This window comes from Malaclemys terrapin, chromosome 3 (assembly GCF_027887155.1).
Source record: "Malaclemys terrapin pileata isolate rMalTer1 chromosome 3, rMalTer1.hap1, whole genome shotgun sequence".
Classification (NCBI taxonomy): Eukaryota; Metazoa; Chordata; order Testudines; family Emydidae; genus Malaclemys; species Malaclemys terrapin.
In genome coordinates, this window is record NC_071507.1 from 179,673,782 (window position 1) to 179,817,960 (window position 144,179).

The 144,179-nt window shown below is 42.4% G+C and overlaps 1 protein-coding gene across 9 annotated transcripts; it reads left to right on the forward strand.

Moving 5' to 3' along the window:
- The first annotated feature begins 5,816 nt into the window (after nucleotides 1-5,816).
- Nucleotides 5,817-114,258, forward strand: LPIN1 (lipin 1). 9 transcript variants are annotated; one of them, XM_054021981.1, is made up of 23 exons: nucleotides 5,817-5,966; nucleotides 37,338-37,394; nucleotides 66,121-66,321; nucleotides 71,176-71,271; nucleotides 73,144-73,478; nucleotides 74,891-75,010; nucleotides 76,308-76,415; nucleotides 82,880-83,009; nucleotides 86,005-86,320; nucleotides 88,857-88,950; nucleotides 90,420-90,610; nucleotides 91,770-91,863; nucleotides 93,319-93,388; nucleotides 96,632-96,709; nucleotides 96,834-96,926; nucleotides 98,298-98,377; nucleotides 100,931-101,075; nucleotides 102,639-102,787; nucleotides 103,865-103,951; nucleotides 105,959-106,111; nucleotides 106,902-107,016; nucleotides 108,556-108,659; nucleotides 110,272-114,258. In XM_054021981.1, the coding sequence occupies exons 1-23, from the start codon at nucleotides 5,886-5,888 to the stop codon at nucleotides 110,429-110,431; spliced, it is 3,057 nt and encodes a 1,018-aa protein (XP_053877956.1). In that variant the 5' UTR covers nucleotides 5,817-5,885; the 3' UTR covers nucleotides 110,432-114,258. The 9 variants fall into 9 exon arrangements, with proteins under 9 accessions (XP_053877956.1, XP_053877948.1, XP_053877954.1 ...); XM_054021973.1 differs by lacking the exon at nucleotides 96,632-96,709; XM_054021975.1 differs by lacking the exons at nucleotides 5,817-5,966; nucleotides 96,632-96,709 and adding an exon at nucleotides 17,020-17,190.
- Nucleotides 114,259-144,179: the final 29,921 nt, after the last annotated feature.

Consider the following 144,179-nt stretch of genomic DNA (forward strand, 5'->3'; position numbering starts at 1 on the left):
GAGACACTGAGATAAAAGAACTAGGTGCAGCCTGTGGAAATTTTGTGCTGAGTGCTTTCTACTTGGTGCAATACCTAAGCTTACAAGCACTATCTTTCTGCTATGAGTTGCTGTCCCTTTAAGGCCAGGGAGTTTGGGTGTCATTGTCCCCAGGTGGAGCACATAACTGACACAGCCTTGTGACTGCCCACTGGGATATAAAGCATCGGTCTTCTTTCAGCAAGGGTAAAGTGCAGGGTGAGCAGGCCAATGTAGTGGCTTTGGGGAAGAAGCTACTAAAGGACATGTGCCCAGAAACTGGGAAAAACTTGGAAGAGTCCAGCAGAAACCTGGAAAAGGGGCCTGCAAAAGAGGATATGCAGAAGCACCTTGGCAAACAGTGGAGTGGACTAATGGAGCTGACGACTGCTCCGCTTTGTGGCCTGGATGGGGTGGTGGTGGTGGGGTCAGGTTCCCCTACACCTCAGTTGGACCCTTGGGTGGCATCAGCTAATACTTCTCCGCATTAGGAGGAAATGGCTATTGAGAGCCCCTGCAGAAAGAAAGAAAGAGGCGAGACCCTGAAAAGAGGGGCAGGAGCCCAAGAAGGACAGGATTGTTTGGCCTCTGTCATGAAGAGGAAGTTTATGGTGTTCCTTTATCTGATCACTATGGGTGAGATCCCCAGGGAATATTAGGTGCTTCAATACTCGGTGTGTCTATGCTTAGCTTTAGGTGCTCTGCTGCCCAATGGAATCCAGAGCTCTGAGTTAGGCCCCAGGCTTTCTGAGCGATGCTTGGGGTGAGTTAGACACCTGAGAATGGGATGTACAAAAACTAGCATGCTTAGTCACTGAGCAATGGGTCTGGAACACTGGGCTAGTGCTGTCATGGGTTGGCTGTAGACTCATTCACCCTGTAGCCCAATGCATAGTATTTAAACCCAGTGGAACAGCTTCAGTTTGAGGAACTGAGACTACCCTAGTGGTTAGGGCAATCTCCTGGGCAGGAGACCCAAATTCAAATCCCTGCTCCACATTAGCCATTCTCCTACCCACTGCTGCTTCTTTCTCAATTCCTATATCCTCTTTCTTGATTTTTCTCCCACTCAGTGTTAGAATCAGGGGTGGTGGTTACATGAGCACCTCCCAACTATCTCTGCTGAGTTCCTAGTTTAAGGCTCTTTTAATCAGTTGTGCCAACCTCCATCCCAGAAGGCAGTTTTCCTCCCTACTCAGGTGGAGGCCATCCCACGAGAATTGTCCTCTGTCCATGAATGCCTCCCAGTGGTCCAACATCCCAAAGTCTTCCTTATAGCACTGCAGCCTGAGCCATCTGTTGGTCATCATAATCTTGTCTCTCCTTCATTCTCCCCCTGTAGGGACAGGTAGAACCCACTAAAGATCATCTGAGTCTTCATTTCCTTAAGCGTCTTCCCCAGCCTGGCATAGTCTCCCTTGATATGTTCCAGTGAGAATCTAGTTGTATCATTTGTTCCGACATGAAGGACAATCAGTGGATTATTTCCTGTCTCGTTAGGATCCTCTTCAGACTCAGGTCCATATCCCGTATCTTAGCTCCCAGACCCTTCTGTTTGCCAGATCAGCTCTGGTGACAGGCCTGTATGTGCTTCTTAGTAGGGAGTCACCAATCACACAGACCTACCTCTTCTCCTGGTGTTGGTGTGATTCTCTGGCCTTCCTCCTGTTCTTTCTGGCTGCAAGTCCTCTATTCTTCTGTTCTCCTTTACAATGTCCTGAGAGTCACCCTGTATCCTCCTGGGGCTCTGAACTCTGGGTACCTCCACTGACTCTTCCTCTCTTCTTAAGGACTAGCTGCTCTTCTCTCGTGCCCTGCACTCAGTTACTGCCTACTCTGCCCCTCCTTCATTTTCAGCAAACCTGTTCCTGAGCTCTTTCTCCTTCACTAGCCAGTCTTTTCCTCTGCCTGGTTCTCATAGTCAGATGTGTCTACTGGCCACTTTCCTCACCCAGCAGATTCCCCGCCGAGTTCTTCAGTCCAGCTTCCATCTGCGTGTCTTGACTTTCCCCTTCAGCTTCCTCTTCCCTTCCCTCCATGATTAGCTCAAATCCCCTTTGAAATTCAGCCATAGTTTCTACCTGCATCTCCAAACCTCAGATCTTCTTTTCCATCTGCTCTATCAGGTGGCACTTCATCCAAGTGAAGTTCTTTTCAGGTTCCCCATCCAGTCATCTTCATTGTCCCTTCCATTCCTTGGGTCACTACCACTGCTGCCTTGTTATCTGTCATAGCCTTCCCACCTACACTAGCAAGGAAAAACAAAAACAAACAAACACCAGAACACCACACACATAGGTGTCCCTCAAGCTCCCCTGTTTTCAGCTCTGTTTGCTGGCTCCTGTGCCACTGCTCCTGATTTATTATTTAAAGGAACACTTCAGGCGAATATGCAACATATCTATTTACACATAACTAGCTACGCAATCTTGCCAACACAGCCAATGCCATAGAAACAACAGATTTATACATAAAGGTTAACAGTTAGAGGGTAGATCCTGATGCTTCAGACTGTCCTTTGGAACATGGAGCTAAAGCTAGTGTAGACTGTAATAATGCTGTCTTGTACAGGCAGGCACGAGGTGTATGTTGAGCACCCTGCCATCCCTTTAATGGAGTGAGGGAGGGATCACTGCACATATGGCCTGTGAGGCAGTGTGGTCTGATGACCTAGGTTTTATTCCTGACTCTACCACTGATGTGTTTATCACTTTAAGCAAGTCACTTCACCCCATTTTCTCTTCCACCCTTTGTCTTATCGATTTAGATTGTGGTAGGGACTGTGTGCACAGAGAGCACAATGATGCCCTAGTTTCAGCTGGGGACTCTAGGTACTACCACAATGCAAATAATGAGTCCCAGGCCTGGATGAAGCTTTTCAGGATGGTGTTGGGTACCAGAGCAGTCCACACTAGCGAGGAGGGCACAGACTCTACCATTTGTGTCTCTCTCCCATTATGAAAGCCATAGAGGGAGAGCTAAGCCCAGAGAGGAGAGCCAGAACAGCCTTGGTCCTCTTTCTAGACATGATATTTCTGGTCCAAATGGGACAGCAGATGGCCAGTATCTCTCATAGTTCAGGCTGGCAGTGTTCAGCATGGTGGTTATAGGAACAGATGTCCTGGAGAAAATGGCAGACCAGGTCTCTGAAAACCCAGGGTAGTGGACACAGAGTTGTAGAGCAGTCTGGGGTTGCTGACCCTCAGCAGGAGGATATTGGACAGCTGACCAGGTGATAATGCATGGTGCCCTGCAGGAGGCTCTTCAGCACCTGTGGATGGACAACGGACTGTCCCAGCAGGAAGATCAAGGTGTAGGGCATTGGAGGAGAGGTGGGTATCTGCCCTCTACTGCTCTTCCAGGCTGATGGGCAAAGTGGGGAGGACTGCAGCAGAGGGACTCAGGTTGGGACATCTTGTTTGTCCTCCTCAAGGGTTGGATCTTACTAGAAGTCTTTGGAGGTGGAAGCCACTCCTTTGGACGCACTCTTGAGCAAAGCCCAAGCAACAGTCTCAGAGAGTATTTGGTTAGTGAAAGGAACTACCTCACCCTAGGGCTATAACCTTCAGAGAAGTGCTTGCTATGGAGAAGTTGAGAAGTTTCATGCCCCCTCCATCCAGGGAGCTGAGGCTGTCATTGCATTTAGCATTTCCCTGGTGGTGCCGATAGTTTGTTTATAACTGACTCTAGGAGTATCTTGTAATAGCTTGCTATAAATAGCAAGTGAAGTTAAACAACTGAATGGAAAGATTTGGAAGCCTTAACATGAAGTAACAGATGTATTGATCCTGGGCTCAGTTCATTCAATCACAATTTTATTTCAACACTACACAGTGACATTAATAAAGCACAAACCAGAAGGGGTCAGACTGGCAGATTTAAAAGCAGCCCTCATGACATACCCGAAAATCATCTTAGCGTGCCTCACTGAACAGACAGCCGCTGAGCCTGTGAGGCAAGGAATTCCAGCTGTCACTGTGTCGAATAAACTTAAAGGGCCAAGAGACCAATCCTGTTCCCATTGACGTAAATGGAGGAACTGCCTTTTATTTCAATGGGAGTAGGTTAGCTTTGGACTCTAGTCACCCATACATAAGTAATATCTCCCCGAAACCTTGGAGAATTTTGTCTTAAGTTAGATAGGCGGAGTCTAATAATCATTTGATCTAGGTCACACTCTTAAAGATATCTATGAAGGAAAAAAAATGGATTTGTAATCTTTATAAATTCTTTCATGTATAAAGAAGAACAGAATATAGCTCCTCCCCCTGCATTAGTTTTTAATATTAGGAATCCAGGCCTTGGCTACGCTGCTTTTCCTGAAAAAAAGGGCCCTGCTCTTTTCCAGCTCTGAACAGTGGGTACAAACTGGTATCAAATCAGAATGGAAGTATACTGTATCCCTTCTTCACAAATGCAAATGATAACCAAAGATACAAGGGAGCAGAAAATGAGGCTTTATTTAGAGAACTAGTAATTTTAAAACATCAGAGGCATCAAACAAGTGAAACATAATTAAGAGTGTAAATTATTTTTATTCAGACTTTGTTTTTAACAGCTATTTATTTCAGACATCTGAAACTCTTGAGAGAAAAGTTGTGTTTGCTAGAGATTAGAAACACCACTGCATCTTCTATTAAGAAAGCTCAGAAAACTCACAATCAGAGAGCACCAGCAAAACCTGAAGTGACATTCCTGATATTTCTCAGGTAAAGAGCAAACAGGAAAAAACTTTCTTTGGAGAAAATCCTTTTAGGCCTGCTGTAAATACAGAATATAATAGAAATGCAAGAGTGTAATCTGAACAATGTGATTTTAGGGTCTGATATTATGAATCACCAAAGCTAGGAAAAGCTGCTGTACTTGAAGTACTTATATCGTACTTATTACTACTTCTATAGTGTGAAAATTGAGTTTAACATTTTTCTACTCCTGATTGGTTTGGTGCTTCTACAATAGAAGCTTAGTGCCTGGTTCAGTGATTCCATACTGTGGTTAGAAGATATTTTATAAATTACACTGAAAGTATTGGCATGAAACCAGGAGAGATCTTTAATTTGCTGTCAAATTTCTGACTGGTAGGATTTGCAAAAGCGTTCAGCTGCTGGACTGGAAGTAGCAGAGTTTGAAGCTTTAAGGGGAAAGGCTATCTGGATTCAAAAGGAGGACTACATTAAGTGTTTGTGAAACTGCACACTCCCCAGCTGGGCATACGCAAAACCAGTGGTTTAAGAAGTTGTATTTCTCTTTAAACTTAGCTCTGACAAAAACACACTTGTGAATCTAATTGTAGCATTCCACACTACAAAATCAAATAGACAGGCAGGTATTAAGGGCCAAAATCTATCTTCAGTTACACCCATGTAACCACATTTAAGCTGCGGAGTTCCGGGGTTGTGTAGGAGGATACGATTGGGTTATGACACTAGGGGCCAATTTTAAAGACATATCTAATGCATTAAAATGCCTGCAGAATGCAAATTGCATAGAGTTTTGTTCACAGTTAGAGGAGCTCAGCAAATTGCCTGCCCAGAAAAAACCCTTTCAAAATAAGAAAGAAACCATCCATCTGGAAGGTGTTTTGTGTCTGTAATGCCGCCTTCCTTCCACTGAAGCTTGTGACTCAATTGGAATACTTGAGGAGTCAGTTGAAAGGAAAGTGTGCACTAGCTTATTGGGCTCATGTTTCTTGCTCTGGCTTCGGTTCCAAGAACTTGAGCAGGTAAAATTAGCAAGCAAACATGAGCACAGTGAAATTATTTTCTCTGGATCTTTGTTGTCAACAACTATTACTTGAAGGCAGCATTTTTGTTTATGACCAAAGCAAAACCCAGTTTTAGCACTCCTGGGTAAAGAATTCCCTGGGAATGGAGGAAAATGATCATCTCAAGATGTCGTCCGGAGACGCAGGACACAGAGGAACCCCTGCAGAATCTTCTTGGTCTTGGGTAAGGCCTTATAATCTAAACCTACATACACAACATTTTCAAGCAGTAGAAGAGTTTTACTAACTATGGTATAAAACCTCATATATCAGACAGAATAGAACTGGTAGGACTTGTATCTACTCCACTTTTCTCCAGCAGTGTAAGTGTTTAACTGATGATTTGATTTTCATTTCTATTTCCACCAACAGACATTTACAAATATATTTGAAATGGGGAGGAGGATGTGTTACTTAATCATGCTGCAGATCCACACATTGGAGACTTCAGGGCAAGCAATGCTGTGCATTTACAGTTCACTTTGAGAACCTGTTGGCTGAATAAAGCATTGCTGGTTGTATACTTAGAAGATGATCAATGCTCTAAAGTCAGTTTTAACTTTTTTGTAGAAATGTAACTCTGAATTTCCGGATTTTAAAGAAGGGTTAATTTTGTTAATCTTTACATGTAAAAATGTCCTGGCTTTTAATTTTAATGCATAATGCCAATGTTCTACCAAGGCTGATTTCTTAAATGGTATGTATTTACACTCATAATGGGTGGGAGGGATAGCTCAGTGCTTTGAGCATTGATCTGCTAAACCCAGGGTTGTGAGTTCAATCCTTGAGGGGGCCATTTAGGGATCTGGGACAAAAAGCTGTCTGGGGATTGGTCCTGTTTTGAGCAGGGGGTTGGACTAGATGACCTCCTGAGATCCCTTCCAACCCTGATGTTCTATGATTAAGACAAAGTTATTGTCTTGGAATGTCCCTAGTATTTTTTTAATTGTTAAGGAAAAATATCACAAATATTGCTACATGGAACTATTTATTCTGCACTGAATTGACAACTGTGTAATGGGCATATTTTGAACTTTTGCTCGCAACAGATGCACTATAGTTCATTCAAAGGAACTACTGTTGACTTCTTAAGTTCTTAAACCTGAAGTTCTGCTGAGAACTTTAAAGAGTGTGGCAGTTTTGCCTCCACAAACTTATTGAAGTGCTTACACTCAGTAGGAGTATGGTGACTAGTTCAACTGTAGAAATCTCTTAGGAGATGCAGAAGATTATAGACCTTAGCATCCATAAGAGAACTCATGTATTTGAGTCCACAGTAAATAACTCCACAATCAAACCTTCCCCCAAATATTGAAAGATGCTAATTCTAACAGAGGATAGAATAATAATGCACATTTGGTGTGTCTAGGCCAAGCTATTTTTTATTTTTAAAGATGGTATGTTATCAAAATAATCTCCCCAAAGTGAAAATTCTCTCACTTTTAGAAATACCCTCAAAAATGCTTCCTCTGATTCACTGCAGAGACCACACACATAAAATGTCATGCAAAGGGGAATGTAGAGGGGGTCAAACATAATTTTCCTTTTTGGGGAGAGGACTGGAGAAATAATCTCATAAAACAGAGACAAATTATGTCACGTAATGCATCACTGGAAGGAGCGCATGTAACTTGTCTCTGAGCGCAGTATAGGAATTTAAATAGAACCATCACTCAGTCTTATAATAGAAATCTAGTTAAGAGCTTAACAAACCACCATTGTTGTTCATTATAGGATAAGTAGGAAGGATGGACTATGGATTAGAAACTTGCATAACTAGTTCTGTCTCTTTGCCCTCTTTGATTATTTTCTAGCAGTTACAAGAAACATTGTTTCAGGAGAAAATGCTAAATGATGTTTGCCTTTATGCTAATGTATTATATGGGCCCCCTGATGAATCAAGGACTTACAAACTGCTCAAATTCAGACTCAGTGGAATAGAACTAGAAACCTAAATTACAACACAATTATTTAGTCTATGGTTCTGGCATATCTTACATCTTTTTTATAAAATTCCAGGTAAATCCAACAGCTGTGTTTACATGGCCATTAGCAGGCCTTTGGATTTGGGTTTATAATGCAGCAGATGATGATATGGTGAACTGCAAAATGCACTAGTGTAGAGAGATGGGAAAAAACTGGTATAGGTTCAATCATTCCCTTCCTCCTACGGGAAGGGGAATAAATCATTGCGAGGCCCCTAATGGTGTCTGCTGACATCCTTCCCACCCCCCTCAACTCCCAACAATAAGGATTTGCTGGAGCTGTGCTACCAGAGCTTCTGCAGCCAGCAGCTTACCCCAGGACCAACCAGCCAGGGAGTTGGCAGGGTAGAGAAAAGTAGTAGAATGTCTGTCTGTATCACCTTTGCATCCTTAGCTCTGCAGGACTAGTGTGTGAGGGTAACCCTGCTGCTGCTCTGTGGGGTCTGAGCGAAGAGGGAACGCACAGTTTGGACACAGCTGAGTCAAAATCTGAATTTCAGAAATGAAACCCATCCACACAAAAAATCCTTTCTTCTTAATTGGGTGGAAACTCCCATGTGAATGATGCCAGACTGATGGCAGTAGGGCCTGAACTCCTCTATCTATCCACAGTATGGACAGAACATGGGCAAGGGCAGTATAAGGTGTCTAGGTTAGTTAATCTCTACACCCAGTCAATAGCTAGCCTCTTGTCTATTCTATTTATGATTTTTATGATAGGCCCTTTCCCATGGCATCTGAGCACCTGTTGAAATTGGCCCCAAGGGGACTTAGTGTTGGGACTTATCTACATGGGGAAGCTATTGGGACTTAAGCTAGGGTGTGAATGTAGAGTACCCCAGACATTCTTATTCTGCATTAACAGTGTCCATATGAGGAGCTAGTGTGGAATAACTATGCAGCAATAGCTATTTTGGGCTACTTCCCCATGTAGACAAGCTCTTAGTTCCAACTGGCGGTGTTTTCCATGATGTGGGCACATGTCCACACTTGCAAACTGGAAGGATACCATACCTCTCTCACTCCAGCCATCACATGATAACCGTTTTTGATCATTACTGATTTGGTTTGGTTTTAACCTGTGACCTAAATACATTAATATGTACTTGCCTGGTCAGCATCTCCCACTGGCTAGATTAGGTGGCTCCCTGCCTGGCATGCTATCTTTGTGGTCATAGTTAAAGGCACCTATTTCTCCCCATTTATTGGATAGGAGCCTAGGCACTGAATTCAGGCTCTGTAGATCTCTGTGTTGTCCCTGTGACTTTCTAGGGCTGAGGTATAGGAAACTTTATAAAATATATTGCAAATGAAAATGCAAGCTGTGGAAAAATGAATTGCTTGGCTGAGAAGTGATCAAACACTTGAACAGGAAAAGAGAGAGCTGAGAGGGGATGGAAATGTACCAGGTTTCCTCTTACAAATAAATCACTGTAATCTGCAAGCATCTTGGAGGTAAAGAAGGTGTCTTTTGCAAGGCACTGAATGTCATGAGTGCCTTCAGTGCAACATGAACCTCCTGGCCAGTTTCTGAAACACCAAGGACATGAACAGTTGTCACATTTGAGAGTTCTGCTCAAAATATGAAGTGTTAAAGGCCTAGATTCATCAAAGGGATTTTGGTAGCAACAACCAATCTGCAGAACTTTTGTGCAGATCAGCCATATAATGCTTATGGGTGCAGGTGTGAAAGAAATGCACATAGAACATTTTCTCTTTCATTTAATGTAACAGTTTGCATATTTTTGAAAATTGAAGCTATTCATTTCCATTTCCTACGCAATACAAACCTTAATGTAATTCTCTGGCTGGCTGTCTTAGGGCAGGTCTACACTTAAAATGGTGCCTCAGTCCAGCTGCAGCGGTGCCACTTCAGTGCTTAAGTGAAGATCCTGATGGGAGAGCCTCTCCCGTCAGCATAGTTAATCACCTGCATGAGAGGTGGTAGCTGTGTCGATGGGAGAAGCTCTCCCGCTGACATAGTGCTGTCTACACCAGGGGTTCGAGTGGTCTCACTGTGTTGCTCAGGGGGGTGGATTTTTCACACCCATGAGTGACATAATTGTACCAATATAAGTCTGTAGTGTAGATCTGGCCTCAGGGTTTTATCCTGTTGCCCATCATTGTAGTATCTGAGCACCCTGAACATCAAATCAACAGCATAGTCCCTAGTGGATGTCCCAGAGTCTCTGGCTCTTCTCCCTTTGATGGGTAAAAGATCTGTTTGGGGGTGGGGAAGTGGGATTGGTTTAGTTTTTACATTTTATTCATTTTTTCTTTTTTGGGCTATGAAGGTGTTGGGGCAGAAGGGGTGTCAGAGTTGTGTCAGTCTCTAATACTTTCATAATACTTTACTAAAGAACCCAGTTCTGGTGTCTGTGTGCCCTGCAATAATACCACTTAGCAGTTACAGCACTTTGAATCATCGCTGCTTAACAAACGGCAGCTTTATCTACACAGCCACCTTGGCCGGCAGTGGTGCAAGAATGTTCAGTACTAAAACCACAGGCCTTTCCCCCTGGAGCTAAAGGAGAACTCTCCCAGTGGTCACTGAGTAGCAGGAGGTTATAGTCACTGTGGCTGGGCACTGAAGGTAGATTTGATCACTAGCAATAATGGAGTATACCACACAAGCATTTTACAAACACATTCTCAGGTCTCTGTGAGGAAGGCAAGGAAGTCTTCTATAGATGCATTTATTTAGATGTTTATATAGACACCTGTTTTCAGGAAGGCCTGGCAGGCTGAGGTTTTAATCAGTATTTATAGAGCACCAAAATTTTGCATGCTGCTTTAGGGTCTGTTCCACATTGTAGTCAATGCAATGGTTTCCACTGGCTTTGAATTTTACAGAGATACAACTAGATCTGTTCTCTGCCTCAAAGAGCTTACAGTCTACATGCAAGACACCTAGAAAATGAAGAAAAGACAAAGGAAGTAGCAGAGATTGGACACTCTCCTTCTGAGAGTCATATCGGCTACCCTTATCAATTTTCCCTTGGCACTTTTCTCAAACATATCAGTGAAACTTTACTTTTTATCTCTATAAGCAGGGAATGAATTCTTCCCTAACAGCTAGCTGAGAGAGGGAGAGACTTTGGGTGAGTTTATGTAAATACAGTTTGCTCCTGCTCTGCTTAGATATCCAGCAAATAAAGCGTTGTTGGGTTTTTTTTTGTTTTTTTTTACTCAAAGTAACCAACTTTGTCTGGTGATGGGTTACAAATCACTTTAGTACTGAATGCAGGAGTAGTGAAATGTTTTTACCAAAATGTTGTAATTATTGTAGGAATACAGGGAAGCAGGACTGTGCTTAACCTGTCCCAAGTAAGGGAGGGGTCACCTTTACCTGAAAGGACCTCGTTAAGCCAGGGGCTCGAATGCCAGAGCCCTGTGAAGGTAAGAGGGGTGGGGACAGGTGTCTCAGCCAGGAGGATTGCAAACCCTCCCTAAGGGTTCTCCTGATCTGGTTTAATCTGTTCCTCCCCAATGTTCAAAGAAATAGCTAAATAGGCTTCATTAGCAGCCTCTTTTGTTATTTTAAATGATCAATCAGAGCTGAAATCAATTGAGATGGGGCAGTGTTTCTACCCAGCCTGGAAATCACCAAGACTGATGTGCAGAAGTCACAGCAGAGAGGCAGGTGGCAGCAAAAAGTGACTGACAGTCAGCTGGCAACTGAGTGGCTGAAGAGGTTCAGTGAGTGGCCAGCAAGGTGGCTGATGGAGAGGCGCAGAGAGTGGCCAGCAGGTGAGTGCCTGAGCCGTGGAGCAAGTAAGGTTCCTCCTTACCCCCACCCAGGGTGGGAGGTGAACTCTGCAGATGCACCTCTGAATTCTGGGTCTGCACTGACCAAGGACAGCAACTGTGAGTGGAGTGCAGAGAAGGGACTGGCACGTGAAAGAGACTTTTGGATTGCTGAACTTAAGAACCTGAGGGAAAAGGACACTGCACAACTTACTTGAGGGTGGGTCTTTTGCTCATGGTTTATGTTATGAACCCTGTTTGCTGTGTTTTCCCAAATTAATGCTGAGTTACTTTCCTCCTTTTATTAAAAGTTTCTTTTCTACACTCAGACTTTGTGCTTGTGAGTGGGGCAGTATTGCCTCTCAGAGGCACCCAGGGATGGTGTGTAATTTTCCCAGGTTACTGGGTGGGGGCTCGAGCCGCTTCTGTGTTGTATTGATGGAAAGGTATTGAACTCAGCCCTGTTGCTGCTGGCTCCGCCTGGCAGAAAGGTTACATCTGGATTTTAACATTAGTGGGAAAATAAAGTTATTTCCTGGACACACACCATGAACTCCTTGTCAGTGTGATGGAACAGCAACAGCGACTTGTAGCACCGCTTATTATTTAATACTACTTCATGTAATTAGTGGCTTATTTAGTAAAACACCATACAAGAATCAATCTAGTTAATCCCATCCTGTTGAGCTCTAGCCCTTAGATGGGAAGGAAAACTGACGTAAATAAATCTCTTTATTCCCCGGACATTTAAAGGACTGTAAAATATTTAAAAAGTAAAATAAAAACCAGAACAGAGATTCCAGATGATTTCCCTCCCTTCTATTTTAGAATCAGAGAATCTGAAATGTAGGGCTGGAAAGGACCTTGATAGTCATCAGGGCTAGTCCCTGCACTAAGGCAGGACTAAGTATTATCTAAACCATCCCTGCCAGGTGTTTTGTTTTCTTTTTGTTTCCCATTCCTCACTAACAAACTCTTGGGCTGATCTCGGATTCCCAATATGGCTCATTGAAATCAATAGGAGTTTTGTGTGTGTAAAGAAACAGGAGCAAGTTGCTAAATAAAATAATCGCCAACACCTTAACTCAGTAGGATTACTGGAAAAATGCCTCTAATGTTATCTTACTATTACAGGTTTTGGTTGGTATCAACATTTCATACAAGATGGTATAGTTAAAATTAACCTTTATTTGAAAGCTTTGAGCCCAGTGCTTCATGCACTTCAACCATTCCCTATTCTAGTTCAGCATATGGAGTTCTGCACGGTTGGGTCTCCTAGTTTGACTTCCACACCTGACTTGAAGAACGCCTATCAAGGTATTCAGCTGCAATCTCTCTCTCTTTTATTTGGCTAAAGCGCAGTGCTGAGTTTGTAGAATCACAGCTGCGAGTTATTGATGTAGGAACTGAACGTTTGCTGCCCTGTGCATATCGTGAATGCAGCGGAATCTAGTAGTATGTGTGCTGGTCTAATCAAAAGCGGCTGTGTATACTGCTATCGGAGGGGTGTCATTGAAGCACGTGTAGATACATATGAGTTAGCTTTAATCTAGCTAGCTCATATACTGATAGCAGTGAATTCGGGCGACATGGACTTCAGTGGGGCTAGTCACCTGGATAATTACTCAGGGTCCCAGGAGAGCTTATACAGCCCGTGCTGCTGGCTTCATCATTAGCCAGCTCAGGTCTATCTGTGCTGCAATCATCTTCCCCTCCCTGCTTTGCCATGGAGATATTGTTTATTCATGAGGTCCTGAATAAACAAAAGTCAAAGGAGAGCGAACAAACCAAATGGTAGAGACTGGTCCAGCAGAACTTTACTCATATGAGTAATCTCCTTGAAGTCAATTAGACTCATCACATGAATAATGACTACTGGTAGGGGTATGATTTTGCAGGCTCTGACCCCTTTTTTTGGTGTATACTGTGTTACTGTTTTACTTTTTCTCCTCTCTTCCTCATTGGCAGCATCAGTCTGGCACGTGTAGCCTTTGAGTTAAATGGTAGATGTGCGCACAGTGTTTAATGCACAAACCAAGCATGAGATTTTAATATTTTGTTAATGATTTTCAATAATGATCCAGTTTCATGAAAAGCACATAGATTCATTTTCACTCTAAACCAGTGGTTTTCAACCTGTGGTCCGCAGACCCCTTGGGGTCCGCAGACTATGTGTAAGGGATCTGCAAAAGGTTGTTGTTGTTACCATAGAACAGTGGCTTTCAAACTGTGGTCTATGGACCCCTCTAGGGGTCTGCAAACTTTCGAAAGAGTTCACACCTCCATTTGACATTTTTAGGGGGAGTCCGCAAATGAAAAAAGATTGAAAACCACTGATCTAAACTGTTCATATGTTTGAATTTAAAATATGATTTATTCATTTTTTAAATTTCAAAATGGCTTTCGGGCAAAAATAAATTTATGTTGCAAACCTCTGAAATCTGGAATGGTTTTGATGAAAATAGCCTTTTTATAAAAATGATTCACAAGAAACCAAATTTGTGGGTCACAAAATGGCCTGGAATTAAATGAACATTGTCAGATAAAATTCCATATGCACCCTTCTGACTTTTTAATACTCTTTTGATAAACCAAGCGCTCTAAAGCTCGAGATAGCTGAAACAAAAGTGACCTCCAGTGGCTACATGTATTATTTCTGGCTGATGTCAATTTCTCTTCTTTTTTGTTAGTACAGTGGTTTTCAACCTTTTTTCATTTGCGGACTCCTAAAAAATTTGAATGGAGGTGCAGACTCCTTTGGAAATCTTAGACAAAGTCTGCAGACCCCCAGGGGTTTGTGGACTACAAGTTGAAAACCACTATGTTGGAAGACAGGCAGAGTAAAATCTCAGTTACGTTTTGGGATATGAATGTTTCATTCATAGTGAAAACACTGAGGGTACAAAACAATCTTACAAAGTCTAAATATCAGTGTCTGTATATAATAGATGTAGAACTTCCACAGTTGAGCTCTGACCCTGTTAGGTGAATTATGGGGGCAGACCCTTGACCTGACACAGAGCCGCACTGAAATCAGTGGGACTCTGCACAGATGCCAGGTTCCCTCTACACTGTTCTCTTTGTAGGACTGAGGCCTAGTTTGCTAACTCTGTGTAGTAAAACCTTGCACTGATGAAGCTATGTAAGTAGCAAGTAGCAAGCTAATACAGGTTGTGAAATATGCTGTTAAATAATAATTTCTGAGAAGTTATGCTGTCAAGAATCAGAGGCAGGCTTCTCAAGGTGAATTTGTACACACAAATTCAAGCTCCAATTGTGAATTTTTTGTCAAAACAGTAATAAAACTGTATATTTAATTTTATCAATACCTTATTATTTATTACTACTATCGTCTTATTATTTGGGAAACTTCTCTGCAGGAACCTCTAGTCACTTAGAGCCAGATTTTTGAAGGTCCTTAGACAATTAAATATGTAGCTAGGAGCCTAGTGGGATTTTCAAATCATCTAAGCAGGTTGGGCAACTAAACTATCCTTAACATTTTTCAGAGTGGTAGCCATGTTAGTCTATATCAGCAAAAACAACGAGGAGTCCTTGTGACACCTTAGAGACTAACAAATTTATTTGGGCATAAGCTTTTGTGGGCTAAAACCCACTTCATCAGATGCATGGAGTGAAAAATACAGTACGCAGAATGTATGTATATTATAGCACATGAAAAGATGGGAGTAGCCTTACCAAGTGTGTGTGTGGCGGGATGGGGGTCAGTGCTAATGAGCCAATTCAATTAAAGTGGAAGTGGCCTATTCTCAACAGTTGACAAGAAAGGGTGAATACCAAGGGAGGGAAATTACTTTTGTAGTGCTAACAAGGCCAATGTAATCAAGGTGGCCCATTTCCAACAGCTGACAAGAAGGTGTGAGTATCAGCAGAGGAAAAATTACATTTTGTAGTGAACCAGCCACTCCCAGTCTTTATTTCGGCCTAATTTGATGGTGTCCAGTTTGCAAATTAATTCCAGTTCTGCAGTTTCTCATTGGAGTCTGTTTTTGAAGTTTTTTTCTTAAAGAATTGCCACTTTTAAGTCTCCTATTGAGTGTCCAGGGAGATTGAAGTGTTCTCCTACTGGTTTTTAAATGTTACGATTCTTGATGTCTGATTTGTGTCTGATTTGTGATCTACAACCTATCCTGAAGGACAAACCTTCGCTCTCACAGAACTTGGGAGACAGGTCAGTCCTCTCTTACAGACAGCCCCCCAACCTGAAGCAAATACTCACCAGCAACAACAAAACACTAACCCAGGAACAAATCCCTGCAACAAATCCTGTTGCCAACTCTGTCCGCATATCTATTCAAGGGACACCATCATAGGACCTAACCACATCAGCCACACCATCGGGGGCTCGTTCACCTGTACATCTACCAATGTGATATATGCCATCATGGGCCAGACAGTCTCTATGCAAAAGAAAAAATGGACACTATCCTTGATTTCAATGGGAATTAGGTGCCAAAATACCGTTGTGAATCCCACCTACGGGCCTTTGAAAGTCTGGCCCTTAGTCTCTCTGTACAGCAGTTCCTCATATGTAAAACGGGATAATAGCACTTCTCTACCTCACAGGTGTGTTGTGCAGATAAGCACATTAAAAATTGTGAGATGCTCGGATGCAACAGCGAGCATGGGAGCCACGTAAGCAGCTTAGATAGCTAGCTAGATAGTGAGGGGCTCTCATTTCAGGGTAAACTTTTAACTCTCTCTTGCTCTGCCAACTTCTCCTTTCAAGTTGTCCTGTCTTGAGGATGTCTGACTGGATCTTTCCTGGAAAGTCAGTTCTACTTGTTATTCACTGAACATTTTTGTTTGGACAAAAAATGGCAGAGCACTTACAAAGCCCTTCTTTTAAAGCTTTTCATTTGTGTGTATATTAGAGAGATGCTTTTCAGGTACCACAGACATGTAAACTATAGCAGTGTGGCCTAGTGGGCATCACGCTGGACTGGGTTTCAGGAGACCTGGGTTCTATTCTGGTTCAACCATTGGTTGAGCTTGGTCAGGTCAGCCACCTCTCTTGCCTCAGTTTCCCCATCTGTAAAATGGGGATAATAATGCTGCCCTCCTTTGTAAAGTGCTTTGAGACCTACTGATGCAAAGAGCTATATAAGCACTAGGGATGATGATGACTAAATATACTGTATAGTGCAAAATAACGCCCATCCCTTATGGAAAAGTATAAAAAATAACATTAGGATAAAGCAGCAGGAAGAGTAAAAGAGAAATTATCTTATTTTCAAATTCACTGCCCGCTATGCTTTCATCCAGCACTCCTGTGTTAGATTTGTGATGTCGGAGCACTCCAGCTGGTAGAATAGAACCTGAAGAGATGTCCACAAAGCATTTCTACAGAGGGAGGGTGAGGATGAGGGGGTGTGTGTGTGTGTGTGCGCGCGTGCTACATGCTTTACTCATTTGTGAGTCTAACTGCTCTCAAGTTCAGTGTGGAGCTGGGGACTCACTGAGAAGGTTATTGGTGCTAAGACTTGGTAAATGGTGACAGGAGTGAAAAGGGACAACTTGATTACTCTGTTTTTGAAGTCCCTTCTTGAGAGTATTGGAAGATTTAAAAGGAGAGCACTGCACATTCTCGCACATAGAGTCTGAAAGAAACCTAGAAGAAATTTCCAGAGGGTTCTAAATTTCTGAGAGATGTTGGTAAGTCTTCTTATAATAGCTGACTTAGCTTAGGAATTATTTGGTTAACAATTTACTGTTGATGTATTTTTCCTGTAATATACACAGTCATCTTCTTTCTGTTGTTGTGTGTACATAGGTCAATTCCTGTTGATACCAAATCTTATGATATTTTTTGCTTGTTTGTACATATTCTGCCCACAGCATTACATTTCAAAGGAGCGTGATCCTGTAACCCTTGCTCATGTGAGTAATACCATTGATTTCAACATTCCTCCTCCTCTGATGTGTGCTGGTTTAGAGAGTGGGTATGATCGACACATTTCAAAAGATTAGGAGCTAGCAGAGTGTTGAAAGCAGTCCCTGAGAATCTGTGAAGTACAAAGAAGAGGGAAGTGGGGGGTGGAGGGGACGGGAAGGGCTGGACTTTTATCATAGAATAGCCCAGTGGCAGAGAGAGAGAGAGAGGTGATTTATTAATAGAAGTTTGGCAGACATACTGTACCAATATTTAATGACTGCAGGAACAAGACTAGATCAGGTTTCTAATTTCTGGCTGACACCACTTGCCCAATGGGTGATAGGTTAACAGAGAAGGGGAACAGAACAGTCAATTTTAGATACTCAGTGTTTTATGTTGGGGGGGCAGCTTTAGGAGAAAGGAACGTTTTTACAGGCACACTGAGCCTGGAAAGATTTGTGGACTGAGGATCCAGTTTAGCAAAGTACTTAAGCAAGTGTTTAACTCTGAGAATGTTGGTAATCCCACTGGAGTCAATGGGACAACTCACATGTTTAAAGGTGAGCTCGTGCTTTGCTGAATAGGAGCCTAACTGTGTTTCTGGGAGAAAGGCAGCGTTAAAGATGGAAGCTTCGGACAGAGGGCAGAGTATGAGAGAAAGTATAGGAGAAAATGCAGGCAGGGACAGTGTAGAATAGAGGCTTAAAAAGTGATGATGGGGACCTTGAATCTGAGGCATAAAAGGAGAAGCCAGTGAATGGATTTGAGGGTAGGTGGGGTGACAGATCAGAGAACATGTCATTAAGGGACCATATAAGATCCGTGAAACATTTTACTCCAAATTAAGCCCTCAAAATATGATTGAGAAGCACTTAACTGGTGCATTGGCCTTGTGCTAGTCCTCTGCAGAGGGGTGAATGTGTACATTCGCATGGAAAGTGTAGCCTGGTATAGACAGGGAAAGGTGGACGTATACAGCCTATTCAGGAAATAATTTCATAGCAGTGCTGGTGGCTGAGATAAATTTACAAATGAAAAGGTTTGGAGCTGCTTGTCTGCGTGGAGAGGCAAATAATGTCAAAGAGTGTTTTTATATTTTCCTGTAAAAGCAGCAAAGAGTCCTGTGGCTCTTATAGACTAACAGACGTATTGGAGCATGAGCTTTCGTGGGTGAATACCCACTTCTTTGCATGCATGTTGTGGAAATTTCCAGAGGCAGGTATAAATATGCAAACAAGAGTGAGTCAGGCTAGAGATAACGAGGTTAGTTCAATCAGGGAGGCCCTCTTCTAGCAGTTGAGGTGTGAACACCAAGGGAAGAGAAACTGCTTTTGTAGTTGGCTAGCCATTCACAGTTTTTGTTTAATCCTGATCTGATGGTGTCAAATTTGCAAATGAACTGGAGCTCAGCAGTTTCTCTTTGGAATCTGGTCCTGAAGTTTTTTTGTTGCAGGATGGCTACCTTTAAATCTGCTATTGTGTGTCCAGAGAGGTTGAAGTGTTCTCCTACAGGTTTTTGTATATTGCCATTCCTAATATCTGATTTGTGTCCATTTATCCTTTTACGTAGTGACTTTCCAGTTTGGCCGATGTACATAGCAGAGGGGCATTGCTGGCATATGATGGCGTATATTACATTGGTGGACGTGCAGGTGAATGAACCGGTGATGGTGTGGCTGATCTGGTTAGGTCCTGTGATGGTGTCGCTGGTGTAGATATGTGGGCAGAGTTGGCATTGAGGTTTGTTGCATGGATTGGTTCCTGAGTTAGAGTTACTATGGTGCGGTGTGTAGTTACTGGTGAGAACATGCATCAGATTGGCGGGTTGTCTATGGGCGAGGACTGGCCTGCCACCCAAGGCCTGTGAAAGTGAGGGATCGTTGTCCACGATGGGTTGTAGATCACTGATGATACGTTGGAGAGGTTTTAGCTGGGGACTGTATGTGATGGCCAGATTCGTGAGCTAGAATGTTTAGGTTGCTAGGAAAGGTCACAACCTGCTATTCGATTATTTGTTTCTGTTCTGTGGTGGTGCACCAGCCACGCACCATATCATGCATCTTAGCCGTCATGAAGCCCTGCGGTAGTGTGAAACTGGCCCATTAAGAATCTGGTGAATCAAGTTTTGATGTGTTTCCCAATTTGTATTTATTTTCAGTGGCTCGGTGTGGGGATCTGGGTGCACAGAGCTCGGTTGGGAGTTCTGGGTACAAAGAGGTGTGCTTGGGGCAGATGCACAGGGGTTGGGCAGATGGGGATGGGTGGGTCTGACCTGGCATCGGCCAGGGCATCCCCAGCCCCCCGCCAGTGATTTACCTCTCTGCCAGCTGCTCCGGGTGCCCAAAACTACACACCCGCACCACTGGGGAGGGCTGTGTGACTGCTCTTGCAGCTTCCCTTTGCTCCCCCCTTGGAAAGGGGACATGAATTCTGCGAGTGTGCAGTGGTGCAGAATTCCCCCAGGAGTACTTTTGACTATGGGCACACTGTGTTAGTAATGTCACTTACTGTCCCTACACATCACCTCTGTTCTCCAAAGGATCATGTTTAATGCTGGCTATGACATGCTGAGGTTGGCTGGGCAACTTGAAACAAAGCGGAAAAGAGTTGGTAGGTGACATGTTCCTTTAGCCTGGCTTTTGTCAGAACTGGAACACTGCTGTGGCCCGGGAACCTGTGGATCTCAAGATTCATAGATTTCAAGGCCAGTAGGGACCATTGTGGTGATCTGGTCTGACCTCCTGTGTAACACAGGCCATAGGACTCCCCCACCACCCACCAAAATTCCTAGAAGAGATCTTTTAAAATTCTTAGTGATAGCGAATCCATCATGATCCTTGATAAATTATTCCAATGGTTAATTACCCTCACTGCTAAAAATTATGCCTTATTCCCAGTCTGAATTTGTCTAGCTTCAAGTTCCAGCCATTGGATCACATCATACCTTTCCCTGCTAAATTGAGGAGCCCATTATCAAATATATGTTCCCCATGTAGGTACTTATAGACTGCAATCAAGTCCCTTGTTAATCTTCTCCCTGTTAAACTATATAGATTGAGCTCCTTGAGTCTATCATTATAAGACAGGTTTTCTAACCCTTTAATCATTCTCATGGCTCTTCTCTGAATCCTCTCCAATTTATCAACATCACTGTTGAATTGTGAACATCAGAACGGGACACAGTATTCCAGTAATGGTTGTACCAGTGCCAAATACAGAGATAAATAACCTCTCTACTACTGCTCAAGCTTCCCCGTTTATGCATCCCAGGACGGCATTACCTTTTTTGGCCAAAGTGTTGCACTGGGAGCTCATGTTCAGCTGATTATCCACCATGGCCCTCAAATCCTTTTCTGAGTCATTGCTTTCCCCGTCCTATAAGTATGGCCTACACGCTGTGTTCCCAGATGTATACATTTACAGTTCACCATATTAAAATGCATAGCGTTTGCTTCACCCAGTTTACCAAGAGATCCAGATTGCTCTGTGTCAGTGACCTGTCCTCTTCACTATTTACCACTCCCTCAATTTTTGTGTCATTTGCAAACTTTAGCAGTGATCTGCCAAAGGTCAGAGACAGGCCCTGACGCCTGGCTCACATGGCAGCTTGGGTCTGGAAAAGCCATTCTCCCCTGCTGTTGTTAGTCCCGGTGATCCCCTGTAAGGGGTCTGATCCAACTCCTATTCAAACCAATGTGAATTGGATAAGGCCCTAAATGGCTTTTTCACAATGCAGTTGGGGAACTGGAATGAGTTAAGCTGGTGAAGCCAGTTCTAACTGAAATCAGTTATCCATATATCCCTGCAGGGTTGTGGAAGTTGATACAGTCAGTACAGCCATCCCTTGCACCCCTTCCCTACCCACAGAGTCCAATATCTAGTCTGCTCTGTCATTCGGATATTACACTTGTTACTACAGGGGTTTCTGTGGGATTTAGAGTAAGGCCTTGTCTACACTACAAAGTTTTGTTAGCAAAAGTTATGCCACTTTAATTAAGGCTAGGTCTACACTAAAGGGGGGGGGCGATTTAAGATACGCACATTCAGCTACGCAAATAGCGTAGCTGAATTCGGCGTATCCTCTTCGACTTACCCCGCTGTGAGGACGGCGGCAAATCGACTGCTGCGGCTTGCCCGTCGACGGCGCTTATTCCTCCTGACGAGGTGGGAGTAAGCACGTCAATTCGGGGATCGATTTATCCGTCTAGATGAGACGCGATAAATCGATCCCTGAGAGATCGATTTCTACCCGCCGATCCGGGCGGGTATTGTAGACTAGCCCTAAAGTGCTTTAATAAAAAACGCTGTTGCATGTCCACACTAGCTCTTTGAGTCAGCAGAGCGCATCCACACTAGCAGCTCTTGCATCGACACAGTGCACTGTGGTCGCTATCCCACTATGCAACTGGCTCAGGGTGCTTTGGTGAGGGTTTGCAGTGCCTCATGGGGCAGGTACAGCATCGCATGATGCAGGTTTCTCAATCCCATCATTCTAGGGGCATCCTAGTAGATTGTCAGCCGCTTTTTTTTTTAAACTCAAGTGTGTGAGGGAGAGGAGAGTGGTGTGTCTGGTGCAGGGAAGACAGCAGGCTGCTATCCTGAGGCAAGGGAAGGGGGACATCCCCCCATGTCAGTCCCCGGCTCTGCTTGGCACAGCAGTCTCTCCAGAAGCAGCCTACTCTGCCTCCTGCCTATGGTTCTGTGATTCCCTCTGAGTTCTCCCACAGCCTCCTCAGCTGCAGGGAGCTGCATGCTGGAGCAGCTCTGAGCTCTCCATGCTGAGGAATGTCAAAGCAGCATAGCAGTGTCGTTTCCCCCCCACCACTCACACACTCTGCTCCTTGCAGCAGCAGTCTGCCTGCCCCTGTGTTCCTAGTGCCCGGCAGAACAGGAGCATTCCAATGATTTGCTCTTTGTTCTCCAAACGGAACAGCATGCTCAGCTGTCAGATACTTCCCTGGGCTTTGAAAGGGGAGGGGAGGGTGACCAGACGTCCCGATAAAATCGGAAACGTCCCGATATTTAGGTGTTTGGTCGGGACACAATTTCTCTGATATTTCACTCTGCTAGCAGCTTTTTTTTTTCTCCGCCGGTGGACCCCCCACCCCATGTGTCCTGATATTTCCTTCCTCTCATCTGGTCACCCTAGGGGAGGGGTGCATGCTTGCAGGGTAGCAGAGATCAAAACAGTGAGCAGAGCGGTCACAGCAGACATTGTGGGATACTGACGGAAGCCAGTTCTGTTGACAAAACAAACAGCAGTGTTTCTAAACTGATGCTTTGTCACTTCAACTTGATGCCTCTTGTTGAGGTGGCTTTATTTTGTTGGTAAAATATCAGCATTTTGCCACCAAAAGTAGCTTTCTAGTGTGTACACCTCCCCTGTTTTGTCGGCAAAAGGCAGCTTTTGCTGACAAAACTTTGTAGTGTAGACAAGACCTAAGACAGGAGCATGTGCCTAGAGCCACGGCTTTTGCGCTCCCGTTTGCTGAGGAAGCAGAAGGGAGTTCTCGCTCTCACATATCTACCCCTGCCCTTGCAAAATAGCTTTTTATCATCCCCTTTGCTATGCTCTATTCAGTTGTACTGTGCATATCTGATTTCCTGTAAATCATTTGTAATGTTTATCAGCTTTAGTAATGGGCCTGATCCTTGGCCTGATCATCTTTTCATGCCAGTCCTAAATGGGCAGCTGGGGCATCTCCTGGCATGGAGGAATCCATGAGTGACACAAAGCTGGCTTAACTGTCTCTTTGCTAACCCCGCCCAAGCCTCCCAGGTGTAAGGGAGGTGCTGCAGGCAGATGGAGGATGAAGGTGGCTGGAGCACACTTGCTGTGCTCCGGTGAACCCTGCCAGCATAACGGCCCCTCAGGGGCCATTACAAGCCAGTGTAATTTAGAAAGTGACAGAGGGTCCTGTGGCACCTTTAAGACTAACAGATGTATTGGAGCATAAGCTTTCGTGGGTGAATACCCACTTCGTCAGACGCTTGACGCATGCATAATTTAGAAGATTCCTGAGGATGCTCTAAAGTTGCCCTGGACTGAACCATCTCCTGATAGTTGTAGGAACTGGGGGGCAGAAAGGTGATGGAAAGCCACATCTTTTTTTCCACTAAAGATGTGCTGAACTATTCCAAGGCACCTCTTGTTCTGGCCCAATCAGTTTAATGATGACCCCTTTCCCCATCCCCACATTTTTTGTCAACACCAGGGTATCTATTTTAACCTTCTGAAGCAGCATCATGTGCTATTAAAGTGGTGCCACCTGCCCGGGCACTAAATGAAGTGAACTCATTAGGAATCCTATTGCAACGTTCTTACGCATCAGTGGGGCCATTTCTCTCTTTGAACTAATGATGTCAGTTTATAACTATTGAGAAACCCAGACATGACTTGCTCAGTAATGTGGGTGGTTTGTTTTCTGTTTTTGAAGGTGGACTGATTTTCTCATTTGAATCAGCCTGAGTGTAACCAGAACTCACCCAATGCTAGTGATCACATGTCATCTGACGGCTTCAGTGACTCACTGCAAGGGGACAGTACATTCCAGGAATGAACACACGGGATCAAGTGAACTTTTCAACTTCAGTGCTCTTCGTATCTCAGGGGTCAGGCTGCGTACCTGAATGACTGCCCGATTCTTATCACACCAGGGATCCCTGGAGTTGGCTAGTAAAACTGCTGACTTGGTGTGGCCAGTGAATCGCTTGACCAGCAGCAGCCATTTGGGTGTCTGTCCAGCTTCCTTGGACAGTGGGAACTATACACTTACACAAAAGGGAGATCTAGGGACAGTCTTTTTGTTCTGTGTTTATACTGTGCCTATCCCACCGGGGTCCTGGCCGCTGACTGGGGCTTGTAGGAGCTATGGTAATACAAATAATTAAATAACAAAATAGAACATAAGCCTCACTGGTTGTTTTTTCTTCTGTAAGCAGCACGCTGGTAATGAACTCTAATAATTAGAAGGATAAAACCAACTGCATTTTGACTATCTGCACTGACTTTCATGTTGTGTTTGCTCCATTTGTCACCTTCACACCTCCCCATGCTGTAGCGTTATTCAGAGGGGGCCGGCTCGGTGTCATATGGGCAACACTGCCACACCTTGGGAGTGCACTTTGGGCTAGGGGCAAGGAGGAGACATGCAGAGCAGGGAAATGCAAAGGGACATAACTTCAGGGAAAGGAAGTAGTGGGATATTACAGAAGACACGTCACAAACTGGGCCAGAAGTATGTCTGTCACAGGTTGCTCAGGCAGTGTTATGGGTGTCACCGGTATTCATGTAATAGTGTGTAAATCCCCATTCTGATTCATTTAATCCTGCCGCACCTCCACAGGCCTGGAAGAGCCTGACCTGAGTGAGGGATGTAGGGCGTCTTCATGGAAGGACACCCCACCTCTAGGGGCTAAGGGACCCTGAACACAACTGTGAAGGGAGGACTGGGGGAGGGAAAAGCTGAGCTGGTTTATCAAAGACTGAGGCTGACATCTCATGCCCCCACAGGGCTTGGATGGGTGGATACAGTGGCAATGGGGACTACTGGTGCTCTGAGGCTGTTGTGAGGATTGAGTATTCTGCCCTCTTGAACCCTGGGAGACCACTGCGGAGGTCCTCGTCAGGCATTCCACAGTCAGTGTTTCTACACATCTCTAGTGCAGCATAGTCTTCGGTGGTGCCTTCATTGGCCAAAGCACTGAAGCCAATCTCCAGCCCTAATGCTCTGCTCACTTACATCACTTTTACTCCAGTGTCATTCCATTGCCTGTAATGGAGTTACTCCTGCTTAAAGCTCTGCTTCAGCAAGGTGCTTAAACATGTGCCTGACTTTAAGCACATGAACACCCTGTTGAAGTTAATAGGACTACCAATGTAGTTAAAGTTGGGCACCTCGCTGAATTGGGACTGTAGACTGGCAGAAGCAGAGAATCAAGCTCTTTATGTTAAATTCTTTACAAGAATACATTGGATACTTCGTATTATGAGTACTAGTGACATTGTGAACGGTCAGACTTGTTTCAACAATAACAAATTTCAGCACAGTTGAAACATTCTGTCCATTTCCACTGAATTGATAGCACTTTTTGCCAACATCATGAAATCTTTGCATCATCATAATAAGGGGTGCAAAAGTATGGTCCTCTTTTTTCTGCTCGAAATAAAGTATGAGCAACTCGATCTCTGTGTTTGCCTTCTGGAGGAATTTCTTCACATAAGGAGGATTATTGCAGGCATTACATGAGGAAAGAGCAAAATGAGAAAAAATATGCTACAGCTTGGGTTAAGCAAGTATTTTTGCTGTCACTGAGGAAGCTCCCTTTTTTAAGCCTCTTGTTCCTCCAAGCTAGTTTTAAAATAGATCATATTTGCATAGAGTATTAGGAGGTGTTTGTTTTTTCACTGAGCTATTTACTCCTGTATTCCTCTGAGAATGGGTGTTCCCTTAAATTGCAAATCCCTCAACGAAAGCTGATTCAGAAGGAGTCCAGAAGGCCTTTGTGACTTTAGTATGCATGCAAACCTCCCCCTTCTTCCCCCACCCACAGTACAAGCTGTGGCAGTATCCTCTGGCAAAGAAGGCAGGTCTCTGGTCTTGTCATCAAAGCCACTTCACCGGTAGCTACAATACCGGTGTTTTATAGTTCAGGAGTCCAGACCTTTCATTTCCATGGTACAGCCAAGCCTAGGGAATGAAAGGCCCAAAGACATTCCTCAGCCAGATATCTCATGTGACACAATTTGGCCTTAACTACACCAATTTAAAATCTGGCACTGTTTCACCACCTTTGTTGCAGCTCAATCAGCAACAGGAGCACTAGTGTAGACAAGGTACCACTCAGCATTGTGTTTTGTTTTGCTTTTTGTTACTACTAAGCCCACGTTGAGCAGCTGTAGGTAACAAGGTGGTAGAAATACCAATTTGCCAATGCTGCTGTTCTCAAAATCTCCTGCTGTCGTGACCACCATTGGAGCTGTACTCCTGATAAAGCAATGGTGAGCTATTTCCCCAAAAGACAAGAGTGGACACAACACTAGATGCCGATTGATCTCAAAGATGAATACCAGTGTAAGTGATGTGTACTGACCAATGACCCATGATGCAGGGGACTCAGGTTACTGAAGGAAAATATTGGGGTGGAAAGTGTTCTGAAGTTGTGATTTTATTAAATTGTGGAATAGCCTGACAAGAGAAATTATAGAAGGCCAATCATTTACAGTAGACTAGACTAGACACTTGAACAACAGGTAAAACTCTAAGGGCTTGTCTACACTACCTGACAGTTCAGACTACAGGAGGTGTAAATAGTACTGTACACCAAAGCACTGTTCTGTAACTCCCCCATGTGGATAATGAGGGAGTCAATTAAAAGCTTCTTAGTTTGTGGTACCACAGTCCTCTTCAAATAGAACTATACTAACAGGAACTAGGAATCTTTTAGTTCACGTTTAGTGTCCACACCTGGGAGTTACAGACAAGCATTTTGGTGCACACTGCTACTCACACCCCTATACTCTGTCCTGCAGTTTGGCCAATGTTTTTTTTTGAGGATAAAGTCACAGAGCTCAGCAATAAGTTGTGCTGTGTCATCATCAGGGATACTGTTCCTGACGGCTTGTATTCCATCTGTATGTGGGATGTTTGTGTAGAGAGCCTCTACATCCATGGTGGCTAGGATGGTGTTTTCTGGGAGGTCACCAATGCATTGTAGTTTTCTCAGGAAATCTGTGGTGTCACGGAGATAGCTGGGAGTGCTGGTGGCATAGGGTCTGAGTAGGGAGCCCACATATCCAGACAGTACATTGGCCAAACTGGACAGTCACTACGCAAGAGGATAAACGGACACAAGTCAGATATCAGGAATGGCAATATACAAAAACCTGTAGGAGAACACTTCAACCTCCCTGGCCACAGAAGAGCAGATGTAAAGGTAGCTATCTTACAGCAAAAAAACTTCAGGACCAGACTCCAAAGAGAAACTGCTGAGCTCCAGTTTATTTGCAAATTTGACACCATCAGATCAGGATTAAACAAAGACTGTGAATGGCTATCCAACTACAGAAGCAGTTTCTCCTCCCTTGGTATTCACACCTCAACTGCTAGCAGAGCACCTCACCCTCCCTGATTGAACTAACCTCGTTATCTCCACAGTGATTTATACCTGCCTCTGGAGATTTCCATTACTTGCATCTGAAGAAGTGAGGTTCTTACCCACGAAAGCTTATGCTCCCAGTACTTCTGTTAGTCTTAAAGGTGCCACAGGACCCTCTGTTGCTTTTTACAAGTTCTAAACACTTCTGCACACACTATATTGGAAGAAAATAGCATGTAATTAAGCAAAGTAATTAACAATTATTGTTATCTATTTACGGCAGCTATAGTGTACTTATAAGCAGTTTGCCTTCTGGTGTCTAGTTGCAGCATAGTGAGAACATCAGAGTCCTAAACTTCACCATTGTGACAGATGTTTTTTCTTAGCTCTACACTATGTTTTTGAAACTATGGGAGGAGGATTCTAAGTCCAAATTTGCATGTTTGTTTGGTTTATTCAGTTATTCTGCCTGTTCTGTTGCAATGGATTTATCTCAGAATGGCACCTCAACTGATTTTTTTCAGCAAAGTCTGAAGAAAATTGTTCAAGCCGATTTTGAGTTATAGAGCAATAAAAATTACCCTGAATAAGGACCACTCAGTAACAACTCCATAGTTAAGTTTGCTCCCAGAGTTCCAATAAAATCCCTATATTCATTACCTTGATAACTTTGAATGGAATAGGTATTTTGGTGATTACTTTCAAGGTATATTAAACATTTCTGGGCGGTGGGGTGGCCATTGGAAAGTTTGAAGACAGTTGATCAAACAATTTTTAGCCGCAGTTGCTTAAATATGACTCTTAAATTGTTCAAAATGGCTAATATTTTAAATTTCTCTGATTAAAAAAAGCCTGATTGTAAAACTTCCGACCTTCAATACAGTTAAATAGCTCAGAAATCAAAAGCTAATGAAACAAACAGGCTAATTCAAAATGAAAAAAGACATTAACAAAAATTTAGCCTTGCGGTTTGAAGCCTGCATCACCCAATAGATGCTTGAGAAAGCTCTTCATGACAAGAGGTTGGCAAAACAAATTAAAATCTGCACTAAAGGCAGGGAACTACTAATAGCTTGTAGCTTCTTGCCTGGCCAACAACCACACACCACACAACAAAAACACTAACCCAGGAACCTATCCTTGCAACAAAGCCCGTTGCCAACTCTGTCCACATATCTATTCAAGGGATACCATCATAGGAATTAATCACATCAGCCACACCATCAGAGGCTCATTCACCTGCACATCTACCAATGTGATATGTGCCAGCACTGCCCCTCTGCCATGTACATTGGCCAAACTGAACAGTCTCTATGCAAAAGAATAAATGGACACAAATCAGACATCAAGAATTATAACATTCAAAAACCAGTCGGAGAATACTTCAACCTCCCTGGTCACTCAATTACAGACCTAAATTCTTCAATTCTTCAACAAAAAAACCTTCAAAAACAGACTCCAGTGAGAAACTGGAGAACTGGAATTAATTTGCAAACTTGACACCATTAAATTAAGCTTGAATAAAGACTGGGAGTGGATGGGTCATTACATGCTAATTTTTCCCCTGCTGTTACTCACACCTTCTTGTCAACTGTTTGAAATGGGCCATCCTGATTATCACTACAAAAGTTTTTTTTCTCCTGCTGATAATAGCCCACCTTAATTGATTAGTCTCGTTAGAGTTGGTATGGCAACACCCATTTTTTCATGTTCTCTGTGTATATGTATCTTCCTACTGTATTTTCCACTGCATGCATCTGATGAAGTCGCTTTTATCCCATGAAAGCTTATGCCCAAATAAATTTGTTAGTCTCTAAGGTGCCACAAGTACTCCTCGTTCCTTTTGCTGGTACAGACTAACACGGCTACCACTCTGAAACCATTCTAATTTGGGTAACTACATTCTGTGGTCTCAAAATCCCTCATGCAGTTTTGTGTGGATCGAGAATTGCAGTGTGGCTGGATAGCTTATGTGAACCACTGTCCTCTACTGGATGGAACAAACTATGGTCAGTTGAGAAATACATACCCTATAATGGCTTGTTGGAAACATGAAGATGATAAACTGCAATAGGACACCAAGTAGGGATTTGTTGTATTCTTGGGAGAAACAAGAAGAGGTTGTGGGATACATGGGGACACTGAGAAGGGTCTATAGATGGGCCAGGAGGGAAGGGTAGGGTGACCAGATGAGGGGAAGAAAATATCAGGACACATGGAGGAGCGGTGCCCACTGGCTGAGCAAAAAAAAACCCACAGTGCTGCCGGTGGATATCAGGACAAAATGTGTCTCGACAGAAGATCGGTCGGGACGCGGACCAGATACTGAAATATCAGGATGTCTGGTCACCCTAGGGAAGGGGCATGGCCGGGATGGCTACAACCTAAAATCTACTGGATCCATTCCCTGGTTGGGAGGTGGGGAGGCATAGAAAACTGTGGTTACTAAAATACCATATGAACTGTCATATCCGGGGCCAGCTAAACAGGTGCTCTACTCAGGGGCGGCTCTAGGTTTTTTGCCACCCCAAGCATGGCAGTCAGGTGGCCTTCGGCGACACGCCTGCAGGAGGTCCGTTGGTCATGCAGATTCGGCGGCATTTCTGCGGGTGATCTCCCGGTCCTGTGCCTTTGGCGTATCTGCCGCTGAATTGCCGCCGAAGCCGCGGGACCGGCGCACCTCCTGCAGGCACGTTGCCGAAGGCTGCCTGACTGCTGCCCTCACGGCGACCGGCACGTCGCCCCCCGTGGATTGCCGCCCCAGGCACGCGCTTGCTGTGCTGGTGCCTGGAGCCGCCCCTGACTCTACTGACAGGCCAGAAGGAACATCACTAACAGACCAAAGTGACTAGGAAACAAATAGGAAAACTGTTGTGTTCTACCAGCAAAATTCTACCAGCAAACAGACAAAGTGTTCCAGCAGCTTGTCCCACCCCCATTATTCCTATCTCAAATCTGGCCCATTACCTCATACGTGCCTCCAGAATGTTTATACAGCACTATGGAAACAGGTGCAATCGACAAAATGACAAAGGGCTCCATTCACAAAATGAAAGGCTTGTTCAGGTTTCCCCTTGTGTGAAACAAAGCCTCCTGCTGTTTTGCTCCTGACCCCATGCACAGACTCAGCAAGCGCTAAAACCCGTGCCCAGATTTACATGAAAAACAGATGGATGTAGAGAAATGCCCCTTCTTATTTTACATGCCCCAGCAAGCTTCCATAAGGCATGATGGTTTGCCGATGATAAAATTTACTCGAGACTGAATATGTAAACAAACCGTGCACTGTGTTATTTCAAGAACAGTACAACTAACTATCAGCATTACAGTGATGAATTCTTTTGTTACATCAGGGTGCTATGGTGCCTGGGGATGTCACAAACCTCTCAAGCCTGTAAACATGATCAAGGTTTAGGTCAGCTGTTTGGCCTGTTTGACCAGAATGTATGTGCCTAAGTCACCTGATACTTCTCAATATGTCTTGTTTTTCCTTCTACAGTGTCATAAAGGCACAGGCTCAAATTCACCCCCTGGTGTAACTGCACTGATGCCAAGAGAATTACAGCAGGGATGAATCTGGTCCACACTCTGTTTATAAAATAGCACAGGGAAAATAAATGTATTCTCCAGATTGGCTACATAAGGCCAGATCCTCCGCTGGTGTAAATTGGTGTGGTTCTGTTGACTTCAATCGTGTTACACCAACTTACACCTGTGGAGGGTCTAGTCCAGAACCTGTATATAAAGGGTATGAAGATGACTGTGTTTAGAAACAGCCCTGTTCACTTATTTGCACCAGCTGACTTGAAGAAAATAACCTTTTCTGAGATGATCTGTTTCATGTAGTTATTTGTCATTTTCACCCTACTCCACCTCAGCAAGGTCGCTTTGTCTCCCTTCCCCAGAACAGCTCTGCTGTGGGAGTTCTTCCTGCCCTCCACTGGCTAATCCTCACTCTTGCCAGTGGCTCTGCAGCTCTTTCTTCTCTGTACTCCCCAAAGTTTCCAGGAAGGGATAGCTGCATTTCGTGTGTGTGTGCACGTGGGCATGCATGTGTGTGTGAATGGAGGCGTATCAGTGTGTGCATGTTGGGGGGGGAGTGGGAGGGAAGGATCCCTGAGGGCTGGAAAGTTGTAAAATTGTTTTTAAAGTTATTGACAGACCAGTGAGCCCTGGGTAAAAGGTTTATAAAGATTTTAAATGCTGTAGTACCTGGTACTTGTACAGTACATCTGGCTCACTCATTTCCTGCACTGCCCTATATACCTGGTATGTAGTAGCATTCAATTGACACCACTGTTTAAAATGGCAGCCAAGAAACAAGCAGATGGATGTAGTAGCAAAGGTGTTAAGCCTGCCAATTTAGGTGCATCTTCAAAATCACTGTATAACCAAAATGATTTTGGGAGGATGAGGAAATGCTGACTATCACACACAAATAGATGTGTCATTCACAGACGTTTTAGCGAGCCATATGATAATTTTCTATATGAGTGAGTAATGCAGGGTTATGAAAGAGGAGGAAGGTTGAAAAAATGAATTAAAATCTGGCCCAAGGGCAGGGAACTACTAGTAGATGGACACATTTCAAAGAAGTAGGTATCTGCTTTTATTGCTATAAAAATATGTAGGGATGTATTAAATATTGGTAGTTTCCCGCACGCTATATGGCATTAGCTGGACATCACCTATGTTACATATGGCATTCTTCCTATGCTTATTTTTCCCCTCCTATAACACTCTTCTGATGTAAATCTGCTTTGAAAACAATGACTAGAGGGAATGTTGATGGATCCCCATGGAAGAACAGTGGTCAAGGGCTCCTGCCCCACACCGCCAAATCTGCCTATCTGCCACCTTTTCTGTAGAACGAGGACTGGGCTACAGTTATCTTTGCCTTGGTCACCTTGAGGTTGGATTACTGCAATATTCTTTACATAGGGCTAGGTGTTAAAGCCATTCACTTGCACATTGTAGTGGATGGCAGGATGAGGGCCACCAGGACAAATTCTGCTTTGTCACACCTCTAGTAGGCCACATAATTTATTTACAGATTTCTCTCATGTCCATTAATCGATTTATCCTCACAACATACCAATTGATAGGGGAGAGATATTGCCATTTCACAGGTCGGGAACTGAAAGACAGAGAGATCATGACAAGCCCCAGGTCACAGAGGAATTCAGAGAAGGAGCTGGAAACAGAACCCTGATCTCGTGTCCCATTTTGCTGCCTTAAGCACAAGATCACTCTTCCTTGTCTGAAATCAAGAGAATTACCATGGATTTACTCTGGTGTAGCTGAAGACAGAATCTGATGCATCATATCTTCTTTAAAATCATTCTCACTTCTATCTATTTTTAGTTTTCTCAGCCTATTGAAAGCTAGGGGGTGGGTTTATATCTTGACAAAGAGGGGTGCCAACAAGATGCCACTTGCACGATGCAAAATTTCCCCACTAGTGGCAGTGCTGAATAATAATAATAAAAAAATCTTTGCTTTAGTATTAGTCACTTTTGAAATGTAGGCTGGTTGGGATATTAGCCAAGCATTTTCTGTTTGATTAAATCTTTGGTCCTAGATATCAAGTAATATTCAACCACAACATTAAGTTACATGATTTTCAGATCTGAAAGTTACATTATTTGCATGGACTTTTAAATGGAGTGTCATCTGCTATTGAACTGTGCCCTTAAACTACAGGCAGGGATCCCAGACTGCCACGTGATTGATACATCTGTATACACAGAACGTTTTCAGGACTGTGCCTGCTTCGTGTTTTTCATAGGATTTGAATTGCAAGGCAGTTGGTCCTATTGTATGATTACCTCACTTGATTGCAACATACTGTTGGCTTCTACTAATGAACAATAATGTTTGCCAGTGACAATTCCTGCTACAGGGGTTCTGAAATGTGTTTACTTCATTGCTTGTCTAACTTATTTAGAAAATTTTCCCCCATTACTGCTGGTAAAAAGAGCTAATCCATTAATAAGTACAGACATTTTCTTATTTTAAAAATAATTGTACTCAACTGAACTGTGTTTTTAAGCTATTTAGGCCCCAGACTAGTCCAGTAGGTTCAGAGCAGAGAAAGAGGGTGGATAAATATGCATGACTCAGGTTCCATCCCTTGTATACATATTCCTAGGGTTCTGGGTCATGAAGCAGACAGCCCCATGCAAGCCACCTGCCTTCCCTCCTTAGTCCCACCCGAGCCCCTAATGTACTCAGTCATACAAGCAACTTCTCTGGACTGGGCTACATGTGTAGATGGCAATCTGCCACCCCAAAACTTCTCAGCTTTTGCAGAACTCAATTCAGCGGCATGAACCTATGTAGCCTAGCCCTACGGAGGCACAAACTGATCCACCACCTCGCACAGCATGTAACCTTCTGCAGAGTGAGAAAATAGGGCAGGGAGAGTTACGAAACCAGGGGGAAAAGGGAGTAACACTCTGAGGTCATTTTAAAAAACCCAGAGAAGAAAAAGCTTGAGAAGGAAAAAAGAACTGTAGCAAAGGGGAGGGAAAGAAAATCAAGAGAGATGGCAGAAACTTTGTCCAGAAAAGGCAGTAGAAGGACACAGGGAATGGCCTCTCTGCCAATGCCTCTCAAAGAGGGACAAGGCTCCAATAGACCAAGACTAAACTCCCCGTCTCATAGGGTGCAATTATGAAGTTCACTAAAACTACTTACATTAGTATTCTCCATTCATTCAAAAGCATCATCAGCCAAATCAAGAATGGGATTTATAACTTCATCTTCTATTGTCTATGATGCATGTTTGTTTGTTTGTTTTTTATTCACTGACTTTTGTATTAGATGCTGTGCTGGGTCTTTTAATCTTTACATGCTGTTTAAAAAAACCTTCTCCTTCCTATCATCTTGTATACTGTTTTCACAGCATCAGCTTTAATCTTGTATTATGTTTTCCCAGCATCAGGAGGAGAAGGCAGGCTTTATAGTTAAGGTGCAGGGACTGGTTGTTGAGAGATCTGCTTCTAGTTTTTTTTTTTTTTTTTTCCTCAAATGGAGATATCCCATCTCCTAGAACTGGAAGGGACCTTGAAAGGTCATCGAGTCCAGCCCCCTGCCTTCACTAGCAGGACCAAATACTGATTTTGCCACAGATCCCCCAAGTGGCCCCCTCAAGGATTGAGCTCACAACCCTGGGTTTAGCAGGCCAATGCTCAAACCACTGAGCCATCCCTCCCGAAAGTGCTGACACAGACTTTCTATGTAGCCTTGGGTAAATTATTTAATCTCTCTGTGCTTCAGTTTCCTCACCTGGAAAATGAGGTCAATAATACTTACTGACCTCACACGAGTGTTCTGGGGTTTAGTACATTGATGTGTGAACATCATGTTGTAATCCTTAAATAGACGGTTCCTCTGGAAGTGCAAGGTATTATTATACACACCAAAGAGCTATTTGCCAAGCCACCACCTTCTCATCACTCAGATCCCTCCTAAAACTCACTTTCTGTGTGGAGCAGGGTTCACTTGGAGGTCAGCAGGTCTAGTGGGCAGGCCATGGCTCAACAGTCTTTCCACCCCCAAAGTCCTGGGATGGGCTTGCCTGATGGTCAGTGGGGCCAGCAGTCAAACTGCAGTCCATTGTTCCCCAAATAGAGGGAGAGGGGAAAGTAGAGGGACCCAGACTCTACCACTCCACCAAGTCCCAGCTCAGGGCCCAAGGGGGAGAGGCATGTAGTGTGTCAGATGCCTCTTTCTGGTGCACCTGATCAGCTGTCCCTAGGCCACTTCCTACCTCCCCTTCAGTCTGGGGCATTGTTACAGCCCCTACCTCCCACAGCAGAGAGTTGGGGAGGGAAAAGTGTCAGGCTCCTACTCTCCTGGTTGGGGTCTTATCCACAGCCCAAACCCTTTCCCTGTGGCTCAGTGTCCTCAGAAGCGGCAAATGGGCTACCTCCTTGCCAACAGCTTCTCCTTCACTCTCCCTGCTGCCTATCACCCACAGGCTGTTACCCAAAAATATATGTATCTATCTATGTTTGTAATACACATACATGTTTAATGGAATCTTTAAGAATGGCACCTACCCAGAATTAGGTGAACTTTTACTGTGACTCTTGTTGTTCTGTCTCTGATTCCCCCTATTGTTGTTCATTTTTACTTGCTTAGGCATGTCTAAATTAGGTTCTTTTGGACAGGAATCACGTCATGCCTTTTTATTTGCGCTGGAAGGTTCCTAGCACATTTTGGGTGTTGTATAACGAAATAATGTTAATTCAAGGGTAACATTAATTTTTTGTAAGCATTCATGCCTCAGAAGCTTGGGAATTTGAATGTTTGCAGAACACACAAAGGCTGAAAACTCGGCTATATTTGATTTTGAATTAATATTGATGGGAAATCTTTTAAAGGATTTGCTCATCTTTAGTTAACACCATATTTATGGGTCCCATATGATTAGTGCTTTTCCTTCCATTCCCTTTTCCCTTCTTTTTTTAGTGTATTCCCTCATCTCTATTAATCTCTTTCAAAGTGGGAGGCTTTTAAATATTTTGACTATGTATTAATTCATTTGATCATGTTTTACTGCTGTAGTGTGCTTTATACATGAAATTATTATTTTCTACACTAATATAAAAATAATACTCCCGCGGAAGGAGACCAAGCTACAGATGCTGTTTGCAACCCTAGGACTCCTAGTCTGCAAATGCTAACATAGCTGCTTAACTTTACACAGTATGAGAAGTGTCATCATAGTTTTGCCACTGCCACCAATGGGGTCAGGATTTCACCCACAGTCCATAAAGTTAAGTGAGTACATCAATCCTTGTATGATCAGGGGCTAAGTTTGTTGAACCACACTAATTTTTACAATGATCAGAGCCTAAAGGACTAAACGTGAGTTCTTTCTTTCCTTGTTTTTTTTTTTTTTTTTTTTTTAAATACGTGTGCCAACCTACCGAGACAATGAACAGTGGAGCAAGACAGGGAGAAAGCTATGAACTGTGGAATAAGCAGCAATCCAACACCATCTGAATAAACATTAACAAAATTTTTGCATTTGATCTTTAGGACATGTAGAGCTAAATGCCATGGATGGATACCTAGATGATGGGGGGGGGGAGGGAAGAGGGTGAGCTAGGGTGCCAGGAACCTCTCTCACCCTCTTGTATTCCTGTGCTGGGGCTAGACACAGTCCTAGGGTTCGATTCTGTGCTGTGCCTCCTGGAGGTGCAATCCTGGGGGATGAGGGGCAGAGATGGCTTTATATCACCTTTGCACCCTCTGGTTTCTGGACTGCCCCAAGGGGACTGGAATACTTATGGCAGTCCTACGCTGTGCCTGCTTTGGGGGAATTCTTCCTTGCCCCCCTGGGGTGCATTAGTGGCCCCTATATTCCACCCGGGTTGTGAATATGGGCTGGAGGAACGAATCTGTCCCCTATTGGCCTCAAACAAGATGGAAAAGCAAAGCATGTGGGTTCACAGCCCAGCCTCTACCCTTTGCACAGGCCAGTGCACCCTACAGAAGAGTAGAGAGTCTGATCAGGCCAGAGGTCCAGTGCACTCTGACTTGGGTGGCACAGTGCCTTTGCACACTGGTTGAGAAAATGGACTTCTAGAGCTAGGGAAAAAAGCAGAAGTTTTTGAAACTTGTTTTCAATGTAGCTAAAAGGTTATAATGGACATGATGGCAAGATAGGTGTCTTACACCGCATGAAAGAAGCAGGAGGAGACGTGTATTACAGCAGAGAGACTCCAAAGGGAGTTTGTTGATGCATGGATGTGCCAACCCATTTTAATTGCTAAGTTTTATTTCTCACCATTTCTCTTTGTTTATTTGCTTTTAGATTCCACTGATGAGGGATCCTGGCTGGATACGAAATGTCTGGACTTGTAACCTGAATGTGAGTGTGATTTCAGTTGTTACCACTATTTATTTTATTGTGTGGCTCAGTCTGCAGTAGGATGCACAGGGCCACATTCAGCCCCTGCCCCAGTTTCCATTATCCCAACACCCCATATCCCAACATACCTGTCTGCATGAAATACCAACACCTCCCTGCTGGTTGGTGAGGCTGTGCAGAAACGGGTGACCCCCTAATGTGGTTGTCACTAGCAGGGTAGAGGAAAATGGCAGTAGCAGGGAAACTTGAAGAACTTGCCCTGAGAGAGGAGAATAGAATCAACACGAAAACCATTGAACAGGGATGATGTGGGGAGAGTTCCATTTCACAGGCGTGGTTAGGGCTGCCATTGCATTGCCATTACAAGGAGCAATGCATTAAAAGAGGAAGATCGAGGCAACAACGGAAGAATTCTGTCAGTGTCTTTAGAATATATTTCTTAAGAAAAATAGAATGCTGCTGGGAAATACTCTCACTGTGGTGGAGGGGAAGGAAGTTTAGAGGCAGGACTGTCTGAAATCTGATATGGGAAGTCCATGACCCAGACCTACTAGGAAACAACTCTGCTCTCAGTTGTTGTGGCTGACTCATCTTTGTCTCACGATGCACCTTCTGTACAGGCCAGATGGCTTGTACAGCCCAGCAGCCTTTTTGTTTAGACAGGACAGATTGGGGTCAGGATTTCAATGGGGTGATGCCAATTTACAGCAGTTGACGATTTAGCCCTATATGTTTAATCTGGGATTAACAATGGAATGAAGGTGCTGTGGACAGGTGGATGACTGGAATAGACAGAAAGAGAGTTGAAGGTGGACCATAGCTGGAACGGGTTAGATTTGGACCTTCAGATCAGTGGATGAGCTAGGTCAGGGGTCGGCAATGTTCGGCACGCGGCTCGCCAGGGTAAGCACCCTGGCGGGCCGGGCCAGTTTTATTTACTTGCTGACGCGGCTCACCTGCGCCGCTTCTCGCCGCCTCCATTGACCCGGGACGGCGAACCGCGGCCACTGGGGGCCGCGATCGGCTGAACCTGCCGTGTCAGCAGGTAAATAAAACTGGCTCGGCCCACCAGGGTGCTTACCCTGGCGAGCCGCGTGCTGAACGTTGCCGACCCCTGAGCTAGGTATGCAATGACCTGGAAATCCATACCTCCTGCAGAACAACAGTCAGGGAAAGAGCTCAGACGCTAGAGAAAAGCTCAGATGATACTATAGCTTCTGGAAATCAGTTTACTGGTAACTAAAGAAAGTTTGAATCAATGCTCCAGATCTAACCTCTTCACCCCAAAAGTGAAGTTTCTGGAAAAATTTGGATCTGCATCCAGATGAGATTCTGAACTTACCAACACAATCTCACCTGCACTTGTGATATGCACTCATATTTGTTTGTTCTATAAGTGTGGAGAATTTATTCCTGCTATTATGTACACTGAAACACTGTAATCCAAGTGTAGTTATCAATGGTTTGCTGTCAAACTGGGAGAGAATATCTAGTGGGGGTCACACAAGGGTCAGTCCTGGGTCCAGTACTATTCAATATTTTCATTATTGACTTGGATAATGGAGTGCAGAGCATAAAATTTGCAGATGACATGTAGCTGGGAGGGGTTGCAAGCACTTTGCAGGACAGGATTAGAATTAAAAATGACCCTGATAAATTGGAGAATTGGTCTGAATTCAACAAGATGAAATTCAATAAAGACAAATCCCAAGTTCTTTACTTAGGAAGGAAAAATCAAATGCAACTACAAAATGGGGAACAACAGGCTAGGTTGTAGTACCGCAGAAAAGGATCTGGGGGTTATAGTGGATCACAAATTGAAGATGAGTCAACAATATGATGCTGTTGCAAAAAAGGCTAATATCATTCTGGAGTCAGTAAGACACGGGAGGGAATTGTTTGGCTCTACTTGGCACTAGTGAGGCCTCAACTGGACTACTATGTTCGGTTCTGGGCACCACACTTAAAGATCTGGACAAATTGGAATGAGTCCAGAGGAGAGCAACAAAAATGATAAAAGGTTAAAAAAACTGGGCATGTTTAGTCTTGAGAAAAGAAGACTGCAGGCGGACATACCTGATAACAGTCTTCAAATATGCAGATGGCTGTTATAAAAAGGACAGTGATTAGTTGTTCTCCATGTCCACTGTAGATAGGACAGGAAGTAATGGGCTTAATCTGCAGAGGATCTCAAAATATTTGACACATAAAAATCACTTTGTATGCTAAAGTGCACCTGCTTCTGGAATGAGACATGTCATCTGCACACCACAACCCTACCCAATGTCTTGGAAGAGGAAGGGAAAAACACAATATACAATTGGATTCACAAGGGGAGTTAAGGTAAACAGAATTAAATTAGTCAAATTGCAATTTGGCCCAGGCCCCTGTGCAGACATTTGATTACATGATTTCACTGAAATATTCTCCTGTGTGGATGGAAACTCTGAGAAGGAGCTGGGCTGTCATCTATGGTTGTAGGGGACTGGCATCCCCTATCACCATGCTGAGTACCTTGGAAGCTTTGTTTTGTTATGTCCATATTGCAGAATGTGAGTGTGATGGGGAAAACCTGGGTATCCAAAAAGTGTAACTCAGAGGCAGTCATGTATGCTGACATGACTCTGAGCTACCCGTAGATAGGATTTTGTTTATTTATTCTATTAAATGTATTTTCTTTCTATGTTTTCTGAGAAGGCCTTTGTGTTATTCCGGTGCTCTAGAGCTAGATACTTTTGCCTCTGTTTTTCTATTGTTTTACCTGTGTGGTGTTAAATACAGAAACACATGCATTTTTTAAGTAACCTGTACAAAATATTCAAAATAATGGGCCAGATCCTCAGCTGATGTAAATCAGCAGAACTCCACTGGTGTCAGTGGAACTGTGCTGATTTGAATGCACTAAGAATCTGCCTCAAACGTTTTTAGATTGTTAGCTCTTCAGGATAGAGACTATCTTTATTTATATGTGATGTACAGTGCTGATCACACTGGCAGTGCTAAGCAAGTAATATTAAAACAAGCTTCTCTTTCATCTATAACTAAAATCAAGGTGCTTAAGGGAAAAGAGTTGTTCCTAGCTGGTAGATTTACCTGTGAACCAAGGGAAGAGCAGGAGGAATGGAAACAAGTCTCTGATAAGCTTCCAGTTAGTTCATAGTGCAAATGAATCATGTAAAATGTACTTGTCAGGATTAAACAGAAGGTTTGTGGCATAGAGAGAGCCGAAGTCTTACCTGGCATAGTTCCGCTGAAGTAAATGATTCCAGGGTACTTTCTGAGAAAAATGCTTGCACATCAGAATAAACACCCTCAAGCTCATTGGCATCAGTGGTTGATTTTTTCTGTTATTTCCTGCATGCAATCACTTCCTCACTAAGAATGTTGACATACATATTCTTTATTTTTGTGTCTACATGCAAGTGCTTGCAATTACTTTTTAATTATGCACTGAAATAAATAGATCCACAGCCAATTACGCCCAATCCTTGTGGGGAAGGGTGCAAAGAGCTTTTTCCTCATTGCACAGCATTTTTCCTTATTGCACAGCAAGCAGAATTGCAGTTCTTGGATGCTAGGGACTGCTCTGTCCCAAAATTCCTAGGGGTTCCTGGATACTAAAATGGGGACATGTTCCCCCCGAGACTAGCCCTCTGTAGTCCTCTCCCTGGAACAAAGTGACTGCACATTGCCCCTTTACTGTGGACTATCTTCTCCAGAAGATGTTGGGTGATGAGGGGGTTTAAAGACCAATGAGCTGCCACTTATAGGTCTTCTAAATTAATACATTGTGGGATTGAGAGCCTGAGTCCTCTCCCTCTCTCTTCTCCCATCATAACTAGGAGACAAGGTCTCTGAGCTGGGAGCTCTTTTCTTTCTTTGGGGGGAGGGATAGCTCAGTGGTTTGAGCATTGGCCTGCTAAACCCAGGGTTGTGAGTTCAATCCTTGAGGGGGCCAATTAGGGATCTGGGGCAAAATCAGTACTTGGTCCTGCTAGTGAAGGCAGGGGGCTGGACTCGATGACCTTTCAAGGTCCCTTCCAGTTCTAGGAGATAGGATATCTCCATTAATTTAATTTAATTTATTTATTTATAATTCCTGTCTCCCTCAGGATGTGTCCCTAGCTGTGAAGGCCTCTCTTCTTCCCTCTCACCTGAGGAGATGGGGACCTCTAAGAGAGGTTTCTCTTCTCCCATGCTGACCTTGGAGACTCTACATAGGGCTCTAGGAAGTTGGGGGCCTGAGAGATAGCTGGGTGGGTGGGAAATTATTTGTTGTGAGACAGAAAAAAGATCAAGAGGCCCTCTTGGCAAGAGCTGATATGTCCCTAAAAGTTTCCAGATGAAGGCACAGATTTGCTGTTTATGCCAATGAACTAGAGGGGACAGGAGCTTGCTGAGGAGGGAAGGAGGATCTGTTATGGAGCAGGCTGGAGATGAAGGGCATTTTGTGTGGATGAAGGGCTGCAGGGCCTAGTGAGGTAACTGTCTAAAGCTTATCCATATCAAAGCAACTGAGCTTCCCCAATCACTCTGCCTGTGTACATGTTTAGAATGCTGATGCTGGTTTACTGCCTGCTGTTATTGTTGTTTGTAATATTGATCTTAGGGTTCTGGGTGCAGTTATGTCTTTGTCTGTGGTGAGTGTGGTTGGCTCTTTGCTCTCACAGGCACAGTCGAAAGGTGAACGATGGGGCTTATGTGTTTTTAATCTTATTTTGATCACATTCCTAGGAGTTGGGCAAGTATTATAAAGAGGAGGTATTGTATCAGTATTATGATCACAAATAGAGCTGGTTGGGAATTTTCCATCAGAATTATTTTTTTGATGGAAAATGCAGTTTCTGCAAAATTGAAATTTTCCATGTGAAAAAATGTATGTTGCAGATTTTTTTTTAAATTTCCCCTGGGAAAACTGATATAGGATATTTTGTTTTGGGTCAGTTTGACCTAAATTGAAATATTTCAGTTTGGATTCTAAGTGAAATGTTTTGAGTCAGTTCACCATTCAACATTAAAATGCATTCCTCTATGGTGGCACATTGCCTCATAGGAGTTGTTTGAATATATGATGGCCCTTTCTTTCCTGTGGGCCAGGCTCCCTGGCCAGATTACATTTCCCATGGTGCAACACAGTCTGCCTAACTGACCGAGAGGCACAGTGCATCAAATATTTCCAAATTAAAATTTTTCTGAAAGTTTTGTTCTGTGAAAAAAACTTTGTCCCAATTCAAATGCTGAAATACTGGAATTTCCAGTGTGATGAAAATTCTGATTTTTTTGCTCAAGTCTAGTACACGTGAGCAAGAAAAACTAGAAAAGGATAAAATTCTCTATATTCCTACAAGCCGTGGGTCTAGCATCAACAATTGGATTTCCAAAAATCAAAACATGACAATGGGGTTTCTGCAAGAACAAAGCCAAGTCTGGCTTGCCCCACCTCTGCTTTTTAGACTAGATAGAGTTGGTAGACTGTGTCCCAGTATTACATTCTATCCAATCAACTTTTCTCCAGTTGCTGAACTGCATGGATAAATTCAGGGAACTTTGTGCTGCAGATATTACCTGAAGTCACCAGTGACTATTAGAAACTAAGCAAGTCTCCAAGCTAAAGCAGGAGATGGAACATGTCTGGATGAAAACAAATTAGAAAAAGGTCTTTAGTTGTGTTCTTATTTTAGTTGAGTCCTCAGACTTGGCGAAGAGCTGTTGACTCCACCTATTGTTCTATGTCTGAGATTTGGATGACCTAATTCTGTGTCTGAACCATGTGTAGACTTGTTTCTAGGAGTTCAGCATAATCCTGATAATTATCTTATTTAATAATCAAAGGTTTTCTAAAACATATGACCTCAGGAACAGTAAGATGAAGCTAGCTTTGATCTCAGGCAGGACCAAAAAGAGAAGACCAGATATCTAGGCCTAGGATCCTTTTTCATGCTAATACATTGTCACACAATGGATAAATAGCCTGTAGAACAGTGGTTCTCAAAGCCGGTCCGCCGCTTGTTCAGGGAAAGCCCCTGACAGGCCGGGCCAGTTTGTTTACCTGCCACATCCGCAGGTTCGGCCGATTGCGGCTCCCACTGGCTGTGGTTCACCGCTCCAGCCCAATGGAGGCTGTGGGAAGCAGCGGCCAGCACGTCCCTCGGCCTGCGCCGCTTCCCACAGCCCCCATTGGCCTGGAGTGGCGAACTGCAGCCAGTGGGAGCTGCGATCGGCCAAACCTGTGGATGCGTCCAGTAAACAAACCAGCCTGGCCCACCAGGGGCTTTCCCTGAACAAGCAGCGGACTGGCTTTGAGAACCACTGCTGTAGAACACACTGCTGACGGATTTCACTGAGGCAAATTTCAGAGGAATCTTGATTTTACGGACACATGTCTTACGAATGACCAGTTATACGAACCATTTTTCCCAATTGGGAAAAAAAAAAAAAAATCACAAAATGAAAGTGATATTGATAAAGAAGAAGTCAACATACCTACACATGCTGATACCTTCAATGCATTGGAAATCGCTTGGCAATGGTTTGAAGGACAAAAAGAAAGCAATGACGTTCACCATCTGGCAACTTATGCACCGGACCTGCTATACTTTTGAGATGTTCAGCATTATGAAATTTTTGATTTTTATGAACTCCTCAAACCCCAATTAGTTTGTAAAATAGGGGTTCTACGGTATCCCTAATGCAGGTTTCTTGCAACAGCGTCTGAAACATCTGGATCTGACACTGTCAATGACAAGATATTGGACTAGATCAACTTCTAATCTATACCCAGCTGCAGAAGCCAGTTATGACAACTCACCTCCTTATCATCCCTGGGCTTAGGGGATGAGTATGGGAATGATGCCAGACTATAGGAGGGAGTGGGCAGATTCGGGCTAGGAGAGGCTGTGGCCAGAACAGATCTGCAACCTAGACATTCTGTGCCTCTGCAAACCCCCACTGAAGCAAAGGTGAGAATTGCCCTAGTCTACACCAATGGGTGCATTGACCCCCACATCCACTGAAGAGGGAAGCGTCAAGCTACCTAATCTTTTCCCCTGTGCTGGGGCAAGGATGAAGCAGACTTTTCTTTGGAGTTGAAATCTCTCATGTTTAGTCTCATGCCCTGAGGGGTGTGCATGGCTATTTATTTATTTTTGATTGAGCAAAATTTCTTCAGATGTTTTTGAGTGAGGGAAATGTGAAATCACGCACAAATGACAGAGGGCCAGACTGCCACCCACTCTCACAATAAAGGTCGTAAAAGAGGGCTGAGGATGAGGAAAACTGCATGAAAGTCACATCTCAGAATTCTTCCCTGGACAAGGGTTTGTCCTCCCTTCTCCATCAGGTCTCTTCACAAACCCTAGGAATCTTCAAGAGGCCCAATAATCCTGCTGCCCTTTCCTAGCCCCTTAGACAGCAGGATGATAAAAGCACCTGTGTCCTGTCTACACTGGTAGCACCCGTGCAATATACCTGACAAGCTCATTAGATGTCTGTTATAGAAGAAGAAAGCCTGCTTCGCCCAGACATGGGCAAGCAATGGACAGAGCTAAGTCACTCTCAGATACACTTAGCATGCATGTCAGTGTACTCGACTGCATTAAGAAGCTAAGGAATGCTAGTGTTAGAGCAAAAGGCACAAAAGGCTGGGAGTCTTAGATTGTAAAACTCAGGGAAGTCATTTGAAAGTCCCATTGGAGTTTTACCATTGACTTCAGTGGGAGCACTACTAGATCCTTAACAATACACAGCCTATTACAATAGAAGAAAAGGTTGAATATACAAAAGACCTATATGTTATCTTAAATGGCTACTGCTGTTAAACTCTTGCCTACTACTAAAAAGTGTTGAAAAGGGGTATTGTTTTACATAATGATGATTTAAAACAGTGAACAAACCATGCACAGGTGCCAGAAACTATTTGTCAGTCAGCTAAACAAAATATTAGAAGCTGCTGGGTAGATTAATTCAGTGTCAGCAGCAGAACTGCCCAGTGAAATTGAGGGCATGAGAGAGATAAAAGAAGCAATGTTCTCAAGGGAGTCAGTTCTCAAATGTTACTTGCCCTCCAGGATTAAACCCACTATTCAAGAGTCGGGAGGAGACATGGGAAGAGTAAAGCAAATACTATATTCCTCGGAGTATAGTGGCTCTTTGTCTAACCCTGAAGGCCCCCAAAGAAAGGTTTGTACCATTTCCTTGTAGCTGGTTTAATGAACAGTATTAATTTTGTTTTACTTTTGATTTGCTATGCTGTGCTTTCAAAACATACTATACTCAGGCATATGCTTCACTTCTCATATGTGGGGTTAACACCTGTGAGAGAATCTTCCTTTACTTTGTTTGGCCAGGACAGCATTTGTGGAAGATGCCGCATTGTTTCCTAAAAGAGGATTGAGATGACATTGCTAGCTATGTACCCAATGGATCTGATCTTGCATTCCTTAAAACCTCTGTAGATGTCAATAGGTGTTTTCTCTGAGCAGGCACGCTACTGGACTTACGAGCTCAGGAATATTTGGGCTATGGTTGAAGAGAACAATGCAGAGCAATGCAATACATTGACTTGCGAAGTAACTCCCTGCTCTCCATGTGTCAGTATATAATGCCTGCATCTGTAACTTTCACTCTATGCATCCGAAGAAGTGAGGTTTTTACTCACGAAAGCTTATGCCCAAATAAATCTGTTAGTCTTTAAGGTGCCACCAGACTCCTTGTTGTTTTTGTAGATACAGACTAACACGGCTACCCCTTGATACTTGACTTTTATCAAGACTCAGAAAGCGTTTGTAAGCATTCAGCTTCCACTTGTGTAACTTGGGCATTATTACTTACAGTGCTGAGACACAGTTCATCTGTGGTGCAACTCCACTGATGCAAATTGAATTACATCAGTGTTGATTTATAGCCTTTCATCTCTAATTTAAATATTCCCTTTGGTCATTTGTGGACCAAAGAAGTAAAAATTTAAAAATTTAAAAAATTGTTCCAGCAATCAAATATGCTGGAGCACAGTGTTTTTAAAGAGATGTCTTGGGGTGAAACCTCTTTCAGGATGCTAGGGATAAATGATTCAATGAGGTTTGCATGACAGTCTAAGCTGAGTGGCAGAGATGGAGGTGTGGGGGAAGAGAGATTCAGAATCTTTCCTCTGAGAACCTGTAGATTCAAGTCATGTAATTTTCTGAGCAGGTAACTTCTCAAGTGGCCCATTAGCTTCCTTATAGTTAATTTTGGTGGAACTATTTTGCAAGGGCAAGGAAAGGAGAGAAAATCCTTCATCATACAGTGCAAAATCAAATCTGGTTATCCTAGATTCTAATGCCAGAAGGGACCATAGTGATTGTCTAGCCTGACCTCCTGTGTAACACAAGCCACAGAACTTCCACGAAATAATTGCTCTTTGAACTACAGCATATTTTTTAGAAATACATCCAATCTTAATTAAAAAATTACTAATGATACAGAATCCACCACAACTCTGGCTAAATTATTCCAATGATTAATTACCTGCATTGTTAAAATTTATACCCTATTTCCAATCTGAATTTGTTTAGCTTCAACTTGCAGTCACTGTATCTTTTGTTACACATTTATCTGCTAGATTGAAAAACCCATTATCAAATATTTGTTTTCTATATAGGTAATTTTAAACTGTGATCAACTCATCCCGTAACATTCTCTTTGTTAAGCCACATAGATCGAACTCCTTGAGTCTATCACTATAAAGCATGTTTTCTAATCCTTTACCACTCCCATGACTCTTCTCCCAACCATCTGCAATTTTTCAGCATATTTCTTGAATTGTGGACATCAGAACTGGACATAATATGCCAGTAGCACCAGTACCAAATACAAATACTCTCTACTTGAGATTCCCCACTTTATGCATCCATGGTTTGCATTAGTCCTTTTGGTCACAACGTCACACTGGGAGTTCATGTTCAGCTGATTATCCACCACGACTCCCAAATCTTTTCAGAGTCACTGCTTCCCAGGATAGTGTCCCCCATTCTCTATATATGGGCTACAATCTCTGTTCCTAGATGTATGACTTTACATTTGACTGTGCTAAAGCACATATTGTTCTGAAATATGAGCCACAAAGGAGTGAAATGAGGTAAGTTTAGTATCACTGTAGTGGAGCATTCTGTTGTGTACACATTATCTTGCTCTGGTCCTTTGGCTAACTCCAATTTTAACAGCTCCTGGGAAAATAACTACTATTTTTAATTTGATCATTTGATAAACTGTTCTTCTCTTGTTCCCTTTTTATCTTGACTCTTCTTCTCCCCACCTTTCACTCTGACTTGCAATATTTCTGATGATGATATGGTCCCCCTGAGGATGATGTCACAATCACACCTCTCAACAATGAGCTTTTTATAAGACATAGGGACGATACGGGGGACCAAAGAAGTGAGGGAAAGAAGGAAGAGAAGAGAGGGTGACAGAAGAGCCTGGTCTAATGCATCTGCGATGAAGCAGGCTATGAGACTGTAATGTATAATGTAAGATTTGTTTCTATATGGAAAACAAAGTCAGAAAGCTAAAATTCATGGAGTGCCTGGATCTCAGACAAAGACAAAGCAGATTTGAGTGTTGGTTTAGGCTGGTATCAGCTGCTTTAGTATTTGACAATTTAGACACAACACAGAAGACCAGATGGTTTCCTAGGGAATAAGGTAAAAACATAATGCTGTATTAAGATAGGGTAGGGCTAATGTTTTTTATATATTTTTCTAAAAGCAAGTTATTTACTATTCAGGGCTCCAGCCAGCTGAAATTGGAATCAAGGGGAATAGGACTGGGTCCAGGAAGCAATGGTTTTGTAAGGATAGGGGACTAAAATTGATAATAAGGCACTAAAGAAAAGAGAGGAAAACATTTTAGAAGTCTGCAAAATTAAATAGCTTTTACTGAAACATGTTTCTATGGAGTCCTCGAATAAATAAGACATTTGAGAAGAAGATTAAATGCCAAGATTCACATACTGCAGCGACAGGTGCTGCTGTGACCTAAATCAAATGAGGGACAGAATCTGATAGACAACTGCTCTTGAACCTGTCTGAGTTAGACGAACTGTTCTTTTCTTCAATTGACGCAGCATTTATCTAGAAAATCTGCAGTCCAGGGCCCAATTCTTCTCGCATGCTTACATCAGTGTAAAACTAGAGCAACCATATACGTTGACATCAGCTTAGCTACTTTGGATTTATATACTGGTCTAAGTGAGAGAGAAGATTAGCCCCAGATTCTAGTTCCATCTTTGGCTATGAATTCATTGTAAATTCACTGAAGGCCAAGCATCCCTGTGTAGTGAATGAAAATATTAATGCATGTACAGTATGCATATTAAAAGTGTAACATCTGGAAATACATGCATAGCTAGAAACTTGTGAACTGAAAGACGAGCTCTGGCTTAGAGGGGAAGAATGCTGGGAATTATCAATTATAAATTAAAGAGTCTTTTAGTTTGAGTTGGCATTTTGCTCACCTTCCAGGAAAGTCTAGTGACCCAGGTTTGGATCCAAACTTTTGACATCTCCCTGTAAATGAATATGATTATTGCCATGTAGGAATCTGTGACTGAGTGTTCTTAACCTTGCTTGTGCCCTTAAAAATTGTAACAGTTTTACTGTCGGAACAAGAGATGGGCCAACCTCAGTATCTTTAATGTGAACCCCCTTTTAATGTTGTGTGTGGTGGGGATTCAGATTCAAATCCTGGGACACAAACCAATGTCACTACCATTCTTTTCACCTTCAACAATAAATCTTGGGAAACAGCAGCGTTACAGTGCCAACTATGTGCTGATTTACAGTCTGGCAGTGGATTGTCTGTGGTCTAAGGGCCACGTTCGTATAGTCTCACTCAAACAGGTAGCAAAATAGCTTACTACTCATGCAATCTTATTGAAACAAATGGTACTACTTGTCCAATAAGGTATTATGAGAAAGGGCATCAGAATCTGACCCTAAGTTACTGGAGAATTTGTCCCATGGGGGTAGCCTGAAAAGTCCAGAACAACCAGGACAAGGGACTGTCAAAAAGAACAGAAAATAGTAGGTTGAAGAACCAGGATGCTGTACTGCTGTTAATGTAAATTTAGAGCTGCTTTGCAAGCACTTGGCTATATCTGCAGTATTATATTTGCATCAAAACTATATTTTCTCTAAAGACTAGGAAGTGCAAATACTACAGAGCACATCATCATAATGGTATAATGGTTGGCCTGTGTTTAAAAAAATGAAAGTCACAGTCAGGTTATCCCAGGCCAAGCAGCATATGGCTAGACATGTTAAATATTTGAGCACATAACTCTATAATTCCCAAAGCTAGAATTCCAGAAATTAAAGGGAAATAGATCAACAAGGAAGAGAGAGAGCACAGAGAGTAAGGAAGTGATAGAGGATAAGAGGTCATACAGAGACAATGAGGAGAGTAAACAATGGTGTGTAGCAAAAGATAGCAGAGAAGGAGAAAGGAGCAGTGAATTGAAATCATGGAAGGACAGAAGTTTTGCTGAACTATCCCTGTGGAAGCTATAGGATTGGAAGACTAGCAGCAATCATGGACCCCAAGGCATAGAGGAGTTACATGATGTCCATTCACTCAAAGGACAGGCCAATAATGGATTAGATCAAGGGTCTTAAACTCCCGGCCCGCAGGCCATCTGCGGCCCGTGAGCCTCCCCAATGTGGCCAGTGGGACTCCAGCAGTTTGGGGGCCAGGTCTCTCACTTGGCCCCACCTGCCACTCCCGGGTGCTCCCCCCTCAGGGACCCCAGCAGCACAGTGGAGCTGACCCCCTCCCCCCAGCCTCCAAACTCCCTCCCAGAGCCTGCACCCCCTCCCACTCTCCCCCAGCCCCCAAACTCCCTCCCAGAGCCTGCACCCGGTCCCCACCCCCAAACTTCCTCCCAGAGCCTGCACCCTCTCCCTGTGCACCCCCTCCTGCCCCCAAACTCCATCCCAGAGCCTGCACCCCAGACCCCCTCCCCCACTCAAACTCCCTGCCAGAGCCCAACCTCTCACCCCTTCTGCACCCAAACTCCCTCCCAGAGCCTGCACCCCAATCTCCTACCCCAGACCTCCTCCCCAACCCAAACTCTGTCCCAGAGCCTTAGGCAGGTGGGGGGGTGGAGGTTTTTGGGGGGGCGGAGTTTTTGGGGGGCAGGTTCTGGGGGGCATGAGTGACATTGGCTCGCTGGGAGGATTTGAGGACTGGCACTGGCCCTAAGGTAAATTGAGTTTGAGACCCCTGGATTAGATTCTAGATGCTGATACAGCAGAGTGCAGACCAAAATCTAATCACCTCTATGTCAGTGCTGGAATTATCTACTGGTATGTCTCAAGGCCTGGGATGACTACTGTCTATTGGTAAAGCATTGGATAAGCGTAGGAAAGAAAACCAAAAGGACTAAGACTTAACTTCAGAGAACAGTAGGATATTGTTAGGGCTTTTTCCTTGAATGTTACATTGAATGAATAAGCTTGTTAGCTGTTCCTTTGTGTGAACTGTGATTCATTTTGTTTTTTATCAAAGATATAACCAATGACATAGTTTTAATTTGGGAAGTGCAGGAGCTGGAAATAAACAAAGAGTTTGAGGGAGTCTGGAAGGCGGCACAGGGTCCAGTGACATCCAGCAATTAAGCTTTGGTGGTGAACTGTATGAGCACTAGCATCACAACTCCTTCGGGGTTAACAAAGGTGAGGAAGGGATTAGTGGAAAGAGAAAGATGTGCTGCCAGAGATGATGAGTCTGATGGAGGGATTAGAATATGAAACCTTTTGGAGAAGGGCCTAAGGGAGAGATCAGGCATGTGCTTTCCCAACATAACTGAAAAACTAAGAAAAAATTGAAATGATATTGAGTAGTTATTTGAAAGTGAACTTTGCACATGCCTGGATTTTGTGCTTGCAGAGGGAGCTGCACATATTAAATAGTAGCTTTATCTGGCCCTAGAATACCAAAGGTAATGTGGCCCTCTTCTTCCTCAAACCTAAAGTTGTCTCTCCTTTACAAAATGTCCGTATGTGTATCGTGTGCTACGGTGCTTCTAACCCATCTCTTCAGTTTAACGTCTTCCCCAACACTGTTTTTCTGTTTTCTTTTCTCCTTCTTCTCTTTTGCTATGCACCATTGTTTACTCTGCTCATTGTCTCTGTATGGACTGTTATAGTGTATCTTCTCCTTACTTTCTGGACACTCTCTCTTCCTCATTGCTCCACTTCCCCTTTAATTTCTCCTTTGCATACTATCACAGCCAGCTCACCATAACAGACCTTAAGTATTTGGGATTCTCCCTAAAACCTCATTTAAATATGTTTACCATGGTTAGCAACCCCCTACTTTGAATGTATAAGTAATTCAGCATACAAGGCTTTCTCACACTTTCTCTCTGTTATATATTACAATAGTGGGTTAATGAGAGTGAATCACTATTAGTCTAAAACCTTCTACTTTATAATCTATTACAAATAAAGATGATAAATCATCTGATCGGGTGGGGTGGAATTGAAAGGAGTGTTGCCCAGTGGATAGAACACTGGAGTGGAACTCAAGACTGGGTTCTCTTCTCAGTTCTGCCAGTAGCCTGCTAAATGACTTTGGGCAAGTCACTTCATCTCTCTGAACCTCAGTTTTCTCTGTCTATAAAATGGGCATAAGAATACTGACATCCTTTGTAAAGTGCTTTGGAATCTATTGTTGAAAAGCCCTATATAAGAACTAGATATTATTAATTATTATTACTATTCCTAGCTATCAAAACTGTGGGCTAATTAAAAAGAAAATGATGAAAAATGACCTGATTTGACACTTGGACTGTTTTTGTATATACTCCCACAGCTTCTCAACCACATTACAATCCTCCCATAGTGTGTCTACTCAGACAATGTGAATACTAATGATTACCTTTAAGGATGACTAGCTCAGCTGGCCTGCACTCTTGGAACCCATTCCCTCCTGGTGGTGTCACAGGAAGATTTATGCACGTTAGGATGCCATACCTTTCCCCCTAGAACATCAATGATGTAGTTCACTGGTGGTCCAAGGCCTTTGTAGTGGTCCACATAGAGCTGGCAGGTCAGGTGGTGATGCTGATTCTCTTCCTCATTACCAGCTGATAAACTGTATTACAAAAAGCCTACAATAAATTAATCTTTTTCCTGATATTACTTCTCCATGTAAGCAACTGCTGTCATTGCCACAGAGATGTTATTTGATCATGAATGGGAAAGAAAGTCTCTTGTATGATCATAAATGGGAGATCCATGAGGTCATCTACACTTTGTAAAAGTTTGAGAACCTCATTCCTAGAGGCCTTCTAAGACTTCTGAGATCTTCCTGTTCAAAATTCTTTCCCCTCTTCAGTCCCATTACGGTAAGCTTGTAAATAACATTCTGAAGTTATCTTGCTTTCTCTCCAAGGATCTTGGAGCACTTTGTAAACGCTAATGAATTAAGCCTCACCACACTTCTCTGAAGCAACTGTTAGTAATATCCCCAGTCCACAGATGGGAAAATGGAGACACAGAGAAGTGTAGGTGCCTTGTTGAAAGTCACAGAGAAGTCTGGGGCAGTTGCAGGAATAGAACACAGATTGCTGACACTCTCTCCTGTGCTTTAACCACAAGACTCCTTCCCCTCAAAAAGATATCTTTGGAAGTTACATTTCTGAGGTCCTTGGTGATGCGAACAGTCTGTATTTGCTACACAGAGAAGAACGCTGCAAATTCTATCCCGTATTCCTCTGCTGACTGCCATTTCCTAGTTCCTTTTCCTCTCTCTGTCCCCATCTCCCTTTTCCTTTCCTCTGCTCTCATACATGCAATCTCCTTTATGACTCTTCACTCCGCCTCTGCCTAATCCTGTTTGGCTCCCCCGGCAGCCTAGCAGCTTGTGTTTCTGCTGTGCCGCCCTCTGAGCACTGGCCCACTCCTTGTATGATTTGCATCTTCGTATCAGAGCGCTCCGAAGATGCACTTAGCAGAGGTGATGAAGGAGCACACCCGTGGGTTGTGAGCAGCTCTCGCACTGAAGGGACGTGGCGACTCAGTGGAAAAAAGTGCCATAATAGCTAGGATAGATGCACGTGGCTAGCTGAGATCATCCTGGGAAAGGACCTGGCCATGGTTTTATTACTGAGTGCTACTCAGGTGAGAGAGATCAGTGTATCACAGAGCATGAATCTCCAAAGGACCCCCCCCCTCCCTCTACCCCATTGAAGCAGTCAGAAACTGTGCAAAATACTTTTACTCTATGGCTAAATCACGCCACTTGCTGCAACTTCGGGTTTGAGCTCTGCCCTCCATGGTTATATAACACCCCTCCTCCCCATTCTCATATCTGCTCGGGAACAGACCGTTTACATGACACATTCCCAACGCAAAAACACTCATTCAAACAACATGCCAAGCCAACCCCCTACTCCAGGCGCTGGCGAGTTCAGGCTGATTTTTCACCTCCCACCCAGCTGTGTTGGGCTGAGCCCAGGCAGCCTCCTGATTGGCCGGCGGGATCACCTCAGCTCTCCGCCTCCTAGCGCTGAGTCACAATACAAGAGGCGGAGGCAAGTCTGGGAGGTGAGGGCCCCGCTAGGGGGACTCCAGACAGCGGCCTCGGCGAGCCATGGGTGTGTGAGACAAGCGCGAGTGACGTGCTACGTGACGCTGCTTCCCCCCAAAAGGAAGCTCCTTGCTAGTTCTTGGTGGAGAAAGCGCCCAGTGTAGCCCACTTACAGGCTGGACCCTGCATTCCCCTCCGTGCACAGAAGTGCCTGATTCCCAGAAGAGCGCGGTGTGACTCCAAATCGTGTCTCTCTCGCTAACAGACGTTGGTCCAGTCAAAGATATTATCTCCCACCCTGTCTCTTGTGAATCCCCGGGCTAGTCCTGTGGGTGTAAACCTAGCAGGATTGGGCCCTTAATCCTAAAGTGACCAGACAGCAAGTGTGAAAAATCGGGACGGGGGTGGGGGGTAATAGGACCCTATATAAGAAAAAGACCCAAAAATCGGGACTGTCCCTATAAAATCGGGACATCTGGTCACCCTACAATCCGGTCATTTTGGCAGGGTCGCCATATGACGAGGAAGTGCATTTGCAGAAGGCGAACATTTCTCCTTTCAGAAACCCCTTTAAAGTATCCCCCAGGTTTCTGATACAGAGCTTGACCCCCCCCCGCCCCCTTTAATTAATGCCCTGGCCTTTTTGCTTGCTGGCAGCTTTTTTTTTTTTTTTTTTTTTGCTGGTCCCCCCAGGACTGTCAGATGAGGGTGAATTGTAATTTGGGCTTTTTCTCTCCTGAGCTCTTAATTTTTTTATGTCTGGCTAATGTATAAAATTAGGTCCTGCATTTGCCTCCCCCACCCCCCACGTGTTGGCATAGAATGTAACTTTTATTATAAAATGTTTGGCCAAAGACCTCCCTGATACAATCCCACTGATGGGATTTCAGAGTAATGCCTGTAGACATCTGTTTAATTTCTAATGAACCCTATTGACTTCATCCCATTAAATTCTGTAGGACTTTTCCAGCAGGGCAGGCAGCTTTGAAATGCACCCCACACACCAAGATCTGTCTGCACTGAATTATGAGATTTACAAAAAATGAGTGAACATTAAAACCCCAAGGAGGCAGAGTTTCCTTACCTAGTGCCTGATCCAAAACCCATTAAGTCAATGAGAAGAGTCACTGACTTTAGGGAGCTTCGGATCAGCCCCCCAATGCCTTATCCGGTGGGATGCTGAGTCCCTCCTATGAGATGCTGGGCTGCTTTAATTCCTGCTGATGTCAGTGGTTGTTTGGGAGACCAGGTGAGTGAGGGAATATCTTTTATTGGACCAACTTCTGTCAGTCAGAGAGACAAGCTTTCGAGCCACACAGAGCTCTGTGTCTTGTCTCTTTAATATCCTGGGACCCAGAGGGCTACAGCTACACTGCATACAGCAATGGGTGTCGGGGAGATTCAGAACCTTACAGGATCAGGCCCCAAGCGACTGACACTTGATAGGTCTGTTGCAGTGTAGGCTCAAGGCTGCTGTTCTGAGGCTCTCCCGATTCCCCTTTTGTCCCCCCACCTACCCATGTCTGTATCCTGTGGGTCCCTCCTCTAGGGCGGGCACCAGACAGCCAGTGAGGTCAAATGACATCTCTGCAGCAAGCTGTTTGCACACAAAGGCCAGTTCCAGGACAAGGCAGTGAGTAACTGAGCTTCCTCTTAGAGCGATAAGGTGGGTTGGATAATATCAGTTATTGGACTAACTTCTGTCGGTGAAAGAGACAAGCTTTGGCGCTTGCACAGTGCTTCTGCTTGATATTCTTCCCTACCTCTTTCTTTGCCCTAGAAGAGAATGAGGTGTGTGGTGGTGGTGTTTATGTGTGATGCGTTTTTGCCTTCCTGTGGTCCTGGGAGCTGTTGATGCTTTCTGTTGGGGGGGTGAAGGGGCAGAGAATCGATTGATAAAAGGAGGAATTGGGGAATTTATAAAACAAAAGGAGGATTTGGAGGGGGGCCAATGTGAAAGAAAGAGCTGGGTTTTTAATTGCTTTGGGGTATCTGATTGTAATCCTGAGCTTTAAGCTGGCATCACCAGGCAGGCTTTTCATACTCCTCTGGCATGTGGTGCCATGACCTTGGGGGCCCCTTCTCTCACCTGCTTGGATTCAGATCTGTGCCTTGGAAGGTCTGAACTGCCTGGAGCACCAGCCTTTTCTCTTAATTCCGGGTCTGGTTTTAGTAACAATTTAAGTGAAAATAATAATTTTGGTGAATAAATGATATAGCTTACTTTCCTCTGGCTAAATTTTGTTTTCAGGGTCATCTGGGTATTTAATTTTAAATTGGCTTGCTGGAACCATCAATGCTAGGTTTTAGAAAGTGCCCCACCAGATCCCCAAAAGGCTAGGATGAGAAATCGTCTTTCCCTGCTTGTCTCAGTCAAAAATGAGAGGAAAGGAGAGAGCTGGGTTTCTCTCTTTAGTTGTTTATTCTCCGCAAAGTGTACCCTACTCCCCTATAGGTAGCTGTGAACTGAGCAGGAAGCTAGGAGTTAGGAGATGTGGAGTCTGTTCCCAACTCTGCTACTGACTAACTGTGTGACTTTGGGCAAGTCACTTCACCCCCTGTGCTTCACTTTTACCATATGTATTTACCTGCCTTTGAGATCTACTGAAGAAACATGCTACATTAGTGTCACTAGACTACATTCCAGCTTTATCTGAGAGGGGAAGAGGAAAGGGGGATAACCAGGCCAGGCATAGATTTAAGGTTACAGTGAAAGCTGGGTAGAGGGTAGTGGAATTTTATGTGTAAAACTGAACTTTATTTTTGTTTTGTATTGTTTTCTTTCTGTAACAACTAGCAGTTGTTTTGAGCGATAGACCCTCTTTGTCTTTTAAGAAGAGGGATTTAAACTTTCATTATGTACTTTAATATAAGGTTTTAGATGAACGTCATTATATTCACCCTCATATTTAGACTGTGCTTCAGTGAGAAGAATTTGTGTTGTGTTTTGAAGAAATGCTATATTTTGTGCGAATTATATTTTTACTACAAGACAAGAGTGTGCTTCACTACTATGTAGTAGCCTGTCTAATAATACTTGGATAACCAAGATGATGTTTTCACCACCGGTATGTGATAAATCTTAACTATTATGCTTTGGAGTCGATTTTCTCTTTCCTATGTAAACTCATTGGCCTACCAACAAACCCCTTAACCTCCAGTTTGTTCTGTTTTTTGTTGTTGTTTGTTTGCTTGTTTTCACTACCATGGCAGAAAATATGTATCAGCAACTTTTAAGTAGCTATACATAAGGATTTGTCATTGTCAACATTTCAATTGTAAAGTCAGATGGAAATTTCTGCTTGCTTTAAAACTGGCATAAATTCCTGGAGTGAATTTAAAAATGAAAATCAAATAAAAAAAATTATTTGACAGTCTCAAGGGTAAGGTTGCGAAAAATAAGAGCAATGGAACACTAATGGATTTCTGATGCTCTTAGATCTCTAATAGCTTTGTTTTAAACTGAAATCTTCATGTTATTAGCCCAGGATGTGGACTACATGCCAATGTCTGCTTTCTTGACTCATGTGAGTACCCCATTCACTTCAGTGTGACATTGGGTTATCAGGAAGATGAACAGGATTTGATCGTAGGCTCTTTTTCATACATCATATGTGTATGCCATGTAGGTATGTGTGTGTATATGCACACACACAAAATGATGATCAGAAGAGCTCAAAATATAATAAGGGTTTGATTTGAAACTCTTGAAATCCAGAAAATATACAATCAAAGACTAAGAGACAAATCTCGCTTTGTATTATTATAAACCATACAACTTAATTGAAAGAAAGGGACACTAGGCCACAGAGAGGTCTCAGCTCAGAGTTGAATATGCCTTGAATCACTGGACCACATTCTGCATTGACTTACCTACTTAAAACTCCTTGACTTCAGTGGAATAGCCTGCGGCAGCACCAGAATATAGCCTGCTGTATTTTCTCCAATTATTTTAAAAGTTTCTACATCTCATTTACCAATTTGTACTTTGCTGTCTATCGGTTTCATTTATTTTGACCCCATCGGTAAAGTATTGAGCACCTCAGAATCTTTACTGTATTTATCCTCACAACAGCCCGATGAGAAAGGGAAATATCCACATTGATCCTCATTTTACAGATAGGAAACTGAGCCACAGAGAGACTAAAGTGCCTAAGGCCACTGTGGTAAAGGAGGCAGTTGAACCTGGGTCGCTCGACTCCCAGGCTAACATGCTAACCACTGACTATCCTTCCTGCCTTTGCACATGAGGATTTATCACTAGCAAACTTCCGCTCTCCAGTCTGATTGAGCTCGCGTTTTTGGTTTAAAGTGCTTTTATAAACATCTAAACACAGTATTGCATTTTTATATAATATCAACATTTTCAAACTGAAGGACTTCTTGGGCTTTTGGAATGACAGATGTTGAAAGTGATGGTAACTCCATACAAGCTAAACGGCATTTTTTACAAGGATTTATTGCAGCCGTTCTCAAACTTCATTGCATCGTGACTCTTTTCTGACAACAAAAATTACTACATGACCCCAGGAGGAGGGACCGGAGACTGAGCCCTCCAGGGTGGCGGGGCCAAAGCTGAAGCCCAAGGGCTTCTGCCCTGGGCTGGTGGCCTGTAACCTTAGCCCTGGGTGGTGGGGCTTGGGCTTCAGACTTGCTGTGGTCCTTGGCCAACACCAGCCTTGGCAACCCCATTAAAATGGGGCTGCAACCCACTTTTGGGTCTTGACCCACAGTTTGTGTAAGATAAAGAAAAACAAGTATTTGAACAAAAACATTCTTGTTTGATATGTGTTTGTGTAACACCAACAGACCCTGGTTGTTGGCAGGTAGGCTTGACCCTGGGACCTCTGGAGATTAGTGTATGAGCCTCTACTCCATGAACTAAAGGCCAATAGGTTGTTTGCTAAGCCTGTAGAGCAGACTCAATAATCTTTTTGTCTCTCGCTAAGTGGTCTCAGTGCCACTAGATGGGTCAGAACACCACACTCAGAAGGTGTGTGGGTTCAAACATGGAAATACAGAAGTGAACTGGGAACTTTATTTACTAGGGTTGAACTGCAGAATATTTCTGATATTTTAAAAATAATGGTAGGGCCTAATACATTAACAGAGGGCAGGCTACTAGGCACCTGGTAGACAAACACAACAGAAATGTGTGGGTGTGGTAGGGGCATGTTTCAGCAACTAGGAAGCTGGTGGGCCTGATTTTTCTCCTAGGCTGCTGCCCCTGGACCATGCTGGGGAGGCCTTTGGTTTTGGCTTTGGCTACTAGGTATGTGATTAAAATATGATATAATTAAGCCATATCCCAGGCTTTCTTGTTGCTTTTCTTGCTTAATCTGATTTACAGAATAGTCTAAAGCAAACTTTTTATCTGTCATGCTGGCAATGAGATATGAATTTTTAAATGCCAGGCATACCATACTTGGAGCTTATAAGGTCATATCATCATGGCCTACATAGACTATTTCTGAATAGGTGAGTGAGTGATCCATGACTTCAAACAGGTGGAGTTTCCTCCTTATTCTTCACTTGGGTGGGTGGCAGCAGGATTTTTCCTCTTCTTCCTTATGGTGATACCAGGAAGTTTACTTCAGTCCCCGCCCCCAAATGAGCATATCACTTGTCATCTATGGAAGCCAAAGCTGTTTGCTTAGGGAAACCTGTGTATCTGCACTGGTATTCAACCTACCCCAACTCTCCACAGCTTTTTTGCCACTGGTTTCTCTGTCATTTGCTGCCCTCCTCACCCAGGAATAGCCCTGTAGGAGTTTTTCACATCACAGAGGGTGAAAGCAGGTCAGTTAATACTGACACTATCAACATGATTGCTCTGCTGAAGACCCAGTTTATTGGCGGGAGACAGTGCTGTGGAGAGCAGATCTGTATCTAGCTGTGCACTGTGGACCCTGACTCCTGTGGAGCAATCACAGAGACCCTGTGTCAGAGAAAGGGGGAATGGGGGTGTGAAGGTGGCCCAGCATATTGGACAGCCCTATCCAGATCCACACTGCCTTTGTGTCCCCTCCACCACTATGGGCAGAGGGAACAATATGCCTCATGATGATCAAGAGTTTAAAAATTAACACACTTGGGAGGAGCTTCAAATACATGTGACCATCCACTTCTTCATCAAGCTCTCATCCCTCTCTTTCCTTATGAAAGAACCTTGGGGCATTTCTAAGATTGTATGCTTAACAGTTATGGTCCTATCACCATAATATATGAACATTTTCACAATCTTCAATGCACTGTATTTATTCTCATAACACCCCTATGAAAGAGGAAGTGCTATCACCCCCATTTTACAGATGGGGAAACTGAGACACAGACTAAATGACTTGGCAGCAGTCATGTAGGAAGCCTGTGGCAGATCAGGGTCTTAAATCCATATCTCCCAAGTCCTACGCTGGTGCCCTAACTATTGGGCCATCCTTTCTTTCTTCAGGAAAGGTTGGATCTAGGCTTCTGGTTTGGTTTTATCTTAGAGCTAAGCCCAAGGAATGAACTGTGAGTCTGGATATTGAATCTGCTCAACAGCTCAAGAGTGGGTGTTCACCACTGGGTACCTGGGTTGGACCTATCTCTAGTGCTCAACAAATATAAAGGACAAGATTTTCAAAAGTGACTTGTGATTTTGGGTGCCTTCGTTTTTGGATCCTCTACTTGAGATGCCTGAAAGACAGCCCGATAGTTAGAAAGTGTTAGCTTTTTCGAAGTGCCATGAGTTGATCACCCCAAAATCACTAGTTTCTTCTGAAAATCTTGGACATAGGTTTTAGGTTTTGTATTTCAATGACAAAGAGTGGTACATCCAATTTTTGAAAATTACAGCAATGACTTTTCATGAGATACTTCAATCTAATAAATCAGTAGTTATTGTGGTTCATGTTCAGACATGTAGCATTAATCTCAATTTTGTAAATAGCCATCCAAAGAATTTTCATCTGAAGTATATTCTTCCCTTCAGCATGCTTTTAGCATAAGTCTTTCAAAATGTACAATCTTATAAGGCTTTTTTCTTGGCAAAGAATAAGCCTTAGAAGAATGCCATAAAGTACTGTAAAAAGAGCTAGTGTTTAATAATGCAAACAGCATTGAACTCTTAGACTCCAGAAAAAAAAATAATAGGATACCGGCAATTAGAACTCATTTTACAAGTTTTAAAATGATACATTGTGGGCAAAACTCTCCATCCATTTACATTAGTGTGAATAATGACTAACTCATGGAGTCTGGAGGGGCTATAATGTGGTTTTAGGATGTAACAGTTACTCTTCCTGGTTTTACATCCTTGCAACGGAGACCTTAGATCCTTAGCTGGAATTGTCACAGCTCCAGGACTTCAATGGAACTATGATGAACCAGCTGAGGATCTGTCCTCAGGTTTTGGCCACAGCAGGGGAAGAGAACCTTATCTTGAGGTGCATATAAAAGGTTTGCTTGAGTATATTTGGGGGTACAAGGGAGATGCCTGGGCATCCCTTAAGTAGGAAGTAAATGGACAGCAGACTTGCTTCATGAAAAAGTGGTCTCAACTAGAGTTAGCTGAAAACAGTGAAAAGAACTTTGGGTGAGATAAGCTTCTTTAGAGAGGAGGTTAACCTGTTAGCTAAGTTTAGTCTCTAGAAAGCATGTTATGATTTTGTTATTATATGTAACCATTTGTTTCTAATATTCTTATTCACTATTACTTGAATCTCTGTTTTTCGATAATAAACTTATCCTTGTGTTCACTATAAATATAGCTAAGTGCTTTGGTGTTAAGTAAATGACTGGTCCTGAGTTGACTCTTACAAGCAGGCCTGGTAATTCTGAGTGTTCAGTAGATAAGGGGCTGGACACTACAGGGAACGCCCACAGGGCTTGGTGTGTGCCTATCACTACCTGTACAGAGAGAGTGAGGTCTGTGGAGGCCTGGAAGGTAGTGCTTGTGCTGCCAGAGGTTATTGGTTTCAGGGAGCTGATCCACAGCCAGCATAGACAAAACTACTTTGCGCTAAGTGCAGGTGGTGGTAAGAGCCTCAGAACCCTGGGTAGCCCTGGGGAGTGGCACAATGTTACCAAAGTTGTTATTGCATGGGATTTTCAGAAAGCACCAAGTGACTTAGGAGCACAAGTCCTATTGAAAGTTAATGGGACTTATATTCCTAAGTGATTTATGTGCTTTTGAAAATCCCATCCATTATTTGATAGCACCCAAAGGTGTGCTAGGCCCCCTTACAAAAGGAACAGAAGTCCTGCTCAAAAGACTTTACAATCTAAATTTTGATGTGACCTAATGAGTGAGGGTGAAGAACAGTAAGGTGGGGAATTGGGATGACAGGAAGGGTACAGGAACATGATTAAAAAAGCTAACTCAGTTAAAAGTATGTGGACGTTATGGTGGTGCCTTTTAAAGATTTTTTTATTTTATAGGTATATTTTATATATAAACAGAGAATAAAGGTGCAAGACAGTAAACTTAGTTATTGTGGGAGAAGTGAACTTTTAGAAGAGATTTAAATGAGTAGGTGGTGGTAGCTTACATAGATCAGCCTGGTGTAGGTTAGTAAAATATTTAATATGACAGCTAATCATTTGTTTTTGACCTATTCATCTACCAGAAAAAGTGTCTTCACTGCGAGCCCAGTTTTGCAATGCAAAATGCTGAATGTGTTTTACAGTCAAAGTGAGATGAGGATGCTCAGCAGCTCTCAGAATTAGGCTCATGTGTCTTCAGGCTGAAAATATCAGGTAGTGGGAAAAGTTGGCTAAGTGCTTTTATTTTCATTGTAGCTACATGTTGTTGTCCCAAGGTACAGATCTGCCTGTACATTCTAATTCAGTACAAAGAACAAAACAATAGCAATTGGGAAATTCTAACAGAAGCAGTGTAGATAGTCAGCATAATTTCTCTTTGATTTTTTTTTTAATGAGCTTGGAGCGGAATAGCTTTATATTTTCCCTGTAGCAACAATATTTTCATATGGTATGGCATCCACTACCAAACAGAGAAATATTATGTCTTTGTACATTGTGTTCTTGTGGAGGTCAGAGGGCCACTAAATTCAGTGTAAGGAACACTAAAGGTTGTAGCCCCTGAGCTGAAGTTGTTTATTCTTGGAACTGCAGCCTGGATAGTGAATAAAAGACTTCTTGGAGCAACTGGAGTAAAACACGTTGCCAAGCCCATGTGCAGCCTCCTTGGGAATTGAGGAATGTTTCCTGGAATGCTGACATTCTCTGGAACTGACCCTGGACCCAGAATATAAACTCTCAGACCTCTGTAGGCACTGAACAATTTAAGCTTTGGTTGTATTGCTCTTTAAAAATTAAATGTGGTTGGGAATCTCAGTCAGAATTCTGAATTACTTCATGCTGTAAATAGCCTTGTGCCCCTTTCATGCCCTGAAAGTACAACCACTAAAGCATTTTTTAGAAGTTTGAAGCAATCCCAAAATTTTTCCATAGTTTTCATCAGCTCTATCAGATCCAGTTTGCCTGGACTTCATTTTGGAATGAATGAGGATGTATGAAAATACACATAAAGATGGAATAGGATTTCTTTATGGTCAGTGAATGTTGGACATTAAACAAATGAACAAAGCACCAGAGGCAAAGGCATTATTGAGATGTTAAAGTCATCTGAGCTGTAGCAGAGCGGTGCAAACTGCACCTTGACTCTCTGCACTCTCAGAGGGCTTCATTCTGAGGATAGGCAGTATTGCTGTGATTTCTGCTGGGTGAGAGTAACTTTAAAATCCTCTCATGGCTGCTTGGGAGTCCCACTGGAGTAAGCTGCTGAGGGGATGCACTGAATCAGCACATCCCCGATCCTCTTCCCTGGCTGGCATCATTGGGACTATGCTGGCCTCTCAAGTTCCCTCTCACGTGAGGAGAGTTTGTGGCTTCTTTGCAACCACTCACCTACTAGACAGACAGTCTGTTGTTGCAGGACTCTGCCAGGTCCTATGGCAGTATCAGGCATAGACTGGGGCGAATCAGGGACACTATGTGCTGGGCCCAAGTGTAACAATCTTTAAATTTGTTTGAGCTGAAAATAAAATCTGTTTCTTACTAGATCTTAGTTTAAAAAAAAATTGCCAAGTAGAAACAACGGTAATATTTCGAAAGCAGCAGTCTGTGCCCAGAGCTCTAGCTGCACTAGGATACTGCTGCCTCTTAAATGTGCATTCAGCCAGATGCATGTGTAATTAAAGAGCCCATAGAGGGAGAGTGGTTTGACCCCCTTTCTTGATAGAAGATTTTACTCCTATGCACCAGTTAGTGAATATTTCTTATTAAAATTAGTTAATCGGGAACATATTTTCTAAATACAATATGTTCCCTGAATTTAGCAGAATAAATAATGAACAGGAGACATTTCATATTCATGAAGATTAGTGAGCTCCATGAATATGATTGTATACCTCTTTCAGCTAACTCAAAGCTCCATTGGTCATTCCAGCATCCATTGGCACACCATGTGGATTTGTGCTCCTCTCTGAAAATTTTCACACCATGAACCAATTACTTAATTACAAACATCCATATATTAATTATATTACATTATTGCTCAAGTTCCCCAAACTTCCCATTATAAGATCCTGTTTTCAGTTGCTTATAACTTTGCCAGACTTTAACCTTTTGAGACAAGCTTTTCCATGCTTGAAATCAGCCTCTGGGTGAAGTCTTATGGAAAATTTCAGATGAACCACTTCAGCCATTTCCAAGAATGAAGTTAGTGAAAAATACACTGTTTTGGCCATGTTAAAAAACACTGACAACCTCTCCTTTGAAAAGCTGTAGTACGCCTGTTCTTTGGAACAGAGACTTGAAATTTGGCAGGGTGGTGACCTTTTTGTTAGGGATTTGCCTTTTGCTGTCCCTGTGAAATCCACCCACATTTGACCAAGTTATAATCCTTTGAAAAATCTCAATTTGCACATGCTGTGTGAGGAGCTCTCTGATGACCTGACAATCAAAAAGGAATCATACAAAAAGTGGAGACACTGACAGATTGCTAAGGATGAGTATAAAAAATAGCACAAGCATGCAGGGACGCAATTAGAAAGGCGAAGGCACAAAATATGTTTTACCTAGCAAGGGCAATAAAGGACAATAAAAAGAGGTTCTATAAATATATTAGATGGAAGAGGAAGGAAAGTGTAGGTCTATTATTTAATGGGGAAAGAGAGCAAATAACAGATGATGCAGAGAAGGCTGAGATGTTAAATGCCCTTTTTGCTTCAGTCATGGCTAGAAAGGTTAATTGTGACCAGATGCTTAAGACAATTAATATTAACAACAAGGGGGGAGATTCTTGGGCCAGAATAGGGAAAAAACAGGTTAATGAATATTTAGATAAGTTAGATGTAAGGCTTTTGACACAGTCCCACATGATGCTCTCATAAGCAAACTAGGGAAATACTGTGTAGATGAAAATACCTTAAAGTGGGTGCATAACAGGCTGGGGCCCCCTTTCATTATGATATAACATTTAATTCATATTTCAAAGTCAGAAGGGACCTTGTGATCATCTAGTCTGATCTCCTGTATAATGCAGGGCAAAGAATGTCCCCAAAATAATTGCCAGAGCAGATCTTTTAGAAAAATATCCAATTAGTATGTGATCATGAATTTTTTTGGCAGGAAAAGTCTTATGAAGTTTCTCTTTCTCCTTTTGAACTGGAGTGGGAGATTTGCTGTTGACTGAAACGTGGTGGGAGAATTGGACCAGTGGAGGGGCAATGCACTTGCCCAATCCAACTACACAGGCCAGGCATACTCAATATTGAAAACAAAAGAAAGTGATGTAGTGGAGGAGGGATATGAAACAAAAAAGCTTGTCGATTTAGATACAGTTGGAGCATTATTTGGGAGTTGCAGAGTCTCAAGGTCTGACTGTGGTTTAGAATCCAACTGCTCTCTGGAGTTTTGGAAGTAGTTATCACTCTGAGTTGAGCGCTGCACTTCATTTTGCCTTCTAGTGTCTGTTCAAAAGTACAGCCACTATAAATAAATTAGACTGGGTATTCCCATTCTGTGTGAAATCATTTCTTTTCTAACATGAAAAAAATCCATTGCTGGAATCTAACAGTTTCTGGATTGTTCAGAAGTCTTGACAATATCAGATTTTTTTGACTACATGTATCTTCTGTATGCTTCTTTCCAGGCACAAACCATGAATTACGTTGGGCAGTTAGCAGGCCAAGTATTTGTTACTGTAAAGGAGCTCTACAAGGGATTAAATCCTGCCACGCTATCTGGATGTATTGATATAATTGTTGTACGTCAGCCAGATGGAAATCTTCAATGTTCCCCTTTCCATGTGCGCTTTGGGAAAATGGGGGTTCTGCGTTCTAGAGAGAAAGTGGTAAGAAAACAGAAGTCTTGTTACTTTTCTTTTGTTTTCTCAGTGTGTGAACTCATTGCATGTAGATACAGAGTATGTTAACAACGTAGCAATCAAAGCTTTCATTAGAGGGTCTTTATAAAGAGCCTAAATTGTATTTTAAAGGTTCAGTTAAAATGGTTGATAATGCTTTTAATGCATAATGTGTAGACAGTTGATCATAATAACTACAAACCAAACTACAGTTAGGCAAATGTATTGACTGAAAATACAGTTTCCATGTCTACATTTAGACTTTTACTTGGAATTTCACAAGATACAACTATGGCTCATGTTATTTAACTTGATAATATTTATAGGATTGGGTTGGCATATTGACAAATATTTTAATTAAAGTACCTCAAGATTCCTCTCATTATAGCTAAACTTTAAAGTTTTGCAGTGGTTTCTGTTGAATAATGATAGATACATGCTCATGATGAAATACTTTCCATAATTGTTGCAAAATTCCTTTTCAATATGGCAAAAGGTTGACAGTAAAGACCTAGGTTAACATTAAGTTCTCATGGTTTTACACTAGGACCTTGTTGTTCATCATGTTTATTAATGACCTGGAAAAGAGGTGTGAATGGTGAGGTGGTAAAATTTGCAGATTGAATAACACACATAATTTTGCTAAGCTAGAGAAGGCTGTGAGGGACTTTAGAGGAACCTAACAAAGCTAGGAGAACTGGCAGACTCATGTCAAATGAAAGCTACTGGTGACAAATGCATAACACTGCTGTACAGCCAAAATGCTTCTGAAATAAATGTAGACAAACTTTACTAATTCTGGGTCACAGAGAACAAAAATGATGCTTAAAATTGTTGATTGGCTCTAGTTTTCAAGATATGCTATTGGGTCAGTATATACGACCCTTGACTTGGGAATGGCGGAGGATAAGTGAGTTATAAGGGAAGGGATCTCAATTTAAACCAGAAATGACTAAAATACATCTTTGACTGGATCTATGAATAAATCTGACTGGGTTTGGACAGTACTTGCTTTTTAGGCAAAACAATGAATGATGCAATCTGAAGCTGGTATTGCGTCATACATGATACGAATTGCATCATGTTATTCCTAGAAGTCATGGATGATGCAATCATAACGAAGCTTACATCACTCTGCTGAACAAATTGCCCTATATCAGCTCTAGAAATCATACAGTGTCGTGCTCTCTTATTTGTCAGTGTTTGATTTTGCAAAGGGACACATTTCTGTTTAGCCAAAGTGAGCAGAGATGCCTCGTACTTGTGTGAACAGTGCAGATAACTTCTGCTATGTTTGTGGTGAAGTGACTTTTGCATCACAAAAGCACAGTATAACCACTATGGTTAAGAAAGCCTATCACCTTTATTTTGGCTGTAAAATTGGAGATCAGGACAAGAGGTGGGCCCCGCACATATGCTGCAACACTTGTGCAACAAATCTTCGCCAGTGGTTGAACAGGAAAAGGAAATCTATGCCTTTTGCAGTGCCAATGATTTGGAGAGAGCCAACAGATCATACCAGCAATTGTTATTTCTGCATGGTGCCTCCAGTTGGGAAAGGTGTGTCAAAGAAGAAAAAGTGGACTGTGCATTATCCAAACATTTCATCAGCTATACGCCCAGTACCCCACTGAGAAGGACTGCCGGTTCCTGATGCACCAGAATCATTCTCACTTGAGTCAGATGAGGAAGAGGGGGAGGATGAAACTTCTGGTCCTGAACCATCAATGTCACAGGACCCACATTTTCTCCCATCCTCCTCCTCTGAACCACACCTCATAACTCAAGGTGAACTGAATGACCTTGTCAGGGATTTGGAACTACCCAAGAGTAAGGCAGAGCTGTTGGGCTCCAGACTACAGTAGTGGAATCTCCTGGCAGGTGATGTTAGGGTTTTCATGTTCCATGACCGTCAAAAGGATCTTGTCCCATTCTTCTTCATGGAAGGTGATCTTATAGCCTGCAACAACATTGATGGTAGCCCTCAACATCGTTCACGATCCAGATGAGTGGAGACTGTTCATTGATTCATCGAAGATGAGTCTTAAAGCTGTTTTACTGCATAATGGCAATGTTTTGCCATCAATTCCAGTTGGTCATGCAGTCCATATGAAGGAAACCTATGACAACATGAAACAACTTTTGAGGTGCATAAACTATGCCCAACATCAGTAGCAGCTTTGTGGTGATTTGAAGGTTGTTGCTCTCTTGCTTGGTCTGCAGACTGGATACACAAAGTACTGCTGTTTTCTCTGCGAATGGGATAGTTGTGCAAGAGATTCCCACTACATCAAGAAAGATTGGCCACTCCGACAGTCATTGGAGCCTGGGAGGAAAAGTGTTCAGCATCCACCACTTGTTGAATCAAGGAAGATTTTGTTACCACCCTTACACATCAAGCTGGGTCTGATGAAGAACTTTGTCAAGGCCATTGACAAAACACAAGCAGCTTTCAAGTACCTCTGTGGAAAATTTCCAAGGTTAAGTGAAGCTAAGATAAAGGAAGGTGTCTTTGTTGGTCCTCAGATTCGTGAACTTCTTCGAGATGATGCATTTGACCATGCACTGCGTGGCAAGGAAAAGACAGCATGGAAAGCCTTCCAGTTAGTGGCAATAAATTTTCTCGGAAAGAAGAAGGCAGACAACTACAGGTTGTTGGTGGGAAAACCTCCTCAAGGCATACAAAAGCCTTGGTTGCAACATGTCACTAAAGATACATTTTTTACACTCTCATCTAGATTTTTTTCCACCGAATTGCGGAGCAGTGAGCGACGAGCACGGCGAGCGATTTCACCAGGACATTGCAACAATGGAGAAACGCTATCAGGGCAAATGGAGTCCATCAATGCTTGCAGACTATTGCTGGACAGTGACAAGAGATGCTCCTTTTAATGAATACAAGAGACAAGCCAAGAAGCGCCGAGTAGACACTGAATAGGACTAAACTATGTACATAATAGCTTTTTGCCTTTTGTTTCATAATAAATTTTATTTATATAACCCTTTTGCTGATTTTTAAAGTGTTACATAAACAGGACAGGTGAATATTATCATGTAAAGCAACCATAAACACATGAAAAGACCAAGGTTTACAATTTATGATTAAAACTCTACTATCTACACAATATACATAGACATAAAATGTAAAAACTTGAATATCTTAGAAACAGTAGCCAATCAGTTGTGTTAAGTGTCATATTTGAATTCAGCACATCAAAATACATAATAAATAGCACATTTTATCTCTGAAGCAGACGACTTCTCAAAAATTGTAGACCAGTGTAATTTGTACTACTTACAGTTAATTTAGAACCTAAAATGTGTGTAATCGCTCAGGAAACTGACCTGAGTGTCATTGTTGATAGCTGAGTGAAAACTGTTGCTCACTACTTTGAGTCAAAAAGGAAAAGTGGGTATAAAGAGTGGGTAGAAAATACTGGATAATGTCATTATATAAATCAGTTGGATGCCCTGGCCTGAAATACTGTGTTCAGTTATGGTCACCCTAATCTCAAAAATGATATAACAATTAGAATGGGTGACTGAAATGATTAGAGGCATAGAGATGCTTCCGGCATGGAGGAGAGATTGAAAAGATTGGGGCTATGACAATGATTAAACAACAATGAATGGTGTGAAGATGGCAAATCAGGTTTTCCTATGTCTCCTTTATCATAGTGCCAAGACAGGGGCATTTAATGAACTCGAAAGGCAATACATTTACAACTGATAAAAGGAAATTCAGACAAATTGTACATTGAGTGAAAATGTGATACTTTTGGTCAAAAAGTATCACGTTTATCACCGAGGTCAAGAGCTTAGTAGGATTTAAAATAGATTAGAAATTTATGTGGCTAATGCAACATTGTAGGGAAGCAAAGACTCACCAGAGCCGCCTGATGGTCATCCTGGGAATTAGCTCTTGTCCAGCCCATAGTGCCCTCTGCAGGCCAGTGTCTCGCCTGCCTTAGGGCCCAGTGTCCCTCCCGGATCCCGGTGCCTTTTATCTCAGGGTTCTGCCCTGCAGTACCCCCCACTCTGGGTCTCCCCTCCCAGGGGAATCCCCAAGCCTCTAAACCCACCTTGCCTCAGTGGCTACTGCCAGTCGTCATCTAGCCCCCTCTCACTGGGGCAAACTGCAGTCTGTAAACACCACTCATCATTGGCAAGGGGGTAGGACCTGCTGCCTTTGCCTATCCCCAGGCTGCCCCTCTGCAGCCCCCAGTACCTGTTTTGGCCTTTAACCAGGCCAACAGCTCCTCTGGCCTTTCCCCAGCCCTGTCCTGTCCTGTTGTTTCATGTCCCATTCCGTGAGTTCCCAGACAGCTAGGTCCTTCTCCCTTCAAAGCTGGAGAGAGACTGACTCAGTCCCTGGCTCACAGCCCTTTATAGGGCCAGCTGTGGTCTAATTGGGGCGTAGCCCCAGCTGTGGCTGCCTTCCCAATTAGCCTCGCCTTTCATAGGAGCAGGGTAACTGACCCATTACAAATATCTACAGTTATATTAGATAAAACACAGAATTTTTTTATATGGGATAAAAACAGTCATGATTGAGGGTGCAAGCCAACCATTAATTAACAGAAACAACGAGGACTCCTCGTTGTTTCTGCTGATACAGACTAACATGGCTACCACTCTGAAACCTGTCATTAACTAATAGAGGTTAGCAAGGTACTGCCCCAATAGGCAGCTTTCCCCATAATTATCTACTATAGGTTTCTTTCACCTTCCTCTGAAGCATCTGACCAATGTCAGGGACAGGATAGAGCAATAGATGGAACTGAAATGGCAGTTCCTCTGTTCCTAAGATTGCTTTATTTTTATTGTTTTTTTCCTCCCAAGGTTGACATAGAAATTAATGGAGAACCTGTAGATTTGCACATGAAACTAGGAGACAATGGAGAGGCATTTTTTGTACAGGAAATGGACAATGATCAGGTAACGTCTAAAGATGATTTTAATTTGTCAACATTCTGGCGCATACACTGTGGCAGCGATTTTGAATTTAGGGCTTTTGTTTAAAAATATACCTCGATCCAGTATATGTTTAACTGGGTCATTCAGATAGTTGCTGTGCATTTTTTCTCATAGAGGAGTTTGGTACTGGATTAAATTAGCATTTCAGGTTTGACAGCTTGGCAAAGCCCATTGTCAAAGTAATAAGTAAGGCCCAAATGTGCATGTGTGTATGTGCATGTGCGCACAGGCACAAAAATATGCACACTTTAGCACACTCCAAATATCCGCAGATACATTGCCTAATGCACACTTGTGTCCTTTTAAACATGTGGTCTTAAAGTGTTCATGTTACTCATTAAAAAGGTCTGATTCTGCACCCATTACTCACACTGGATTCTACTTAAACTAGAACTCCTGTTGTAAGACTCTGTGATTAACTGCTATGCACTTTAAATGAGAGCCTCACTAATGTTGATGACACTTCCCACAAGGTAGAGAAGGGGAAACCTTTTAAGGGTATTTGCTTTAGGTGTATGCGACAATTGTTTTGATTCTCCAGCATGAGACACATTTTTAAACCCCGATGTACCAGTTTAGTCCCATTTACTTCAGTTATGAGTTGCATCCATGAACAATCTTTCTCCCCACGTCTTTACATGTAAAGATGTTAGATGGTAGCAATCATTTCCAGATAAACAAGATTGCTAGGAAACTTTCCACATGTATTTTAGATGGGGGGGTGTATATTATTTAGTGTATATTACCACATAAACAGAATCTTTGGGAAAGTTCTGGTCTCCCTGAAATCTTGACACTGTGTGATACAAGTCATACCTGTCACTGATGCAGAGGTTACTAGCCCCCTACTGTTTCCTGAGAGCAGTGTGATCTGCATGCAGATCATGGGGGCATGACCAGGACATAAGTTATGAATCTTCACTTAAGAAATAGTGGTTCCATCACATAATAAGCATTGAATTCTGCCCTGGGATGTGCCCAGTGCCTGCAAAGCTCCCATTCAACTGGAGCCTAAGCAATCATCTAATATATGTTCGAGTTGCCTTGTGTGAAAAGCGAAAGGAACAATTGTGTTACAAGGCAGAACCCTAACTGAATGTGGAAGTGAATGTGCCTTCCAGGGTGCAGCATATGCTCCGCTGTGTACCTGGGTAGTTCCGTGAGCCTTTTGTTGGGTGGGTGTGGCTCTGCCTCCTCCCTTCCTGTCCTCCTTTGGCCCTGCAGGGAGACTACAGCTTGTTGGGGCACCCGGGAGAAGCAGTCTCTGTGTTCAGGGAGTGTAGGGACAGTCGTGCCTCTGGGTGGGACAGTGTGTGGAGGTTCTCAGGCCTCTCCTTGCATCCATGCTGGGGCCTGGCACAGTCTAGCCCAGTGTCTACATTCTGATGTGTTAACATTTGAGATGAGCCTGAGCCACAAGCTTTGGGTATGGATCCAGAGCAGAGTCTGCGGAGGTTTGGATCTAGGATTCTGGTTCAGGCCCATTAGAGAGACAGAGGGTGCTGAGCTATTAAGATGGATCAGACTTACCCCAAAATTCTATGTTGTTTGGTTCTTCTGATTCTGGCCTATATCTAGCATCAACTGGCTAGAGACATGGGCCAGTATTAGCTATACAGAAGAACCCCTTAGTGCAGGTATCCTCCCTTGCTTCCTCTAGGAGCTGCCACCCTGAATCCGTTTCCCCCCAGCTTGGAGCCTAGGGAGCACACATGGGGAAGGGGCACTCTGGGCCTGAGTTGTTTTGATAGTCAGTTGGGTTAATGGACAGAGACCATTCTGCTCAGATGCTAGACCTAATATACCCCCTGGTTTTGATTTCTTTGTCTTCAGGAGGTAATTCCTTACCACCTTGCTACCTCCCCCATTCTATCAGAGGGAGCTGCTCTGATGGAATCACAGCTGAAGAGGAACTTGATGGACAGGGTGAGGAACTTGGACTCCACTGGATCCTCACAGGTATCAATCCCCGGGCTTGCTTCCCAGTCTGCTATAGAAAGCTCCTCGATTTGTGTCTCTGTGAAGAAAAGAAGGAAGAGGAGGAGGAAATCTACCCATAAACTTGACAGTTTAAAAAGAGAAGTCAATGGAGACACATCAGAAGATGAAGAAATGTTTTCTATACAGATTAGTTCAGAGGAAGAGAATGAGCCCGTGGACAATATGAGGTATCATCATTTATAATGCAGATCTAATGCCAGATTGAAAGGATTAAATGTTTCTTGCATGTATTACGCAGAGAGGGGACTCAGTGTTTTTCTGGGTGTGTGTGTAAAAATGTCCTTCTAAATTAATAACCAAACCCTGAAAACTAGTTATGAAATCCGAGAGACTTTTGGTCTGAAACCAACATGGAGAAAACCCCTTTTTAGTTTGGCTATTACTCCCTGGTAATGTATAGGTACAGGAATCTAATAGATACCCAGGATCAGAGCCTTAGCTAGTGTAAATTAGCATTCCTCCATTGATTTCAGTGGACCTACACTGATATACACCAGCAGAGAATTTGACCTATACTGTATCTTGTGTCCATACAGTGGATAAAACATTCTGATGATTAATCTACAATATCCAGATCCACTAATTACTGGAGCTATCATTGTGCAAACCCCATAGATCCTGAAGTTACAAGCATGGAGAGCCAACTGCTCTGTGGGTCCTCTCTTGGTCCCCTTTGTTCAGCTCTGCAGTTGGCTCTCCCTTGTTTTCCTCTCCCTACCTGTGTTTCAGAGCAACAGTAGCTCATGGATGCATTTCTGCTTTGAAATCTGGCAGAATAGGAGGGAAGCTTGTGATGTACAGTGATTACTGCTTCGGATTTATCACCTCCTACTGTACGCACGTCCCACCCCCCATACATCTACTCTGAACCAGAAAAGCTCCATCTCCACAGTCTGTGTACAGAAGGGATGTTGAGGATTCAGAGGGTGAGAGTAGCATGTAGCAGAGTCATTGCTTCCCCCTTCCATTGCCCCCATCCACTTCTTCAGATTTCAGCTTCCCTCCAGCAGCACACGTGGCTGAGGAGCATCTGGCCCTGAGAATGAGTTTTAACCTAGGAAACTGACAGCAAAGTGACCAGGAGAATGATATCTGTGGAACTATAGGGTGTGAGTCAGATTATGGTTTTCTCCCACAATTTGAATTTATACCAACATCTGGGTGTCTTCTTACTAGAACAGGGATTGGCAACCTTTGGCATGCAGCCGGTTTGTTTACCTGCCGCGTCTGCAGGTTCAGCCGATCGTGGCTCCCACTGGCCACGGTTTGCCGCTCCAGGCCAATCGGGGTGGCGGGAAGCGTCGTCCAGCACTATCCTCGGCCCGCGCCGCTTCCCCCAGTCCCCATTGGCCTGGAGCGGCGAACCGTGGCCAATGGAAACAGTGATCGGCCGAACCTGCGGACGCGGCAGGTAAACAAACTGGCCCGGCCCACCAGGGTGCTTACCCTGGCAAGCCGCGTGTCAAAGATTGCCAATTCCTGTACTAGAACATGTCTGCATTATTCTGTCTATTAGCTGAGATATGAGGAAATTTAATATTCAAGCATTATTTTAACTTCCATTTTTTTTTATGCTCAGGATATCTGTTACGGATGAGTTTAGTGAAGAAGTATCTGAAATAAATGCTTCTGCAATCAGTATGCTTTCGCAGTCTGCACCATACACCCGTTCAGATGGAGAGTGGTCACCCCTTCAGAGGTACAGTATATAGAAGTATAATATATAGTTTTTTTTAAACAATCTCTCCTTCCTCACTTAGTCCTACTTGCTGCCTTCTCAAGTCTTGTTGAGTGAAGCATTGTCACTATACTAGATGAATACCTTCTACAGTTGAATATGCAGTATTGTTGTAACCATGTCAGTCCCAGGATATTAGAGAGACAAGGTGGGTGAGATAATATATTTTATTGAACCAACTTCTGTTAGTGAGAGAGACAAGCTTTTGAGCAATACACAGCTCTTCTTCAGGTCTGGGAAAGGTACTCCCAATGTCACATTTTCATTTATCTATGATGCTGGGAGAACCTTTCCCAGACCTGAAGAAGAGCTCGGTGGGACTTGAAAGCTTGTCTCTGTCACCAATAGAAGTTGGTCCAATAAAAGAGATTGCCTCACCCACCTTGTCTCTACATTTGAGTTCTGACAGTATGCAACAGCGTTAGGGCAACTCTACTCTCACTTCAAATGTGGACTATGCTGTGTTTGAACCCTATAATATTTGTTGCCTTAATGTGGTCACATGCCCAGTGCTGATCTTTGAAGTTGGGAATCGTGCTGCCCTAAACCAAAAATTAATTTGTCCAGAAACAATGATCTAATCCTGAAGCAATTACTCACATGTATAGTAACACTGATGGAACTTGAATCCATGCTACACAGAAAGACTTTATGAATTTAGTCATGAGTCTATTTTTTTTTACTTTTTTTTTACCTACCAAGAACTTGCAAGATTGCGCCCTAATATGTAAAAAACCAAGATTCTTTATGATTCAAGAAAATAAGCTTCCTTTGTCTATTTCAAAAACCTATTTCTTTAGTTACAAAGGTGACTATAACATGGAATGTTCATTATAGATAATAAACACATATACATACAGCATACTATATACTTATATTCCTTATGCATTTCTTGTTTAATACTCTTTGTGTACACACAGTGTGGGTGTGCATACATTAGAATCAGTGTGTCAATTTGGATTGCATTTCTTCCTCCTGAGGAACAGCCTCAAAGCTGTTCAATTGACGTCAGACAAGTCCTCTTTCCGCATGTCGCAGTGGGGTTCCAATGAAGTCTATTTCTTGGTGACTTGGTAGCTAGTTTGAACTGTATGCTACCTTTGTGCTTCTTTATTGCAATGCTTAGATTTTGAAAACTTGAGATGTACAGTCCTGTTTTCAAATGACCTTTGAGTGCCTGAAGAGCTTGTGTTAATGAGCACCTATTTTGAATAATGACATCCAGTTTTTCTCTCTTCCAATGTATCGTGCTATCCAGTAAACCTATAGATTGCACAGGGCCATCCTCTCATCTCACTGTTCCAGCAGATGGAGGCCTATCTAGTTCTTGTCCTCATCAATCCTCTCACTTCCCTGCTACAGACAGGTAGAGGAGTTATTCTCCCTCTCTTGGGATGTGTGATTAATCCTTTAACGCATTAACAGTATGCGAATTTTGCCTAACTTACAAAGCTGCTTATTACTAACCTAGACACTTGGGAGGAAAATGCAAGATAGCAGAATTTCCTTTACTTACCTCCTACCTGGACTTTGAATGTAGGTAAGTTGCACAGAGAAGCCCTGAATTGCACTATGATGGGTAATATAACATCAGTATAATGAGAAAAAGGATTAGAAAAATGGAAAAAAGACCAAGAAAACATCCAAGGACAAATGATCCAGCTCCTCGGCTGGTGTTAATTGCTGTAGTTCTATTGAAGTTAATACAGACGTTTCCTTTTGGGCTTTCTGTAGTTTAATTAAAAAAAAAAGTCATTTTCATTTCACAGAAAACGGGGCCTTCCTGCAGAGTTTGCTTTCCCTCTATGGTAACACAGTATTTTTTAAATGAAAAATCTAAAACCCCTCACAAGATGATGCTTAGTCAGACAAGAGAGGGGGTGGCCTGGGTGAGGGAGTCTTTTTCTCTTGTCCTCCTATCTTCATTCTTTGGGTGGGGGATAGAAGCTTTTCTGTACTCGGAATGTAGGAGAGAGAGCATCTATAGAGAGGAAGGACGGTCCAGTGCGTAGGGCAATAGCATAGGACTTAGGAGACCTAGATTGAAGTCCCTACTGTGCTACGTCCTTCTTATGTAACTATGGGCAAGTCACTTATCCTCTCTGTACCACCATTCCTCATCAGCATTTAAATAACAGCTGATGAAGATATGGTAGTAGGCTGTCTTTCCCACACTTGAAGGTTTCCGCTGAGATGCCATCTTTCCCAGGAGCCTTGCCACTTGATAGCAAATCAATGGCCTTGCTTAGTTCTTCTACAGTGGGCTCCACATCTAGCTCTGGCATGACCTGTAGAGTTGGTATTTGGTCCAGTGATTCGTTGGTGATGTTTCTTTCTTGTGTGTATACCTCTGACTTCACAAAAGTCATCTTAGTGTGCCTACAACAGCTGGTGAATCGTGTCTACCCTGAATCACGGTGCGGATTCTGGGCTGGAAGATCAACTATAGACTTGATATTTTCTCTGAGTCAACTCCAAGAAAAGTGCATAGAGCAAAACTGACCACTGTATATGGCCTTTGTGGACCTAACCAAAGCATTCGACACAGTCAGCAGAGCAGGTCTGTTTGTAATACTAGAAAAGATAGGATGCCCACCAACCCTGCTATGTCTTATATGTTCATTCCACAACAACATGATAGCAACTGGCCAGTTTGATGGATCCACTTTGGACAGCTTTGAGATGAAAAGCAGAGTGAAGCAAAGATGTGTTCTTGCCCCTACACTCTTTGGAATCTTCTTCTCAGTACTTTTGAACTGCGTGTTTAAGTACATGAAAGATGGAGTGTATCTCCACAGAAGATCGGATGGGAAACTCTTCAATCTATCATGACTTAACTCAAAGACCAAAGTCAAAAAGGTGCTAATCAGGGGACTTCTATTCGCTGATGCTGCTGCCCACATAGCCCATGATGAAGATCTACTACAGGAACTCATGGACCACCTTTCAAGTGCTTGTCAGGCATTTACTCTCACATCAGCATTAAGAAAACTGTTGTATTAGGACAGAATGCTCCACAAGAGCCTTCAATTACCTTAAATGCAAACCAGCTATAAGTAGTCCAAAAGTCCAGCTATTTAGGTTCTACAGTGACCACCAACCTCTCACTGGATGAAGAACTAAATGTTCGCATTGGAAAGACTGCCATCACCTTTAGCAGACTAATTAAAAGAGCATGGAACAACTCAAAGCTTACCATCAAGACCAAAATGCTAGTGTATCAAGCCTGCACCCTAAGCACTCTCATGTATGGTGGGGAAACATGGACAACTTATGCTCATCAGGAGAAAAGATTAAACAGTTTCCATCTATGCTGTTTACGCCACATACTCAACACCAAATGGCAGGATAAAGTCACCAACACAGAGGTTCTTCAAAGGACAAATTTACCAAGTGTGACAGCCCTGCACAAGCAAAGATGACTGCGCTGGCTGGGCCATCTGAGTAGGTTGGAAGACGGACGCATACCCAAGGGCATGCTATACGGGGAGTTATCAGAGCGAACAAGGACAACAGGACGTCCCAAGCTTCACTATAAAGACACATGCAAGCGAGATATAAAGGAATTTGGAATTGATCCTGACCAATGGGAAATCTTGGCAAGTGATCATAACAAGTGGCACCATCGTTTCCATCAGGGTATCAAACTCCGTGACAGAAGCTGGTTCCTACAGCTTGAAGAGAAAAGAGCCCATAAGAAGCCAGCAGCTCCCAATACATTTGCAATAACTGCCAAAGATCATGCAAATCTTGGATTGGATGATTCAGTCACATGAGACATTGCAAACCATCTATGTCATAGACGGCAATTCCCACCGTCTCTTGCAGACGAAAGGATGCTGACATGACAGTGATTAAAGTAAGGTTTCCATTCCTTATTGTATAACATCAACAGAATGCTGGATATGGTTCAGTCATGGTTTAACCTGTAATAACTAATTGAAGACAATGGAATTTCACAAGTCTCACCAAGGGCGTAATTGGAAAACAGTGGGGTTGCACAGTGATAACAGGACCTAATTCAGCCTATGGAACCTTTATTACAGATGTTGATTTGAGAGAAGGAAAGAACTTATTTGGATCTCAGATCTCAGGCAGTCTTTGCCGGGTTGGTGGTGAAAAAGATGGAAGCTCTCAATGCCGTTTTACCATGTCATTTTTCCAAGCACAACACCACTTTAAATAATCAAAAACACCTCCCTCCTGTGCTCAAATGCATCTTTTCTATGTCAGCGAGAAACAGAGTGATAAAGAGAACATCAGTTCCTTTTAGCATTTGATCAGGCAGCTAGTGTGCTGTGAATGCTGCTTATTCCCCTGTACACAGCCGTCACACTGTTCCCTTGTGGTCTCTCCATCTGTTTGTCGTATCCCCCTGTCTCTTATCTAAAGCTTAGATTGTAAGTGCTTCAGCCTGAGACTCTATTATGATATCTGTTAGCACAGCACCTAGCATGATGGGGTCCTGCCTTCACGGCACTTCTGCAGTGCACATAACAAATGTCAAAGATAATAATAATTTCACTAGTGTTTATTGTATGCCAGAGGAATTTCCCACTTTTGCTATACTGCCTGACCTGTTGGAGCACATCACCGTGCTGTGATGGTAAGTGGACTATTTTGACAACTCTCAGTCTTATCCAAATATTTACTGCTTTAATGAAGTTCAGATCATGCTATATAGTTCCCTTTGTAAAAAATACTGTGCTCTTTCAGGCGTAGATTCTGTAATAGTTTTTTCTGGCTAAATTCAGTCTGTTTTGTGGGATTATAATTTATCCCCCCATAGTCTTCAACATCATTCTCTAATCTCCCCACCTCTCCCACTGAGATCTCACCCTTCCATTTATTTATTTCCCTTCTGACGTATACCTCCTAGCCTTGACGTTCATGTCATGATCACTATTTTTTAAAACATGGCCAGGATTCCTTTGGGAGCCATTAATGTTCTTGAGGCTACTGACCGATGCAAGACTTGCCTTCCTCAGGAGTTTAGTACATTACCTGAAGAATATTCCCAACCCCTTTCAAGAGAGAGAGCAAGAAATTAGAAGTGGGAAACGAACCTAGAAGGTCTCCTACATGGCAGGACACAATCACTAGATTACCAGTCTTACATGGTCTTTGTCTTGAATATGTCCAGCTCATCCCTGATTGAAGCATTCAAAACTCTGTCATTGCTCTGGCACTTAATTTGTCCCAATTCAGTAAAAAACAAAACAAAAATCTTTGAAGACAATATGCAATGTGATCATGAGCTTTGTTAGTCTTTTATCAAAATTGATTGTGACAGCAGCTATGTGCAGTGAACACTGTCTTAAGTAGCCACAACATGGCAAAAATATACAACATGAGGTGTGAAGGCAGAAGTATACACATATGAGCTCATAAACATAGTTAGTGTCTTCATTAATAAACCAGGGGTCACTTCAGAGAGGTCTTGGTCAGTGGTAGGAGCGGTTTGACATTATAAAGGGAACATGGTGTGTAAAGAAAAAAGTCCTTGAGTTTGTCATTGTAAGCCCAGGGGAAGTGCTGAGGTAGGAGGATTTCCACATCACAGATCAGGGTATTTAAATTCCTGGTGATTTTTCATATAATTCTGCCAGGCTCAATCCCTATCCATGTGGGGAGGAGTTCTCTCTTCAATTGAGTAACCTCATGGCCCAAAAAAGACTATGCACGTCCATGGAAGAGGAAATCCTTTCCAAGCAGAGCAGTGGTAGTATGCTGCAAAGAGACAGTGCATTTGCATTATATGCTTACGTTCTTTCTCAGTCTTGGAGTCTCATAAAGTCTTTTCTTTTTTTTTATGGTTCTAAAGGCACAGTGTGTTGCAGAGCTGTGCTATGTAGCTTTTTGCTTCCCAGTGCCCTTGTGCAATGGAATCATGGTAGATTTGGGACTTCTGTGGACAGAAAGAGGTCCGAGGCTTTCACTCTAAGGGAGTGACAGCTCACCTCAGAATGCTAAGAACACCAACCCCAGCTTGCGATTTGTAGATGGCATGGGAAACTAACCTCTGCATAATGTTCCAACCAATCTAAGTAGTAGGAATGCTTTAACATCTATTTTTGTGTGCAAATAATGCAATATTTCTGGTGCATGTTTACATTTCTGATTTGATATTACAGCACTTAATTTAAGAGGCCCAGACATTCCAAACATTCTAATTATAATTCTTGTGCACTTTTTAAAGTCATATTAGTGTTTGTGTGTTAATCTACAAGGGAAGCTCTATAGAAAAGAATTTTGGAATGTGGACATCTTTTGCCATCTAAAATTTTAAGTTTTCTTATATCTAAATTGCATTTAAGCAAAGCCAGACATTTACAAAATGAAATACTGAATATATATGCACTTCATTGTGCTCGTGTGAAATGCCTAGTAGATACAATATGCGTTCTTGTTTTTTTTTTTGGGGGGGGGGGGGGGAATAAGGGTGGATTAGTAGGATTGCTGGGTTCAAGTCCTAACTCACCTACTGATATACTGTGTTCCCTTGGGTAAGTCACTTAGGGACAGATTTTCAAAGGTAGTTAGGTGCCTAAAGATGCAGATACACACCTGGGCCTTGATCAATGGAAGCTAGGAGCCTAAATACCTTTGTGGATGTGGGCCCTAGTGGAATTTTCAAAAGTGCATAGATGCATAACTCCCATGAAAATCCCACTAGATGCCTGTTTGCATCTTTAGGCATGTAAATATCTTTAAAAATCATAATCTCCCCATCTGTAAAATGATGAGATTGTGATGAGCATTGATTAATGATTGTAAAGAGCTTGGAAATCAATAGGAAAAAGTTTTCTACAGCAAGGACCCTTGCAAATGTGCTGATTTTCTTAAATAACTAATTACTTGTAGCTGGAGGAGCTGAGCATTTGCCATGTTTAAGGTATTTCCTATAGCAAGCACAGGAAACTACAAGGGCAAAATACAGATAATTAGGTAACTGTGTCTATTTATCAGAGGGAAAATTGTCAAGTTTTAAGATCTGCCATTTTGCTAGTGCAAAGTAATTGTTATCTGAGAACAGACAGACTAACAAAGCTCAATCTATTTAATTAATCTAAGAAAAGGTTAAGAAATGACTTAGTCATGACAAATTCAGATTAGAATTAAAAAGCACATTTTTAATAGTGAGGGTAATTAACTGTGGGAACAGCTTTTCCAGGGATATAGTAGATTCTTTAACTCAAGATTGGATTTGTATTTAAAATATATGCTCTAGCTCAGCCAGAAGTTATAGGCTTGATGCAGGAATTTGGGATGAAATTTGAGAGTCTTGTGCTATGCAGGAGGTCAGAGTAGATGATCAGAGTCATCCCTTCTGGCTTTACAGTCTATGAACCATCACTCATTAGTGGCTGATTTGACCATTTGTACTATTGACTACTGATTTTATTGCATTAAACGAAGATGACTGGTGATGCCACAGACTAGTAATTTACTAATTATCACTCTTTCTTCCATGTGTTTTTATGCATTGGATGCCCTCCCTGAACTAGTCTGTATCCCCGCCACCTTCAAATTCCTCCTCAAGACCCCGATGCCTACCAAAACCTGACAGCTTATTAATGGGTGCACAAGAGAGCCAGTCTCAGATAGTTACTTTGAAAATGGTTTATCATGTTTCCACATCTTTGATTTGCTGCTGAGCTCCTTAGATTTCTGAACTCTTTGGGTCGTGACTGCTTGGAAGGTGCCTAGCGTATTGTGGCGACGCTTGTAATACAGATAATAGACAACAAAATGCTGCGTAATGCAGCTTGGCCTATGCTTTGCTTTTACTTAGCTGTTTAATAAGTACCATTTTGTTTTGTTTTCCAGTCCGTCCGGTTCACGCCCTCCCACTCCTAAGAGTGATTCAGAATTAGTCAGTAAATCTTTGGACAGGGGGATGCAGAAGAATAACCCACAAATGCACTGGGCGTGGGGAGAACTACCTCAAGCTGCAAAGGTATCAAACATCACTCCTGTTTCATTCCTTCCAGTATCTACTGTGTATTGTTAATAGGGCACATGTACATGTGGGTGCAGTATTTCACATAGCTGATATACCTGTTTGATTTTAGGCTTTTACTTCATACAGGCAAATCGAAGTCAGGATTAAGAACTGAATTATGTTGAGTCTTGAAAGATGAGGACAAGAAATTAATATCTAATGAGATAGAGAAGGGGGAGCCAATGAAGGAATTCAAAGGGGGATGATGATGCGGTTTGATGGATGGGTTAGGAAGATCACTTTAGAGGCTGCAGTTGGAAAGGGCTGGAGAGGGCATTGTGGATTTTTGGAATGACTGTCCAAGAGGATGAGGTTGCACTGATTGACATGGGAGATGATGAAGATTGGGATAAGAGTTTAGCTGTTGGGACAGAGTAGAAGGGTTGGATCTTTAAAGTACTGCAGGGGAAGAAATGGCAAGTTAGGGACTTGGCCTAGATAGGAAATATTGATGTAGGCAAACATTTCTGCTGAACGAGGAAGGCTTTGCATGTAAACACTTTGTCTACAGAATTAAAGGTATTTAGTGTTGTTCATATTTGTTACTGACTGAAATAGAGAACTTTCCTGGCCAAGATTTCATGAAGTGAGTAGTTATTTTGGGTGCCCATCTTGAAGAATGTTAAAGGGAGCTGATTTTCAGAAAGCTCTGGGCACTCACCTTCTGACAGTCAGGCCCTTTCAAGGTGTCTGCAGACGGGCACCCAAAGTCACCAGTTGATTTTTAAATTCTTAGCCCCAGTTGTAACTTTGATTATAGTTAGCAAGAGACAGCAGTGACTGAAACAACCAGGTACAAAAATACTGTGTCCCACTGCCCTATGGACAGATGATGCAGAGTAAAATTTTCAAAAGTGCCTCAGTGACTTAGGAGCCTATGTCCCATTGAAAGTCAATGAGACTTAGGTTCCAAAGTCATTTAAGGGTTTTTTGAAAATTTTACCCATATATCCAACTAAGAGGCACCTTTACTATGGCTTTGTAAGCATATGGATCACAACTATTCATTTTATGTAAAGTATTAGAGCTGCATAATAGTGAGTGAGTGCTGAAGTAAATGCAGCGTTTGGCACTCAGGGTATGGCAGCGTATGGTGCACGTTTAGCTGCTGCATAGTCTAACCCAGGGGTCTCAAACACGCGGCCCAGGGTTGTTTTCTGCAGCCCGCAAGCTCCTTGTGGTAGGGTTACCGTACGTCCGGATTTTCCCGGACATGTCAGGCTTTTTGGGCCTCAAATCCCCGTCCGGGGGGAAATCCCAAAAAGCCGAACATGTCTGGGAGAATAGGGAGGGGCTGGTGCCGCTGGGCCAGGGGCCGGGCCGGGGCCGGCGGTGCTGACCCGGGGGTGCTCGGCCGGCGGCTGGCCCGGGGTGCGGGGCCGGGCCCGGCGGTGCGGGGCCGGGGGTGCTGGGCCGGGGCCGGCAGTGCTGGGACGGGGGACGGGGGTGCGGGGCCGGGGGCTGGCCCGGGGCCGGCAACCCAGGAGCCGAGACAAGCTGGAGACGCCGGGGCTGGCCGCCGGAGGGAGCCGCTCGGTTGGGGGGGCCAGACTGGGACGCGCCTCCTCCCCCCACCCCACCCCACCCCACTCCAGCTTACCTGCTGCCTGCTTCAGGCTTCCCGCGAATCAAATGTTCGCGGGAAGCAGGGGAGGGGGCGGGGACTTTGGGGAAGGGGTGGAGTTGGGACGGGGGGCATGGGCGGGGCTGGGGGTGGGGCCGGGGCCCCGTGGAGTGTCCTCTTTTTGGACACTCAAAATATGGTAACCCTACTTGTGGTCCCCCTCCCCGCCCCCCCATTTACCTAGAGCGGCTCCAGCCCAGCGTGCCCCGGGGGCAGGCCGTGCCCCCACGCCGCTCCAGGAAGTGGCTGGAACGTGGGGAAAAGGGGCACAGGGGTCTGTGTGTTGCTCTTGCTTCAGGCAGTGTCCTCAGCAGCTCCCATTGGCCGCAGTTCCCCATTCCTGGCCAATGGGAGCTGCTGGGGGCGGTGCCTGAAGCAAGAGCAACACATAGACCCCGGGGCCCCTCCTCCCCCAAGTTCCGGCCATTTCCTGGAGCGGCGTGTGGGCAGGCAGGCAGGGAGCCTGCCCTGCCCCTGGTGCGCATTGGGCTGGAGTCCGTCCTCCGAACCTCTCCTGCACCCCCTGGGAACAGGAAGGGGGCAGAGTTGGGGTGGGGATTTCGGGGAAGGGGTTGGAATTGGGCGGGGCCTCGTGGAAGGGGTGGAGTGGGGCGGGGTCGAGGGCAGTGGAGGGGAGTGTCAGTAATGCGGCCCTCAGGCCAATGTACTAGTCCTCATGTGGCCCATGTGGTCATTTGCGTTTGAAACCCCTGGTTTAACCAATAGGCTGACTCTATGACATGACAGCCTTGCGGTGCGTATGCCTTGAACGTTATCATAATCAAGACTCAAACTAAGATCCTGGTGGTCTATTGGCAGCTGCTCTACTAAGCAGCAGCTCTACAGGGGGGCTTAGCTCCTGGGCAGGCTAATAGGAGTTGTTTTTAGCATGGCTTCTGAGAATCACTCTTTGTATACCTTTCACTAGGAACCACCATTTTTATTGGAAGTGTTTGTTCACTAAAGTCCCAGTGTTGTAGCCATTCAGAGTGCAGCTCCCCTTTTGAAATCAACAAGAGTTATGCAGACAGAGCATCTATTTAATTGGGCTGTTAAGAACCAGTGATTCAGCTAACTGAGGTTTCCAGCAGTAGCTGGTTTTCTTGAGAATCAGCTTTCAGTGGGCATGGCAACGATAAGTGTTACGGGTCCTATTTTGCTTCCTAGGAGATGTGGAATGCCTTTACCTCCCATTGAAATCAAAACCAAACAGGGCAGTGCAAAGTAGAGCTTTGTGTGAATAGACCAGGCTAAACTCTGACTATTTTGTGTCTCTCTTTTTCTCAGGGGCTTTCATTATCCTGATCTGTTTATTTTTTCTCCTAGTCCATTTCTCTACTCAAGGCAAAGGAATCCAGCATGGTGAATATAAATCCTTCAGAAAGCACTCATTTTCGGGTAATTCAAAGTGAGTCTGCAGAGGAGATAAGCAGCTTGACTACTTTACCTGCCATTGGACAGGCAGCTGTTGCGGCTTCTGATGTAAATGACCCCCAGCCAGTGCCAGCTGAGATAAATGAACCAGAGATAGAGGCTGTAGGAGCAGCTGCACCATCACTGCCTGCAAATGAAGAAATCAAACAAGCTACCGCTTGCTTAGTCCAGCAAGCAAGCAAAATAGATTCCCCTTCTAGAAAGAAAGGTAAAGCAGTTTCTCCTGCAATTCTACACACGTGATTTTGCACCTAGATGCCACAGTGATTAGGCTCTTTTTAGCCAGATGAACTAATCTATAACTTCAGAGCATTTCTGGAGAGACTGAAAGGAGAGCAATATGCCTTTTAACATAAACAACAGCTGAGCATGTGTGTGTGGAGTGGGTTTTTTAAAAGAGGGCTGTAATGACAGGGAGAGAAATAATTTTCTCCCCTGGTTACTGTATTTAGCAGATCAGTGCAGATAAGCAGGGTTGCAAAACTTGTACTAAATTCTTCCCTATTTCACAAACCCAGGGGTTGCAGAATTTGGTGATCCGAGCATGCTACAGATTTCCCTTTCAGCTGTACCAATAGTCTGCTCTACAGCTGTGCCACGCCACTGCTAGCTCTTGGAATGCCTCCACCTCAAAGCAAAGTTGCAACATGGCCTTTGCTTAAACATCATGCATGCCACAAAGCAGAATGGTCTAATCACACACAAGCAATTTTTGTTGTGTTCAGCACACACATAATCTTCTTCAATTGGAATATAACTGTGCCCATTTTATTTCTCTCTAATTTCTAAAGATGATGCTAGATTGTTTTCTGATAAGAGATATAATCTCCACGTGAAGTTTACGCATTCACAATATATATTTTGATAGACCCCAAATTCTCCAGGGTGCTGGAGTCTTTACATGAGCAGACATTATTACAGACACATTTCTCAGCCAGTTCCCCAGGGGTTCCACGTCTGTGAAGGTCAGAGTGATAGAGGTGTTCCATCTAGTATGCAATAATTTGTGCGCCTTCACTTCCCTTCCTTTGATTACTTGTCAGAAATTCAGCGAGTGAGTTGTGTGTTTTGAGTAAAGGATGCAAACTGAAGCTCACAGCTCTCGGTAAGACCCTCAGGATTTCACCCTCCATGCAGTCACTCTTCTAGAAGTGGCTACAACAAGAGAGCAAAGATGGTCCAGTGGTCATGGCACTGAGCTAGGACTTGGGAGACCTGTGTTCAAGTTCCTGCCCTTTGTCACCAGGGACAAGTCACTTAGCATCTCTGTACCTCGGTTTCCCATCTGAAAAATGGGGACAATAGCACTTCTAAATGGACAGGGATGTTGTGAGGATAAATATATTAGAGAGTAGGAAGTGCTCAGATAACATGGTGATGGGGGCCATAAAAGTGCCTAAGGGCAGGTCTACACTAACCCCCCAATTCGATCTAAGGTACGCAACTTCAGCTACGTGAATAACATAGCTGAAGTTCAAAGTACCTTAGTTCGAACTTACCTCGGTCCAGACGCGGCAGGCAGGCTCCCCCGTCGACTTTGCGTACTCCTCTCGCCGAGCTGGAGTATCGCAGTCGACGGCGAGCACTTCTGGGTTTGACTTATCTCGTCCAGACAAGACGCGATAAGTCAAACCCAGAAGTTCGATTTGCTTGCCGCCGAACTACCGGGTAAGTGTAGACCTACCCTAAGATAGGCTGATAGAATTTAAGACCAGAAGGGACCATCATGATCATCTAGTCTGGCCTCCTGCACATTGCAGATCACAAAACCCCACCCACTCCTGTAATAGACTCATACCCTCTGGCTGAGTTACTGAAGTCCTCAAATCATGATTTAAAGACTTCAAATTGTAGAGAATCTACCATTTACACTAGTTTAAACCAGCAAGTGACTTGTGTCTCATGCTGCAGAGGAAGGTCCAAGGAGTCCTCTAGGGTCTCTGCCAATCTGGACCGGGGGGAAAATTCCTTCCCTCCCCAAATATGGCGATCAGTTAGACCCTGAGCATGTCAGCTAGACCCACCATCCAGAAACCTGGGAAAAAAGTCTCTATACTAACTCAGAGTCCTCCTCATCTAGTGTCCCATCTCCAGCAGTTGGTGATATTTGCTACTAGCAATTGCAGATGAGACACAGGCCATTGTAGGTAACCTCATCATTCCATCTCCTCCATAAACTTATTAAGCTCAGTCTTGAAGCCAGTTAGATTTGTTTTACTCCCACTGCCCCCCTTGGAAGGTTGCTCCAGAACTTCACTCCTCTGATGGTTAGAAACCTTCATCTAATTTCAAGCCTAATCTTGTTGCTGTCCAGTTTGCATCCATTTGTCCTTGTGTCAACACTGGCCTTAACTTAAATAACTACTCTCCCAGCAAAACCAAACCATTGTAAAGTTTTTTTTGGTCCCTCACTTGTTAGGTATCCAAAAGAGGTATCCAGGTTAGGTATCCAAATGAGACATCATGCGTAGCCGGCATTGACTTCAGTTGGAATTGTGAGTGCTCAGCACCTCTGAAAATCAGCCTTTTGGTGTCTCACCAAGGCATCGAAAATCAGTGGCCAGTTGTGAAACTTTTGGCCTTGCAGCTTTGTGTCATTGTAGACAATTGTTTTTTCTTTTAACTATGAATTGTGTGCACATGCTTTATGTGGTTTATAGCTCCTTAAGATATAAGGTTTTTTAAATTCTTGTTGTGTATTTGGAAGACACCAATTCATTATTTATTTACTCTGTGTTTGACAGATAAACGAAGCCGGCATCTTGGTGCTGATGGTGTCTATTTAGATGACCTCACTGACATGGATCCAGAAGTTGCTGCGCTTTATTTCCCCAAAAAGTATAACCATTTATTTGGATTAGAATATATTAGTTAAATCTCCATCTTCTCCCATCAGATTCTTAGCAGGTCTCATTGTGCCAAGATTATAGGAATACCGGCTGTAAGTAACATTCAGCTAAATGAGAGTCTAGGTCAAAAAAGGATGTTGGGAAGGATACCTACAATTATGCAGAGAAAAGATGTTCTTGAAACTTTAACAGATCTATACTTGTTCATAAGAAATGTGATAGAAAATGCTAAGCATTATATACTAATCTCAGTCTGCTGTGCAATTTCCGTTAACGTTATGGGAATTATACTCCTGGATCAAGGGTAGTATATGGCTCTTAGCATAAAAGATACGCTACGGGATATATATATATATATATATATATATGCAATATGCTTTTCACCTTGTTTGTTACCTGAAATCACTTAAAGTTTAGTATTATTAATATTATTATTTTACTCTAACTGTACTATAGCGATTGACCATCTAGAAATACAAATGATAGAAAATTATTTTTGGATGACACTTACGATGCCTTTATTTATGAAAATGTGTTTTCTCCCCAAATACATCATTATCATTTTGGTTTAATTTCCATTAGAGTTTCTTTTAACATTTGTATGATCCTCTTCCCAGATCATACTATAATGGTTTTGTTGACAGAAAGCCATTCAGCAACAACTAAAGTGAGAATAATTTGAATAGTATCTTTTTCGGCTTTCTTAAACATTGTCGTTAAGGATGGAATATTAACATTGAAACAAAATCGTGGTAGATTGGTAAAAGAGAGAGATTGTGCTGCAAATTCTTCTCTCAAATGCCCTGTTATAACTCTGGAAGTCATTGTAACAGAGACAGAATTTTGTCCCTGTGTGTTCTAGTAAATAATGACTGATCTACACACAGATTTTGATCCAATATAAGTATTTAAGGGTGATTATTTTTTACCAAAACAGTTCTATCAGTACAGCCTGTAGTGTGGATGCAGTTCTATAGATACATTATACTGGAATAGCTTATTCCCTTTCCCATAGCTATGTTGGTAGAAGCAATATTATACCAGTGTGACTGTGTCCACGGTAGTGGGGGCTGTACCTCTTTATACTGGTGTGGTTAAAACAGTACAACTTTTGTGTATAGATGAGGCCTGAGAAAGGCCACTAATTTGAATTCCCTGCCATAGAGAAATGATTTCTTGTTATGCCAGAGAATCACAGTTTAACATGCTGTTTACCTTAGTGTGTGCTAGGGTGACCAGATAGCAAGTGTGAAAAATCAGGACGGGGGTGGGGGGTAATCAGCACCTATATAAGAAAAAGCCCTAAATATTAGGACTGTCCCTATAAAATCGGGATATCTGGTCACCCTAATGTGTGCATAATGTGGGTTTGGGCTTGTGAAGGAAGAGAATTTGGGAATGATACAGATCAGAAAACAATGAGGACTGAAAGACTGTTTTTTTTTTTCCCCCCTATAGCGGTGATAATATTGCACATGGAAAGAATGCAAATGAAAATGGACCACGGTCGGCCAATCAGTCCCCTCACTCTGGTGGAAGTTCAGGTGTTGACAGTGGTGTTGAAGGCGTCTCAGATGGAATAAGAGACTTGCCTTCAATTGCCATTTCACTCTGTGGAGGTCTTAGTGACAACAAAGAGATAACAAAAGGTACAGAATGATCCTGTGCCTTATGATTACATGTTGTTAGTCAACTCTCAACTCCTGTTAAAGAGGAAACAGTGCCCTCTTGTGGCTAGAGGTAGGAATTTAAGGCTGAGGGAGTATGTAGCTCATCTCATTTGGATAAAAATTATGTCAGAAGTTCTAGGGTTATTAATACTATATTACTGATTTTAATTTACTGTAATATATTTTGGAAATTACTGTATTTACAGGTACTCTTCATGCAACAGTAGTAAAGGGGTGCATTTGCCATTTATTATGCCTTTTACTGCAGTGTATAATTGGTAAATTCACAGCTGTCACTACCATGGACAGGTAGGATGGCCCAATGGTTAGGGTGCCAGCCCGGGACTCGGAAGGCGTAGGTTCCATTTTCAGCTTTGGCACAGACTTCCTGTGTGATCTTGGACAAATCATTAGTCTCTCTGCACTTTGGTTCCCCATCTGTAAAATGGAGATAACAGCTCTTTCCTACCTCTCAGGAGTGTTGTGAGGATAAATACATCAAAGACCTTTAGGTGCTCAGATATGAGTCATGGGAGCCATTGAAATATCTAAGATTGACACTGGTCTGAGCACTGTTTGGAAACTAGAAGTTAAAATATTCCATACAGAGGGTAGTTTATGATAAAGTAGTTCTATTTATTATTTTGTTGTTAATCCAAATAATTGTGATTCTTGAAGGCGAGGAAGGGAAGGGGGAGGTTGTCCAGAAGGATGCATTTTCATTTTCCTCCAGGCCCTGCAAGTATTGATCATGTTTCTGGTTGGGGCTGTAGCTCTTCATCGAGTCCATCAACACCTCTTCCCTAATTAGCCAGAGAAGGTCACCGAAGAGGCACATCCTTACTCAGGAGTGAAAGGCCTGATCCTGCAATGTGCTGATCACTGTCGCTTTCATTGAGCACCTCCTGTGAGGAGTTAAGGGCAGTCAGCAGCTCAGAGGAAATACCCAGTACCTTGCAAGATTGGGGCTCTAAGCCTTGTGTCCATAGTACTGCTAGTCTCTGCTACCCCTGTCATCCTGAGCCTGAAACTTAGCTCTTCAGGATGTTTTAATGCTAGTTATGGGGGCGGGGGGTAGGCAGGCTGTCCCATTGCAAGTGCTGTACTTATGTGAGTATGTTTTAAATATTTCCAACAGATCAGTTCTTAGAACAAGCAGTAACATATCAGCAGTTTGTGGACAATCCTGCTATCATTGACGACCCCAACCTTGTGGTTAAGATTGGAAATAAGTAAGTACATTTCAGCAGGCAAAAGTCTGGACAATGTGGGAAAAGCATTTGCGTCTTTTTAGTACACCAGCTGCACCATTGCTGAACAAATGGGTACTCATTTTTCTACTGTAGATTCACCCTGAGAGATTCAAAGCCAGTTACAGCTAATTAAGTAACTAATTTGGATTTCAAAGAGCTAGTATTGAATGTAGACAGTGTTCACACTCAGTATCTAGATTAAAAATAAAATAGACTATAAACCTTGCTAAGACATTCATTCAGTACCATTGAATGATTAATATTTATGGGGAAATCATGATTGGCCTATGGCCATTCTATATGCAGAGAAAGAACCTACATCCACTGAATATGTTATTACCTCCCCTCTCTGCTGACTCATTGTGTGATTTTTGGACAAGTTGCTTAATTTCTTGCCCTGGTTTCCTGATCTGTAAAATGGGGATAATACCACTTACCTACCTCACAAGGGTGTAGTGAGGAGAGGACTAATTTGGGAAGGTCGGATTAGGAAAGGTGCTGGAGACCTCAAGTGTGGTGCTGTGCGGACCTCACTCTCATGGGCAGTTGGGTGGCATCACTGTGGATTTAGCTTCCTAACTGCCATGGGAGTTGCAGGCCCTCAGCACACCACAGAAGAAAGTCAGCACCACACAGAACCCAAACCTGAACATTTGTACAGCGCCTTGAAGGCACAATACAGGTGGCTCGTAGAAAATGTAGGTCCCTGAGCTATGGTACAGATATGAGGAATGGATGGAGAAATACAATTTCTGTTTGGGGCTTAGCTTTTCTTTCATGATCGCCTGTATGACTTCTCCTCCTGTGGAATTGTGGTATAGTAAATATGGACTGTCCTTGTACTGGAAAAGCTTTTACACCAGTACGTACACAAGGGAAGTGCCAAGACGAGGATAGGTATTTGGGAATTTGGTCACCCTTTATAGCAATTCAGAGGAGGAGGGTTCCCCAGCCAGCAAGCCAGAGTCTTTAACGAGGTTCTTTGAATATTAAATAATAATAATAATTAATGGAGATATCCCATCTCCTAGAACTGGAAGGGACCTTGAAAGGTCATTGAGTCCAGCCCCCTGCCTTCACTAGCAGGACCAAGTACTGATTTTGCTCCAGATCCCCAAGTGGCCCCCTCAAGGATTGAGCTCACAACCCTGGGTTTAGCAAGCCAATGCTCAAACCACTGAGCTATCCCTCCCCCTGACTCAGTAAAGTCTGTTGTTAATGTTTTACTAGAACTTTGCCTTAATAAATAGATACAACCAAAGTACTCTAAGGTAGGACATGGATTTGCAGATCCAGATCGGAACTTCATGGCTTTGTTCTTTAGTTTAAATAAACTCCATTGCTTTAACTGACAGTGCAATTACTGTTAGGCTGTGAATTGGGATCGATGGTATTACAAAATGTAACCATACACAAACTGTTTTGATTTCTCAGGTACTACAACTGGACAACAGCTGCTCCACTTCTACTGGCAATGCAAGCATTCCAGAAACCTTTGCCAAAGGTGAGATTGAACATGAAAGCTGGGAAAGCATGAGCTGTGGCGTTTTTCATTTCATTAATTGAAATTAAGGAAGGCAGAGAAAGTGACTGTATTTTACAGAGAGTCTGCACATCAGTAGGAGCCGTTCACACATAACCAGTCACATAGCTTGTGCTGAAAACATAAGGCCAAATTCAACCCCAAATTAAGCTGGACTAAGGGTGTGTCTCCATGGGAAGTTAGTGCGCAGCAAATTAGGTTGTGAATGTACAGCATCCTAGCTACTTCGCATTAAGTCCCATGGGGAATTAGTGTATTAAGCTGAAGTGTACAAAGGCACTTCTAATGTGCAGTAAGAGTGTCCACACAGGGAGTTAGTGCGGACTGGCTAGTGAGCTATAAATTCGCACTCTGCCTTGCTAAGCTCTAACTTCCCTGTGTAGATAAGCCCTAAATTTGGTCTACACTGTATTTATTTGCTAGCTTATAAAAATTCAAAAAATATCTAGAGGATTATAAAGTCCAAAAGAGGATGACCCTTCTTGATGATTTATCCTCCCTTTCTCCTTTGATTAATATTCACTGGCTTGTAACCATAGGTTATATTTACAGATAACTGTGGGCTGTAATTGAATATTTGGTGTCTGTATCTTCTATTATGTCTGCAGAGAGTATACAGTTTCAGTAGAAATAGTGACTAGAGGTTTGCGGTTAATGGACAACTATTGCAGAAGTTGTAGCCCTTGCTTTAAAGTGTCAGAAAAGTAGCATGCATTCAAGCAGGGAGATTTGTAACTTTTAAAAGTGCTTGCCACAGTTTAGGGTTCATTGAGAGGACACTGTTGGGGGAAAAGATCTATACTTAGATTTGCAATTTTGCTTTGCACACAAATGATGTCTTTGGTTTTGACCCATGTGAGTTCAAATCCCCTTAATGTCACTTTGAGTTTGGAATCTAAACTCATGCAAAGCCTCAAACTGATACTTACTGGGTACCACTATGTTACTCTCGCCTTTCCATGAGAATCACCTGAATCTGCAAATATGCCTGGTTCTAACATAACACCGTACATCTGCCCACACTCCATGTAAACTGTATGAGTTTGTAATGAAACACAAAACCAGGAGTGTGTTTTTTCATTGAAAACATTTTGCTAAGATCTATGTTTTGGTAGATACATTAGAAGATTCAGGATGAAATCCTGACCCCACTGAAGTTAATTTCACCCTTATTTTCCTGGGTTATCAATAAAAATATAATTCTTGAGCACTAAATTCACTACGTTTGTTTTTTAAAACCAGTATTTACATTCCAAATGTTGGAAACTTTCTAGAATGAACCAGGCTAATCAAATGAGGCAACAGATACTGAGCAATACATTAGATTGGAAAGATTTACTTGAGTGAACTATAACCCTGAAAATATTACCATCCTGCTTTCTATTACTGATCTTCCAACTGATCTTACTTATTTTCATACATATTGGTAGAGCTTTGACTTGTTCCAACAACAGAACTAAGTCACTGAAGTGTTAAAGGATTTTATATTTTGTCAGAAGAGATTGTATGAAGTGAATGTGAACTTGGAGCTTTTGCAAAGGAATAGTTGATATTGACCCCCGTTCAGCAAAGTACTTAAGCACATGCCTAACTTTAAGCTTCTCAGTATGTAAGTATCTTGCTGAATTGGAGCCATTACTCTCAACAATTCAGATTTTGACTCAAGCTGTTCCTCTGCTTTTTTGCATTTCTTTTAAAGACGCCCCAAAGCGTATTTGCTCAGTTTTACCTTTCTGACATTTATCTCACTATCTTTCTTGAATACTGAGTGCAGAGGTGGTCGCCCCATCTCAAAAAAGATATATTGGAATTGGAAAAAGTTCAGAAAAGGGCAACAAAAATGATTAGGGCTATGGAATGGCTTCCATATGAGGAGCGATTAAAAAGACTGGGTCATTTCAGCTTGGAAAAGAGACGACTAAGGGGGGATATGATAGAGGTATATAAAGTCATGACTGGTATGGAGAAAGTAAATAAGGAAGTGTTATTTACTTCTCGTAACACAAGAACTAGGGGTCACCAAATGAAATTAATAGGCAGCAGGTTTAAAACAAACAAAAGGAAGTATTTTTTCATGCAACACACAGTCAACCTGTGGAACTCCTTGCCAGAGGATGTTGTGGAGGCCAAGACTATAGCAGGGTTCAAAAAAGAACTAGATAAATTCATGGAGGATAGGTCCATCAATGGCTATTAGCCAGGATGGGCAGGGATGGTGTCCCCAACCTCTCTTTGCCAGAGGCTGGGAATGGGCGACAGGGGATGGATCACTTGATGATTACCTGTTCTGTTCATTCCCTTTGGGGCACTTTACCACTGTTGGAAGAAAGGATGCTCGGCTAGATGGAACTTTGGTCTACCCAGTATGGCCATTCTTACGTTCTTATGCATTTTAAATGCAACAGTAAAGGGGAGCCTTTGAAAAACCTAATATAGTTGGAGAGAGAGATGGACACTGTAGCTGAACTCTGCTTCTCATCTTCCTAACCATTAATAGAACTTAGATTTGATTGTGGTTTGTCTTACAAGATCCCTTATCACCTACACAATTTTACACTGATCTTTGGAGAGGAGAGGCAAAATCAGGCTTACAATGGAAAGCTCCTTACATTAGGAGAGGCCATCTTATATTTCCATTAAAATGTCCTTCTCCCTGAATAGTCCTATAGACAGGTTGCAAAACACCGCTGACACCCTTGTAGTTTTAGTAGAGAGGCCAAGGGCTCATGGATGTGAAAACTAAATCCTTTCGCCCTTGGAAATGATCACTCCATGTCATGGATCAGACATGTTGGGTGTTGAGTTATTGAAAGGAAGTATGCACTGTTGCTCTCCACACCGTATCTCTGGATAAATAACTTCAGAGTCTAGTCCTTGTCAATCCAACACATGTCATCACTAAATTAATATAAAAAATAGTAACACCACTTCTCCCCACAAATTAATGATAAATACAAATGTTAGTTTTCTTTTAGCGAGAGTAACCCACCATCTTGCCTTTTAGTTTGTAGCCTTTGTACCTGAGACCTCTTCCAAAAAACTGGTCACCTGTTTTTTTATGTTTTGTAACTTACAATTTTCACTAAACAACCTCAAATCCGACTATTATTTACCCATGCTAGACATTATACTAATGCCATTTTATGCTTTCTTTTTCTTTTTTGGTTTGATCTCCTTTTCTTTTTCCTTTAAAAACTCCTCAAGTATTCATGCTTCAGTTACTTCAGTGCAGTTCTGGATGCCATTAGGTTTTGCTTTTATAAAATTTATGGCCCACAGACAGTATGTTTCCTTTTCTTCTGTTTATCCTTGGTTGAAATTGTGTTCATCATTTTCCTTTGTTTGCATGTGTCAGGTTGTCCCTTTCTTTTGTTCCATTATTTATGTTACCATCCATTTATCACAGGCCACTGTGGAATCAATTATGAGGGATAAGATGCCCAAGAAAGGTGGAAGATGGTGGTTTTCATGGCGAGGGAGGAATAGCACTATCAAAGAGGTAAGTTTAAAAAGCAGATGGAGTTAGTTTTGAGGTTTGAATCTCATGTATCTTACACATGCATCCTCCAGAGGTTGTGCTTCTACAGACAGTACAATACCCAGTTTGATTTAGGACACACACAAGAAAGGCATTTAGGGCCTGATCCAAAGCCCATAAGTCAATGGAAAGACTCCTATTGACTTCAGTGGATAAGGCCCTTAGCTAAACATTTGTCTATTTCACTTCCACATTTGTATTCACTGCATCTACCTTTGGCAGCATAATCTAATAGATTAGTCAGGGACATGGGAACCAAGAACTGCTGAGTTCTTATCCTGGCTATGTGACTAACTTAATGTATGTCATTGGGCAAGTTGCTCACCCTTTCTACAGTTCTGCTTCCAGATTTGAAGGATAATGATATTTATTACTAGAGCTGGTTGGAAAATTATAACAAATGCTAAATTTGGATGAAAAAAATGAAAGAAATGTGTTTCATCACTTTTTGTTAACCGCCCCGCCAACCCATTTTCCAACAATCTCTGGGGATTGGGTGCTTTAATTACATCTTCAGAGCTGTTTATGGACATTTAAGCACTGTGTAAGTGCTATAATAACCACTGTTATACTAACCCGTTAGCCATATTTAATCTCTAAAACTGCTAATAAAAATCTATCTTCATTTAATTTTTAACAAGTTGAAATATCTGATACTTGAGAGTTTTCTAAGTTTACATAGAATAGTCATTCTTGTGAACTTTAGTTATGGGCTTCATATAATTCGTTTTTCTTGCCATATTTTTCTGCAACTTATTGAATTCTAAGAATGACTGCCTTCTTGGAAGTGTTCCCTTGTAAACTGAGCTGCGACAGCTACAATTAGATAGAAAAGGCTTTAGTTAATGCTGTCCATTTGTTTCATGATAGCCTCATGTAACTTTCATTATTTGAGATGAAACTGTCAGAGCTAAGTCTCCCCAAGGTAGGCTTGATTAGTAGGTTTTATTAATGGTTAATGGAGTTTCTATGCAGTGAGTGTCTACAGGATTAGTCCCACAATTTCCACCAATTGTTGTCATTTGAAATCAGCTCTCTCTCTGTATCTGCCAAAGAAAACCAAATTTCAGTTTCTACTGTGGTTTATACTTGCGAGTATTCTAGTGCTCTGTGTAAAAATTTTCCTACAGTAAACCCTTGATTTTTTTTTTATCATATACATGCACAGAACCAAGTCCTGCTTGCCTTTCTCACATTTATAGTCTTGGTGAAAGCAATAGGAATACCTGCATGAGTGAAGCAAGCAGGATTGGGCCAATAAGATTATTTTCTTTAAATATTTCCTCTCTCTGTCTACTATGGAATTCACAACTTCTCATATCTGTGTTTTAGGAAACCAAGCCAACGCAAGATTTAAGTGGGAATGTGCTTACTACAGAAGAGGAGTCATCACAAATGAGCATTGCAGACAGGTGTGCAAAAAGAGGGCTGTAGCCAAAGTAACTCTGGACCATTTAAAAATGAAAGCAGGATACATCAAGTCTTTGAATGGCAGAGAGGGGAAGTAACGAAATCTGGTTGAGATTTGTAATCTGTTATGCTATCCTATCTCTATATTTGATCCCTTAATATTGGTGAAATTCACCCATGGTAAAATCCACTTTACCTCCATAATGCCTAAGGAGATGAAGTTTTGGGGGATTCTATCCAGGGCAAGGTTGTGGGGCTACAGTACTTTGATGAGCCTTTTCCAAACTTATTAAGTCTGTAGAACTGGACTTTCTTGTTCTGGCATCTCCATGACTCTTTCTTTCTTTCTTTCTTTCTTTCTTTCTTTCTTTCTTTCTTTCTTTCTTTCTTTCTTTCTTTCTTTCTTTCTTTCTTTCTTTCTTTCTTTTTCTCTCTCTCTCTCCCCCCTTATTTGTTAGCCCTTCTGTTTTCAATCCTAGCCAGATGCAGGAAGTTTAGAAGCACCTACAAATAAGTAATAATCGGGCAGATGATCTTCCAAAGCTTTTTGCACCTCACTGAAGTCAAAATGTCCCAGATCCTTGTAATATCCCTTAATTTATGAAAACGTGCACAGTCTGACATCTCCCTGTTTGCTTCTATATACCTGAGGAGGCTCAGGAGCATAAGTCGTTCCTTTCAGAGGGATTCTTATACCATCTCTCCCATGAAGGGGACAGGAAACTCCACAGCTCTCTATTACACTTTCCAGGGAGAAGCAGAAGAAGGGGTTTCAAAGTCAGCAGATCCTCCTAATTTAGGCAGCTCTTGTAGTATCCCTTGCTGGTCCCAGAATCTCCACTTAGGGAGGATTCTGCTGGGCCAGCATTAAGTTACCTGCTGAAGTCCCATGGGGATGAAGTAGCAGAGAGTAGCTGTCTCCTGCCTGGTCTCCTTTTTGAACAGCCCAAATCCCATGGAGGTGCAACCGAGTGGCTTACCATGAACACAGCAGTGCCCACTTCCGTGCTGTCCTCACTCAGATCTGCCAGAGCTGGAGAGAGGGCAGTAAGACTCAGATTCAGTTCTAGCTTACACATGCTAAATTAACTTGAGGCTTTTTGGAGGCTGACATTGCAATCCAGGAGAACTAGCTGGAATGAGGAGCCACCAGTGCTTAATTTGTGCCAGGGCTTGCCAGGGCAGAGCCCCGGCACCTCTAGGCGTGGCAGTTCACAGCCCCGGCACCTTTGCTGCAGCAGTTATGAATGTAAAAAAATTGCTTGAGCCCCAGCACCTCTTTCATTACAAATTAAGCCCTGGGAGCCACCTTTTGTTTTGGAGACCAGATACTGGCAGGTTAAATGTGTGGCACATAAACTGCTGCCTCAATAACATACATTATCCCAAATCCACAAGATCCATGAGTGGATCTGAGAGGACACATTCCTCATCAGTGATGTTTGGTTCTGTTGTCCCTTACTTGTTTGTTTAAAGACCCAGCCTTAAAACAGTATTGGAATGTCAATCAGACTTCACTCCTTAATTACTGTTTCATGTTTGAGTTTTAACTGACTTCAGAAACCGATCAGGAAGGATTTGTTGCTGAAAACCATTCTATGGTTAATAGAATGTTGAGTAGCAAGCAGTTTTTAGGCCAGATATAGCAACCACAGAGTCAGGCAGGCTATAGCTTTAAATGCTGCCAATCACAACAGGCAGTATTTATGACACCAGGGTCAAGACTTCCCAACAACATGCAGAACCCAGCTGTGATGGAAAAGAATGTGAACAGTGATATATTAAAGATCACACTGGCAGTATGTTAAGACTATTTGAAGCTACCACCTAATATGACAGTTCTGTTTACCATGAAAATTCTTTCTTCTGTGAAAAATTTTCCTTGACAGGTTTTTAAAAACGATTGTGGTAGGAAAAATAGTTTTATAATGATGTATACTTAAACTAATATCCTGCACAGGAACAAAAAGTTGGTGGCATTTCATTTTAACATTTTGAGTAGGGCAATCCTGCCAAAGTTGTCAGTAAAAATATAATCCCATTGACAAAAATTGCTGCTTTCACAAAGACTGTATGGTGCAGGTTATTTTCCATTAGAAAGTTGCATTAGTCATGTTCTGGGTTTATTCTCTAATTGCTGAACTCTTCATAGATTAAATACATTATTTTCTTTCCTCTTTTATTTCCTTAGAATGAAACTCCTTTGTAGTTGCTCACATTAGCTAACAGATTTTATACATTGTTTGAGTTTTAAATGAATCAACATGGACTGTAATTTAAGTCTGTTAACTTAAAGTGACAATACTAGCATATAGACAAGTGAATGACTTGAAGAACCCAAATATGAATAATGGAAGACATGCGTGAATGAGAATTCAGCACTTCATTGATATATTTCTAAAGTCATGTTGTAAATAACCTCCCAAGAGACAGTACTTAGAAGCAGAGAATCAATTGACTTATTCAGTGAGTCAGTGCTAATGTATTTTTAATGGATACCCAAATGCATTTACTGAGAAACGATAGCATCATTTTCTCTGTATGTGATGTTCCAGACTAAAGGATGAATCTTCTTCAAGTGATGAAGACCCGAGAGCTGCAAAACCAAACATTGGGTCATTACAAACAAACTCAAGTCATCTCTCATTATTGTCAGGAATCAGTTACAAAAAGACCCTTCGACTCACGTCTGACCAGCTTGTGAGTTATTTTTACATATTCCTTCTGAAATATCATTTCTAGCACATTGCAGTTATTCAGGCTAGCACAAGGTTAATGAACTTTTAGTATTTGTGCTGACTACTAGGCCTTATGAAATTTAAAAAAATGTCTTAATGTTTGAAGGAAATCTCATGCTTAATGGAAAAGGTGTTGTATTGACAAATCAGGAGACTGAGGTCTTCCAAAATGGCAGCCTACAGTTAAACTCTGAAGTCTGCATTAAAACACCTAAGTAAGGGACCTGGTTTTTGAAAGTGCTTAGCACCCAACAGTTCCCATTGCATCTGTCAGGAGTCTGTGTATGTTATGTGTCATGGATGAAATTCTGTACTGTGCCTCTAGGAGGCGTGGCACAGAACTGGCAGCCCAGGTGTGGATGTGAGTGGTTTTGAGGGACTTTGTACCATCCCTATCTGGGCGGCCTTTGGGGCTGGAGAGGCCCTGGGAATAATTTAGACAGTGCTGGGGGACTGTCTAAGTTAGGGCAGCCTCCCTGAACTGCTTGATGGCCTGCAGTGCTGCCAGGAATCACCACAGTGATGTGTGCTATGATCCTTTCCCCGATACGTCCATCTGACTCCACTCCTGTCCCCAGCATACCCCCTACGCCAAGGTTTGAAGGGAGTCCTCAGAGGACAGCCTTATGGCTGTCGTGCTCAAGAAGAGTCCTCCACCAGCTGGAAAGGAAGTGTTTAAGGCTCCTTTATGCTGCTCCAGATCTTTTACCTGGCTTAAAGGGGCCAGGCGCTCTCTGTGTGTGTGTGTGTGTGTATGTGCACTTGCATACACACACGTGTGTGTATATTTCTCTTCTCTCTCTCCCCCTCACACATGCGCGCGCACACACAAGATAGCAGCTTCTAAAAGAGCTGTTTATGAATTTAGTGTGACCAGGACCATATTAATTTCAGTTCCTCTGCACAGAGGTGTTGTGATTAATGCTGATAAATAAAGCTGTTGCTGTTCAAGCCCAGGGCATTAATATTTGATTTGGAAAATTTGGCTATTTAGGAAAATGCATTTTCTCACATCCACACACGCAGCTAATTAATTTTCAGAAGTAAACACACTTGTGGAATACAACATTAGGCAGCCCACCACTCCCAGGTGGCTAAATGAGAGACTGTTCCCTGTAGTTGGCAACAGGTCTAGAATTTGCCTTAAGAAACAGATATGGTTTATTGGTCGTATTCTGTAACAAACTGAGAGCAGGGATATTCAAAGCCAGCGGGGCTTATTTTTCAGACGCAGTAGTTTTGGAGGGGCTTGAAGCCAAATCTGTTTTTTGCTGCCATGAACACTTCAGGCCATACCGTGCCACTGATTGCAAAGCAGAACTCCTTATAGCTTTTAATTCAGCTTATGAATCAAGGGCACAGCATGGCCCTTGCAGCCAAACTCTGCTTCCATTATTCAGTAGATAGTCCCATGACAGGAAGGGGATTAACACATGCCTAAGGAAATTATCATCCTCCCATTTGTGTTTATACTATTCTGCCCATTTCACCTGCACAGTTTGATCTTGCTAATAACGTTTCACAGAAAAGTCTAAAGCTCAAGAATGGCCCTAATGATGTGATCTTTAGTGTTACGACACAATATCAAGGCACGTGCCGCTGTGAAGGCACCATCTACTTATGGAATTGGGATGACAAGGTTATTATTTCTGACATCGATGGAACTATCACAAGGTAAGCTGACAAATGGGGCAAGATTTTACCTACGCGGTAATATCTCCTTCAGGCTCAAAAAATCGTTATTGACGTAGGGTTGGGGGAAGAGACCATCGTGTTCAGGCTTTGAATTTTCATGTTTAACCTGCTTTTGCAATGAAGCAAGAAATGTAGGAGGCTGCTATTACATTGACTGGATTGTTAAAGGCTGGTATGTGCCATACTGTTGATCTGTTTGTTACTTACAGGCTTTTCTGTGGTGCTTATCACAGTAGTATCTGTGCACCTCTCACACATTAATGAGTTCATTGTCGCGTCACATCTGTGAGGCACGCTGGAGTGATGTTCATTCTGGTTTTAGCGATATGACAAATTCCAGAGCTAATCCAGTGGGACAAGGCAGTGTGATGTAGTGGACAGGACACCAGAATAGGAGTCAGGGGATCTGGGGTCTATATCTGCCACTGAGCTGATTGAGTATTAACTATGTCACTTCACTGTTTTGTGCCCCTGTTTCCCATCCCATCGCCATGGTACACTCCGTCTTTTCTCTTTGGATTGTGAGCTTGTCAAGACAGGGACTGTCTGATTGTATCTGTGCAATCCCTTTCACAGTGGAGCCCTCTGTCTTGGTTGGGGCTTCTGTATGCTACATAGCATAAACAGTAATACTAAATTAATTACACTTACAATGGGGAATGCCACTGGAACCTGTAAAGCTATTTCCCCCATTTTATAGATGGTGAACTTAGGCCCAGAGGCACAGATCCTCAAGGGAATGTAGGTGCCTAATTCCCAGTGAAATCAATGGGCGCTAGATGCCTTTGACGGTCTGGGCCAGAGGGATTAAGCTATTAGCCAAGGTCACACAGAAGATCTGTGCCATATCTTGAACTGAAACCCTGATCTCTTGAATCTCAGGCTAGTGCATTAGCCAAAAGACTATCAGCCCACTCTGCTAGCCAAATGAATGCTTAGGAGGGCATGTATCAGAGCCACCCTTTCCTTAGAAAAACATTTAAAGTTGCTTCTGCCTGTTCTTTGGAAGTTATTTCTTGCAGTGCATTTTCTCTGTTTTTCCCCATCTTTATTCAGGTCGGATACTTTAGGCCATATTTTGCCCACTCTTGGCAAGGATTGGACGCACCAAGGGATTGCAAAGTTGTACCATAAAGTGAGCCAGTAAGTATTCAGCAAATCTCTTTGTGTTAATTTCGCTCAATTTAAATGCAAAACCAGATGCCTGTTCACAGCTCCAGGTGTCCTAGCAACTGTTTACAAGAATGGTGAATATAAGAAATGGGTAAATTACACTCACAACAGGAAATTGGACAGGATAAGTAGGATCAGGCTAAATGGTGAAGGACTTTAAAAGTGAGGACAAGAAGCTTGTGCTTCATGCAGTGATGAAGGGAGAACTTGTAGAGGGATGCAAAGAGCTGATAGGGGAGGGAAGGTTGATGGTATCGGTGTCAGAGAGAAGATTATGGTAGTCAAAATGCAAGATAAGGGCCTTGACAAGAACTTGGCAGCCTTCAAAGACAAAAGGCTGGAACTTTGAGATGTTCTCCTGTAAGAAGTGACAAGATTTAGACAGCCTGGATGTGTGCATCAAGGGAGAATGAAAGATGACACCAAGCCTTAGGGACTGAGAGGATAGTGGCCTTTGTCCATGGTGATAAAGAAGACAGGGAATGGGGATAAGGACTTGGTGGGGAAAGATTAGGAATGTCACATAGAGCTTAAATTTGTGCTGGACAACAAGAAGGATGCTTTGATGTAGGATTGGATGGAAGGAGATATTTCATCATATGCTAACATTCACACACATGTTGACTTACCCTTGTTTTTGTAAAAAATAAGTTTGACTTGATTGTTTCCCATTTACTAGTGGCGGCATTTTTGTTATGTGCATTGCTATGTTTCTTCATTATTCATAATTATTATTATATACATGTTCAGATGACCCTTAAATGTGTGAAGATCCTCAGATTCAAGGCACAATTGTCCATCTGATTGATTTGATTTGTTCTGTGGGCAGGGGTTGTGTTCAACTTTATTAGTTTTGTTTTCCATGGGTGATGTATTCTAAATTATGGACGATGTAATCTAAAATACAACAGAGACACTGGGCCTGACTCTTCCTTTAAATAGGTATAAATGACTATACAAGGTCACTTAGAGAGAGAGTGCGGGTGAGGCAATACCTTTCATTGGACAATCTTGGTGAGAGAGAGAAGCTTTCGAGCCACACAGAGGAAGATCAATACAATCTGAAAGCTCACATAGCAAAAGGTGTTTTGTTCCATGAATAAACTCTTACTTGTATTCGAAAATAATTGTTTTTGAAGCGAAATGTTTTTTTTAATTTTAGAAATTAGCATTGTTAAATCTACCACTGGAGGCAGCTATTACGGCTTTAATGGCCATAAATTTGGGTTTTCCTGTTAAATTACTAAATTAATTATACAGCATCTAGATATCACAGACTGGCCCTATATAAATGTCAAAGGGTGAAATTTAATGCCCTTACTCACATTTAATAGTACTTTACTTCATGGACAGTCCTATTACTGGGCTTGTGGAGTAACGTGCTATTAAACCAGACTAAGGGTATCAGAATCTGGCCCTACGATCACTAGAACCTGCTAAAATGATATCTCGAAAATAGTAGTCTGTGAATATCCTGTGACTTCTGATAAAACCTCTATTTCACTACCAAACTTGAAATTATCTCCAAACTCAGACATGTTTGAAGGAGTTCAGGCATACAAAACCAACCCTTTGCTATCACAAAGCCCCACAGGTGGGTTACATTTAAAGTAAGGTTGATCCAACATTGTTGCTGGATGCATAATATCCCTTCTTAAGAGGACTCATTTCAGTAAATGATGAGGGATGTGATGCAAATACACACAGCCAGATTTTACATGGGGGCCATACAAATCTCTGATATAGATTCTACTCTACTGGTATAAATCAGTGAATTTTTTGGAGCTATGCAGATTTTTGCTGTCTGGCTTGTAATGTTTTTACTCCTTAGTAATAATTTGTGAGTTCTTGTGGGGTAAAGAGGTTAAAGATCTGAATCTCTAATAGTCATGGCTTATGTCCTAATAAAATATCACAATTGTGAAAATGTCCACTTTATTATTAAAGTAATTTCTTCCTGGTTTGTTTGTGTAATAGAAACGGGTACAAATTTCTGTATTGCTCGGCACGTGCTATAGGAATGGCAGACATGACCAGAGGATATTTGCACTGGGTCAACGAACGAGGAACAGTGCTACCTCAAGGACCTGTGTTGTTAAGTCCAAGCAGCTTGTTCTCAGCCTTTCACAGGTATCATTAGGTAGTAGCTTGTACCCAATACAAAATTCACCTCTTATGTGACCACTTTAAATTATTCTCAGAGTTTCCCTGACAGCATTCCATATGTGTGCTCCTGGGCTGGGGAATGGTGCAGGGCCAGCTACACCAACTCTGCACTGTGCAGGATTCTCTCCCTGTCATGGGAATTCCCTTGGGGACAACTCTGTCACCTGTTTGGTCCCATTTTGGCAAGAGAGGCAGTTGTGAAAGGGCTGCAGCCCAGAGATGAACTGGCTCCTCTATTCATTATTCTGTAATGAAGCACTAAAGAGAATTAGAAGATGCCTTTGTCTTTACTTACCTTTAATTGTCAATGACTGATGACCTCATCAGTAGAAGCAGCTTAATTGAAGGTAGTCCTTTGGTTCTGGTGCATGGTGAAATTTAAATCCCAGAGAGAGCATACAGAAGCTATACAAAGGGAAGGCCATTATAATCTATTGACCCATTCTGCAGTTTTCAGTAAGGCAGTTTATATCATTACATTACATTTACCATACATCTTTATTTAGAAACTGCTGTCTATAATTCATTACCCTTGTTTAGTAGCTACATCTTTACCACACAGTTTTTAATAAAAGCTCCCTTTAGGAGGCTTGTTTTTACTTTGAACTTTATCTGTGCAAACATTTACATTTAATAGGAGCCCTGGCTTCTAAATGAAGTTGCATGGAGGTTTTCAATGCTAGAATCTGATTAGATGAAATGTATTACATAAAACAGTGGATGTACTTATGAAATACCTCCTTTTTTATTTTAGGGAAGTGATAGAAAAGAAGCCAGAAAAATTTAAAGTTCAGTGTCTGACAGACATCAAACATTTGTTTCATCCGAACACAGAACCCTTTTATGCTGCCTTTGGAAACAGACCAGCCGTAAGTAATAGTTGTGATTATTTTTGACTATGAAGTGCAAAAGTGCTGTTGTTGTTATTCAGTATTTCTTTTGTGATAATGCCTCAAGACTTCAAATAGGAATTAAGGCCACATTTTATTAGGCCCTGTAAAAACGAATAATGTAAAGTCAGTCTCTCCCTCATCGATTTCACACTTTAGGATGTCAAGTATCAGAGGGGTAGCCGTGTTAGTCTGAATCTGTAAAAAGCAACAGAGGGTCCTGTGGCACCTTTAAGACTAACAGAAGTATTGGGAGCATAAGCTTTCATGGGTAAGAACCTCACTTCTTCAGATGCAAGTAATGGAAATCTCCAGAGGCAGGTATAAATCAGTATGGAGATAACGAGGTTAGTTCAATCAGGGAGGGTGAGGTGCTCTGCTAGCAGTTGAGGTGTGAACACCAAGGGAGGAGAAACTGCTTCTGTAGTTGGAAAGCCATTCACAGTATTTGTTTAATCCTGATCTGATGGTGTCAAATTTGTAAATAAACTGGAGCTCAGCAGTTTCTCTTTGGAGTCTGGTCCTGAAGTTTTTTTTGCTGTAAGATGGCTACCTTTACATCTGCTATTGTGTGGCCAGGGAGGTTGAAGTGTTCTCCTACAGGTTTTTGTATATTGCCATTCCTGATATCTGACTTGTGTCCATTTATCCTCTTGCGTAGTGACTGTCCAGTTTGGCCAATGTACATAGCAGAGGGGCATTGCTGGCATATGATGGCATATATAACATTGGTGGACGTGCAGGTGAATGAGCCGGTGATGTTGTACCTGATCTGGTTAGGTCCTGTGATGGTGTTGCTGGTGTAGATATGTGGGCAGAGTTGGCATCGAGGTTTGTTGCACGGGTTGGTTCCTGAGTTAGAGTTGTTATGGTGCGGTGCGTGGTTGTTATGGTGCGCAGCAGGACTTAGACTCCAAAGTTACTTAGCCACTTTTGAAAATTGTACCCCTCTGTCTGTTTAATCTCCTCTAATGGTATGATAACTTGGGGCTTGTCTACACAGTGCGTTAGTGCGCACCAGTGGGGAGTAAATTCTAATCTGCACTAGTGTGTAGCATGCTAACTGGCCCATCTGAATCTTGCTGCCATACACTAAAAGTTCCCTAGTGCACATTAACGGAACCCATGTTACAAACAGCACTATGTTAATATGCACTAGGGAACTTTTAGTACATGCCAGCAGGGTCCACATGGGCCACTAAATGTGTGACATGCTGGTGTGGACAAGAATTTAAACTTCTCTGGTGCACACTAATGCACCATGTAGACAAGCTCTTAGTTCCTATGGATTTTGTTAGGCTTAGTTAATGCTAGTAACGCGCTATGAGAGCTTCAGATGCAGGATAACACGTGTATATTCTGTGCCAATACTTTGCACTTCAGTATTCTATATATATACTTCTGTGCTATATATTCTATATCTATATTCTATACATTCTATAAAGAATAAAATGTATTGTGCAAAGGCAGAAGTATGGTTTAATTTTTTTAAAGTTAATTTTTTTCTTTCTTTGCCAGGATGTTTATTCCTACAAGCAAGTGGGAGTCTCTTTAAACAGAATATTCACAGTTAATCCCAAAGGAGAACTTATACAAGAACATGCAAAAACCAACATCTCATCGTAAGTAATAATTTGTCCTGAATACTTCATGGGCCAAATTCATCACCCAGTTGATGACGAGAGTTACACCAAGGATTTATTTGGCTCTGTTTTAGCAAAGGTTTCCTCTAACTGTTTAAAATGGAAATATATGGATTGATATAACATTTGATTACTTTGATACCAAGTCTCCACTTGCCATTATTTGAACTAACAAGAAAGATACGTACTGAGCCAGCAATTTAAAAAAAAGGTTTATTTTATTCACTTACAGGGATGCTGTCCACTTCTAATGCAGTCAGTTTAAAAAATAAGTTAAATGTAGTTTCCCTGCTCCATTTTTCGTGATCTTTACATAATTCCTTCTTTAAACTTTCAGGGTTTCTATGTGAAAGACTTAGGAAAACAAAAGTTGAAACTAACTATATAGTGGGCACTGCTAAAAGTGGCTATACACAAATCCCTGTCCAATGGAAGTTAATGGGAATTTTCCAGATTTTAACAATCTGAAAGCTTGATTTTGGAAGCACTTGCATGCACTACACGTCCCATTACAGTCAACAGAACTACTCACATGAGCAGGGTTCTACAATCAGGCCCTGAAAAAATATAAATAACTATTTTTCTCTTTCAGTTATAGGACCCTAAGGGTAAACTGGTAACAATAGTGGATAGGAAAAAATCAGACAAATGTAGATTTAAATTTGTTTGTCCCTTTAATTCTCTTAGCGTCTATGAGCCAGAATGTGAACCTTGTATTCGTACTGGTGGACAGTTATTCACAAGAGCATTCCCATTGACTCAGTAACTGCTCACTAGTGTGAGTGAGGGTTAGTACTCCTATATACCTGAGAGAATGGTTTGCAGCATGTACAGAATCCATCTACACAGAATGGTTTGCAGCAGGTAACAAAAACATTTAAAAAAATCATTTTATAGAGTCACAGGTAGAGGGGGAAATAAAATAAATAGTGTGTATAGTTATCATGCTACAGTCACTGCTTGTGAGCAGTCCTGGAACAGTAGAGGGATTGTTACAACGTGATGGTACGATCAATGTCAGGACGATGCAGTGGACAGCCAGGTGGAAAGAATATAGGTTGAGGTACTGAAACCTCATAAACATTTTAGTTCAAATTTTCAACAGTGACTAATGATTTTGGGTGCCTGCAGTCCTGGGTTTCTCCACTTGAGACACCTGAAAGGTGCCAGACTGTCAGAGAGTGAGTACTCCGCTCTTTTGAAAAAATGAAGCCTCTTTAGGATGTCTCAAGTTGGGGACCCAGAAAAGAAGAAACCCCAAATTACTAGTCACTTTTGAAAATCTGGGCCTTAATGGTTGTTTTTTTAATAAATAATTCTTCTATGTGGGCTTCACCGCCTAACCATTTCCAAAATGAACGGTGGTAAACTCTGCTTTCCAACACATAACCCTTTGAACATCACTGCTCAAAATGAATGCCGAAGAAGGGGTGGAAGCCGGCTGCTTGGACTGATCATTTCATGCAGATGAGCTTTAAATTGTATTGGTAATGTGCAATAGGGTGCCTAGAGCCTTGGCTGGGCATCTTTATTTTTAAATCAAAATAAATAAAGAATCTGAGATGATTTAAACAGTATTTTTCCCCCCCAGTTACGTCAGACTCTGTGAGGTGGTTGATCACCTGTTTCCTTTGCTGAAAAGAAGCCATTCTTCAGACTTCCCTTGTTCTGATACCTACAGTCAGTTCACATACTGGAGGGAACCACTACCACCTTTCGAAAACCAGGATATTCATCCGTCCTCATCTTAAATGCATCTACAGCCTCTTGTTCTAAGGACTGGTTATCTTATATTTAAAAGACACAGCTTGGTTTTTGCCTTGAATAGATCAGCTGGAATCTGTGCTATGGTGAGCATTGTATTCATTTGTTAAAAGCAAATTTGGAGCTGTGTTTCCATGCTTAAAGTCACATTTCCAGTGACTAAAAATGGGAGTGGTGCTTCCAACTTCTCAGCCAACGTGCTCAAAATGTGCAACAGTCTTTTTTTAAAAAGATCAATTACAAGTGCAATGATACTGGTTTTAAGTTAAAAATACTATAAGGTTTAGTTAAAAAAACCCACCAGTGGTTCTCAACCTTTTCCTCACCATATGTGCCATGAACCATCTTCCCATCTAGCCAGAACCCCCTTCCATTTAGCAGGATGGGAAGGGCAGGGTTTCAACACCCTGACACCAGTTTGTATGTCAAATTGCGACCTCTGTAAAATCAAAAATCCCTCATTTAAAAGAACAGACAGTAATCCCCTCCCAAATAAGCATAGGATTGCATAAGAGTTATTGGGCCAAAACTTTAGCTGGTTTAAATTGTTTTTTTTTTCTGGGAAATAAATAATGCACACTGTAAATAGAAAGTAAGGGAAATAAAAATATTGTATCTGATTCTGTCATCCCTACTCACCTTGAGCAGTACCTTACTCCAAAAGCAGTCCATTTGGATTAAGGTACAGTGTAAGTCTACAAGTGGAAGAATTCGACTCATTGGGTGAAATCCTGGCCCCGTTGAAGTAAATGGCAAAACTCCTGTTGTCATCAGTAAGGTCAAGATTTTACCCATTGATTGCACAGAGTTACACTTTGCTGGAGCTGACAGCTTCAAGGGATTTGTCAGAACTGAAAAGTATTTTGTGAAGCATTTTCTATGGCTAAAATGTGAACTTGCTGCTGGTTAAGGATGCATCTCATGATTTCACCTTGCAGCATTTTTTCAGTTGTGTGTGCTTTGCAGTACATCTGGCCATCTTTGGCATTAATGAAATCTTCCTTTTCACTTTCAGTTCTATACCTGAAAACTTCTTTTCTCATTTGCACAGACACTGGTTGTAGGTACTGCTCTGTTATGCTACTTACTTTTCAATGCCTTAAATCTTAACTGTGTGCATTGGAGTCAATATTGCAGATCATTTGAGAACATTTTTCAAATAATGTACTGCAGTACTTTGCTTTAAATTGTAACTTCAACTGCCATACACCAAATGATCAAAAAATTTGTGCTTGGAGATAAATAGTAAACTGATTATCTTTTTTATTTTTAAAAATATTTGGTTGGGGGGGTATGTCCAAAGCATAATTTTTTTCTGAAAATGGCATCATGGGATTCTATGTTTAGTGTATTTCAGTTTCTCCCATATCAAATTTGCTCAGTTAAAAGGAAAGGATAGACCCTGTTCCTGATTTAACTCAATGGAAGTTTTGCCACTGGCAGTTGGAAATAGATTGGTGCCCCAAAATATGGATTTTCTAACTGCTGGCCCTGCATACTCACTCATTTTGGATGTTAAAGTCAAGGGGCCAATTCACATTGCCCTGCATCTTGAGTAATCATTTACACAAGTGCCCAAAGTCTTTCCTTCTTGTGCAGCATCACTGGATCTCTGACCCAGGAGAAGAATATTACAGGTGCATGTCAGGTACATGTATGCTGTAGTTAAGTCAGAATGAGTGCACAAGGAGGAAACACACATTTTGACTTTCAGTTCTTAGGTCAAGTGTGCAGGGCTGGCAGTTTAAAACACAATAAAAAAGATATTTGTTTTTAAACTGAACAAATTTGGTATTGAGTTCCTGAGACACCATCAATGTGGGCCTCAGGGTGCCAATTTAAGAGAATCACGTCTCTAAGTACAACCACACTTTAATTTATATTATGTGACTCTTGGCTGAATAGGCCAGGGATTAGGAGTAGTGATATGATTTTATCTCTGTATAAAGCCTCAATGAGACCAATGCTACAATATCTCATATAGGTTTTGATGACCAAATTTTAAAAAGATGTTGAAAAATTGGAGAGGGTTCAGAAAAGAGTTACAAAAATGATTCGGGGTCTGGAGAAAATGCCTGAGAGTGAGAGACTTAGAGCTTAGTCTGTTTAGTTTAGCAAAAAGAAGATTGAGAGGTGATTTAATTGCAGCATATGAGTACACCTCTACCCCGATATAACGCTGTCCTCGGGAGCCAAAAAATCTTACCGCGTTATAGGTGAAACCACGTAATATTGAACTTGCTTTGATCCGCCGGAGTGCGCAGCCCTGCCCCCCCCGGAGCGCTGCGTTACCGCGTTATATCCGAATTTGTATCTGAATTCGTGTTATATCGGGTCGCGTTATATCGGGGTAGAGGTATACCATCAGGAGGAGAAAATGCTGGATATTAAAGGGGTCTTTAATCTAGCAGAGAAAGGAAAACAGGAACCAAGAGCAGGAAACTGAAGCCAGACAAATTCAAATTGGAAATAAGGCACAATTTCTTAACAGTGGGGTGTGCTTCTTCATCTCTTGATATCTTGAAATCAAAGCTGGATACCTTTCTGAAAGATATGTTTTAGCCAAATACAAGTTATTAGGTTCAATACAGGGGTGTAAAATTTAATGGCCTGTGATATACAGGAAGTCAGGGTGGATGATCTAATGACCCCTGCTGGCCTTAAGCTATATGAAACTATGAAATATTCGTTGTAGATATTATTTATTACCTCCTGTCATTAACTGTTGAATTACTGGATGAACATATTAGCCGTAGCCTGTCCGTATTTATTTTGCTAATGGCCTGTTGTAGTGCATTTATAATATAAAAAATTCCCAGCCTCTAGATAAGATGCACTCAGTTCAGTTACCGTCCTGCAGTACTTAAGGCCTGACTTTCAGAGCTGAGCAACTGGAGCTCCCATTGATCTGAGCCAGAGCGAAACACATCTGAAAGGCAGGTCCATAGCGTTTATTTGCTGATGTGCCAATCAGTAGTGAATCCAGTTTTAATCACCTTTTAGTATTGGAAACAAAATGGCAGTGTAGATGAGTAGCTGATTTAAACCATTTCAGTTTGAAGACCCTACTACACTATGGGACACTGTGCTCTGTCAAAGTTTGACTGTAGCTGTATAAACACACAAAGGTATATTTCACTCTTAGCTAATATTTATTAAGTTGGCTCATGGGGAGAACAGTTTGGAAAATCAAAAGCTTGTTCTGTTAGCAACAAAAGATTTTGCTTCATTTTAAAATATTTTTTTAAGTACACTATATTTTGCTTTGATGGTCAGGCAGTTGTATGCATACATCTTTAAATTGGATTATTCATTCATAAAGAACAAAGTAGAATGGTTAAAGGAATTCTTACTCTTTCCGTGAAAGAAAAATGTTGCCTGCTTTCAGTTTAATGGTGGTTTCTGTTACAGAAAGAATATTTTTTGCTAACATAGTGCAAATACAGACACCCAAACCACAATGTGCTCTATTGCTACAATAGACATATTATAAACTAGACTATGCAGTGGTGACTATTGTTTATTTTCATGAATCTGATGATTATCCCACTCAACATGGGTGGTCGTAGGAGGGGGAGGATAATATATGCATCTCATCAGCTATATTGAAGCTAAAATTTATTGACAACTTTTGGGATTGTGGGAATTTTTTATTTTATTTTTTGGTTTGGCTCATCATTTCTGTTTCTATTTATATATAGGATTTGCTCTGTCTAGTGAAACTGATGGAAATCATTGTAACACCTCATTTTGATGTGCTGAATGCAAAGACATTAAAGATATATTGTAATAAATGCAAAGAGCTGAACAATAATTTTCTGCCATTTCAATTCTGCGACATCTTAAAAATAGTCAGCTTTGGCCTTGTATCTTCTGGCCAACTCGAAAGAATATTGTGTTAGGATAATTGTGTCCATTAGTAATGGCTTGTCTTTTATCAGGGTTACCCAGTGTTACGTCCAGCATTTGTAGTATTCACCCTGTGGCATCACAGAGAGCCCCGTGAGCCAAAGCTTATGGAAGATGCCATTGAAGGTGGCCTGGCCAGAGTGCCTCTGTTCTCCCACTATTCCTGGCTGTCAAAAAGCACTTTAGTGCCTGGAGCAGCCAGGCAGAAATTAGAGCAACCCTGATGCTAACTTACTGCAGGGACCAAAAAGGCCTACACGGCTTGGCCCAAAATTCGAGAGCTGCAAAGGCCTAACGCCAGCTTTTTGCTCCTTTGGCCCCATCCATTCCCCCCTCTCCTCAAGTCCTGGCCTGAGCACAGCTCAGCCTGACCTCAAAATCTGGGTCTGGGTTTCCAGTTCACATCCTTCAGGTTCGAATGAGACCCTGGATACATAAGGGTCTGGTCATGTCCCAGTGAAGGCAATAGGAGTGCTGTCATTGGCTGTGATGGGACCAGGACTGCACAGTAAGGTTTGTTTTGTTTTCCATTCCATTGCTGAGAAATAGACAAGAAAAATAATTGCTGCTTTTTATGAAAACACTAAATATGCATTGTGCTTCCTCTGCTGGATTTACTGAACAAATAATGACAATCAGTTCTCAGTGCTGCCAGGCTCGCATTGGTTGATGATTAAAAAATAAAAATGTTTGGATTTAAGAAAGTTCTACAGCAGCTGAAGTTCAGTTCAAAATTGTGAAAAGAGCCATGTCTAGGCAGCCCACACTCACGACAGCACCAGGCCTCTCTATTGTCTGTGAAGCTCTCACCTGTGTAAAAGTTTACGCTAAAGCTCTGGAGATGGGTTTGAAACAAGTGTGCTTTTTAAATTAATAATCACAGAAATGACACCTTCGCCTTTGTAAGGATCTATTTATTGCTCCTGGGATATCCTGTGAACAAAGGGTGCATAAAAAGTTTGAGGTAACAAACTTTCAGAGGAGCTACACACTTAAAACTGCCTCCTGGTGCTGCAATGGAAGAAGAACCATTTCCCTTTAAATATAAAGGTCTAGACAGTTGGAGTGTTTAATGTGCTTTGCAAATGGCACCAAATACCTTGGGAGATGTAAAACCAAATACAAGAAACTACTTTGTTCAGTATTCAGGACCAAATATAAGTACTTGGAAATATGAGGCCTTCAGCTCACCCTCTTGTGTACACCCAAGCTGGGCACCATTTTAAAAGGCCTTCTCCGTGTGTAGCCACAGTAAAGATATGGCTTTGTAAATGCACATGAGTGATGCTGACATCTAATACAGCAGACTACAGCCCTTGTGGTTTTGGAGGAAAAGCCAGGCTTTCCTTGGCCATAATGCATTTCAACTGTGCAAGGGAAGGGCTGAGTGTAGGTGATCACCCAGGATATTGCCCCTTTCCTTCCCCTGACCCTCCAAGCTTTGTTGTGGCTCCCGCTGTGGAATCACATAGAGAATGGTGCTGCAAGATCCTCTTGTCCTGCTTGGGAGGGGGCTACTGAGGGGCCTGCAAAGGCTACTTTAGCCGTTCAATCTAGCATGAGCACAATGGGTGCAGGAGCAGGGAGAGGCACATTGTGTTACAATTTAAGGGTACGTCTTCACTACCCGCCAGATCGGCGGGTAGTAATCGATCTATCAGGGATTGATTTATTGTGTCTCATCTAGACGCGATAAATCGATCCCCAAACACGCTCCCCATCAACTCTGGAACTCCACCAGAGCGAGAGGCGGAAGCGGAGTTGACGGGGGAGCCGCGGCCATCGATCCCACGCCGTGAGGACGTGAGGTAAATCAATCTAAGATACGTCGACTTCAGCTATGCTATTCTCGTAGCTGAAGTTGCGTATCTTAGATCAATTCCTCCCTTCCCCCCCAGTGTAGACCAGCCCTAAGTGCCTGTATAATTGCTCTGGAGCCTGAGAGGTAGAATGTTCCCTTCTCATCACTGCACATTGGTTCAGTCCTGAGCCCGGCTACTCGAGTCAGGCACTTGGCTCAGGCTTTGGCCTGAAAGTATTCGGCCTGAAATCGTGCCAGGCTTTGCTTTGAGACCGTTGCATGAGAGAGGGGTGAACAGGCCCTTTACGTCTGGTTTGCCAAGTAGGAGAGGATAAAACTGATCAAGAACAAATCTGTTTTTCGAGTGTCTAAGAGGGGGTATTGCAACCAGCCGAGGAAAGTTGCAGGTGCCATTACAATTTAAATCTTAATTAAGTACAATACCCTCCTAATTTGTCCATTGAATTAGAAAACCATATAGCAGCTCATCACTCTGAAATAGGGTATACAGCTCCATAATACCACAGGAATCTGTTTTCAAAAAAGGCTTGGATAGGCATTGTGACTCTAATTCAGCAAAGAATTTAACGATATACTTAAGTCCCATGGACTTCATCAGAACCTAAGAACATGCCTAAATGTTTGCTGAACTGGGGCCTGGAGAGTTGCTAACAGTTCTCAGTTTTCTAATGGCTACACTTTCATATAGTTTCCAAGCCTATAGCTATGTCAGGTGTTCAGTGTACTGCCAGCACTCTATTTATTGATACAGGAAATCCATTTTGCCTTTTAATGAGTTTTGCAAGCAAGTGGCCCCTTCCTGTGACTCATTTTGTGTTTTCTGAATGGGTTTTGTGGGTTAAAGTTTCACAATTGCAAAGTAACCGCGATGTCTGCTTTTCCTTGTCGACTGGAATCTTAACAAGGAGAATACATTTTGGAACAAAGAAATGTAAATGGAATAGAACAGTTCACATTTCTTTACAAAATTATATAAACAGCCTTTTTCGAGACAGTTAAAAGAAACATGCAAACTGAAACTAGGTCATGTTTTCAAACTGATTTGTTTAACAAATAGGTTTGGTTTAGAACATCACTTTTAACACAAAAAATACAGTTTCATTGATTTTTGTCTCAATAGCTATTTTGTCTTTTGATTTATAACTAATAAGTATTCCAAAAATAAACACCAAGGGCCTTACTTTGATGTCAGTTACAGCAGAGCAGCTAAGTCAAGGTTACCACTCAGCTTCACACAACTAACTGACAATTACATTTTCATCCTAAATATTGAACTATCCTAAAGGAGCCTTAATTCAGTGACTGATCCTGTAATTGCATGATTTTTAATCTTCTTAGATAGTTTTTGAATTTTAATGCATCAGGTGAGGAACTGGGAGGATTACTTCTGCTTTTGTTTTTGTCTTTTGGAAGAGGTATGGCAGAGGAGGGAGAGAATCCTATTAAAATCGGTACCATTAACATGGGATTCATAGATTCCTAGCCCAGAAGAGGCCATTGTGATCATCCAGTCTGATCTTCTGCATAACACAGGCCATAGAACTTCCCCAAAATAATTTCTAGAGCAGATCTGTTAGAAAAGTATCCAATCTTGACTTAAAAATGGTCACTAATGGAAAATCCACCACAACCCTGGGTCAATTGTTCCAATGGCTAATTACGCTCAACATAAAAAAGTTGTACCTTTTTTCCAGTCTGAATTTATATAGCTTCAACTTCCAGACATTGAATTGTGTTATACCTTTTTCTTCCAGATTGAAGAGTCTATTATTAAATATTTGTTCCCCATGTAGGTACTTATAGACTGTAATCAAGTCACCCGTAAACCTTCTTTTTGTTAAACTAAATAGATTTGAGCTCCTTGAGTCTAGCACTATAAGGCATATTTTCTAGTCCTTTAATAATTCTCATGGCTCTTCTCTGAACCCTCTCCAATTTATCAACAACCTTCTTGAACTGTGGGCACCAGAATCTCACACAGTATTCCAACAGCACCAGTGCCAAATGCAGAGGTAAAGTAACCTCTCTACTCCTACTTGATTCCCCTGTTTATGCATCCAAGGATTGGATCCTGCTTTGGCCACAGCATCACACTGCAAGCTCATTTTCAGTTGATTATCAACCATGAACCTCAAAATCCTTGAGTCACTGCTTCCCACCCTAGTCTCCAATCCTGTAAATATGGCCTACATTCTTTATTCCTAAATGTATGTAGCAGTATTAAAACGCATATTGTTTGCCTGGGCCCAGCTTATCAAATGATCCAAATTGCTCTGAATCAATGACCTGTCCTCTTCATTATTTACCACTCCCCCAATTTTTGTGTCACCTGCAAACTTTGTGCTGATTTTATATTTTCTTCCAGATCATTTAATAAAAATATTAAATAGCGGAGAGCCAAGAACCAATCCTGCGGGACCCCACTGGAAACAAACCCCATTGATGATAAATTCCCCATGTATAGTTACATTTTGAGCCCTATCAGTTAGCCAGTTTTTAATCTATTTAATGCGTACCATCTTAATGTTATATCATTCTTGTTTTTCAGTTGAAATATCATGGTCAAATGCTTTACAGAAGTCTAAATATATTACATAAACATTATAACCTTTGTCAATCAAATGCATTATCTCATCAAAAAGAAACAGTTTGACAGGACCTATTTTCTATAAATGTTGAGTTCCATTAATTACATTTCCCTCCTTGAGTCCTGTATCAGCTGCTCCATTAGCTAGGCCAGGGTCAATCTCACATTGACAGGCCTATAATTACTTGGTACATCCTTGTTTACCCTTTTTAACAATTGGTACATTAGCTCTCTTCCAATTTCCTGGAACTTCCCCAGTGCTCCAAGACTCCATATTAATGTTCCAGCATGCTCCTGAGCCAGTGCTTTTAAAAATCTTGGATGCACGTTATCTGAACCTGCTGATTTAAAAATGTCCAAGTTTTATAGCTTCTGTTTAACATCCTCCAGAGATATTAGCAGAATGGAAAGAGCGTTCTCATCACAATATGATGAGACCATATTATCTGTTTTTTCCCCAATATAGAGCAGAAATATTTATTGAACACTTCTGCCTTTTCAATCTACTAATGAATCAACATCATTGTCAGGATTCTTTTTGTTCCTAATATATTATAAAAATTCCTGATTGTCCTTAATGCTGCTGGCCATAGATTTCTCCTTGTGTCCCTAAGTTTCCCCTATCAATTTTCTACAATTTTCTACAATTCCTAACCTACTTCCACTTTCCCTGTTAAAGTACCAACTATATCTATCTATCTATCTATCTATCTATCTTACCGGTCTGGACTTTTTTTTGCTTGCACATTATAAATGTGATCAAGTCATGATTAAGGGTACGATTTTGTCATGGACATTTTTAGTAAAAGTCAGGGACAGGTCATGGCTTCTGTGAATTTTTGTTAATTGCCCATGACCTGTCCCTGACTTTTACTAAAAATGTCCATGACAAAACCGGGAGGGAAGAGGGTCGAGCACCCTGCCCTACTGTGGCTGGGAGCTGCGGCCCCTACCCCATGGCTGGGAGCTGGGAGGGACCCCCACCTGTGGCGCTGGGGAGGTATGAGGGATCCCCCACTGCCTGGAGACTGTGTAGGGAGATTCCTGCCCCGAGGCAGGGGAGCTGAGGGGGTCCCCCACATCTCTGGGACTGGGGAGCTGCGGTAGATCCCCCATGGCAGCTGGGGAGCTGCTGGATATCCCCTGCCGCCTGCAGGGACTGGGGAGCTGTGCGGGATTCCTCTCCCACCAGTGGTGGCGGTGGCTGAGGAGCTGCCGGGGATCCCCTGTCACCTGCGGGGACTGGGGAGCTCTGGGGACCCTTGCACCCGCAGCCGCTGGGGAGCTGTGGGGGACCCCTGCCACTGCAGGCGGCAGGGATCCCCCCATGGCCACCATGGGAGGTTGGGGTACCCTGCAGCTCCCAGCTGCTGCAGGCCGAAGTCATGGAGGTCTGCGGAAGTCACTGATTTTGTGACTGCTGCGACCTCCATGACCAAATTGTAGCCTTAGTCATGATTACTTGTAGCTAAGTTACCATTAATTTTTAGTTCTGTGATCAGTTCCTCTTTATCTGTTAGAACAAGATCTAATAAAGAATTCCCCCATGTTGGCTGCAACACTTTTTGAGTTAGGAAATTGCCATCTATAATGTTTAGACATTCCAAGGATGTTTTAGTACTGGCAGCATGAGACCTTCAACATATGTCACTCAGACTGAAGTTCCCCCATGATCACACAGCTTTTTTTCCTACACATTATATATAGGTGCATAAGGAGCTAGTCATCCTTATCCCTAGTGTGATTTGTGATAGTCTACAGCAGGCACCAACAAGTAACCCATCTATGAGGACATTGATCCATAAGATCATTTTCATCCACATTATCAGTGACTCAGAACAGGTAATACCATTTTTGACACATTTTGACACATTTGCAATTTTCCCCATCCCCTTTTGCCCACTTGACCCTTCCTAAATAGGTTATAACCATTGATTTTAACATTCTAATAATGTGAATCATCTCACTTGGTTCAAGTAATACCGGCTAGATAGAATTTATGCCCATAAAGGAGCAAATACAATTCTTCCTTTTTGTTACCCAGGCTCCTAACATTGGTGTAAAGGCAGTTCAAGAATTTCTTCTCTTCATGTCCTTTGGTTCCTTGATTAATGTTGTTCTTAATATCTTGCTTTTGTGCTGAGTGTTCGTATCTTCCTTCTTTTTACTCTTCCCTTTTGCTATTAGTTTAACCCTTCCTGACTACTCTACTCACCCTGTCCTGGAGGAAACTGGCCCCTCTTTTACTGAGATAGAGGCCATCCAAACTATACAACCCCCTGTCACCACAGAAGATAGACCAATATTCTATAAAAATAAAACCCTACACCAATTACCTATCCAGTGATTCACTTCTAGAATCTTCTGCTTTCTGTCTTCATCTGCTTGTGGGACAGGAAGAATCTCAGAGAAGATCACTTAGACATTCTTCGTCAGCACACATCTGAGTTCGCTGAGGTCATCTACTAGCTGTGAGATCCTACAACATAATGTCATTAGTGCCAATATGAACCACCACCAATGGATCCTTGCCCATAGACTTCAGAAGCCTATCCAATCTTAGAGTAACATCTCATGTCTTGGCTGTGGGAAGGCAGCACAGCATCCTGTCATCCACCTGTCCCTTGCAGAATGTTCTTTCAATTCTTCTGAGTATTGAATCTCCAATAACGATCATCTCTCTTCCTTGGATGGTTGGAGACCTCTTTGCAGGCAAGCCTGATTTTCTAATAGGTTAGGCCAAGTTGCCATCCATGTGTGTCCCGTATATATTTCCATTCCCTTGGACTTGCTGCATCTTCAGAGGCATCTTCCATAGTTCCCACGCTGAGGACTTGGTATCAATTTGAAACTTCTAGCTGTGTGGAATTCCTCCTACTCATATTCTCTCTGGTGGCCACAGCCTGCCCATCCTTATCTGTCTCCAGCCATATAGCATGCACTGTTACCTCTTGCCTCTGGTGGTTACGAGCCACCAGGCCTCCGCTCTGACTTCCTCTCTCTCTGATTCTTTGGTGGCCAGTTCCATTCTTCCTTGAATCTGGAGTACTTGTGTTTTTCCAAACCTGGCTGTCTAGGACCTGATCATTTCTCCTGATTCTCCGTAGCATCTCAACTTGCCCCTCCAATCCGAGAATCTTTTCCTCCAGCACAGCCACCAACTTGCACTTCTTACATATAAAATCCCTTCTGGGTTCAAGTAGGAAAGAGAACATGACACATCCATTACAGGTCACCACCACAGTTCCATTGCTGGCCACACATAGGGCTGAACCTGGAAGGAAAACATCTCACTAACAGGGAGCAATTAAATACTCGGAGACTTCAAACAGCTGGACTGATCAAAGCTCCAAGGGCTAAAGCCTCCCAGCCTTTAGCAGGGCATCCTGCTTACTCAGGGGGATATGCTGTCTTTCCCAGTAACTGGCAGTATTAAGGTACTGTGTGGAAGTAAGGATCATTTTAATAGTTCCATAAAAGGTCAGCTAGGTCTAACAGGTCTAAGCGCAGGGAGGTTACAGACAAAGATGTGAGACTGGAGAGCACAACATTTAAAAAGCAGAACTTAAGAGCAAATAAAGCCAATAGGGTTGCAGAGGTGTAACTGAGGGCAGTATCTGACCCACAGAATCATTATCATTGCACTCACCAGCTTGACTTTCAAATTCCAGGATGAGGTTGCAGGGCCATCAGCTAGAAAAAAAATCTTTGTAATCAGAAACTGAGCCAGCTGAATCTGGAAATTGTTGAGAAGAAACAAACATAGACCCCAGGATGCTATTTTACATTCACTCTTCTGAGAGGATCCACACTTTCAGTGAATGTGTTTCTGTTTCATGGACCACAAGACTGGTTCAGCAACAGACTGAGAGGAAACAAATCCCAGATCAGGAAACATCTGTAAAAGAAGGAGAATGGTCCAGCGGTCAGGGCAGTAGCCTAAAAGCGGGGAGGCCTGGATCCAAGTCCCTGCTCCGCCAGACACTTCCTGTAAGAGCCTGGTCAAGTCACTCAATCTCTCTTGTGTCTAAGTTCCCCATCTGCAAAATGGAGCGCTAGTACTGTTTATCATTGCCTCAGGAGAATAACACCTTCTGGGGTGTTGTGAGGATAAAATCCTCAGTGTTTGTGAGGTGTTCAGATACTACAGTGAGGAGAGCAATATAGATACCTATCTATTTATCTCCGATATTTATATTGCTCCCACAATAAGGATAAGGAACTGAGGCACAAGGTAGACTAAGTGACTTGCCACGTTCATGCAGGAAACCTGGGCACAGCTGTAAATTAAAACAGGTCTTCTGAGACCCAGCTCAGTGCCCTTGCCCATAGACAACCCTTCCTAACCCCAGAACAAAGATACATCAGAATGAGGAGCACAGGGACAAAGGGAATGTCTATACTTACAGTTAAATCAGTATTGCTGCGATCAATGCAGCGGTGTCGATTTAGCAGGTTGGGCAAAGACCCACTAAGTCGATGGCAGAGCGCTCTCCTGTTGACTTCTGTACTTCAGCTCCCAGAGAAGCATAAGGTAAGTCAGTGGGCAAGCATCTCCCACTGACACAGCATGGTGTAGACACAGCTGTAAGTCAACTTAAGTGGACTTCAGTTACATAATTTACATAACTGAAGTAGTTTAACTTAGGTCAATTTACAGCTTTAGTGTAGACCAGGCCAAAGTCCTAATATATCAAACAAAAAGACAGCTTCACTGGACTTCAAGCATAAAAGGTAGAACATAAAGATAATCTATTATGATTTGTATTACGGCAGTGCCTGGGAACCCTAGCTGTGGACTGGATCCTCATTGTGCTAGGAGCTGTACAGAGAGACCAAAAGATGGTTCCTCTTACAAAGAGCTTACACTGTGAGTATAGACAAGAGATACAGGTGGTTAGACAAACAGACAGCTGGGGGAGCACAGGAAACAATCTTGGTCAGCAAGATAGCCTATAAAATAAGCCAAGTTTCTGCATTGCTGAATAAGTTCAAGTGTTTTGGGAGATTTGAACTTGAGCCATTGTGTAATATTTAATACACGGTCAGCCAGCCATTAAGCACAAAAGGTGTTTGCTAACTGGTTACATCCCTTGCTATTCTTATGACCTGGTTCCAAGTACTACAATAGAGCAAGCAGTATGTCATTTAAGCATGTGTAGATTTAACTCTTGTTGCTTATAGCCTCTGTCTACCAGTTTACATAGGCTGTCTCTGGCCTCTATAAGGATCACTCCATTGATTGATATGCAAAACAGGAAGATAGGATGTTTCTATGTGGAATGGTATTTACAGAGAGACAGTGTCTAAAGAGAGAGAGGTAGTCACAGGGTTACACAAGCAGGCCATCAATTATAGGAGACTGAGGTTAAGGCCAGCTGGCTGTTTGAAACAACACCAGGTGTTAGCAAAGGCAAATTTCCTGTGTTGCAACACAGGAGCAGAGCAGCAAGCAAGACACAGACCACCAGTGTGATGCAGGGAGCAGAGCCTGTCATTTTCATTTTTAGTGATGTCTTGTGGGGGGGAAAAGAAATAAGTATAGAGCCTGGCACACCTGTGCTTACTGTTCAATACCTACTGGCCCTGCCAACCTAGTGTTCAGCTATAGGTCTGAGATGTCAGGGGCTGTGGGTGGAAGCATGTATCCCGCTGGGTGCACTTGCTTTGCAATAGGAAGCCTTTTTAAAAGAAAAACAACTAACAGATTGAATTAGAGAAACACCATGAACCGTCAACTGTTTAACTTGCAGGGGCAAAGATTAGGGTGCCCTGATATTTATTTTCTATGGTCAGTGCAACAGGGAGATATTTAAAGACTCTAACTATTTGAGTATAGTTAAAATGGTATAACCTCTTAGTGCTTACATACTGATATAGCTTATTCCTCTATGGGAAGGGAATAAGCTACTCTGGTATAACTGTGTCCACATTTTGTGTTGTACTGGTATAAGTATATCAGTAAAACATCACATCCCTAGCTGAAATAGTTATACTGGTATAAAATGAGTGTGTAGACCAGGGTTTAATTTAACTCCACCAACAGCCTAGGCCATAGATGCTTATTCTGGATGCACTGTGGATAAAACACTGGGCACGCAATGCACTTACCAGGCCACACAAATAAGGAGAGGGGAAAAATTGGCAAACATAACCTCAAGGAACCAGAAGAAAACCTTAACTGAATTTCTTTCAAACTCTGTTCTGTCTGTTAGAAATAGCCCAAATGGCTGGGGGTTTGGTTTAGTTTAAACCATAATTGTTGGTATTTTATCTTTCTAGGAGTTTGGTTTGGTTTGGGATTTGCAGCTTATATGAATTCCTAAAACAAAAATCTTCATTTACCAAAAGCCAGCAAAGATCATTAAGTGACATCGGTGAACTTACCAATCCTTAGCATTTAGAAGCATGGAAATAAATATATAATGCCACTGTCATTTTTAAAAAATGCCCATATATTAAACAAACAATCTGATGATCATTTTCACTCTTGGGTTGTTAAGTTTGGGTACTTACATCCAGGAGCAGCGCCAGGGTTTTTGCCGCCTTAGGCGGCAGCGCTCCTCCTCAGTAATCGGCGGCAGCTCCTCCTCTGAAGCTGCGTTCTGGGTGGCGGGGGTCCTTCCGCTCTGGGTCTTCGGGGCACTTCGGCGGCGGGTCTCGGAGTGAGTGAAGGACCTGCCGCCGAATTTCTGCCAATGACCCGGAGCGGAAGGACCCCCCGCCGCCAAAATTCCGCAGAGGGTGGTGAAATGTCGGATCCCACATTCTGCCGCCTTAGGCGACCACCTAGGGTCGCCTAGTGGAAGCGCCGGCCCTGCTTACATCCATTTTTGGCACCTAAATAAAAAGATGCTGATTTTAAGAGGTGCTAAGCACCTACCAGCTCCCATGGACTAGTGGGAGATCTGAGTACTCAGTACTGGTGATGATCAGGCATTTTTTATTTAGGTATCTGAATATGACATAAGATGCCTAACTTTAGGCACCTGAGTTGGAAAATTTTGGCCCTTATTCTTATCAAGTATGAAGAATATAACATTTCACCATAAAGCACAGCCTTAATTTGGACCCATGGATACTATTTTTAACATATTCCCAAATATTTCCTTTTGAGGGATACAGTTCAGTGGGAAAGATCATTAGTTAATAGCCTTCTCAAGTAAAGGACTTACAGTTCCTGGTTCTTGAGAATAATGTCATAAATGCAATATAATCAGAAAATTTAAAAATCGTTGATGATTCAGTGGTGAAATTATCCTGTATGTGGACTTGTATTTGCAGCTGATTGAAATACATCATTACATACATAGACACTTGATCATGCAAACAATTACATTTGTGAAAAACTCTGCACTAGTGAAGAAATGTTTTTTTACTCCAGTGGGATTAAGTATATGCGCAAAATAAAGCGCATGTGTGTTTGCAGCATTAGGACAATTATTTTTCTGTTTCTTTTTCAGAAATATTTTCTGTGTTTATATTTTATATCTTGACTTACTGATGAAAAGAATAGCATTCATTTTAAGTGATGGGAGAGAGAAGTAAATTGTTGTCATTCAGCCCCAGGTCCTCAAAGGTATGTAGGCGGCTACCTCCCACTGAAATCAAGGCACCTAAATACCTTTGAGGAACTGTGCCATAGGATTTGTCTACACTGGCAAATGAAAGACATAACTTATGTCCTTCAGAGGTGTTAACACACACACACACACACACACACACACACACACACACACACACCCCGAAAGACAAAGGTTTTGTCAAGGACAAGAGCTGGTGTGAACAGCACTCCTGCCGACAATGCTAATGCTGCTCCTTGTGGGTGGAAGGTTTTGTTGACAGGAGAGCTCTCTCCTGCCGACAAACAGTGGCTACACTGCGCTCTTTTTAGCGGTGCGGCTGTTGCGTCACAGCTGTGTTGCTAAAGGCTGCATAGTGTAGACATATCCTTAGAATCCCTAAATAATATTTTTTAATGAGTTTTTATTTTACTGGGGAATTTGCCAAGTGTAGGTTTTAGGCACTTTATTTTATTTTTTAAGATGTTCCATTATTCCCCATTTGTGTAGGTAAATTAAAATGCATTTTTACAAATTGAATATAAATGGGATGAAGGGGCAGCCAGTTTACTGAATGAAATTAATACAGCTAGCCAAACTAAAAATGGCTGTAAGCAAACATCCATGCTTTCTTAATAGGTTGGAAATGGAGGTGGAAAGAACCTGTCAGTTAACATGCACTGTCTACAGACAAGACACTCCCTGGTATCTTTGCTTTGAGGTGTTGGAAGGATTTGTTGGTGTTGTGGTGGCCGTCCAACATCCTGACAGATGAAAGGAGATGCGACAAAGTCGGTTTGTCAGTGGTGCTTAGCAATGGTATGGGGAAAGAACCTGATGTGTGAGCGGTAAACCTTCCAACAGTGGCTACAGATCCACTTGCCAGATGGAAGTTGAAGCATACTCTGCTTCCTGGCTCACCTTCAGCCTCAGCCTGGGCTTTCTGAAGGCTCTCCATGGTGACTGCACCAATCTTAACCCGGTTCTCCAAACTGAACAATTGTGGGCAGGGTTTTCCCAGTTGTCAGTGGGAACGCTGAATTTCTTGAGGCCTTGCTTGACCTTGTTTCTGTATTGGAGCTTTGGCCTTCCTCTGTGTCGCAGGCAGTTCTTCAGTTGTTAGCGGCTGTGTATATTTTCTGCCTACTTTTTCTTTTCTTTTCTTCTTTTTTTTCGTCAACTTCAATGATGGAGAATTGTGTCTGGTTTTCAAATCATGGCAATTTTTCAAACATTTTATTATTTCAGTCCTTGAAAACTGCTTCCTGTGAGCGCCAATGTCCGAATCCACCTATCTTTCAAATTTGAAGTGTGATATGATTTTATTGGGCAGACACAAAACACAAAGAAACGTTAGACCCTCTGTGTTGATCCTGCAAATGCTTAACTATTTGCATAACTTTACTCATGCATTTAATTCCATTATAGTCAATGGGGCTGTGCATATGAATACAGTTATGCATGTTTGTAGAATTAAGGCCCTTCATAAGTATTTCACAAATGAGCTATTTTTAAAATATTTTATGAACATATGACTTGCCTGATTGGTTCAGGCCTGAGGTCTATCTAGTCCAATATCCTGTTTCCCACAGTGGCCACTATCAGATACTCCAGAGGAAGCTGCAAGGAACCCTACCATAGGCAATTTTTGGATAATCTGGGATGTCTCCTCCTCTAACCCATAATAGTTAGACATTGGTTTAAGTCCAGCATGGGAGTTTATATACAAAAAGTACCTGCTTAGTTGTTCAGCACATGTGCTGTTTGTCAATAAGATTTAACCCTATACAGCTGAAAGCATGAAGAGTTTGGTTTTCTTTTCTTTTTGAATACCAATATAAGCCATCACCATCACAATAAACTGCACACCCGTAGACCTAGGTGTAGACAGCTACTCCTACAGTTCCAAAAACATATGCCTCTACCATTAGAGCTAACGGAAGGTCTTTGTTACTGGTCAGTTTTCAAAGCATCCTCATGTTCTTTTTAAGCTGCAGCCAGCCAGTAGAGGGCAATATGTTCTCACAATATGTTCTCACAAGAACCCAAACCTTGCCCCACTGAACTGCAAAACACTCCACTGACATGGCTGAGATCAGGATTGCAATAGGAGCAGGTTCAAGCCCCAAACTGTCAACATAATCATTAATAACATTACTTAGTCACAACCTGTTATCTCCACACATAGACAGTAGAATAGATAGTCGGAAGGGATAGTAACAAGCCATTTTTGAGCAAGACCGAGATGGAGAACTTCAGACAAAAGATGAAATTGTTTCATTACTTGCAACTCAAAAGTTTGACCAATTTTCTCAAAACTTTCCAGAAACTGTCTCCTTTGCCTTCAGAGTAAATCTACCCATTTTTAGGATCCAACATTTTTTCAATTCAGAGTTATAAAGGTGGTAAAAATAAGGCTTTGAAATGAAAGTTGGTTACAACCTTTACATATAATTTACAATGGCTATTATAAAAACTGGCCTAGCTGCTTTTTCCGCTTCTATGTTATGGAGGAAGAAGGCCTGAAAGATTGTTTGTACTCCTGGCTTGTTTTTTATCTTAGGGCTTGTCTAACACAAAACTTGTCCCAGGATAGTTAAAGGTGTATGCTCCCCAATAGTGTGCATGCAGTTATGCCAGCATAAGTGTGTTTATTCCAGAGTAGCTTATTTGTATATAGGAAAGGGAATGAGTTACACTGATATAACGATATCCATACTAGTAGTTGTACCAGTAACACTGTATCTGTTAAAAAAAAATCACACCCCTGCATGACATAGTTATACTCGTACAACAAAAAGGCTGTGGACCAGGCCTTAGAAATATCAGGAATGTAAAATCTGTCCCTCCCTGTTTCATTGCAGGACCTTGGGAGGTCTCAAATATTTTTATTGTGCACTTTTAACTCCTTCATTTAAAGGGTGAGGATATTAAATCTTGAGCAAAAGCTTCCATCAAAATATTACTCATTGGTATTAAATAAGTGTTAACAACAAGAAACAAAACCAAAGCATTTTAAGCACAGTCTGGCCTGGTCTACACAACAGAGTTAGGTTGACATGAGGCAGCTTACATTGACCTAACTATGTAAGCGTCCCATTACAATGACAATAACTCACCTCTGAGAGAGGTGTAGTGCTTAGGTCGATGTAATGAAGGTGACACAGTGTCTGTGTAAACACTGCATTACTTACATTGCCTGTTACCTGTCAACCCTGTGTGGGTCTCAAAGCTGGAAGCCCCCCCCAGGATGGACAGCCTGAGCTATCAACCCCACATGGAGCTCACAGCTGGAGCCCCCCGCGGGCAAGGTGTCAGCCCCAGGGAGGGGTGGGGGGCTACAGCTATCAGTGCCCCACAGTTAAGTTGGTAGAAGTGCTCCTGGTGAGGACACACACTGTCAACAGAAGGAGCTTAGTGTGGACATGAAACACTGCTTTAGTTACTGTGGTGGCTGTACGTCAAATTAATTTAAGTCGACTTAATTTTGTAGTGTAAACATCCTTCTGTTGAAATATCCCTTCCCCTCTTAATAGCTGAGCTTCACACACTTGACTGTTGTCATGTCACTATTGCACTAGTGCTCCAACTATCATAGGTTACGTTTCCACTGGCCAAAAGGTGGGCTTTTTTGTGTTTGTTTACAGGTAGATAACTAATGCCTATTACCTATCCCACTGTGAAATCTTAGTGGAGACAAGGCTCTGTCTTTTTATTGAGAGGTAGGTAGGTCAGGTCAACACTGTACTCCTGCCTATGGTTGATCTTGTGGTAAAATTATGGTGCCTCGTCTTCATTAGGATTTTACAGTGATCTAGCCAGCATGCCAGTTATCCTGAGATAAAAAAACACTTTTTTTTTTTAAAAGCAGTGAAGACATTCTAAGAATCTTTTATGCTAGACAGGTCTTGAATTTCTAATATAAAAAGCAAGCAGGAAAACAAAAACCATCTTTCAAGTCTTTTTTGATTAAAAAAAAAAAAGAAGCTACTGCCTGGAATATTAATTAACTCTTTTCATGGTTACTCACTTGACTCAACCTAAAATAATCTCCTTTCCCCTATGAAATATCCATGCTCTACTCCTAGAACTGTAAGGGAATGAAATGGGAATACACACGCTGCATGCTGAGTATACATATATTTTGTAGAGCAAATCAGCTCATAACATTACCAAAATACATGTAGGATCATGTAATAGCCAGTCCAATAGACTCTTTTGCTGTGATGAGCTGTCTACACCAGTGGTTCCCAAACTTGTTCCGCCCCTTGTGCAAGGAAAGCCCCTGGTGGGCCGGGCAGTTTGTTTACCTGCTGCATCCACAGGTTCAGCCGATCGCGGCTCCCAGTGGCCGCGGTTCGCTGCTCCAGGCCAATGAGAGCTGCTGGAAGCGGCGTGGGCTGAGGGACGTACTGGCCGCCGCATTTGAAGACCAGCTAGCCAAAAACTCCAAAGGTAATAAAATGTTTTTAAGTACATCAGAAGCAAGAAGCCTGCTAAACAAGCAGTGGGGCCCCTGGACGATCGAGATACAAAAGGAGCACTTAAAGACGATAAAGTCATTGCGGAGAAACTAAATGAATTCTTTGCTTCAGTCTTCACGGCTGAGGATGTTAGGGAGATTCCCAAACCTGAGCCGGCTTTTGTAGGTGACAAATCTGAGGAATTGTCACAGATTGAAGTGTCACTAGAGGAGGTTTTGAAATTAATTGATAAACTTAACAGTAACAAGTCACCGGGACCAGATGGCATTCACCCAAGAGTTCTGAAAGAACTCTAATGTGAAATTGCAGAACTATTAACTATGGTTTGTAACCTGTCCTTGAAATCAGCTTCTGTACCAATGGCTGGAAAATAGCTAATGTAACACCAATATTTAGAGGTGATCCAGGCAATTACAGACTGGTAAGTCTAATGTCAGTACCGGGCAAATTACTTGAAATAATCGTAAAGAATAAAATTGTCAGACACATAGAAGAACATAACTTGTTGGGCAAAAGTCAACATGGTTTCTGTAAAGGGAAATCATGTCTTACTAATCTATTAGAGTTCTTTGAAGGGATCAACAAACATGTGGACAAGGGGGATCCAGTAAACATAGTGTACGTAGATTTCCAGAAAACCTTTGACAAGGTCCCTCACCAAAGGCTCTTACATAAATTAAGTTGTCATGGGATAAGAGGGAAGATCCTTTCATGGATTGAGAACTGGTTAAAAGACAGGGAACAAAGAGTAGGAATAAATGGTACATTTTCAGAATGGAGAGGGGTAGCTAGTGGTGTTCCCCAAGGGTCAGTCCTAGGACCAATCCTGTTCAACTTATTCATAAATGATCTGGAGAAAGGGGTAAACAGTGAGGTGGCAAAATTTGCTGATGATACTAAACTGCTCAAGATAGTTAAGACCAAAGCACACTGTGAAGAACTTCAAAAAGATCTCACAAAACTAAGGGTATGTCTTCACTACCGGCCGGATCGGTGGGCAGCGATCGATCCCTGAGCGCTCTCCTGTCGACTCCTGTACTCCAGCTCGGCAAGGGGCACAGGCAGAGTTGACGGGGGAGCAGCAGCAGTCGACTCACAGCGGTGAAGACACCATGGTAAGTCGATCTAAATACGTCAACTTCAGCTACATTATTCACGTAACTGAAGTTGCGTAACTTAGAGCGATCGCTCCTCCCCCCCGCCAGTGTAGACCACGCCTAAGTGATTGGGCAACAAAATGGCAAATGAAATTTAATGTGGATAAATGTAAAGTAATGCACATTGAAAAAAATAATCCCAACCATACATACAATATGATGGGGGCTAATTTAGCTACAACTAATCAGGAAAGAGTTCTTAGAGTCATTGTGGATAGTTCTCTGAAGACGTCCACTCAGCGTGCAGCGGCGTTCAAAAAAGCAAACGGGATGTTAGGAATCATTAAAAAAGGGATAGAGAATAAGATGGAGAATATCTTATTGCCCTTATATAAATCCATGGTATGCCTACATCTTGAATACTGCGTACAGATGTGGTCTCCTCATCTCAAAAAAGATATACTGCCATTAGAAAAAGTTCAGAAAAGGACAACTGAAATGATTAGGGTTTTGGAACGGGTCCCATATGAGGAGAGATTAAAGAGGTTAGGACTTTTCAGCTTGGGAAAGAGGAGACTAAGAGGGGGATATGATAGAGTTTTATATAAAATCATGAGTGGTGTGGAGAAAGTGAATAAGGAAAAGTTATTTACTTGTTCCCATTATATAAGAATTAGGGGCCACCAAATGAAATTAATGGGCAGCAGGTTTAAAACAAATAAAAGGAAGTTCTTCTTCACACAGCACACAGTCAACCTGTGGAACTCCTTGCCTGAGGAGCTTGTGAAGGCTAGGACTATAACAGGGTTTAAAAGAGAACTAGATAAATTCATAGAGGTTAAGTCCATTAATGTCTACTAGCCAGGATGGGTAAGGAATGGTTCCTCTAGCCTTTGTTTGTCAGAGGGTGGAGATGGATGGCAGGAGAGAGATCACTTGATCATTACCTATTAGGATAGGGTTACCATATTTAACAAATAAAAAAAGAGGACCCTCCATGGGGCCCTGGCCCCACCCATTTCCCACCCCAGCCCCGCCCCAACTCCGTCCCTTCCCCACCCTAACTCCGCCCCCTCCTCCCTCCCACTCCCAGCCACGCGAAAAGGGCTGCCCCAGCGCTACTGGCTTCACGGTTTGCCAGGCAGCCTCCAGACCCTGCGCCCCCGGCCGGCGCTTCCCCAGCGCACTTCCCCTCCCGGGCTCCAGCGGCGCAGGGTCCGGAGGCATGGGGGCTGCCCGAAGCCCGTAGTGCTTGGCTCTTAAACAGAGCCGAAGAGTCAGGGGAGGAGCAGAGCCGCCGCAGGAGGGGAAGTGCCCGGCTGGCATTTTCCCAGACATGTTCGGCTTTTTGGCAATTCCCCCCGACGGGGGTTTGATTACCAAAAAGCCAGACATGTCTGGGAAAAACCGGACGTATGGTAACCCTATGTTAGGATCACTCCCTCTGGGGCACCTGGCATTGGCCACTGTTGGTTGACAGGATACTGGGCTGGATGGACCTTTGGTCTGACCAAGTATGGCCGTTCTTATAAGGCCTGATGTGCAGAAATGCTGAGTGCCTACCCTCATGAAATCAGGCCTCAAGTTTGGCTCCCCAAAACTTTTGAAAATTTGGTAGTTATCAAGATACATTAACGTGTTTAAGATGCTATTTATTTCTTAAAAGCCATTAAACACCCTCTTTTCCATATCCCTTTAATAACAGAACCAAAAAAATTGCCAATTGTATTGGAAGCAAATAGCTTTGATTTTATTGCTAAGGCAGCAATAATGTTTGTATTTAATTACTATGGTGTGATACTCCTGCTTTCCTGATAAATCCATAAACTGGACCTTGAGGTGTGTATTGCAGGTTTCTGGGCCGGATCCTCAGCATAAGTCACTATAGCTCTACTGAATTGAAATTATTCTAATTTACACCAGCTGAGGATGTAGCCCTGTATTTCAGTGGTGGGTAAAATGACTCTGGTCATAGTTGTTGTATTTGCAAAGCACTTTGGGCTACATCAGAACAAAAGGGACTATAGAAATGCCAGATAATCTTTATTTCATACATATCTAGGGCACTGAACTACTGCTACAGCTAATAATTACTCTACTAGACGGGCATTCAATTGCATTAACCTTGACACAACACATACTGAGTCAGATCCTCAATTGACATGAATTGGCACAAATTGCCATCAATGGAATTAAACTGTTTTACACCAGCTGAGGATCTGGCCCAATATTTCATTAAATATGTACCAGGAGGTTAATTCTTATCTTTGATAACTGGGGTACTAGTTCTGATTGTCTCAGAAAAATTAGCTACTGCAGAGCCATCAGGAAAGAAGGATTTTATTCTCTAGCTTAAATGATTGTAACTGCAAATTTTCCTCTATCTAGCAAGGCTGTTCTCCATATCTTAGACTAGAGATGGCCTTTTGGTGCTTACCCACTGGTTTGCTTGAATTATCTTGCCATTTTCCAATAAACACTACTTGCTCTCTTTAGGCTACTTTTGGATTTGGGTGATTATTGGGTCAGTTCCTGTGGCCCAGTCCCAGACACTCTGGTGAGTGACAGAGTTGGGGTCACTTGCTCTAAGATTTGAGGCTCCAGGGTGAATATTCCCAGAAGGTACTGCCAATAAGCAGGCTGCTGTCAGCATGGGAAAAACCCAGTGACCACAATGAGAGGCAGGGACAGGAGACCTAAGGTTACAGCTGTACTGTGAGAAATGAAGCAGACTTTAGTTTTATAAAAGTCAGAGTGAAAAACCCAAACGCTTTTCCACAGAAATATTTTCCATTGGACTGGGCTTTAGCCTGGTTCAGTGAACACAAAGGTACAAATATTGCAGCCGTGCTGTTCACTGCTCTATCGTTAAAGCTGTAGCCACACACTTTTTCTGAACTGCCCATTATGAAATGGCTTTGGTAAAATAGCCCTGAAAAATCTGTTCCAGGTGACAAGAACTATCATTATGGAGTGAGGGCATAAGGATGAGTTGTTCATTAAGTTAACCTCTTGCTGCTTCTGTCTTTCTTTTATGAAGAGGGTGACAAATCTGCTATTTCCTCCTAGTGAATTATTCATGGACCTCGCAGTCTTGAAACCTAGGTTCTAATCCTGTGATGCCTTGCTGTGTAACTCTGGATAAATCTCATAACCCCTGTTTTCCAGTTAGCAGAACAATGCATATCCCACAACCTCACAAGGGTGATATGTAAAAAGCTATATGAGGATTATTATTTTTAGGGGCACCCCAGAGTTTGGAAGAGCAGCGCTGCAGAGGGGAGAATAAAGCCAACTCTACCGTATGTTACAGAAGTCAGCCTTGTGTTGACTTAAGGTATGTCTACCTGCAATTAGACCCCCACGGTTGGCCCGTGCCGGCTCACTGAGGCTCATGGGGCTGGGGCTAAGGGCTGTTTCGGGCTTGGGCTGAAGGAAGCCCAAGTTTTGGAACCTTCCCACTGTGCAGGGTCCTAGAGTTGGACCCACAGCCTAAGCCTGACTGTCTGCCCTGCAATTAAACAGCCCCTTAGCCTGAGCCCCATTAGCCCTGAGTCAGTTGGCAAGAGCCAGCCATGGGTTTTTAATTGCAGCACTACAAATGATGCCGGAATGTACCTTGCTCATTTTATAATGTGTTTCCTCTCTTGCCATTCATCTGCCCATGACATTATACTATGCTTATCACCATGGAATCTCTGCATTACCCTCTCTATGGTAGCTTCTCTTCCAGCTTCATTGCAGCCACCCTCCATTTTAACATCCCTTTCTGACACTCAAAATACTTGGCATTTGTGTTGAATTGAAACAGCGACTGCTTTTAATTTGAGCCTTGAAAACCTTTCTCTAAAGCATTTTCAAAGGGATGGCACATCATTCTCAAAAACACCATCAGACTGTCCAAAGCCATGCAAGAAACTGCTGAGCCATTCTATGCACTCTCCAGAAGATGGTGCCCTGCTGCTAGAAAACAATACTGCAAACAGCAGTCATTCCAGTTCACTGGCAGAATGTCATACAAAACGCTTTGTGTCTGTCAGCACATTCCAGGAAGGTCACAGTGAATGATGAATGCTCCTGTGTAGAAGCTGCAGATTTTTTTTTTCCATGAATTGCATCACTTGGCAGACTCTTGGCTTCATTCATTTGACTCCTGTGGTTACAAACCTTTCCCAATTGTTGTGAGCCTGCTTCCTCCACAGGCCCTCTGTGGCCAAGGCAGGATATTCATGACTGACTGGCCTGGAGAAACTGGATTGTTTCCAGCTACTTTCCACAGCAGCGTTGCTCACTTCCCTCCCCCAGAGGTCTGAAATATCCTGTGGTTCTGGTTAGCTTTCTCTCCGGATGCATATCCACTAAAGCATATGCATCACCATGTGACACCCAAGGTTGTTTCAGCGTAGCTAATTATGAGAGAGGCTTTATTTAGACCCTGTGTCTATAAAGACAAGTAAAACAGACCTATGTTAAGTCAGGTGGTTATTTGATTTTATCCTAACTGAAAAGCTGATTTTCACTGGCACTTAGTACTGAAAATTCTCCATTGAGTTTGGATATATGTCTAAGGTGTTTAAAGAATTCTAATAAACGATGATGTCATCTTTGCAGCTTAGTTGCTATTTCCTATTACTGGTTTATAATCACCCCCCTTGCAGCTTACTAAATGTTCATGAAGTTTGTGCAAATGAATAGAACTGTTCTCCCTTTTTGTCCTAATACACAGAACAAAGAACTATTACTTTTCGTTGGGAAGAAACAGGCACAGTCAAATCCTGCAGTATTTTCTCACTGAGAATTTTGCTGGTGTAAGGGCTACAGTATTGGGCTGCTCAATTCCTAGGCATTAATGTCACTTGTCAGATGCTGAACATTTTTGCTCCGACATATAGAACATCAGTTTCCTCGTGTCTGAAGGCAATATAAATGGGGGAGGGGTATGAACTTGTACTGTTGGATTTTAGTCCCAATCCTGCAATGAACTCGGAATGGGCAGGCCCACACATTTGCATACAGACAGTGAACAAGACTCTGAAGACCCCGGGGTCAACATGCTGGGCCCTAGCTGAGAGAGAGAGTGTGTATTGGGGAGAGCAGTTCAAAAAGAAATGGGAGGAAAACAGCTAGTCACATCCATTATGTTCTTTTGTAGCATAGATGTAGGCCAAATACAATACACCTGGATTTCTCTTGAACGAAGCCATGAGAAAGCACTTAGCATTCATTGCTCCTGAGTCCAAACTTGGGGGAGGAGAGGGGAATAATCACCTTTCACTGCTGAAATTTCAAGGTGTTTGGAAATGGAAATGTTTTGAAAGTTACCGCAAAGACGACTGAAATGCAAACTGCCATCAAATAATGGCTACATTTTGCAAAATGTGGGATGAGGGGGAAAATCCGAAATTTGAAGAACTTTCACACTTACACACACACAATTTCAAGATATCTTTCATGTTCTACGAGAAATGTCAGAAAGTGGAAAGCCACTGGTTACGTACAAGTCTATTGTGACTTTTAAAAATACTTGATTCAAAGAAAGAAATTGTTTGATTTTTCTTAAATTACATTTAATTTGTTACTGCTATAAATTCATCAAGAACCAAGTCTGCACCCACTCGAAAACCAAATCAAATACATTCTTCTTTCCTGTCTGCTCCAGTACACTCCAGGTGGCTATGTCAAGGAGCACAACTAATGGCAAATGCACATCTGACCCCAAACTCTGCTGAGATCAACAAGCACTAACATCAAAGCTTCATGTCAAGTGAAAACTCTGTGAGCATCATTATACGCTGCTCTATATTGGTGTCCTGATCCAAAGACACCCATTGACTACAGCAGGCTTTAGTTCAGGCTCTAGGTGCAGTGTGGAGTTGTGCTACCCCAATGGCAGAGCTGAAGATGTACTTCTGAGGCACAAAATCTCCTAGGAGGCTCCTTATCACAGGGCACCTTCCTCACTACGCCACTACATCGGAGGGTGCAGCGTGTGCTCTGCTCTTCAGCAGATCAGCTCTGCTGGCTGGTGCAGAGTGCGCAAGCAATGACTCTTCCTTCTCCTCATCGTTTTTGGGTGCCGCAGAGCCCAAAAGAGACAAGGTAGGTCAGATAGTATCTTTTATTGGCCCAACTTCTGTTGGCAGAAGGGACAAGCTTTCAAGCTTCACAGAGCTCTTCTTCATGTCTGGCAGAGCTAAACACGTTAGGACAGATTAAGCATAAGGGGTTCACGCATCCTGTAAAATGAAGTGGGCAATTGAGGGTTAGATTGTTAAGCATAAAAGGGTATTGGGTCAGATGAATGGTCCATCTAGCCCAGTATCCTGTCTCCCACAGTGGCCAATACTGGGACTGTTAAGCATTAAGGGGTTCAAGTATGCTGTAGACCACTTATGTGGTCTAACCCTCAACTGCCCAATTCATTTTAAATGGTCTCCAACAGCATATGTGAACCTCTTGGTTTATGTTTAACAGTCTGTCCCAACTTGTGTTTAGCTCAGACACTCAGGTTACCTTGCTCATACCTGAAGAAGAGCTCTGTGAATCTCAAAAGCTCATCCCTTCTGCCAACAGAAATTGGTCCAATAAAAAATACCACCTCACCTACCTTGTCTCTCTCATATCCTGAGGCCAACACAGCTAGAACTACACTGCAAACAACTATGGTTCATATACCTAAAGGCACTCACAGGGAAAGATCCCTGCGCTTAGGTGAGGGTAAGGAATGCAACTTTGATGCTTGCTGCTTGAGGGTGATGCTGCTTGCACCTGTCCTCCTGCAGCTGCATAAGAGCTAGCCCCAATTTGGCCTTGTGCAGACAGAATAAACAAGAAGGCTGAATCTACATTTTGAGCTGGAAATTACATCTCCACTTCCTCGCAGGACCCTAGGTACTTATTTGGAGTGGCTCGCCCATCCTGCTTGATCAAAGCTAATGCGTGTATGTTACACAGGCTAGAAATTACACCTTCAGCTTGAAGATGCACTAAAAGCAGGTTACAATCATTTATACCATAGCATGTTTTGTTTCTTTACACAATGATCGTTTTGGCATTGTGCACAAGGCAGAGCATATCACCCCCAATATCAGTAAAGCATGCAGATACAGAATGATAATAAGGAGCAAATCATGAAGTCTTGACTGTTTTCACTCAGTCCTTATTCAGACAAATCTCCCAGTTACTTCTATGACAGGTAATAGGGCATAGTAAAAGTGAGTAAGAACTGCAGGTGTTATCTCAGAGCAATTTTACATGTACGTAATACCTATCAAACCTAAAGGAAAATAAAACTTTTAACCAGAGTTTGCATAGCACCACTGAAATGCAACCAGGGCAACAACCAACCTACTTAGAGCACAACAATGGCGAATTTGGGACAAAAACAACCCCTTCTTGTAGGAAATGCAGGACTTTTAATGTCCTTACACAGCAGATGGGATGTTGGTTTTTAAGGTCTCATGCAAATAAAATCCCCGTGTACATAAAGTATCAGTCACATTTTCTTTTCAGAATAAAGCATTTCAGAAAAAGGCATTTGAATACCGTAGTGTTAGGCACCTTAGAGATACCAGAGAGATAGATCAGAGGAAGCCAATATGCCTGGAGTTTACTTGAGTCCTGCAATGGGGAAAGGCTGAGCCCTTGAAATTCATTTTCTTCCTTAAGTTCTGAGGCTGATAGGCTGGGGAGAAGAAAAAGTGAGTCCCTTCTGAGGAAAGTAAATTGTCTCCGGAGTCTACATTTGCAGTGCTGTACTTGCTTTTAGTACACATTTAGTGTGAGGTTGTACCTTTAAGGCACACCCATATGCTGGGAGAGAGAGAGTATATGTGTAGAGGTATTAGGCTGACAGCGCAAATTCCCCTTGGTGCTCTGTTGGAGTGTAGGCTGCAGTATGTGTCCCGCTCCACACAGCAATTCTTATGGCTGCAGTATGTGTCCCGTCCTAATGTCCAATAAGCTCTGCTGACTGGGGAGGAGGAAGGGCGGGGTCATGGCCCTGCCCATAACCTATCCCAATTCCCTCTGCACCCCATTTTGGGGATGGCGACAATGGCTAGCCTGGAATTACTCTGCTCCCCAGACACACTGTGGCTGTCCCTTAGGCTGTCTTCATCCACTTACACACCCATACATGGTCAGCCACAATCTGGTCCATATCTTGGGCAATTCTCAAAGTCCCATGCTCTTTTTGAAACCCGTGAGAGGAAGACGCTATAGCAGCACTGGGTTTTTTTGCCGACATTTTCAAATACTGGTGCCCTAAAACTTGGTACTTAAATCTGGATTTATGGCCAGATCCAATGCCCATTGAAGTCAATGGGAAGCCTGTAAATGACTTGGGGATTTTGGTTTTGGGATCTAGCACCTTAATTTTCTTTAAATGGCTAAATATGGCTTTAGGTGCCTTAAATTTAGGGACCTAAATTTGTTGTGTAATTTCTTGTGCATCCCTTAAGATTAGGGGGTAAAATCATATACACATGACTTGGGCTGATTTGGTGGGGAGGAGAAGGAAAGGGACGAAAAGAGATTAGGAAGAGTAAAAATAAACCAAAGTTTTATTTTTCTGCTTTATTAGAAATATTTCTAGGATGTTATGAATTTATTACCTGAGATAAAAGACTTAATCATTACTAAACTCTTTGGCAATTGTTTTAATAACATTAATCATGATGAGCTCATTTGGTGTTAATGGGGATGTTTTAAGTACTTTTATAGGATTTTCACTGAATTCAGAATTAAATAATTGGGCCATTATTCTAAAGCATTTCCATCATCCCTCAGGGAAGTCCCAATCTATTGGTTTGCATCCGCTCACAGTTTTATTTCTTCTCAAGCATTAATTCTGATCACCCTCGGTAATTTTAGTGCATCTTATTCCCTTTATTATTTTGACCCTTCTAGGGGTGGACTCTAGTTGGTTGCCCTTGGTAATCCATACTGTTAATGGAGACATGTATGGGAAAGATTTAAAATGTCACCAAATGAATAGGGTGATGGGCAATGAGATAGGAATGATGATGACAATGACTATATACTATGAGGAGGCCAAGGAATATAGTGACTTTTCATGACAGCCAGATTGGATTAGCTGTTGGCTGGTTAGGCAAATAGTATGCTAAAGTCAGTACAGAATGTTTCCTTAAGGGCTTTGGCAGCCGTCTATGTCTAAAGAATAATATAACCCCATCAATAAACTAATGTTGCTACTTCATGAAAATATGCACAATATTTTTTGTAATAGTCAACCGGCTTTATTAGCCAATATTCAGGTTTCTCTCAGAACAGCTTTTAGTGTGGGACTTCATCATGATTACTTTAAAAGGTATGTGCTGGTACATTTCTGACTATAAACTAACTGGTGGGGGGGCGGAGAAATGTGTTCCCTCTTAACACCTCATCTGGAAGATCAGATCTGAGTTGTCTTTGTTTAAACAGATTAATCTTTTTCAGTGCAAAGGTCTTTATCCAAATCATTGTATCAAGTACAGTAAACAATCTACACATGACTAAACATTAGCTTTATTGGTTCCATTCTTCAAGGCACTGTGCAATAATGAAAAGCATATTGTGGAATCAAAGAATGTATAAATTTCAAAATTGCCACTTTGTTTGTATTTTTAACTACTTGTAAATTACTCAATACCTCAAATAGATTTAACAATTACTATTATTCATTCAAGAAAAAAGTTCAACCTCTACATCATCTACAACTGTTAATATAGATGTTTTTAGGATGGCTTTACCATTATGTTTGACTTTGCAATACGTGGGATTGTTAGCATATGTAATCTTTTTACCATAGGTTCTAAGTGTCTCTATTTTGTAGGCTTCAGCTTCAATACATGCATCTCAGTGCCTAAAACACACATTGCACAGGGCTCACAGCTACACTCCAACAAATATAATGTGCCCAAGACCTAAATAAAAACATATGACATGTATCCTGTTTACATTTGCACAATTATAATAATGTCATACTCTACAAAAGAATTACACAATCACTTTTCCATTTTAAGACTTCCAAATCTATCCATGCAGATACTGTACGTCAGCCGTTATTATTCACGCTGTTGCTATTGCAGGCTATAAGTGACAAGCATACCATATGTTTCTCCACTACAGATATAACTTGCTTTCCGATTACAAACTGTGACGACCCAGGGTTTTCCACAACCCTGGGTTTCCTTCCTTGGATATCTGTGGCCACCACCAAACTTCTCATTTGGAAATTTTACCTCAGGGCATCTGTCCCTCTGCTTCCTTGTTACAAGGACCCATCTCCAGGAGCAGGGGTCCCCTGATAGGTATGGTAGGTGTTCTTTGAAGGCTGCTGCAGAAATCCCCAATCACCACAGCTACATTCTGGACTGAATTAACCAACGTGCAACTCGTTATTTACAATTTAAACCTATGAATGAACTCCAGTATGGGTCATCTGTCAATGTCAACTGTCCTCTTCAATCCCTGGAAATCTTATTTTATACCCCCATTCAGGTTTCCTTTTCATGAGCCCCAGAGTCTGATGTTCTCCCAGTCTGATCTCACAGGAGCCAGGAACTCTCATCTTTGATGGTCCAGTCTCTGGACTTTGGAGTGAGCTATCTTGGCAATTTCAACCAGTCCAGACCAAAACACTTCCAGCTGGCAAGTCTCTACACTCCCTCCTCTGAGGGCCTCTTCCTGCAGCTGACTTTTGAACCAACATTCTGGGTGGCTCCTAGCAATCCAATAGGCCCTCACGGAGTCCTTAGGTTTCACACCACTATACCACTTCCACCCACATATTTTAGTTCCCACATACCTCAACAGACCACATACCCTAATGATCACCACACGTATACTGGGTCAAGTCCTGCAGTCTTTATTTGCTGCCTACGCAGGCCTAACTCATTTAGAGTTTTACCTGAGTTAGGCCTGATAAAAATGTCAGTAAGGATTTCAGGATTTGGCTGACATATAACAATCAATACTAAATTAAGCCAAGTGACTGATGCTGCTGTAAAAAGAACAGGAGTACTTGTGACACCTTAGAGACTAACAAATTATTAGAGCATAACTTTTGTGGGCTACAACCCACTTCTTCGGATGCATATAGAATGGAACATATATTGAGGAGATAAATATACACACATACAGAGAGCATGAACAGGTGGGAGTTATTCCAGAGCACAGTCATGTTGAACAACAATAATAAAAAACAACATAAAGAAACATGTCTTGCAAGTCCAGTTTTTCATAACTAATGCTTTGGGTTACAGTACAGTAAAAGTAGTTGATTAATTGTAACATTTGTCTTCACTTAATAGATGAATAGATTTTAAAGCCATAAGGGACCACTATGATCTAGTCTGATCTCCTGAATGACCCAAGCCATAGGATTTCCCCCAGTAATTCCTGCAGTAGGTTGAATTATTCTCCACCGTTATGTTAGAACACTAGGAGGCCTATTAGGTATTATGAGTACTACTTCATGCAGCATATTGGGCTAGATCCTGATCTCATTTACACACATGTAAATCCCAAATAGCTTCATTGCCAGCACTGGAATTACTCTGTATGTACACTGATGAAACTGAAATCAGAATCTTCCACATTGTTTTTGATGTTGTGGTAGCTATTGAAACCTATGTCTCATTCCATGGAATAAATAAATATAATGAACACGTCCACATAGTAAATTACTTTATCCTGAGGTGTGAAATTTAGATTGACTCTTTGAAGTTCAGGTAATTGGCTTCTTTTGGCCTAATCATGCATGCAGAACTTGGTCAGGTGACAAGAGTGAATCTTAATATAAATATTTTTATAGAGATTCATAACTTTTAAGGCCAGAAGGGACCATTATGGTCATATAGCCTGACCCCCTGCATAACACATGTCATAGAATTTCACTCAGTAATTCCTGCCTCAAGCTCACAATGTCTGGTTATGCTAGAGCATGTCTTTTACAAAGATATCCAGTATTGATTTAAACCCTTTAACCAATGGAAAATCCACCTCCTCCCTAGCTAAGTTGTTACAAGGAATTTAGAAAGTTACATGCCTAACACTGAAGAATAAAAAGCTGAAAAAGAGTAACATTATAGGATGAAAATCTCTGACTATGACCAACTTACATATTGACAGTCACTTCTGTTAAAATGCAAAGTCATCGTATTTTAAACAAAGCTCTATCTAATATCATCAGGAATGAAGCAGTTTAAGTAGCAGTGGCGATTCTGCTTTTCTGAAACATTCTACATCTGTGCAGCTAACTGTGCATTAA

Bases quoted from the DNA above. Each gene is read 5' to 3' on its own strand.
- LPIN1 (XM_054021981.1), top strand. From the start codon at position 5,886: ATGGAGGAAAATGATCATCTCAAGATGTCGTCCGGAGACGCAGGACAC. The intron at 96,710-96,833 runs GTATGTTTCCTT...CATTTATCACAG, and splicing joins AAATTTATGGCCCACAGACA to GCCACTGTGGAATCAATTAT. The intron at 106,112-106,901 runs GTATCATTAGGT...TTTTTATTTTAG, and splicing joins TTGTTCTCAGCCTTTCACAG to GGAAGTGATAGAAAAGAAGC.